The sequence below is a fragment of the Populus alba genome, chromosome 15, assembly GCF_005239225.2.
Source record: "Populus alba chromosome 15, ASM523922v2, whole genome shotgun sequence".
Taxonomy (NCBI): Eukaryota; Viridiplantae; Streptophyta; class Magnoliopsida; order Malpighiales; family Salicaceae; genus Populus; species Populus alba.
In genome coordinates this window covers 14,155,412-14,299,590 of record NC_133298.1, presented here as the reverse complement: position 1 = coordinate 14,299,590, position 144,179 = coordinate 14,155,412, and the positions used below count along the sequence as shown (strand labels likewise).

Below are 144,179 nucleotides of genomic sequence, written 5' to 3'. Positions count from 1 at the left end.
ATAATTGTAAGGTATAAGTTGTTTTTTTTTTTTTTTTTTTTTTATGGAAGTTAGCATAGATGACTTGTTGCAAAAGAAAGTAAAGAAAATGGGAAAATGAGCATGGTCAAGAAATGAGAAAAATATATAGTTTAGACATCAGAGTTCTTGCTGGTGCTCTAAATTTTTCCTTCTAGTTTACTTATTGGAAAAAGTTTAGTTATAACAACCTCAATTTTTAAACTACATTTCATATGAATCATTAGTCATGAATAATAGGAAACCCTTTAATTGTTTTTTTTATTTTTTCAAATTCTCATAATGAATAAATCATGACGACATCTACCCTTATTTTAATTGTTTAATAATCTACTGGGATTTCTAGTAGAATCTCTAAAAAAAATAAAAATTGAACAATCTCAAGTATTGATATCAATAATCCACTCATAGTCAAAACAAATATTTATGATCCGACTATCTTAGACCTTTACCATTACATCACTAATTAAGAATATAATTCAATTAACTATAAGAGGTGTAGCTCAATTGGCCAGGCTCTAAATTTGCTCCCTAGAATCACCAGTTCGAGTCCCACAAACCCTAGGGCTACAAGAGGCTTACATGATCATTAACTTTAGGACCCGTGGAAGTAGTCAAGGTGCGCACAAGCTGACCCGGACACCCACGTTTCACAATTCATAAACAATCACAAAATGAATTATTTTACAACAATGACATAAACAAGAATATGAGAAACAAAATGAGTTGATTACTTTCATACTTAATTTAATAAACAAGAACAAGTATAATGTCAAATTACAAACCTAAAAAAAGATTAATAGTTAAGTTGCATACATCGTTTGTCTTAGTTTCATTTAAATAACAAGAATAGCCACAAAATTATATTACAATAGGAAATTCAGCCTATCTGTATTACACATAAAATAAATACTATAAATAATTCACTGTTCTGGACAAGTATGTGACAGACCTAAAGTAATAATACCTAGAGTTTGAGCACAAGTTGCTACTCCCTGCTATTATCTTATCCCTATAGTTGTTTCTATACCATTTAAGATACAATTATCATAAACATTTTAACCAATATTCTTAAACCTTAACAAGGTCTTTTTTATAACACTTAACGTATGCATTTTTCATTAAAGAATTTTTAATGTCTAAATAACTTAAAATTTTATCAAAAAATTCTAAATAATTTCCTCCTATAATCAATTATCAAACACATTAATTAATATAATTTCACAAAAAACATCAAAATAATTCGAAACATAACTCAAATACCTTGGTTATCTATGGTAACCCAAACATGGCATTTAAAAAGGACATGACTTTTCTTTTGAATTCCCCTTTTTAATTTTATTTAACCCTTTATAACCTGCTTCACTTAACACTTTCAGATTCAAATATCAAGGTACTAAATCCAATAAAAACACATCCTTTTCCATTCATCCTAGGTTGAAACCATCCCTTTAGAAACCAAAGGTTCCTTTTTTAACCCATACAATTTTCTTCATATGAAATACCATAACATATTATATAAGACAATTAAATAGAATTCCCACATCAATTTGAATTAAGCATCGAAACTCTCTTATTTTTCAACACTTGGCCAAAACTTCCATTAATGGGAGATATGAGCTTTCTTTATTTTTTTTAATTTTATATTATCCACTGGGTTGGAGCGGTAAACTAGCAAGTTACAACAGTAACTGAGTTGGAACAATGGTTCAACGAGTTGCAACAGTGAATTAGTGAGTTTGAGAACATTATATTCAAATATCTATAACTCTGTGTACATCTAAATTCAGCTCAGTCCTAATGGTGCAGCTATGGAACATCATATAATGCTCAACATATCCAACAATTAAATTACCCAATATAAAAAAATAACCAAACTGACCTGGAAAATAATGAGTTATTGTTCAGGAAGAATACGTTTATTTTGGGGTGTTTGTTTATAATCTCCATTAGTAAAAAAGAAAGAGTACACCTAGATGAACCTCCCTATGAAATCTTAAACAAATCCAATTATGGATGAAGGAGAGACAAGTCGATGATTGTGATTGACTCAAAGTGGTTTTGCCATAAAAATTATGCTTATCTTATCTCTAAAAAAAGAAGCTAAAAATCACAATCCCTATGATTAGATTATAGAGGGTGATGAGATGTAAACAATATCTAAAACTCAGTCTGATCAGATGGTGAACGACAAAGATATGGCGTCCAGAACGCTGACCCTCTTTTCTTTTCTCTCTAGCTTCTCTCTCTGTATTTTGAGTTGTTGGAATATTTGGCTAGTATATGAGGATAAGGGGCTATTTTTCTATTTACAAAAATGCCATTGCTTAGTCCATGTGTTTTGTTTTTTGTATTTTTATGCAATGCTCTTGTAAGGCCTTATTGAACTTTGATTGACTTAGAATTTGTATATGTTCCTCATTGAGGCTTATCACTTCTTTTACAACTCTTCCTCTAACAAATTTCTTAAAGTTTGCACATTTATCAGTAGTATAGCTTATAGTCATATGCCATTTACACAATTTTTCAGTATCTTATGATTTGTTTGATGCCGCGAATCTAAGTATTTGACCTGCTACCAAAGCATCAAACAACTCATTTACTGTAATAGTCGCAAAGGTAACACCCTGAGACAATAAAATATCATTAGAAATGATTAGTGTATTGATTGAAAGAAAAAGGTTCTCATCAATTCCTATTGTTTCATTTTTTTTTCAGGAAACTTAACATGTTTTATTTTTATCAAATCCTGAATTACATTTCTAAATATTACATAATTCTTTGTCGAATGGCCAATCACCCCATGTCATTTATAATAATTCTTCCCTTTGAATTCTTCATTAGTCACCTGTTTATATTTCCTTTAATTTTAATCCTTTTGTTTGCTAATAACCAACAAAAAATAATATCAACTAGATTTATGTCAAATGAATTATGCCTTTCTTCATTTGACCTCAAAGATCTTAGCTTTACTATTTTTTTTGTTAATGCATTGCAATCTATTAGTTCGCCATTTATAAACTCTACAACATCTATATTTATTGTTTTTTCGATAATAAGTTACATGAATTGGGACATTCTTCTCTATTTTCATTCTTAATAAAACTCTTGTACTGAGAAGCTTTTACCCCAAACTCATATATATATATATATATATATATATATATATATATATATATATATATATATATATCCTTAAACTGTATCCTTTTAAATTTCTCTCTCAATTCCCATTCCAGACCTTGTGCAATTGTTACAATTTCCTTTTCAAGAATCCTAGAACAACACTTTCCTCTAGCCTTTATAAATCTATCTAAATACTGATTCACAATCTTTCCAGGATATTGTTTCAATCTTACTAAATCTATCAACACAAACTCTGGTTTTGTCTTAGAAAAATGTTCTTAGAATATAGTTTGCATGTTATTCCAATTCTGAATAGAGTTTTTTGGTAAATTTATATACCAAGTGAATGCACTTCCTGTTAATAAAATTTGAAACAATATTAACTTTAAAAATTCAGAATCAATATCTTCTCTATATTTTCAGATGAATCTAGCTATATGTTCTCGAGCATGTATTAACCCTTGACCATTGAACAATGTAAAGTTTGGGAATGTAAAATTAGTGGGATAAAGGTGTATTCTATTTATATATTTGGATAAGGTCTTTCATAAGTTGGTCTATGGGTTTGTTGAACCTTTAGACTATAAGCTTGTTTAATAATGCGCCGATGTGTTTTTTTTTTTTTTTTTATCAATGATTCTATTAGTTTTCTCTTATCTTGACTCAAGACATGCATATGAATCTCCTATTAACATATATATATATATATATATATATATATATATGTCTCTCTATTTTTTCTTTTTTAACTCTATTTTCTGAAAAGTTGGTATTTCATGTTCTGTTTTCAACAAGAACATTAATTAACTCGTCTTTCTCTTATAAACTTTCTAGTAATTTTGATTTTTTTTAGTGCCATAATTCTAAAGAATTAATTTGACACTCCCACTATGGTCGCCAATTATTTGATATAGGCTTTTTTATGTCTACCTCAATTAAAAGGACTTTGTAAACTTAAGATTAGAGTAAGTTAACTGGTTTGATCTCTCGAGTTCTTAATTAACTATCTCTGGATATAGTTCTACATCTACTCACATAATTCTAAATTTGTATTACAAAGTTATACTAGATTAGAGTTTAAAGATAACTAGTTTGAATTCTAGAGTTCTCAATTAATTGGTTTTAACTCTGGATTTAGTTCTAGATCTACTCACGTCATTTCAAATCGATGTGTGTATTATCAGTTAATTGATGTCAGCTATTGATAAACTTCAATGCATAGTTTTAAAACTTGGCCTAGCCTGACGGGTTGACCCGAGACTGGAATTGGATCGGGTTTATGAAAAAATAGGGGTAGTTAAAAACCCGACAGGTTGATCCGATTAACCTGGCAAGACCCCGTCAAAAACCTGGTTGCAACCCATTACCTTTGTTTTTTTTTTTTTTTTACTAAAATGATGTTATTTTGATTTATAAAAAAATAGGGTTGACCTGGGTGACCCAGTCAAAACCCATGACCCAGGCCTTGGGCTGGATTTAAAAACACTGCTCCCATGTTTTAAGGTTCTCCACTAATTATTTGTCAATTGATGATAACCTCCCATCTTTCAGAGTTCTTTCCATGATCTCACGTCCACAAAAGTTATTGTTGCCCTTTAATTTTGTGACTTATTATACCTATTTATGTATAATTTCCTTCTTCATATTTATATGTTAACTCTTATCGTCTAAGTATTTTTTAATTATCCAATTATCAAATAGTTATCTTCTATCTTTTTTAAAAAAAAAAATTCTATTTCCATTCATCTATGAGAGGTACCAACTCTGTTGTTTCGTCACCTTCATAATAAATGAACTCCACCATATTGTCTTTTGTCACCAACCATGTATATATGATTATAAAATACATTGTCTCACAATTCATGTGATGTTCAATGAATAATGTAATTTTTTTTTTAATTTTACTCTCTCAACTTTAATTTTTTACAATTTAATTTGTTACATGTATTTGTGATATATTTCTTTTCTTTACATGTTTTTTTCAACCTTGTCATAACCCAAATTTTGAATAAATATTCAAAAATAAATATATTTGAGAATGAGGTTAAAACAACACAAATTCAAAGTTCATGGATGAAATTATCAGATTTGAGAGTAAATTGGTCAGAAATTGAAGAATTAATAAGTTTTGAAATTTAGTTAAAATTTGGATTAGTTTAATTAATGAAATTAAAAGAATTAATAAGTTTGTGGACTTAATTAAACTTTGATTTAATTAATTAAATAAATTCAGGGGCTTAATTGAAATTAATCCAAGGGTAAAATTAAAAAATTATTGATTAAGGGACCCAATTGATACATTTCAAACAGAAAGGGACCAATCCATAATCTGTCATTTTTTTCATGCCAAATGACGCCGTTTTGATCCCACTGTTCACCATCCCTTTCGCTTCGCACGGAGAAGACCGATTCAACAGGGAAAAATCCGGCAACTCAAGGCCACTACACCACGATCTCTTGCCCACGATCCCGCTCATGGATAGAACAGGGGAACTGGTTTCTGCATGCTCATTGGCTCTATAAAAGGCAGAGCAGAGGCAAAGAGGGGTGAAGGAAACCAGGACACGGACGAAGACAGGGGATTTTTGGGACCGAAAACTAGAGGAGAGAATTGGAGCAGAACCCATAGAAAAACCCAGAGAACAAAGGAACGGAGAAGAGGAACGAATAAAAGCAAGCGTGGGAAGAACTAAAAGGAGACGCAGGAGACAGACACAGGGACGAAGAACAGAGATGGAGAGAAACAAAACCAAGGGAAACAGAGAAACAGAGAAACAGAGAACAATAAAAAAGAAAGAAAACAAAAAGGGAAACAGAAGGTTATTGTCCAGCCAGCGCGCCTTTGCCATTACCATCGTCTTCGTCCCTTTCGTTTCCTGCACTAAGGTAAGCCTCGATCACTTTTTTCATTTTAATTCACTGCTACAGTAGCAGTGAATTATAATTCACTTACTATTGTAGCATTACGCGTGCCTGCCACCCAGTCAGGTCACTGGTCTACACCAGTGGCCCAATCGAGTCAGCTGGGTCCAGCCCAGCCCAGCCCAGCCCATGTGGACTGAACTAGGCCCAGCTCAAAAAATAAAAAATAAAAAAAACAGAAAAACAAAAGGCAGAAAAAAAAAAGTGTATGTATGAATAAAAATAATGTAAATTTATTGGTTTATTCATTGACGCTAGAGTCAGGAATAAAAAAACCAGTTTAAATTTATATTATTTTTATTCGTTGTATTTTATTTTATTTAGCTAAAAAAATAAAAAAAAAATATGTGCATGTGTAAAAATAAATATTTATTTATTTATTTATTCACTGGCGCTAGAGTAGGGAATAAAATTTATTTTATAGCTACGTAATATTTACCAATGCCAGAGTTGGAAATATTCGTAGTTGAATATTCATTAACGCCAGAGTCAAAAATATTATAAGCAAATTATTATAGTGTAAACTAATAAACATTTAGCATTTTAAGATAAAACCAACGATGCAGTCTACTTCAGGCAGAACGTTTAAGGGGCGATAATATCTTTCCTTTCACGTAACCAGTTCCGTATCATAGAATCTCTGTTGACCAGTTAAGGTTCCTAGTGACCATAATATTTGGTGGCGACTCCTTAAACAAGACCATTTCCCATTAAAAAATAAGATGCCAGAAATTTATTTTTTCTATATACTAATTTTTAGAGCCGCTGCGATGTCGGATGTGACAAACCTAAAAGAAAAACCAATCTCTTCAAGGTTTAATTTTAACTCTCCGCTTTGCTAACTCCCAGCATTAACCATTTTAAAACATCTTGATACCAAATTAAGGGTTTCTTAAGCTTAACCTTCATCTAATTTGTGAGTCCATCCAATACGAAGAGGAAGGTCAATCATTTTACTTAATTGCCGAAGGAAAACCTTTATATTGTTGGAATCTCAGCCCATATTGGTGAGAGTTGCTCATGATCACAAGTTATGCAACTGTTTGTGCATTTATTAACAAATTAAACACATTCATTAAACTCCATAAATCTTTTTAAAATAAATAATAATAATAATAATAATAATAATAATAAACATTAGAATTACATGCATAAAATCAAACCGGTAAACTAATTTAGCTAAATTGACATTTGAAAACTAAAAACTAAAATTGAGATATTAGAACTGACAATGAAGATCTAATGATCAATAATCTGTTACTATAGTTTAAATTTATGCAGGCTAGTTATTAAATTAATATTAAAAATAAAAGTAAGGGAAACTTTTATATATTTTTTAAATCTGTTACTATAGTTTAAATTTATAGGCTAGTTATCTAATGATCAATCATTGTAGATTCTTGATAGAAAATGTTGAATTTATTCAGGGTTGAATATGAGGTACCCCTATATACATAGGGTGTTAATTTATTCATTCTATTATTGAGATAATACATTTCACATGCTTATAATTCCTAGAGAACTAACCAAGCACGCAAGCATTTTCAATTTTGTTTGTATCCTTCACTTTTAAATATAAACTGATGTTAATATCAATGCATGTTAAACGTTTGTAAATATTACTTCTAAACTATAATGTTGTTTTGTCAAGTATTCATGCATTGCATGTATCATGTAATAAAAATTATCATCTAAAGGTTGTATGTCAACTGATAATTACCTTTTATTTTTCAGGGTTTTGTTCACGATCTCATGTCCATAATATACTTCTTATGTACACATTCTTTTATATATATATATATATATATGCAGTAACCATTATCTTCTATGTATCTATTAATTACTCAATTATCCAGGTAATTGTCTTCTAACTTTTTTTTTTTTTTTATCTATTTCCCATAAAAATTCATAGTATATCACACCGTATTTGCAGCTCATGTTGCAGCTTGTGACATAAACACTGTAATATATTTCCCATTCATCTGTGATTTTTCATCGCAGTCGGGTGCCAATTCTATTGTCTCACAATTCACGTGATGTTGACGAATAATACCATCTTTCCTTTAGTCTCCCAACCTTATTTTTTTACAATTTCATTGTTTTAAATAATTTTTTACCTAATAAACTACTAGGTTAAGATGATTTTTTAATATGGTATCAAAGCTTTAATGATCAAGCGGTCATGAGTTTGAATCTCATAATTTTTATTTATTTGATAAAAATTAAGCACAAAATAATGTAATTCTATGCAAGTTTCAAGTCCAAAAAACTTTCACTTGAGTAGGTGTGTTAGATAATAATATAAATTATATCTTGAAACCTCATCTAACAGTTTAAACTATTAGATAAAGATGGTTGTGTGACACCATTTTACTGAATTACGGAAGGAAAAGGTGTGAGTTGCTAAAGTTCTCCGTTATAAAATAAAGTTCCGACAACCAGTCAAAAATTCTTAACTATATTGACGATTCAAGGCTGCTGATGACTTCGTCGCATTTTTCATACGAAAAACGATCTGCCAATCAGGCAAATTGACTGTTGTTAAACGTCTTTGAAAAAATCTTAACTACTTATTTACTTTTACATGTTGGAAGAATGCTCACGCATTTAGTTTTTTGGGGTAACCTTGGATATTTTCCCTACCTGCTACTAATTTTCTCGGTTAATTTCGTCAACTTATATACACCGAGCTGAATTGGGATTGGTGTGTAGCTAGCGTGGGGTGGGAGGCTGAATTGATGACCATAGGGTTTTAATTTATTCATTCTACTCTATTATTAAGACAACGTCAAGGAACTGTACGACGTTCACATGCTTATAATTCTTAGTGAACTAACCAAGCACGCAAGCATTTTGAATATAAACGTGTCAATGTATGTTAAACGTTTGTAAATGTTACTTCTAAACAATAATGTTGTTTAGTCAAGTATTCTCTCACCTGAGGAAATCAACTTGTATTGTGCACCTTGCTTATAAATAAGAACTTGATTTTGCTGCAAAATTGTGCCCAAGTTGTCTCGTGAATATTATCAATATACATTCAATCGACAACTTTCCATTTCCTAGCTAGCAAAAGGTCTTCCTCTTCCTCCTCCTCTTCTTCTTCTTCATTTTTTTGCCCTCTCTTTTTGTTGACAAGTGTAACCTATGTTTGGTATCAAGAAATCGTTTACAATATTCTGTTAGATTTGCCTATTCAATCGAGTGCATTGCATTGAGAGAGAATTGTAAAATTTTCTGTATGTTATTATTCTTTTTATATTATCATTTTTTATGATTGAGTAGTGCTTCTTTAATATAAAAATGTTTATTTATTTATTTATTTTGATTTCGTGTAGGTATACAGACATGAGTAATCTGTCACATGAAGGAGCTATTAAAGGATCGAAGAAGCTTCTTGATAAGTAATGTTCTTTTTAATCATTTTAATTATGTTGGTTGAATTAAGAGTAAAAGTGTGTATAATCCTCGAGCAAAATTGGATTATAAGTCAGAAAGGTAAAAAGTAATTGAAACTGATTTGTTCAAGGACTGGTTGATCAAATAAACCTGCGAAGGGATTAATTATAATTTAACCAAAAGTTCAGGGAGCTAAGTTAATAAACACACGACTGCCAAAGTGTCATGTGTTTGTCTCGCTTGAAAAATGAACCGTAACCCTACCTGGTTTGGTTCTACACAAATATCTAATTAAATCTCCAATTTTGTTCAAAAACTGAAGATTGTCAATGGATTCAAGAGCTAAAACTTCTGCGAGGGTTATATATAATTATTATCTTGCTTGCAGTGAGAAGGATGACCAGTTGAACAAGGAGGTTGAGACAAGAACTGAGAAGGATGACTGTGATCCAGTTGGAAGAATTCTGGAGGGGTTCCATCGCTTCAAGACCACTAAATTTGAGTACGATAATGCAACTCAACCATAAGATCAATAGCTATATATATATGGTTTTATGATTATTAATTCCTTGGATATTTACTCTTGCAGCAAGTATCCAGAGTTGTACCGTGAACTTGCAGAAGGCCAGTCCCCCAAGGTAATGTTTAATTTCTCGGTGTATAATCACTAACTAAATCAAAAGATTATTAAGATAATTCCATGATGCAGTTTCTGGTTTTCGCATGCTCTGATTCCCGGGTTAGCCCTTCTCACGTCCTGGACTTCCAACCTGGTGAGGCCTTCATGGTCCGCAACATTGCTAACCTGGTTCCTGCATTTAACCAGGTCTCAAGAACTCAATGATGAAATCTTATTTCTGAGTAGTTAATCTACGTTTATTCTCAATGATTCATGCATGTATTATGTAACTGATATGGTGGTCCGGCACACAGTTGAGATACTCTGGAGTTGGAGCAACTATTGAATATGCTGTGGCGACTCTGGAGGTAAATTTACGTTCATCTTAAACTCCTGAACACTTTTTTTTTTCTTTCTTTATACATCAATTTTATTAGAGGAATTCCTGATTGCTAACTACAAGAGAGTTTGACAGGTAGAAAACATCTTGGTCATTGGGCATAGTCGCTGTGGTGGGATAGAGAGGCTTATGACTCTCCCGGAGGATGGTTCGACTGCTAAGTATGGCTTTCTTGCTTTTTTTTTCCTTAAAGAAAATGAGTTATGTGGAGAAGTGATGATTAATGATGGAAATTCAAATGAATTATTTCATGAATTTATGTGCAGTGACTTCGTAGATGATTGGGTCAAAATCGGTTTACCTGCCAAGGCCAAGGTCAAAGCTCAGTTTGGGCATCTTCCACTTCCTGAACAGATCCATAAATGTGAAAAGGTAATTATTATTGAAAACTTTGTGATCAATCAATGGCTGAAATGAAGCTGGTGATATTAATTTGTTTAGGTAACACTGTTATGCAGGAGGCCGTGAATTTATCACTGATAAACTTACAGACATACCCATATGTTCAAGAAAGGATGGCAGAGGGAGCTCTAGCACTGAGGGGTGGTTATTATGATTTTGTTGAAGGGTGTTTCCAGCTCTGGGAGGTCAAGTCCACCGTTACGCCGCCCATCTCCACGTGTTGCAAGTAGGTCAAGTCCATCGTTACGCCATCAAGATTCAAGATCCTCAACCACATAAAATCACAATATCTATGTTGTTTCCATCACCCTTTGATTTCCTTTAAGCATGTGGTGCTTGTCACTGTGTATCCAATAATGGGAGCTTGTGTTGCAGATTTGTCATCATGAATAATAATTTCAACAATGAATAAATAGTTGGTTTTGTCTGGTTGTTTTCATTGCACTTAAAAGATGTTGTTTCAGGGGAATTGAAGGACTTAGGTGAACATATCATTGCGAGGCTATATTTGATTTGATATATTATAATATCTAAATCAAAATATTATTGATAAAAATATAATAATTATAATGAAAATCTAGTTATAAAAAAATTAAGTTAAATTATTTATAATTTTTCTAATATTTAGAGATTCATAACATGTTGATAGAGATTATACTTAATTTTCAAATATATATCGCACCCGACATTGCGGCGGCCCACAAAAATATAATTCTCTTGATTTATTATGGAAAAAGAACAGATTTCTGGTATCCAGTTCTTTTAGGAAAAATATTTTGTTTAAGGAGTCGTCACCTAGTATTATGGTCACTAGGAACCCTAACTGGTCAACATAGATTTTATGGCTCGGGATTGGTTACGTAAAAGGGAAGATATTATCACCCCTTAAACGTTCTGCATGAGGCAGATTGCATTGCTGGTTTTGTCTTAAATTGCTAAATGTTTATTAATTTATGTTGTGATGATTTATTTATAATATTCATGACTCTGGCACCAGTGAATATGCGAGCTCGAATAATTCCAACTCTGGCGTTGGTAAAAATTCGTAGCTACGACAAAAATTAGATCAATATATTTTTTTATTCCCTACTCTAGTGCCAGTGAATAAATAAATAAAAATAAATTTATTTTTACGCATGCACACATTTTTATTTTTCGAGCTAAACAAAATAAAAATACAACGAATAAAAATAATATAAATTTAAACTGATATTTTTATTCCTGACTCTGGCGTCAGTGAATAAACCAATAAATTTGCATTATTTTTATTCATGCATGCACATTTTTTATTTTTATTTTTTTTATTTTTCTGCTTTTTATTTTTCTATTTTTTCTATTTTTTGGGCTGGGCCCAGCTCAGCCCACATGGGCTGGGCTAGACCCAGCTGACTCGGTTGGGTCACTGGTCTAGACCAGTGACCCGGCTGGGTGGATTATAATTCGCTTGCTACAGTAGCAAGTGAATTATAATTCACTGCTACTGTAGCAGTGAATTAAAACGCAAAGAGTGAGCGGGACTTACCTCAGTGCAGGAAGCGACAGGGACGAAGACGATGGTGATGGCAAAGGCGCGCTGGCTGGACAATAACCTTCTGTTTCCCTTTTCGTTTTCTTTCTTTTTGATCGTTCTTTGTTTCTTTGTTTCCCCTGGTTTTGTTTCTATCGGTCTCTGTTCTTCGTCCCTGTGTCTGTCTCCTGCGTCTCCTTCCAGTTCTTCCCACGCTTGCTTTTATTCGTTCCTCTGCTTCGTTCCTTTGTTCTCTGGGTTTTTCTATGGGTTCTTCTCCGGTTCTCTCCTCTGGTTTTCGGTCCCAAAAATCCCCTGGTTCTGTTTCGTTCCCCTGGGTTTCTGCCTCTCCCTCTCTTTCGGTTCTGCTCTTTTTTCTTTTCTCCCCCATCTTTTCGTCCCGTGATTCCTTGTTTTCTCCAGCTTTATAGCCACAGCATTCCACCGTTACCAGGTAATCAATCGACTGTTATTGCAGGAGTAATGGTGGCGGCCGGCAGCTGAAGCGTTGAAGAAGATGAACAGTGCTGAGAAACGGCACCGTTTTTGTGTTTAATGGTTATTTTCATTTTGGACCTTGAAGTTTTAAAATTTTTGTAATTAAGCCCCTGGTTTAAACTGTAATTGGCCCCCTGCATTTGCGTGAAAATTTCAACGTAGCCCTTGGATTTTAATTTTGCAATTTTGACCCCAAACTTTAATATTTCTTCAATTAAGTCCCTTTTTTAATTAATTTAATTAAATCCAAGTCCAATTAAGTCTCAAAACTTATCGATTCTCCAATTAAACTCTTAATTGGATTAATTAAATTAATTCCAAGTTTAATTAAGTTTCAAAACTTATCAATTCTCCAATTAAACCCTTAATTGGATAAATTAAATTAATTTCAAGCTTAATTAGTTTAATTCCAAAGTTTAATTAAACCTCAAAACTTCCAATCATTTTGCCATTAACCCAAATTTTAATTCATTCTTCATTTATTTCATTTTACTTATTTTTCATCATTATTATTTTTTCATCATCATTTTTTTTTATCATTTTCAGTAAATAAAATAATAATAATAATTAAAATAAAATAATCAAAAATTAGGTTATGATGGTTGCCCCCTCTTTATAATATTTACTATGCAAAGATATTGGAAAATTTCATTTTTCTTTAGCTTTGTGTAGTAAATTTATAAAGAAAATTAATTTGTTTAATTTATTTATCCCTATTTTATTTAGGACTGTGAGTGATATTTGGGTCAAATTATTAAGGAACCTAATGGGTCACACATATAAGAACCATTGGTCAGAAATTAAAATAAGATGATTAATAAAGTTTGACTTGATTGTAAATAAATTTTAGAAATTAAGGACTAGAATGTAATTAATACAAGGTGGCATACTCTCCTTGTGGGTGCGTGACATCGCGATGACCCTTCTCGAGCATGTTTTGGATGATCTTTGGTTGGATAAGGGAGTTATTATCTAGTATTATAATTACTAGTTAGTCTTTTTGAGATTCCAGGCAAGAGACTGATTGTGTAAAGAAAAAATATTAGTATTGTCGCACCCGACATCGCGGCGGCTCTAAAAAATAATTCTTTTGAATTATGGAAAAAGAACAGATTTTTGGCATCCGGTTCTTTTAAGGAAAAATGTCTTGTTTGAGGAGTCGCCACCTAGTATTATGGTCACTAGGAACCCTAACTGGTCAACAAAGATTCTATGACTCGGGATTGGTTACGTAAAAGGGAAGATATTATCACCCCTTAAACGTTCTGCCTAAGGCAGACTGCATTGTTGATTTTGTCTTAAATTGCTAAATATTTATTAATTTATGCTGTGATGATTTGTTTATAATATTCCTAACTCTGGCGTCAGTGAATATTCGAGCTCGAATAATTCCAACTCTGGCGTTGATAAAAATTCGTAGCTACGACAATTAAATTAATGTTTTTTTATTCCCTACTCTAGCGCTAGTGAATAAATAAAAATAAATTTATTTTTATGCATGCACATATTTTTTATTTTTCTAGCTAAAAAAAAAAAAAAACGAATAAAAAATAATATAAATTTAAACTGGTATTTTTTATTCTTGACTCTGGCGTCAGTGAATAAACCAATAAATTTACATATTTTTATTCAGGCATACATATTTTTTATTTTTTTATTTTTTATTTTTTTATTTTTTTTATTTTTCTGCTTTTTATTTTTCTATTTTGTTTTTTTTTTTTTGCTGGGCCCAGCTCAGCCCATGGGGACTGGACTGGGCTGGACCCAGCCGGCCCAGCCTGGTCACTGGCCCAAGCCAGTGACCCGGCTGGGCCACATGAAGCACGCGTGAACCAAATCACGCGTGCATGAGCAGCTAATTTTAAGAACAGAAGGCGATAATTAATTAACGAAAAGCAGGGAGAACAAAGCAAAGGACTTACCTGGTTCTTTTGCAGATAATTCGCGCGAGAATGCTGAGGGAGACGCTCCTGCTTTCAAATTTCCTCTTGCTCCATCTGCTTGTCTCTCACGTTTTATTTCCCTCCTGTTTCTCTGTTTCGGCTTGTTTTTTTTCTTTGCTCTGTTTTCCAGAACAGCTCTCTATTCTCTCTCGGCCTGCTTCTTCTTTCTCTGTCTAGTCTCCTTCCCCTGACTTTTCTTCGTGTTCAATTCCCTGTTGAGGCTTTCTTCAGTCAGCCCCTCATTGTTTTTTCATTCTTCTCCCCGTTGAAGATTGCATCAGTCAGCCCCTCAGTATTTGTTCGTTATTTACCTCTGCCTTTCTGTGATTTCTCTGTTTTTCCTCCCCGATTGCGTCCTGTCCGTCTGCTCAGGGGAGGGGGTGGTGCAACCGGAGACGAGGCTGGTATTCGTGTGTTAGCTGGCCAATGCTTCTCTCCGTTTCTGTCACGTTTTATTCTCCAGTTTTTCGTGTTCTCCCTTCTCCGTGGCCTCCCCTGTTTCTTTGAGAAGAAACAGGGGAACGAAAGTCAGCTCTTTTCTTTTATTCACTCCTCGGTTCTGTGATTCTTGCCCCCAGTTTTTTCTTTGTTCTGTGATTTCTCCCTTGTGACCTTTCATTCTCTGGCTTTTATAGCCAGAGAACAAATTCGTTTCTTCCAACCATTGATTGCAGGTGTAATGGCAGAGGCGGGCGTCCGTTTGAAGAAGATGAACAGCGTATCCACAGACGGCACCGTTTTGAAGTTTAATGATTATTTGCGTTTTGGCCCTTGAATTTTTAAAAGGTTTGTGATTAAGCCCCTAGTTCAAACTGTAATTGGCCCCCTGCATTTGCGTGCCATTTTCAATTAAATCCTTAGATTTTAATTTTGCAATTTGGACCCTAAATGTTAATATTTATTCAATTAAGTCCCTGATTTCATTAATTCAATTCAATCCAAGTCCAATTAAGTCTCAAAACTTATCAATTCCCCAATTAAACCCTTAATTGGATTAATTAAATCAATTCCAAGCTTAATTAAGTCTCAAAACTTATTAATTCTCCAATTAAATCCTTGATTGGATGAATTAAATCAATTCCAAGCTTAATTAAGTCTCCAAACTTATCAATTCTCCAATTAAACCCTTAATTGGATTAAATAAATTAATTCCAAGCTTAATTAAATTAATTTCAAAGTTTAATTAAACCCCAAAACTTCCATTCATATTGCTCTTGACCCAAAATTTAATTCATTCTTCATTTATTTCATTTTACTTGTTTTTTCATCATCATTATTATTTTTTCATCAAATTTTTTATCCTTTTCAATAAATAAAATAATAATAATAATAAAAATAAAATGGTCAAAAATTGGGTTATGACAAGTATCTTTATTATATCTCACCTGAGGTATGTTGCATTGTTTTTTTTCTTATTATTTACTATGGTCAGATGATGTTTTTATTTCTATCAGCTTACTATGTCGGGTTTGCTATGATGAACAAATTCTGGTTTTTCTAGGTCAAGAACCTGGTCTGGAATGGTAAAATATCCTCAAATCATTGAGGCTTTTTTCGAGATAAATTTGAAATTTTTAGCTATCAAGTCATTCCAAATAATATTTCAGATAAAATTCCTTATAGTTTTTTATCCTTATATTATGAGTGAATGAGCTGTATTACTCCTAATAATACTTTAGATATTAATTTCATACAAGTTTTTTTTAATCCTTGTATTAAAGGTGAGTAATAACAAATCATTATCCCTAATAATATTTTGGAAATTAACTTTTTTGTAGGTTTTTTTATCCTTGTATTAAAAGTGACTAATATATTCTCTTGCCAAAAATAAATTTTTAAATTTTTTGAAATATAAGCCAAAATCCTTTAGAACTTTACAAACTTATAAAATTTATACAACACCCTTTCTAAAACATGCTAAAGTATTTTATATTTTTAAAAATGCTCAAATAATGTTAAGTATTTTTTGCTGTTTGCAAGAAAAAATAAATATTTTTCATTATTTTTTATTAAGCAAAAACCTATTTTTCTTTGTTATAAAACTATCAAAACAAGTTTAAGGAAGTATTTACAAAACACACCCTTAAACAAAAATACCCATTAGTAAAAAGATTGCAAACCGAATAGGGTCTTAACCCTTTGACCTGATCGGGTTGACCCAATTCGGTTAACCTGAAATATTTGATTCGACCATAAAACAAATTAAAGACCTTGGTTTTTGAGATTTTTTGAATTGATAAATTAATTTTTGAAGGAGGTTCTAACAATGTTTTTAAATGAAGATGGGTTAAAAATAGGGTTTTAAATTAAAAAACACATCCTTAATTTTCCGATCACCTCTATGGTAGCTGAAATCTAGGCAAGATAACAACTCGTCATTTAATTCTTTTTAAAAAAATTAAATGTATGACACATTGTCTGTCTAATTTGAAGGAGAAATAAAAAAAACAACTCAAGCATGTTGGCTTGAGCTTATTTTTGGGCTACCTATGCTTGAATGTCTAGTATTTTTATAAAAAATTCCTAACCGTTCATTTTTAAACTCTTTAAACCTATACAATTTGAAATATAATACATTTGATTTCTTTAAATTTCTAGATTAAAGAAGGATTTTTTTTATTTTATTAAATTCTATTTCATTTTTACTTTGGTCTTGAACCATCATTCTTTTTGCACAATCCATCATATTTTATTTTTTAATCGTTATGATGAGATCATTGAATTTTTATCATATAATCAAATAGAAAATAGTTTCCAAAAAAAATAACTTATTAAATCTAGGAAGATCCATAATCTGGGTCATAAGTTCATCGAATTAACTTTGATTAATCTTATATGTCACTTTCTCAATATTAAAAAAAAAATGTTGTCTTGAATTTCTTTTAAATCAAACCACGTGTTTATTAATTTTTTATATTGTTTTTAGACTTATCAAATCAATCATATCATATTATGTTAATATTCACATGATAAAATTTGAAAATCTATATTAGACAAGGATTCACATCAAAATGTTTCAAGGATGATCAGTTACTAAGTCGAGTTAACTAACATTTCTAAAGAATTGCACCCAACAATATAAAAGTATCTTATGAATTCTTTTAGTTGTTTTTAAATCAAATGATAGAGAAAAAATATTATATTTTTTAAAAAGTAAAAGATATTAATAAGAAAAAGGAAAGCTTTTACTAGCAAATTATTTTATTTCAATCGAATTTAAAGTAATAAAAAAGAAAGATTCTTATAAAAAAATATTTATGTTGTATAATTAAGTTAAAAAAAACTAAAAAGTCTTCCTATAGCATATGATTGGATATTTTTATATTTTTAGTTAGTGTTAAGATTCTTTTAGCATTTATTAATATTCATTTTATTTTATTAAATATAGCACTAAATTTTAAATTAATAATAATTATTTTTTTATTGTAGAATATCAGCCTGAATATTCTGTTTACATTGAAAGAAAAAAAAAGTTTTGACTCAAAGTATATTACAAGTAAGTTATTATTAGTAGAGATTGACATGTTTCCTAGCAAGTCCACCATTGAAAAATAGTTCACACCTTTTTGGATTAGGCTCTTCGATTAATTTTCTAGTGGCTCTGACATAAGAACTCCATCAATAAAGTTGGAAGATAAAGTAATATGAACAATAAATATGTACCCTACAAAGTGCATTTTAATGGATGGTGTGATTGCAATTCGATTGGGTAGAGAGAATCTTGGCCTTAACCCTTTCTCCCCCCCTGTTTCCATGATGGCTAATTATTATGTTGTTGAAAATGCATCCAACCTACGGTTTATATATTTATGTGTTGTAAAGGTATTTTTAAAAAAATTAAATTTTTTTATTTTTTTATTAATTTTTAAATTAATACGTTTTTACTGTTTTCAAATTATTTTAATGTGTTGATGTCAAAAATAATTTTTTAAAAATAAAAAAATATTATTAATATTTATTTATTTTAGCATGAAAAATTATTTAAAAAGCAACGGTAATCACTTTGCTAAACAAGTAAAAAGCAAGAATATATATAAATGTGAAAAGAGGTCAGGGAAAGCTAGCAACCCACTACGGGGGTGGCATGCAGGACTAATTTCCTAAGAATGATCTAGTTTGTCTGGGAATTATACGATAGTAAAATAGTTTTTCTCTTTGGCAGCACTCGTATGTGTTATGTAATCCTTTTGAACATGGCCATGGTGGCTCCTTCAAGGCATCTCATTGTCTTGGTGCTTTCTGAGAGCTTCACAGCAGAGCCCTAGGATTTCCATAAATATTACAATCATTTCCTCTAATTTTGCCCCTTTTCAATGTGAGTGATTTATTTTTTCGACAGATCGAGAGTAAAGAATGGTACGTACAACTATATATATGGAAAATTCAACACAGTTCAAGGATCCCATGTGTTGTTATTTAATTTTAGACCCTGCATGCTAGAAATGGTCTATACCTCATTTGAACCGAGTGTAGGAGTTTATATCATGTTTGCTGGAAGATTGACAAAAATAAAAAATAAAAAAATATTTTTCAAACCTTGTTTGAATTGTTTTTTGCTCTCTTTAACCTTTCCTTTTACTGCCAAAATCGTCAGGTTTTCTTAGATTGATTATGAGTCTTCATATTGCTAAATTCGTTCCTTATTTATCTGGTCTTTAAGGTTGGATAAATCCCTCATAATTTGCACTAAAAAATTGGTTTTGCTGCTATCGCAATTTTTTGTTCTAACTTAAGCTCTGATTCTGACTTGGTTTTGTACAATATCTGACCATCTCAGTTATATTCTGTCACTCATGATATGTTGAAGAATTGACCTACACTTTTATTGGATCCTAGGGCTCATTTTCTTATGGCAGAATCTCAGTCAGATTGGGATGTTTGGCATTGTCAGTTTTTTGAATCAGATTAGAAGATTCTTTTGACCAACCAGATTGCAGCCAGATTCTGGTCTTCAAAACGAATTTATCTTACTTTGAATCCTTCATCATAGTTGTAGACCTATATGCGTAAATGAATTTGGGTTTTTGAATCTCCTGATTTCGATATCAGAAGTTCAAGATATTCCCATGTGAATATCTAATGAGAAAGTAAAGAATCCTGTCGTGAGAAATGTTCCAGCTCGAGTTTTTACAATTATGTTTTTCAAAAGGAATTTATCTCACTCTGAATCTTTCATGAAAGTTGTAGACCTGTACGCGTAGATGAATTTAGGTTTTTGAATCACCTAATTTTGATACCAGAAGCTCAAGATATTTCTGTTTGAATATTTATAAGAAAAGCAAAGAACCATGCCGCGTGAAGGATCCTGACCTGAGTTTGTTGGTCTGATTCAAAGGACTCGATTAAAGACCAATTGTAAACTTTGAAAAGTAATTGGTTTCATTGAAGGAATTGAAAAAGTAAGGACTGGATCCGAAAGTGTCATAATAATTTCTGGCTAATATCAAGAAACAATATATCAAGGAGATAATTACTGAATCATATATATGTTAAGAAAATAATTACTGCAATATAGAAGACCATAGATATTGAATTTGATTGGTGTTGGTTATAGAAGACAATCTCTGCAATAATTATTGCAATATTTCCTTGAATAACACATGTCGAGATTTTCTATATAAATGAACCTCTAGCCATATGCAAAAGAAGGGGACAAAGAGACAAGAAAAATTAAGGGAAAACACAAAAAACCCTAACCCTATCCTCTCTAGCAAAGAAGTCATAGCCACCCTCTTCATCTTTTTTTTATATATAAAAAAAAGAGCAGCCACCCCACTCCCTTCAAAAAGAAAACAGAGATCACTCTCTTCAACGACAGCGGCCTCTCCATCTTCCCATCTCACAAACCCAGCAAAAGAGGACCCCCTTTAACCTTCAAAAGCCACCATATAGGTTGTCATTCGGTGTTGCAGGAGAGGCCTTTGTCTTTTCTTTTTTTTCCTTCCTTCTAGTCCAACAAGAACTTCTTTTCTACGCCACATCAACAACATCATCTCTGTCCCTCACAGCTGGTTCCCTTTTGAGAGAAACACGACAGTAAAGCTAGTTTATGTTGACAACAACAGGACTCCATCCTTAGCCATCAATAGCATGTCCTCCAACGGTGAGCTCCATCCCTAGGGTTCGTTGCAGTCAAGATTAGCAGCAACATCATCAACAACTCCCATAACCAGGAGAACATGCAAGCCAGCATCAACAACAGTTTTCTTCTTAGCCACGATTGTAGACATCCGTCCTTAACAGTAACATATATAAAAGAAACCAACAAAGAGATAAGGAAAATGGACGAGCACAATATAGACAAGGAGAGCATAGAAAGCAGAACAGGGGAGAGAGGGCAGGGAAATGAAAAAGAGACAAAGGGAGAGGTAGGAAGAGCAACAAGAGAAATGCAGCCCACAAGAAAACATAGAAAAAGCAAAAAAACATAGAGGGAATAACATCCATTCCACCAGCACATCACACCATCATCATCGTCTTCGTCGTCTCTGTAGAGAGCATCGGCAAGAGAAAGATAGAGCCCAACACCAGTTTTACTAGTATTCATCACTGTCTCCTGAATCAGTGATAACCGGTCGTGCATAAGAACTGCAACATCATCGTCTTTTCTCGTCAGCTATCAGGTAAGCTGTAACAGTCCGGCTTCAAGAGGTTAGATCCAAAGACTGAAGCCGATGAAGAAGTGAGAAAGGCGTGTTGGAGAAGACTACCTGCAGCAAGAAAAGGTAGTGAGTACGTGTACAATCAAGATCGAATGTGAGAGACTTACGTGGAGGGCTGAGATGAAGAAGATCCTGCGGCTGACAGCTGGCAGGGGATAAAACCAAGGGGCAAACGGCACCGTTTGCAGTAAGAAAGAGAGTCCAAATAAATTAGATTTAGATCAATACAGTTGGCAAATTCCACCTGTCATTCCCAAATTTCTACGGATTAAGAATTAGAATAAATAGGGGAGGAAGGGGGCTGTAGAGAGGCAGGAAATTGCTTTGAAGCAAATCTCATTCACCCAGGAGGCCCGGGCTACCTCGAAACTGCCCAGAAATTCTAGATTAGGTTTTATTACTTTACATCGTTTCTTTTATTCAATTTCTTTAGAGTTCCCTTCAATTATTTCAGTTTACCGAAGTTTACCTGTAAGGCTCAGGTTCAAGAAAAGCAATAATAAAGAATCTTTATAATTCTTTCCATTCGAATTATTAAGTTCATTACAAGTGGTATCAGAGCCACGATCTTCGGATGGCTGAAGGAACGAGGGTTTCCCAATTGATTGAAACAGTTTCAAGGATGAAACAACAGCAGGAGATACAACAACAAAACCAGTAGAATCAACAACAAATATTGGAGGACATAGTCCAGCAACTAAAGAACATGTCCACCAGGATGGATCAGATGACCAAGGCCCATGGAAAAAGGCCCATGAGCTCCCCCCCAATTCTCCTACTAGATCAGTCAATGGAAATACCAGGCACGAAGTAGTACCACAGGAAGGATTTCAGCAAGTTCAACTCAAATCAATCCGATTAGAGTTTCCCCGGTTTAATGGGGATGATCCTATTGGCTGGGTATACAAGGCCAACCAATTCTTTAATTTTCACAGCACTCCTGCACAACACCGGTTGTTTATAGCCAGCTTTCACATGGAAGGAAAGGCCATAACCTGGTATCAAGAATTAGAAGACACTGGAATTCTTACCAGTTGGGAGGCTTTCATTAAGGCCCTCCAAGTCCGCTTTGGAACCTCTTCTTATGATGACCCTATGGAATCCCTCATCAACATCAAGCAAACCACAACTGTAGAGCTCTATAAGACCCAATTTGAGATGCTTTCGAACCGAGTCAGAGGACTATCTGACTCTCACAGGCTCAGTTGCTTCCTAGGAGGATTAAAGGAGGAGATAAGAATGGGGGTCAGAATGCTAAATCCCCAGAATCTCGTGGCTGCTTATGGGTTGGCAAGAATGCAAGAAGAGAATCTGACCATCATGAGGAAATCATGGAGACCTAGCAATATGGGGTTCCAAAACCGAAACCCAACACCATCTCAGCCTAGGGCTGAAACTAAACCATTGATGATACAAAGGCTCACTCCATCACAGATGAAGGAAAAGAGAGACAAGGGGCTTTGCTTTAAATGTGACAGCAAATGGGGACCTGGCCACAGGTGTGGAGGACCCAAAATATTCTTGATAGAGGAATTAGAGGAAGAGATGGAGGATAAAAGTTTTATTCCTGATGACCTGATTGATCTAAGAGACTCTCAGGAAGAGGGCGAGGAGGGAATCGACATATCCCTCCATGCAATCATCGGGAACCCCAATCCTAAAACTATGAGGGTATCCGTGAAGCTGAGTGGCCATGATTTCGTGGCCCTAATTGACACAGGAAGTACACATAATTTCGTACACCCAAGGGTAGTAAGAAGAGCAGGAATAAAGGTTCTTAAACACAACCCTATTGGTGTAAACATTGCTGATGGGTCCAAGCTGTGGAGTGAGGGAAGTTGTCCAGATATTAGACTAATGATTCAAGGAGAACAGTTTATAACTAAAGCTTATATCATACAGCTGGGAGGGTGCGATATGGTGCTAGGAATCTAGTGGCTTAAAAGCTTAGGACCTATTCTTTGGGACTTTTCAGCCTTACAAATGGAATTCCAAAAAGAAGGAAGGAGGGTCCTAGTTCAGGGAATAGGAGTACAGAAATCAGAGGTGGATTGCAGCCCAACCTTCTTTCAAGAACTAAGGAGAGTCGAAGAAGGGCTGATTCTGCAAATTTGGGAGCTTGGATCGGATTATACTAAACTGCCAGAACAGATTGAGAATTTGCTACTGGAATTCATGGAAGTATTTCAAGAGCCAAAGGGAATTCCACCTAGCAGATCACATGACCATTCGATAATACTGAAGGAAGGCACCTCCCCAATAAGTGTACGCCCGTACAGATACCCCTACTACCAAAAATCTGAGATAGAGAAATTAATTAAGGAGCTGTTAGCCTTGGGTACTATAAGACCCAGCCAAAGCCCTTTTTCATCACCGGTCCTACTAGTTAGGAAAGCTGATGGGTCCTGGAGAATGTGCGTGGACTACCGTGCCCTCAACAAGGAGACTGTAAAGGACAAATTTCCCATACCAGTTGTGGAAGAGCTACTAGATGAACTACATGGTTCTCAAATTTTTTCAAAGCTAGACCTCCGATCAGGTTTCCATCAGATCAGAATGAAGGAAGAAGATATCCCTAAAACAGCCTTTAGGACTCATGAGGGGCATTATGAATTCCTGGTGATGCCCTTCGGCCTCACAAATGCCCCTTCCACTTTTCAAGGGTTAATGAATGATATCTTTCGACCCTATCTCAGAAAATTCGTGCTGGTTTTCTTCGATGACATCCTAGTCTACAGCCATAATGCGGAGGAGCATGAGAGACACCTAAGGATGGTATTTGAGACACTAGTTCGACATAAGCTATTTGCCAAATAGTCCAAATGTAAATTCGCAAGCAGTGAAATCGAATATTTGGGGCATATAGTTTCAGGACAGGGAGTGCATGCTGATCCTAGTAAGGTAGAGTCAATGATCAAGTGGCCTAAGCCCAACACACTCAAATCCCTAAGGGGGTTCCTAGGGCTGATAGGATACTACCGCAGATTCATCAAAGGGTACGGAGTAATCGCAGGCCCCTTAACCAGACTCCTGAAAAAGGGGGCTTTCAAATGGGATTCAGAAGCAGACAAAGCCTTTGAGCAACTAAAAAAGGCAGTGTCAACCCCACCGGTCCTAGCATTACCAGATTTCAACCAAAACTTCATAATCGAATGTGATGCCTCAGGTATAGGACTTGGTGCCGTGTTAATGCAGGGTGGCAGACCCATATCCTACTTCAGCAAAAGTCTAAAAGGGAGAGAACTGTCACTATCAACATATGAAAAGGAATTTTTGGCACTAGTCACAGCTGTTCAGAAATGGAGGCCTTATTTATTGGGCCAAGCATTTAAGATAAAAACAGATCAACAAAGCCTCAAATATCTGTTAGAACAACGGGTCGGAACACCCACACAGCAGAAATGGCTATCCAAATTGATTGGATACGACTTTATGGTCGAGTTTCGAGCAGGAAAAGAAAATCTAGTAGCTGATGCACTGTCTAGGCAGGAGGATACTACAGAAAAAGGTACACTATGGGCTATCTCTACTCCAATTGTTGACTGGACTGATCAGTTAAAAGAGAGTTACAAAAGTGATCCAGAAATTCAAACTATCATACAACAACTCAACCAAGAAACCATAGGGTCTTTAAAATATCAGTTTAGGGGAGGAATTCTATACTATAAACACAGAGTTTACATAAGCCAATCCAGCCCTATAAAAAATGACATACTGAATTACATTCATGACAGTCCACCCTCAGGACATACTGGGTTTGAGAGGACACTAAAACGGGCAAGGAGAGACTTCTTTTGGGTAGGGATGAAAACCGACATACAAACCTATATAAAACAGTGTGAAGTCTGCCAGAGAGCCAAGGGGGAAAATAAAAAACCATCCGGGCTCTTACAGCCCTTACCTATACCCACTAAACCATGGTCATCCATATCTATGGATTTTATAGAAGGACTACCAAAATCCAATCAATATTCAGTCATTATGGTAGTCGTGGATAGGTTTACCAAATATGCCCATTTTATTCCCGTGTCCCACCCCTACAGTGCAACCAAAATTGCAAATTTGTTCTCTCAAAATGTAATGAAATTGCATGGGCTCCCAAACGACATAGTTTCAGACCGAGATCCTACCTTCACTAGCAAATTTTGGGGAGAATTATTTCAACTACAGGGGGTCAAGCTGCTAATGTCTACAGCATACCACCCCCAAACCGACGGGCAAACCGAAGCAACTAACAAGACACTGGAAGGGTATTTGAGGTGCTATGTGGGAGACAACCCGAAGGGTTGGTCCAATTGGCTAACCATGGCAGAATATTGCTACAATACCAGCTATCACTCATCCCTCAAATCCACCCCGTTTGAAGCAACCTACGGCTACCCACCCCCAAGTCTCACAGATTACATCCCAGGTTCAACGAAAAATCAAGCAGCAGAAGATCATTTACAACACAGGACAGAACAAATGGCAGTAATCAAACATAACTTAACTCAAGCTCAAGAAAGGCAAAAGAAACAAGCAGACAAAGGCAGAACAAAAGCTGAATTTAAAGAAGGGGAATGGGTTTACCTCCGGCTCCAGCCATATCGACAAACCAGCATGCCAAGAAACAAAAATGTGAAGTTAGCATACAAGTATTTCGGGCCATTCAAGATCTTAAAAAGAGTGGGAGAAGTGGCTTACCAGCTGGACCTCCCCAAGGAAACCCGAATCCATAGCACATTTCACGTCTCACTGTTGAAGAAATGGATCGGGAAGGAGATTGTCCCTGAACCGAAGCTACCTGTGATCGAAACCAAGCAGCAACTCCAACCAGAACCGGCAGAGATCCTTGACCGAAGAAGTCAAGTTACCCGAAGAGAGACGAAGGAGGAAGTTCTGTTAAGGTGGGAAGGACAGCACAAAGAAGATGCCGTTTGGGTCGAGGAAACCTGGTTAAGAAATTCTTACCCTCACCTTGAGGGCAAGGTTTTTTAAGGGGGAGAGTGTTGTAACAGTCCGGCTTCAAGAGGTTAGATCCAAAGACTGAAGCCGATGAAGAAGTGAGAAAGGCGTGTTGGAGAAGACTACCTGCAGCAAGAAAAGGTAGTGAGTACGTGTGCAATCAAGATCGAATGTGAGAGACTTACGTGGAGGGCTGAGATGAAGAAGATCCTGCGGCTGACAGCTGGCAGGGGATAAAACCAAGGGGCAAACGGCACCGTTTGCAGTAAGAAAGAGAGTCCAAATAAATTAGATTTAGATCAATACAGTTGGCAAATTCCACCTGTCATTCCCAAATTTCTACGGATTAAGAATTAGAATAAAAAGGGGAGGAAGGGGGCTGTAGAGAGGCAGGAAATTGCTTTGAAGCAAATCTCATTCACCCAGGAGGCCCGGGCTACCTCGAAACTGCCCAGAAATTCTAGATTAGGTTTTATTACTTTACATCGTTTCTTTTATTCAATTTCTTTAGAGTTCCCTTCAATTATTTCAGTTTACCGAAGTTTACCTGTAAGGCTCAGGTTCAAGAAAAGCAATAATAAAGAATCTTTATAATTCTTTCCATTCGAATTATTAAGTTCATTACATAAGCGCCCTGCATTCTTTCCAGTTTTGCAAATTTAATTACACGGTTACTGCGCATGCTTTTGTTACTATTCATGTGAATTATAATTCACTTGAACAGTAACTAAGGATGCATTTGTTTGCCCAGCCGAGTCACTGGTCTAGGCATGTGACTTAGCTAGGACAGCTGGGTCCAGCCCAACCACATGGGTCGAGCTGGACCCAGCCCCTAATATATATATATATATATATATATATGTTTTTATGCATACAACCAACACCCTAACATATTTTAAATTTTCTCTTTTTAAAAAAAAATATATATTCAAAGTTTTAAAAAAAAAATGTGTTTTAGCATGAATTTCTTAAACACAAAAATTATTTTCTTGCATTCTGGATTTTACAACATTTTTGTAAAATTTCAAAGGGTGTTGGCCAATATTTCAAAAAATACAAAAACTTTTATTTTGGGGGGAATTCATATATTATTCATCATTAATGTTTGGATAAAGAAATCTCAAAAGGATGAATATCCAAAATATTATTGGGGATAACTTCTTATTATTCACTGTTAATATTTGGATAAAGAAACCCTAAGTGGTAAATATTCAAAATAATTTTCTAGGAATAATAAGTCATCACACATCCTTGAAAGAAGCCTTGATTAGAAATGAGGATATTTTCATTTTTGACCCCATGGTTTACAAGCCATGAGAGTATGAAACACTAACGCAAAAATAGGCTTTTAAAGTGCCCTGAATTTTCTTAGATTTCTAAATTTTTGTCTCTCCTCCTTGCAATTTATGAATCGTACACTCTTGAAATACTAAGGGAAAAATGACATGGAATCTCCTTGGATTTCTATCTTAATAAATTTAGTTTGAATCAAACACAGATTTCAAGAGATCTGCATTGGTTCTCCTTAGCACTTTGTAGACATATCTAAATGTATGATCCATATTGATCAAGGGTTTTTGTTTTTAGACTTTGAACCCAAATCCATTCATCATATCAAACCTATCCTAAAAAAATTAATTAAGAGAACACCAACACCATAGCAATTATAAGGCAAACCAAACACCAAGCAGTTTACTTTAGTAGGGCGTACTAGGGGTGCTAATACTTTTCCTTTACGCAACCAGTCCATTGCCTTAGAATTTCTGAAAGACCAGTTAGGGTTCCTAGTGATCATAATACTAGGTAGCGACTCACTTATTCACAAAAAAAAAAAAAAAAAAAACCAAAATCAATTGACGGTTGTTGTCCTTATCAACTACTAGTAGATACTGCACTTGACTGTCGTTGGTATATAACTCAATTTTCTGACAAGAAATTCATAGTCTTTTTGTTGATGCATTTTCAGGAATTTGCTAGCTACTTCCTGTCCAAACCTGGAGCACTTTCATAAGCAATTGAATCCTTAATTGGTCGAATTATATCAGTTACATTAGTGACCCAGTAATTCCAAACCAATCCAAATCATCAAACCAATATTTCAAAGCCGATTTAATAGTCTAAGTTTTCATTACAAGTGGATGAAGATATTAATTAGGGACCAAGCAAGCACTTAAAAGATCTAAAAATACTAAAAAAATATTAATTTAAAGTAAATAAAAATAAAAAAAATATAATTTTTTTTTTAAATAGACACATAAAAACAAATAGGCTCTAAAGGTGAAAAGTAAGTTATTAATTTGTTCCTTATTTTTTGTAAGGTACAAATAATTTATTTTTTTAGTTCTGTATCCTTAAAAATACAAGAAATGCGTGGCTTCTTCTAAAAAAGGCCACGCATTTCTCAATTCTTGTAGGGTACAGCCATAAAAAACGGGTGACAAATCCCCACGTGCACTTTTACGTATTTGTAAATAAGGTTGTTGAGACTATGCAAATATTGGCATTGAGTGGCTGAAAATCTTGAATCTCATTGCAGGATATCAAATATGTGAACACGTGCGTGAACCAGTTACCTCACAGGAAGAATTATCTTATTAAAAAGAGATTTGTCGAAATACAAAATGGAGCTTTACATAAAAAAACCAAGAGACTCGTCTGAAAGCTCCATTAAGCTAGGAATCCATAGATATGGATCATCATAAGAGAGCCAAAAATTCTCATAGCAATCATTCCTTATCGTTGGCTCATGGGTGCTACTGATTTCTTTTGCCTTCTCATGACTACCTTCTATCACATTTTGGAGTTCAATTTCAGTAGTGTTATTGTTACAAGGAATTGATTCATCATTTGAACTTAATTTAATATGGAAATTAGCCCCTAATTTCTCGGAGAGTTTTGACGAAGAGTCACTAATTTTACACTTTCTCTTCTTGATTCCAAGTTTCTTGCTTAAATGAGTGTTCCAATGATTCTTCACTTGATTATCTGTTCTTCCCGGGACCCGACCAGCAATTAAGGACCACCTAAATAAAAAAAGGGAAAGTATAAGAACATTTATTAATTTGGTATTTAATAATAAACAACAAAGCCCAGTCCTACATTTAGCTAGGGAAAAATGAATCAGAAGAATGCTAACTCAAAATTATGGAACGTTGATAAGAGATGAAGAGAAACCTATTGCCAAGAAGCTTATGGAGCCGGATGATAAGGTCATCTTCTTCCTCTGAGAAACCCCCGTGCTTAACACTAGGGCTTAGATAATTTATCCATCTTAACCTGCAGCTTTTGCCACTCCTCTTGAGGCCTAATTAAACCACAACATTCAAATCTTTTAGCTGATAAAAAACCATGCCACGAGCACTAAAACTAGCATCAATTCCTTCAACATGGAAAGATAAAAAAAAAAAAAAAAAAAAAAAAAGAAAAAAAGAAGTTCTAGCTAGCCTGTGACTTTCGCTGCTCGATTCCACTTCCCTTTGCCATGCGCCTTTACGTAATCCATCAAGATTCCATCTTCCTCCGCTGTCCAAAACGCTTTTCTATATTCACTACTCCCAGCTCCTTCCATTGTTGTTGCAGCAAAATGTTTACTGTAAATATGGAGATATTTATAATTATTAACAAACCCTTTTCGAAGAGAGGCAGGTAGAAAGAAGTTTTGAAATCTGGAGTAGTAATTTTACTTCAATATTTTATAGTTTATACACATGGAGGCTATGCATAAAAAAGGAGGCCTGCTCTGCTTATCTACTAGTCATATATAGACTGTGTGATTGTTGTGGTGGCTACGATTTCTTCCCAAAAATTATTGCTTTTTAGGCAAGTTTTTGAAGCAGTGGAAATTATGAGGCATGAACAGTGACAAAGTTCATAACGACAATACTATTAATGATCCAGTTGACCCACATGAAGAAAATAGGCTCTTGTTGGTTTCATAAACGACAGCAAATTATAAATGTTCTTGGCCAGGCCACCTTAGATTGGCTTTTTTTTCTTATTAGTAATTTTTTAAAAACATCTTAGTAAAATAACACAATTAAAAAAATTATTGAAATAATAAAATTTGTACATGCTATTATTAAAAAGAAAAAAAAAATAAAATTGAAGACATTTCAAAACTCTTATTACACTATTAATTGTATTATTAAAAAGATATTGATAAAACGAACATAAATATATCAAAAAAAATTAAAAATCATCAATAATAACAAAATTATATCATATACATGTTTTGTTGGGTGATTGACCTATCTTTCTAGTTAAGAGTTTTGTCTTTGCTTAAATTGCACGTTTCGTTCTTCTTTTATATTTGATTTTGTTCATAACAAGAAGGGGTGACTAGGTGTTTTACGAGCACTTGCATTAGTCTTGTATAATATGGCGTGCATGTACGTATATATAGAAAGCACTTTATTTTACAATAAATTAAATTAAATTAAATTAAATTAAATATTGTGAATCAATCTTTCTAACTTAATTTAGGGTGGAAAAAAACAAGATAAATTCATGGAAAATATATATAAAAAATAAGTAAATATATAAACGACTTCTAAGAGAGAAGGCCCTGCGTAAGAAAATCATTTTTTGAACCTCATTGCTGCTCAATGATGAAAGCACCATGGGAAAGAGCACACAGCCATCTTTGGGTAAGCATGGTGGGGTGTCTGCTTTCTAGAAAGACGACCTGTTTCTGCTCTCTGGATGCTTTCCTGATAAAAGTCATGGGGTGTCTCTTTCCCACTGATCTGGAACATGAACGACACTGTTCTTGTTTTTTTAGCAGCAGTAGCAGTGGCCAGTAGTGTCCTCATGCTGGGTCATCCATGAATTATAATCCATTTTATACAACGGCGCCGTATGAGATAGTTTTGTTGTCGAATTACTGGATTAGTTCAAGCTCGACGGTCTAACCACATCACAATTAATGGAGTAATCTAGGCTCCTATTTAAGGTTTCTTTTTAGATTTAATAAATCCTATTTAAGATTATTTTTTTAAGATCTAACTCGGTGTTCAAGCTTCATCCTAAACTGGATTAGAAGTTATTTTTTCAAAAAATATGCTGGGGTTGCTACTTCTTTTTAACTAAACAAAATTTCAAATATGAATTGAAAAAACTGAGCGTGTGTTTAATAAAATTAATTAATAATTGTGTCAAATCAAAAGGAGTTAGTGTCAAGTTGATGTGACTTGTTCATCTTGTAAAGTTGAAATGCATTTTCATTGATTCGTTACAAACCCAATTTGATAGGAAAAGAAATTCCAAGTCACATTGTTTAATTTTTAAAAAGAATATATTTAAAATTATATTATTTTTTATTAATCCAGATGAATCTTCTAATCCCCTTAAACAACTCATGGATGTAGTTAAATTTAATAACTTTGATATTATTAATCAAGGTTTTTATGTAATTATAATAACAAAATTGATATGCAAAGAAAAACGATACAATAAAATTTAAGAAAAAAAATGAAGAATTTCACACAAAAAAAAAATGCTTGTTAGTATTAGAAAAAATATATATAATCATCAAAGGAATTGAATTATACTTCCTTAAATAATATACAAAATATTTTTTAAATTGTTTAATAAATGAATTTCAACTAAAAAATTTCAAGACATAGCTTGAACTAAATATATTTAAAGACAACATTTTTTCATCTTAATTTAAAAAAATTAAAACAACAATATTTTAAATTGAAACGGGTCAAGCTAATTAATTCACAAAATTTATAACTCAAATCATAAGCATTCTTAAGTTCAATATAGTTTTTAATTTAGAACCCACCTCTCATTTAATTTTACAGCACTAAAACTAGACATTTATGGGAAAAATCCAATCAAAGATATTTTATATATATATATATATATATATATAATATATTAAATTTAAATCTAAATCTAAGAGGAAAACAAATTTTAAAGGCAGACACTTGGTTTGGGTAGACTAGTGTGCCCGGCCAATGAGATGAAAGAACATGCTCTAGGGCTTGCAAGACTAGTTACACACACATGACTTTTTGCCTTTTCTTTCTGATGGGTTGTTTGTCTTTTTTTTTCAAAGTAAACAATCACACAACTGTCACAATAAATGACGTGTAGCCTTGAAGGTTAGTTTTTTATCACCATAGGAGTGGTCAGAAAATTAGAAATTATAATATCTCAACTAAAAAAATCTAAATTGGTTCAAAAAAACAAAATTAATATAGAAAAAAATTCATTTTCAACCTCATTTTACATTTTCCTACAAGATAGGGGGGGGATACTAAAATGAAACTCTTTGTGAAATTTAGTTAAAAAAAAACCTTGGTTTATATATAATGTCAAATCCAGTCCTGCATTTTCAATATTTTCAAGCAACAAAACTAAATTTATTTTTTTTCAAATTAAACATGCACACATCTCAATGCAAGGCAGAAGGAGAAGCTGCAAACATTTTGAGAAAGGTGGTAATACGGAGGCCATTTTGATTTGGTGGACTCCCACCCTGCGAGAGAGTCTTGTCTGAACAAATACAAGAAAGATTCAACAGGTCAATTATTGTACGAGCAATGACCATCGCTCATTACATGTTTGTCAAGCACGAAGTGTACCGTGCTCTATTTGTCATTTTTTATTTTTTATTAATATAATTATCCAAGTCTCCATTAATTTTATAAATTTTAAAATTAATAATTATATAAACCTTTAGTAATTCAAGATTTATAACCTCTAAAAAATAAATTTATAACTTGACCAATGATTGAATGGCCCATTTATATATTTGATAGAATAACAAAAAATGTTATTTTATTATATAAAAATTAAAAAAGAATGATTGATCAATTAGATAATTAACGGAATATCATCTCATGATATTAATTAATTAATTGCAAGACTAATAAATGGGAAGCCTAAAAGGGAGACCCATCTCGTCCATGCATGTTAGTGAGCAGTGGCGGAGCCACAGTGGGTCAAAAGGGGGCAATTGCCCCCTTATTTTTTTTTTTTTTTTTAATGAATTATTGCTACAGCTACGGAAACTAAGGAAAGTTACTGTTACGGGGGCTAATGTGATTGTTACAGTTACGGAAAGTCAAAAGTGTGTATATATATATATATATAATTACAGCTCCCAAATATTTATATATATATATAATTATAATTTACAGCTCACTAATTTTCCCTCTTTCACTTTTGTTTATTTATCTTCTCCTCCTGTAGGGTTTTTTTTTCAGCCGCCGTTCCTACCTTTTCTAGTCTCCTGTATACAAATTTATCATCAATTAAGCTTTTTTGCCTTTTGCTTTATACTTTAGGTAAATTTTCTTCATCTTTTCTATTTATTTTATTGTCTAATTTTAGTTTTATTCTTTTATAATTAGTTATTAAAAATATTAGGGTTTATGATAATTTATGGGTTTTGTTATGAATATGTTCTCTATAAATATTTAAATCTGGTAATTTAATCAATTAAGTGTTTCTTTTCTTATTATAAAAAAATAAATTAATATTCATGCAAAACCACTATTCTTGACATCTCTTGCATTGATAGAGTAGTTTATTGAAATTTAATATTTTCACATGATTTATTTGTAAGTAAAATATCAAGTAGAAAACATGTTTTTCAAGTATTGTTCCTCTTACACATACACTAAGCATTGTTCCTTAATTAAATGTCTAGAAATAATTAAGTATAATTTAATCAACATACTTATTATATGCATTTATATACGAATTGAAATAGGTTTTGATTTTGATAAATTGACATGTATTTTGTTATTAATTTCATATGAAAGATTTAGAATTATTGTGTAATTCAATTGACTTTTGTTTAATAGTGAATTATTGTGTACTTGTGTTAATTATTATGTAGACACTAATGATGATAAAAAAATCCAGCAGGTTCATATTAAATTAACATGTCACTGGACAAGTATTTCAAGCGTAAATCCCTTGAGGATGAGGAGTCAATCAAAGCTTCAAGTCATGTAACTCAATCAAGTTCAAAGAAAAGTCATATTGAAATCAACCCCGACACTCTTCTTGCTGACCCTGGCTTAAGAAGACCAATTTATGAGTACCATATAAATGATAGGGATGCAATCCGAAGAGCTTATCTACAAAAAGGTCCTTGTCAACCTTCACACTATGATTTTCCTCAAAAACAATTTGGGAATATATCAACACTACGACGCTTTAATCCGGCTTGGTTTGGTGCATACCCAACATGGTTAGAGTACAGTATAGCCAAAGATGCTGCTTTTTGCTTGTATTGTTACCTCTTCAAGTTAAAAGGGGGTGTTGATTCGTTTGTGGGTGATGGGTTTTCAAATTGGAAAAAAAGGGAAAGATTTGATCTTCATATTGGAAAGTCTAATAGTAGTCACAATGCAGCTCGGATAAAATGTGAGAATTTGATGAATGAAAAACAAAGTATCATGTCTTTGTTGTCTGAGCAGACAGTAAAGAGTCAAAGTGATTATCGAACTCGATTGAATGCTTCAATAGAGTGTGCTCGTTTTTATTTGCACCAAGGACTTCCATTTCGTGGCCATGATGAATGTGAATGTTCAAGCAACCAAGGAAATTATCTAGAGCTCTTGCATTTCCTTTCCAGAAACAATGAAGCTATTAAAGAGTTACTTTCAGTGAAGCTCCTAAACATAACAAATTGACTTCTCCAGATATTCAAAAAGACATTACTCAAGCTGCTGCAGAGGAGATTACAAATGTGATTATCAAAGATCTAGGTGAGTCATTATTTTCAATTTTAATTGATGAGTCACGTGACATATCAATCAAGGAAACAAATGGCAGTTGTTATACGATATGTAGACAACAATGGACATATAATTGAACGTTTTCTTGGCATTCAACATGTGTCAGATACAACTGCTAGTTCACTCAAGGCAGCTATTGAAGCTTTGTTTTCTAAGCATGGGTTAAGTATATCAAGATTGCGTGGTCAGGGATATGATGGAGCTAGTAACATGCGAGGTGAATTCAATGGCTTGAAAGCACTTATTCTAAATAACAATCCAAGTGCATATTATGTACATTGTTTTGCTCATAGACTTCAATTTGACTCTTGTGGCTGTTACGAAGAAGCATAATGAAGTTGGAGATGTCTTCAATTTTATTTCTAGCATTATAAACATAGTTGGAGCATCATGTAAAAGGATGGAGGTGATTAGAGAAAAACAATATGCTAGAATTATTGAAGGACTTGAAAATGGGGAAATTTCTAGTGGACGAGGCTTGAATCAAGAAACTTCTCTTAGAAGGTATGGTGATACTCGTTGGGGCTCCCACTATATTACAATTATTCGTTTACTTGCAATGTTTTCATCAGTTCTTGATGTGCTTGAGATTATAAGGGAGGATGGGATGAACTCAGAACAGAGAACGGAAGCGATTGTTTTAACAGGTATTATGGAATCATTTAATTTTGTGTTCATGCTTCATTGTTTGAGAAGGATACTAGCAGTTACTAATGAGTTATCACAAGCATTACAAAGAAAAGATCAAGACATAGAAAATGCTATGAGTTTATTGAAAACATCAAAAGAACGATTCAAATTGATGAGAGAGAATGATTGGGAATCTTTACTGGAAGAAGTGTCATCTTTTTGCATCAAACATGATATTGATATTCTAAACATGGATGATGAGTACAAGCTTCGTGGGCGTTCAAGGCGAAAATCTCAAGGGATTACAAACTTACACCATTTTCGTTATGAATTGTTTAACAATATCATTGACATACAACTTACTGAATTGGATGATCGTTTTACCGAGACGAGTATGGAGTTACTTCTTTGTGTGGCATGTTTAAGCCCAAATGACTCTTTCTCTACTTTCAACAAAGAAAAGCTTATTCGTCTTGCTCTTTTTTATCCTAGTGAATTCTCTATAGTGGATCTTATGGTACTTGGTGACCAACTTGATACGTATATTATTGATCTACGTGGTGATGATGAGTTCTCTGGTATTGAAGGTATTGCTAGTCTTGCAGAGAAAATGGTAAAAACAAAGAAGAATTTGATATTTCCATTGGTATATATGCTTATCAAATTGTCATTACTTCTACCAGTTGCAACTGCTACAGTGGAGAGAGTTTTTTCTGCTATGCATATTGTCAAGAGTAGATTGCGGAACAAGATGGGAGATAAGTGGATGAATGATAGTTTGGTTGTATACATTGAGAAAGATATCTTCGATAAGATTGATAATGAAGCAATTATGAAGCGGTTTCAAAATATGAAAACTCGAAGAGAACAATTATAATTTAAGTTTTTTCATTTTAAAAGTATTTTTGTATTAATTTTACTTGATATGAATTAATATATATGTTTTGAATTGATATGAATTAATATATATGTTTTGAATTGATTTTAATACATGTCTATATAATATAGTATTTGTTAATAATTTGCCCCCTCAATTAAAAATCTCTGGCTCCGCCACTGTTAGTGAGGTCAAAATTGACTAGAGATCTCATGCCTTTGCTGTCCAACTCCAAACCAGAAAATGGACTCTCGGGCGCAGTGAAAAGTCAGTACACTAACAAGAGCCCTGAAACATTGAAGTTAACACAACTAATACGAGAAATCGTACATCAACCCTTAAACCAATGTTTCTCGAGTCTCTTTGGTGTATTTTTACAGTGACCCGTGAGTTTGTTCATCTTAATTGCTAACAAAATCCAAAACTCATAAATCACAAGCAATTAATTTAAGGAAAGTAGCTAACGAGAAGGCCAACTAATTTGGAATTGAAGTTTTGTGGCTGCGGCAAACACGACTAGTTTCATCAACGAAATATTTCAACGGCTAATAAACTATATTTTTATTGGTATGAAAAAAACCGCTGGTTTTATCGGTGAGTTCTTTATTAGGGATATCATATTCTTAGATAATTTAATCAATAAAAATAATTACTGATAAAAACATCACTATAATATTAGCACAAATGTATCTCTTTTTTTTTTTTTTCTAAGCCAATCCATCGATAATTATTATCAACAATAATTCATCGCATGTAACTAAAAGATTGAAAAAACATAAAAATATATTGGTAAAATCATCGTTTTATATGAAATAACTTACAACATTATGTAAGTCTCCGAGGAAATGGGTCAGATATAACTGACAGAATCCCTAACAAAAACTTTTTTATGTTTGTCATTGATATTTCAGTGATTCTTCTTTTTATTTTCAATACATGTTTATTTAGAGCAAACAATTTAACATTAAACAACTAAATTAAATTGAATAACATATTTTATATTATTAATTTAAATGTAAAATCAATTACAAATGTAATTATACATTAGAAAGAAGTTGGCATTTCATATAGAGATGGAGGTAGAGGAAAATCTCCTAGAGGTCCATAAAAAAGAGGATAATGACTAGACATATATGTTGTCATTTGCTCTCATTTCTTCCTACCATATTTTCATATATGTACCTCCATTTTGGCCTTTAGTTTAGTCATCGCAGCAACAATTTGTTCCTTGACCAACTTTTCAATAGCTAGTGATGGATGCCTTAGGCCTGATTGTGGGGTACCTACGATCAAGAAACTACAGTCTGCCCTTATATCTCGAGTTTTAGTCATAAAGAAATTATAAACTCAATTCCTATCGGATCCACCAGTTACTCCCGCTTCCAACCACAATTCTGAATCATATTCTAGATAAGTTAAAGGATCCTCTCCAAGTTTAGTATGTATATCGGTGTTATATTTTTCTATATATAAAAAAACAAGTCAAGCATATAAAAAAAACATTTGTTCAAAAAAAATTTCAGAAGGTTTCAAATTTTAATTACAACAAACATCCCAGCTTGACTATCCATGAACTACTGCATCCTTTTCTATCTATACTCCTTTCGTATACGTGTTTTCATATACAACTCTATCAAGTCGGCTCACGCCCAAGCTTTGTAGCCTGGAAAATAAATAATTAGTTAAAATTTGTCACAAATAATCACTAACATTTTAAAAAATTACTTAAAAATCAAGTAGACTTTTACCACACGCTTTGCATGGTTAATAAAAGGAAGTGATCCACCAGTATACTTGCTAATGGAATCGTGAGTCTCTCTGTTTATGTTCAAGGACCGACTTCGTGACTGCCTCCTAAAACCCTCTGATGTCAAGAACTTAAGATATCTCTCTCAATTACTCTCAGTAATGTTAGGAGATCTATAGTTCTTCAACATCTCAAAGTCATCTGACTTGACTCTTTTTTTAGCGTAGTTATGTACGTTATACCATAAATTACTCAACCTATTTTAGAAATTCATTATTTGTTAAATAAAAGAACTATAACAGAAAAAACATATTACATTTTCATAAAAGATATACACTTCACATGTTAAAACTTACCTAATTCTGTTGTGTTTTTTTCATACTTGCCTAGCCACATTAGTGTTTGCAGCATCCCACTAAAAAAATTCTCTTATAATCATTTTCATAAAATATTTAGTTTTTATATTTAAAAAATACATATACCATCTAAAAATAGTGATTACTTATCTATTAACATTAAACTATCCCCACAATGCCTTGACTATAGGCATCCATAATGTATAAGATAACTTCATTTGTACAAAGGCACTTCCATGATGTTATCATGCTTTCAACTTTCATATTTGTAAACCTGCAAACCAATTAATTAATAAAAACTATATAAACACTTAATCAATTTGTTAATGTTATTTTCAAGAAACTTTTTTGACATGATGAGATCTAGCTTCCATTCCACTATAAGCTTGCTAGAAAATAGTTCACGGATAGATGGGATGCCAGATATGTGGCTCGTATTCGACAGGCTTGCATCAATAGCCTATATAGCAGGTAGAATACTGATTAAATGCATCGTAAGCTCAGGTACAATACTAATTAAAAAAGTAGAACTGCTCCATCTCGATGCTGAACTTTTTCTCGACATCTAAACAAAACAGCTAAACCAATATAATTTTTCATTATATCTATTTTTATAAAATCTCAATAGCATCTTCCTATACAGGACCTTACCTTAAAATTCCATGTTCTTACTATTACATATTGGTAAATTTTGCATGGCAATAACAGGGAATTTTCCTTAAATGCAAAACCAGTTCATAATATTCTTGATTTAATTAATTATTTGATAAACATAAGCCCAATCTCAATTCGAACTTTCATTTAAAAATAAAAAAGCCTAAATGATTTTGAAATCACTTTGATGAGCTTGTGAACAACATCAGAACTCAAATAACTGCTCTCATCTCATCTTAACATGTTTAAATTCCCATTTAGCAAGGCATTATCCAAAGTTTAGTATGCCTAAACTATGTTTTGACTAGATTGAACCTAAAACATGTATGACCATCATTTTAACCACACATGATCATTTTTTAGGTACAATACACAAAGCTATTACTGATCAACATGATAAAAGCATGTATGTCTACTTCTATCAAAGATTCAACTCATTTTAATTAAAAAGAAAAGCTCAACAAATTGAACCCTTAGATATAAGATGTTAGACGAACTCATGAAATAATTTAGGTTGCAAAATAATTATCATTAAAAACTTCATTATATTGTTCTCCACATATCTTAAATATAATCAATAACTTTAAACACATTGATATTAATTGAACCATAATTCCAATTAACAATCCACATAAAACCCCACCAAAATCTAAGAAAAATAATGATAGTATTTGCAATTAAACATGGATATATTTACTAAAACATTGTATCTAAGTTAAACAAACAAGAACAAAAAACATTAAATCTAAGAAAAAACAATAAACATCAAGATCAAAGATTAAACCTTAAGTGGTGGACAAAGAAAGAGAGCTCGTCGTCGTCTAGAGGAGAAAGAGAAAGTATCACCACTAATTCTACAGAGAGAATGTCAGCCAATGGTTGAGAAAGAGAGAGAGGGAAAGAAATTGTGGATGTTAAGGGAAATGGGGAAAAATTAAGGATTACCCCAACATATCTGTTTTTTTATTCATTGATGGAATTTTCCATTGATGATTTCATTGGTAAATCAACACATCATGGATGGAATCGCCACTAACTTTTTATATCCATAGGTGATTCTATAAAAAAAAAATAAAGAATTTATGAAATATTTTGAAAACCCCACAAAACTCACTGATGAATTTTTATTTGTCAGCTATTTCATTGATCAATTAAACTTTCATGATTTTTCCCCTAACTCTCTGGAATTCTCTAATTATTTTAATGGTTATCAGTGATTCCATCAATGATTGATAAATTATGAATTTCTTCCCCAACTCTCTGGAATTCTCTCACAATTTTAATGATCATCAATCATTCTGTTAGTGAGTTACAATTATGATAAACATTAACAGAATGGCCAAAAAAAAATTATTAGTCATTCTAAATAAAAAATTTATAAATTCCTCATTTAATATGTATGTTATAATCCCCAATCCAACCTAATTGCACAAGAACATTAATAGTAGTGTCATGATCTATTTTTTGGTTATTCTTTAAATTCAGTTTTCCTCTTCTAAAAAATCAAAAAATATTCAAATAAAAACAAAAAAATTCAAAAAAATAATAACAATGACAATAGGATGTTAGAGTGCCTAGAAAATGACTAGAAATTGGTTGAGGAGGCTCAAAAATTTAAAAGATTAAAATTTGACAATATATTTTTTACAAATGAAGAGCTATATTGATAAAGAAAAATTCAATTTGAGGAAAAAAGTTTAAAATCAGATGTTTATGGACTCAATTAAATTCTATTGGAGGTTTAATTGAATTTATATAGGGTTTAATTTATAAGAAAAATTGATTTATTAACTTAATTTGGGCTTTAATTGGAAGAAATTAAAGTTTTGGGGTTAGATTAGAATTTTTAAGAGTTGATTTGGTCAAATCAGGGGCTTTATTGCATAAATATTGAAGTTTTAGGGTATATTAGGGACTTGATTGAAAAAATCCCAAAACTAAGGACAAAAGGAAATAGGCGCTAAAATCTGGGGCTTGAATTGAAGTTCATTGGGCAAAATTGAATAGAATTAAAAGTTTGAAGCCAATCAGGGGTGTAATTAGAGATAAGATACAAATTAAAGGACTATAACGTAATTGGCAGAAAAGTTACTATTCATCTTCTTCTCCAACGAGGCTGCCCGAGGGGCCTCCTTCCTAAGGTGTTTGACACCTCATTTCTTCCCTAAATTGAATGAAACTTGCATGAAAACGATCCCCTAACACCTGACTACAAGCTAGTATAAACCATTCGGGCTGATCGAGGTTGTAGAGGCTGTGGCACCACCCCAAAGTGGCTAAGCCGACCAGTCATTTTTCCTGCATAAAATTAACAGTTCATCATTGCTGCTTTAAGCCAACTGTTGGAGTGCTTTCGGGTCGAACCAAGGGTCGAAATTTTGGGCACAAGAAGAAGACAAAGTGTTCCCTTTTCCAACACCTATAAATAGATGTGATTTTCATGCTCCAAAAGGGGAGAAATTTGGGTCCAAAGACAACCAAAAAACCAATCTCCCTATCCTGGTTTTTGTTGCCAGCAGAACCTTTCTTTTTCTATCGCGGCGTTCAGCCACCAACATCGTCACCACCGGCTTGAAAACCTCCATCTCCATCACAAGCAACCACCTTAACACCTCATGTAGTGAGTGCACTGCCGAGCCTCTCTCCTCTGCAACTTTTCTTCTTCCATCACCAGCAACCGAAATTGACCACCATTCCCTCCACCGAAGCCTACTAAGCCACTGGTCGAACCTCCTCATCGCAACCAAGCTTCCACCATAGGTTAGCCTCCTTCCCCTTCCCTTTCTTCTTCTTCTTCTTTAGGGGGTGCTCAATTGCTCACATTGTATGTGAACAGTAGAGAGTAATCCATTGTTTAAAAAAAGTTAAAAATTCCAAAAAATTCTTTCTAAAAACATTTGTGATTTTCTCGTGTATTTTTCTATCTATTTTTCATAATATTGATTTGTATTTTTATACCATAAATATACAAATATGGTATTAAAATACCTTATTTTCATCAAAACATTGCAAAAAATTATACAACAAAAAAAACTATTTTGTTTTCATGCATACGACCAAGTTTCTCAAAGAGAAAAAAATTATCACATTGTATTTTCATACAACAAAAAAATATATATGTTTTAGCATGCATTTTGACTTTAATAACCAATTTATTACAGACATGAGAACTAGGTCAATATTTCAAAAATACCAAAAAAATATTTTGTTTCTTTTCTTTTAGTATCTAGATTATGAATCTATACTCGAAACATATTCCCGATATTAAAAAAAAAGTTCCTTTTTTTTTATTGATGTTAGAACAGGTAGGTTTTTACCCGATAAGATAAAGACCTCCTTATCGAGGAGGACTTTTCTTAAACCTTAGATAGACCAACAATTAGAAATGCAATAACACCTTAGATTTTTATCATACAATCAAACAATGCAGCTTACCTTAGGTAAGACATATTTGGAGTGCTAATATCTTCTCTTTACATAACCAGTCCCTGTACCCAATCTCTAAAACCAGTTAGAGTTCCTAGTGATCAAAATACTAGGTGGTGACTCCCTTTCCACCTTTCCACTAATTAAAGACAAGGAATCATTGTCTCCCTATATTTCATATCTACCAGATACATAGATGAAGTGGAATATTCGCCGCAACGCCGCACACATGCAACAAGTAGCAACAATTATATTTCAATAAAAAACTCTTATTCAAACCATAATCATATTTATATTTGTTTGATTTGATAAATGTATAAAATATAATGCATTATAAAGCGATAATAAAATATCTTAATTATACAATTATGTTTTACATGTTAAATCATTTCAATTTCTTTTTAATTTGAATCCTTATCATCTTTATTTTCATCATCTTCATCTTTATTTTTCATCGTCATCGTCATCGTCATCTTCATCTTTATCTTTTTAATTGAATTGAAGATGGTTGATCTCTTAAGCTTCACAACTTCTGAATGTCTTGTGGTACCCAATAAATTATTTAACTCCTCAACATCAATATGCATATAAGTATTCTCAACAAAAAAAACTTGAATTTTCATGTTGCTGATTCGATAGATTAAACAACTCGATATAGATCAGCTAACTCTTCCAGTTAAAATACATTTTCTCTCTTAGTTACTTATTGTTACTATCTTTGACAATATGAACATGACTTCTAGATTCGATTTTCATAATGGATAACCAATCACTCTATTGCGATCATTTCTTAAAGAGAGATTGTTCGTGTAATATGTAAATTGACATTGTTTGGTGAATATAAAAACATCATTGATGTTTCCAAGTCTACATTTTTTTATTAATTTTAACCAAACCATGGTTTGGTTGAATTTCCATGTTGCTGATTCGATAGATGAAACAACTCGATATGGATCGACTGACTCTTCTAGTTAAAATACACCTTCTCTCTTAGTTACTTTATTGTTACCATCTTTGACAACATGAACATGACTTCTTAATTCAATTTTCATAGGAGACAACCAATCAACTTTATTGTGATCATTTCTTAAAAAGGGAGTGTATGTATAATATGCAAATTAGCATTGTTTAGCAAATATGAAAACATCATTGAAGTCTATATTTTTTTTTATTAATTTCAACCAAACCATGGTGAGGATCTACTCTAATTTCTTTATCGGTGTCATACCAATATCAATTGAATAATAAAAACTACATTTTGTTCCCTATGACATTGAAATTCAATCACCTTTTCTCACTTGCCATAATAATTTATTTCAAACTCATTGGAAGTTGATCCCTTAACACAAACCCTACTACTTTAGGTATTTTTATCATCTCCATATTCTTCAGTATGAAAGACATTTATTAATGAAACACTCATTGTCATAACCCAATTTTTGAACAAATAATAAAAATTAAATATATTTGAGAATGGGGTTAAAATAACATAAATTCAAAGTTTAGAGATGAAATTATCAGATTTGAGAATAAAATTGATCAGAAATTGAAGAATTAATAAGTTTGGAAATTTACTTAAAATTTGGATTATTTAATCGAAATTAGAAGAATTAATAAGTTTGTGGACTTAATTAAACTTTGATTTAATTAATTAAATAAATTTAGGGACTTAATTGAAATTTATCCAAAAGGGACAAAATTAAAAGAATTAATTAAGGACCAAATTGAATAATCCAGGAATTAAGGACTATTTTGTAAACAATATACCAATTTAGGGATTTAATTGAAATTAATCAAAAAGGGGCAAAATTAAAAGAAATTTTTTATTTGCTTAGGGGTCCAATTGCGAAATTTCCAAAGTTCAGGGGTCAAATTGAAAATGTCCATGGCTGCTTGAAAACGGCGCCGTTGCTGGGAACAGCTGCGTTCGTCTTCTTCATCCCGGTTCAGTAGGCTGAAGATCTGCAACAAACTTGATCCGATCATGGACCACGATCCCTCTCATGATTTGAATAACAGTCCTGCAAAGATGGGATTGATTGAGGGGAAAGCTCTCGAGCTCTATAAAAAGGAGGAGCAACGAACAGAGGGGACTAAGAAAAGGAGAGGAAACAAGCAGAGCAAAACAGAGCATAAACAGAGAAAAAATACACAGAGAGAAGGGGAGAAAAGCAGAAAGGAATCATAGATCAACCTTGCCTTCATCTTCATCCCTGCACAAGAAAAAATCAACCCAAAACAGAGCCAAGAACAGAAGAAAGACAGCATGTGAGGGCAGACGCAAGAAAAAGAAAAAGCCAGAGAATAAAAACCCAGAACACAGGGGAAAACAGGGGGAAATAAGCAGGGGAGGCGACGGTTGGAAGACGAAAAGAGGGCATAAATCACAGCAAAAAAGAGCGAAAGGGGAAACCCAGAAACAGGGGAGATAACAGAGAACCAGTTCGGTCATTCGCCTAAAGTTTTTGCTTCGAGTCATTAGCAGCAGAAGAAATAAGCAAGGTGGAAAAGGTGCCCACACAGAAGGAATAACAAGAACGAAGAAGGGCGAAGGGGAAAGGCGCTCATTATTTTCGTTTTGCATTATTTCATTTGCACTGGTGCAAGTGAATTTTAATTCACTTACACAATGTAGTAACACGCGTGCGCTTCGCTCAGCCCATATGAGCTGTGGTCAGGCTACGCCCAGCTGAGCTGGGCCCAAAAAAAACAATAAAAAACAGAAAAAAAAAAAAAATAGAAAAAAATAATAAAAAATGTGTATGCACGAATAAAAATAATGTAAATTTATTGATTTATTCACTGACAACCAAAGTCAGGAATAAAAATACTGATTTAAATTTATATTATTTTTATTTGTTGTATTTTGTTTTTATTTAGCTAAAAATTAAAAAAATATGTGCACATGCGTAAAAAATAAATTTTTTTTATTTTTTTATTCACTGATGCCAGAGTCTGAGAATAAAATAATAAAAAAATATTTATGCACGAATAAAAATAATGTAAATTTATTGGTTTATTCACTGACGCCAGAGTCAGGAATAAAAATACTAGGTTTAAATTTATATTATTTTTATTTGTTGTATTTTGTTTTATTTAGCTAAAAAATAAAAAATATGTGCATGCGTAAAAATAAATTTTTTTTTATTTGTTTTATTCATTGAAGCCAGAGTCAGGAATAAAAAATATTGATCCAAATTTATTTTATAACTATATTAATATTTACCAACATCAGAGTTGGAATTATTCGTAGTTGATATTCACTGGCGCCAGAGTCAGGAATATTATAAGCAAATTTTCATAGCATAAACTAATAAACATTTAGCAATTTAAGACGAAACTAGCAATGCAGCCTGCCTCAGGCAGGACGTTTAAGGGGTGATAATATCTTTTCTTTTACGAAACCAGTCCCGAACCATAGAATCTCTGTTGATCAGTTAGAGTTCCTAGTGACCATAATACTAGGTGGCGACTTCTTAAACAAGATCATTCCCTATTAAAGATTTGGATGCTAGAAATCCGTTCTTTCAAAGATTTATTAATTTTTAAGGCCGCCGCGATGTCGGGTGCGACACCCATTATAACACTTGACCTTTTTTTTGAAACCCAAAGATGATAATTTCAAGTAATCAATATGACCTCTCATGTTGTACACCTAGTTAAAAATAATCGCAAATCAATGGTCGATGAAAAAAAGTTAAGTAAATGTATTCTTGTTAGAGTAAGAAATTATTATTACTTGTTTTTGAAACCACATGGTTAATTATTCATCTTATAATTGAAAAACTTGAGCTTCAGTATGATATAGATCTTAGGATAAAATTTTTTTTGATGATGTTGCTTATAAGAAAGTTAATTAGAATTTAGCCTATATGAGAATAAAACATAAAATAGAATGAATGCTATGAAGTTTTAAAATTGACTTATTAAACAAAAGGTCTTAATTTATTATAGTTAAAATAACACATAATTATATGTTTGTCTAAATTCAATATTTGTCAAATATATTCTCAAAACTATATTCCTCAACAGTCATATCTAGGATGGGAAAATATTGATAAATTTCCACTCGAAAGAACTTCACCACCACGATCATCATATCTTGGAATGCAAATAATTCTTGTTCTCATATGAGGCTCAAAATAATTCTAGATAAATATTGAAATCCTTTTAATAATATAAGTCTTGTATATCAAAGCCTTAACATGCACCATGTTTTTATCTTTTTTTTTTTTTTTAAGGTTAAACAATTACCTACATGAAAGTAAATATAAATTGAAAAAAAAAATGTTTTAAACAAACATAATAAGCACTAAGAATGCATGTTATCCCTAACCTTTTTACTAGATACATTCATTCATCATGTGCAAGACCTCTAAATTTTATCTTATACGTTAAATATATGAGCAAGTGCTTTATTGAGTTGAAGAATAGGGGAAGGAAGATCATCTCAAGTTTGCATATTATCTCAGTTATGTTTATTTCAAGTTGTTTCATGTGTTGGGAACGTAACTTGCTTGAGTAACATCTATAAAAAGATGACTAATCTTTGTGAATGCATCTCATATCCATTTTCACAATAAACCCCTATAAGCAATTGGAATGAGTATTTTCATAAATATATGACAGTCATGACTCTTTATTCCATATAATATGCATTCCTCTAAATTCACCAATTTGGCCATGTTCGAAGCATATCCATTAGAAAATCACAAACTCTTAAACCATTCATAAATATGAAAGTATTCTTTTTATCTAAGGTAAATGTTCCTTTAGGCTTTGCAACATGTATCCCATCATTAAGAAACTCTATATTTTGACAGTTACAAAACAAAGTTATATCCAACCTAGGTTTTATATTGTCCTTTGTTTTTCCTTTGACGTCTATAACCATGTTAAAAATATTCTTAAACACATTTTTCTCAATACACATAACATCCAAATTATAGCAAATGAGATTAGCCTTCCAATAAGAAAGATGCTAAAAAATACTGCATTTTATTTAATTATAGATCACACCAAAACCAAAATCTTCTCTTTACCAGATTGAAAATTAAATACAATGTCCTTATACTGCAAGTGTAAACCCCCGCGTAAAGGGTTGAAGGTAATAAGAGTTCGACAAGAAATGAAAACTTGGGATGAAATGAAATGGATAAATAATGAGAATAATAACAATTTGATGTGTATTAGAGGGGATAATATCCAAAAATGAATTTAAAGGTGTTATTGAAGTTTAAATGAGGACTAAGAAGTTTAGTTAAAAATTCATAATATTGGCGAAACCGGTAATGAATTTTGATGGATGGAAGAATTAGGAAAAGTTCAAAAAAATATGTTTAAAGAATAAGAAAATAACACCAAGAATTATAATAGAAATGAGAAATAAAGAGTTAAAAAAAGAATGCTTTAAAAAAGAGCCTTAGGTTATGGTTTAATATCAATTGGAGTTTAAAATAAAGACTCATGATTTACGTAAAAAATACAAGGGACATTGATGGAAGGTAAAATTTTAATTAAACATAAAATTAACCTACAAGTTTCTGTTTTCAGCAGCCATAGATGGTTTTGGAGAGAGGTGGAGATTCACTCCTTTATTTTCTCAAAATTTCCTTAGAAAATTCACTGAAATGAAGAGAATAAGTTAAATGATGGAAGAAAAGAGTGAAAGGAAGGATCTATTGGCAATGTTTTATAAGAAATAAAAGAGAGAAAGTGACGGCTAGAGAGAGAAACAAGAGTTTAGAAGAGAAGAAGGTTGGAAACCTTGGAATTTATCTTTTGTTTGATGTGGGTAAGTGATAGCAAACCCTTTTTTTAAGCTTTAATAAGTTCTTGTATGATTTTCATGAATATTAGTTTATGGATTTGTGATTAAACTTAGTGTTTGATTGGATGATGAGTTATTGATGCTAAACTTGTTATGAGTTATGTTCTTGTGCATGAAATATTAATTAATGTGGCATTAAGAAGAATTTTGAAAGGAAGCACATGTTTCCCTTTGAATAAATATTTGGTCGACTATAATATGAAAAGGGGTTGGGTTTTGCTTAAATTCTTAATTGAAATGAATTAATTATGAGTTGGTTGATATAAAAATTATATATATGCTAGTTTAAATCACATGAAATCTTAAAAAGGAACCCTTGACTCTTTAACGGGTAAGTTTGGCCTAGGCAAAGGAAAAAAAAGGTTGATTGGTTGACATAATTGTTGTAATAATTGTATTGAATTATGTTAGGTGAAATGTAGAATTGTTAAGAAATTTGAAAGAAAATTCATGCCTTCTTTTTTGGATAGATTTGGCTAAAGTCATAATAGGAGGATTTGAGGTATTGCTTTCAATTGACATGAAAATGTTGTTAAATGGTGATTATATAATGTGCTTCAATGATTTGATTTAGGAAAAAAAAAAAACCATTGAGTGCAAACCTCATGGAATTAATCCACGAGGTTTCGGCCAAGTGAGAGGGAGATGTATGAATAGTGTTAAAAACATATTTCTTTGACTTATTTATTTATTTATTTATTTTTATGGAAAATCTTGAGAAAAATGAGGCAAAATCGAGTTCAAAACAATCATCAAATATTATCATGGAGTTTAGCGAAAAAAAAAAGAGGGGGGGGGGGGGGGGTGTTGCCGTTGCTTGAAAAATCCTGAGCCTCATTTCAGGATATCACATGTGAACACGTGCATGTACATGTTAATTTACAGGCAAAAACAAAAAAAAAACAAAAAACAAAAGGAAAGTGAATTATTTATTAAAAAAGGATGTTGAGATACAAAATGGCGCTTTACTCGTCTAAAAGTTCCATTAAACTAGGAGTATATAGATATGAATCATCATTAAAAAGCCAAAAATTCTCATAGCAATCACTTGTCAATATTGGCTCATGCATGCTAGTGATTTCTATTTCCTTTTCATGACTATCTTCTATCACATTTTGGAGTTCAGTTTCAGTCTTATTACTAGGAATTAACCTATCATTTGAACTTAAATTAGTATCGAAATTCGCCTCCATTTTTTTGGAGGATTTTGATGAGCTAATCTTAGATTTTCCCTTCTTAACCCCTAGTTTTATGCTCAAATGAGTGTTCCAATGATTCTTCACTTGATTATCTGTTCTTCCCGGAATCCGACCAGCAATTAGAGACCACCTAAAAAAAAATTGAAATTATAAGAACATACGTTTGGTATATTCAAAAACAAACAACAAAGCCCAGAAACTAGCTCTAATTTTAACGAGCACAAAAGAAGTGCTGATGATATTATCATTAAGAAACAATAGTATCATTGTCTCCACAGTGACGATCAATCAATTACATTCACCAACTTTATTAATAAATTAATCAAATAATCAATTTATTAAAATTTACCACGCATTTTTTAAGACTTGATTATGATGTTATATCTAGGAAAAAAGGATGAGATGATGCTAACTCAAAATTATATAACGTTGATAAGAGATGAAGAGAAACCTATTGCCAAGAAGCTTATGGAGCCGGATGATAAGGTCATCTTCTTCCTCTGAGAAAGCCCCGCGCTTAACACTAGGGCTTAGATAATTCATCCATCTTAACCTGCAGCTTTTGCCACCTCTCCTGAGGCCTAAACCACAGCATTCAAATCTTTTAGCTGATAAAAAAACAACACCACGAGCTCTAAAACTAGCACCAATCCCTAATTCTACATGGAAAGGTAAAGAAGAAATGCTAACCTGTGACTTTTGCTGCGCGATTCCACTTCCCTTTGCCATGCACCTTCACGTAATCCATCAAGATTCTATCTTCCTCCGCTGTCCACAGCCCTTTTCTATATTCTCTACTCCCAGCTCCTTCCATTGTTGTTGCAGCAAAATGACGTTTTATTGTAAATATGAAGATGTTTATAATTATTAATAAACCCTTTTCGAAGAGAGATTGCCAGAAAGAAGTTTTGAAACCCGTAGCATGCGCCCCAATATTTTATAGTTTATATATATATATATATATATATGGAGGATATGCATGAGAAGGAAGTCATTGATAGAGTGTCTGATGGGGTGGGGCTACGATTCCTTCCCCTTCCCCACAAATTATTGAGGTTTGAGCAAGTTTTTGAAGCAGTGGAAATTATGAGTCATGAGAAATGACAAAGTTCATTACAACAAGGTATCAATGGTGATCTAGGTGGCCCAGGGGAAGAAAACAGGCTTTTGTTGGTTACATAAGCGACAACAAATTATAAATGTGCGTGACTTTTCAATTGTCGGGCTACCAAAGATTCTCCAGCCCTCTCACGATCTGAAAATTACCACGTTGGCTACATCTAGGCTAGTACTTTTCTTAGTAATTTTTTATGATTATACTAGTTTAAACGAGCTGGGTTCGGATTAGATGTATTAAGAGGTTTTTTTATTTTACTTCAGCACCCTCAAACAAAAATTAGAGAATAACACATTCCATAAAACATTTAAGAAATTAATATCTTAGAGAGAGTCATATATATGATGTATGCAATTTCGAGTAGGAAGTATCACACATGACTTTATTAGAATTATAAAAGGAGAAGATAGTGAAAATAAAAATAAAAAATCTTGAAAGTATATCAAAAATCTGATAATAATATTAAGAGAATGTGTCTCATCATCTTTTAGAAGTCTGTATGACTCATTTTGATTTTTGTTATTGACATTTTTTATTGTAGGATTCGTTTCATTAATTTTTTTAATGATATATGTGACATCGTCATTGAAGCTTCTGAGTGTTTCTAAGATATTTTTTTTTTTTTTTATCTTGTCTCTCCTTAAATTAGATTTTTCCCAATCATTTTATAATTTAAAGAGTCATATGCGACTCGTGAATTACATATGTCCCTACAACTCTCTAAATTATGTTATTTTTTTTATAAAAAAAAATTGGATTGTGTTCTTTCTCAAAAAGAATTAACTATGAGCTCACACAAACTCCATTATGCTGCAGGCATTTGTTGGTTTTGACGAGCTAGATTTGGATAAGGTGCATTAAGAGTGCATTTGAGAAAATTATGACTTTTACCTTTGGATATGACTTTTGAAACACTACAAATTATAGCTTTTGAAAATAAAATATAGAAGGGGTTGCGATATTAGTTTTTAAAGTATTACCAAACAATTAAAAGCTACAGTCACAGCTAAAGCCAAAGCCACAATCAAATTCGTGATTCTCAGACGAGCACTAAAAGCACTTGCATTAGTTTTGTACTAGTTTGTATATCCATGCTATATATGTTGCATAGGATGGGGGTGAATTTTTCTATATGTAAAAAAATAAATATACAGGTCTAATGAAATTATTTATTATTGTCATTAAACTCAAAATAAAATCTATTTAAAAAAATATCAAGATAAGTTTTTCTATTTAAGTATCTCTTAGTTTATATTAGTTCGCGTAATGTTTTAATTGGAATCTTTTGTTTCTATTAAAAAATTCATTAAGATAAATTTTATGATTGTTAAATCAAGTTAATAAAAAAATATCGATTAAGAGGAAAAAAAAATGTTAATGTGATAAAATTATTGTCAAAATATATTTAAAAATCTTAATAATAAAAAATGAATTTCAATCGATTTTTCATGAACAATTATTATTATTATTATTATTATTATTACATCAAATATATAATAAGAAATTATTAAAATTAAAATAACAATTTATAATATTATTTAAGAACTGTGTGAAAATTAAAAGGTAAGTGAATCTAGTAAAAAAATTATAATAGTATTCAAATAACCCATGCACTTGACCCTACTTTGTTTTTTTTATTATTATTGTTAAAGGGATGGAGAACATGTCATTTATCCTTTATTTTTTTTGAAGAAAAAAAAAAAAAAAAAAAATGATAGATTATAGGTTGTTTGTCACAAATTATAAAATATCTGTATTCCCCCCGCACTTGAACTTGCATTGTCTATAGTGTCTCGCGTGTTAACCAACTAAGCTACTATATAGAAATGTTATAAGTTAGTTAAATATACTGCTTTACATTCATATAACACTAAAACATCCATAAACAACAAACAGTTGTTTTAGAGTAGTAGTATAATAATATGGAAAATATGTATATATGTTGAAAAGTAAGTATTTATGTCATTATCAGTTTTGAATTCAATAATTTAAATTAGATAAAATAATAAAAAGTTATTGCTTCTTTTATAGTGAAATTACTCATATGTAATAAATATAACAGCCATTATATAAGGAAGAGGATCTCAATTCAAAAAATATTATCAAAATTAAGAGTAATTAAAGGTGATGGATAACATGTTTTATATACAACTCACTTTCTTTAGAGGCCCATGAATAGAAAGGCCAAGGTGCGGACATAAATTTTTAGGCTCAATTACGTGCTGAGCTCAAATGTTAGTGGGTCTAATAAAATATTAAACTCGACACTCTTAAGTCCAATCATGTGCTAAACACAAATGTTTGTGGATCGAACAATACACTAGTCTCAACACCAATGAGCTTGGCTACGCATTGAACACAAACGTTCATGGGTCTTGCAAGATATTAGATCCAACATCATTGAGCTCATCTAAGTGCTAAGTCCAACACAAATGGATCTAGCAAGATGTCATACACAACTCTATTAGGTTCGTGTATGCACAAAGCCCAAACACTTATGGGTTTAGCAAGATATCAAACCTAACACCTTTGAATCCAGCTACATGCTTACACCAAATACTTGTGGGTCTAGAAATATATCAAACTCAACTCCGTTAGGCTCGACTACATGCTAAGGCCAAATGCTTATCAGTTTGGCAAGATAACAAACTCAATTTTTTTAGATTCGACTATGCGCTAAGACCAAGAGTGTTTAGGCCTGAAAAGATACAGATCAAATATCCTTTAGTTTAGAATCACTCTAGATCTAAATATATAATCAATGGTTTTTATTAACCTCATGTTAGGTTATGAGACTATTTTTAACTCTAAGATGTTAAAAGCTTAGAGTAATTATTTCCCAGCAACCCTAAATATATGAAAACCCTATAGGAGTTAGATATATTTCATTTGATATTAATGCTAATAAAAGGCTATTTTCAACAACTTTATTAATATTAATATTATATACAAAAATAAAATATGTAATTTTTTTACAGCTCTATTATCTAAAAAAAATTTTAATTTTTTTTTAAAAAAAATCAAAACGACGTCGTTTTAGCAGGGGTGTAAAAAGGTATTTACCCGCTCATTTTGTGTAAAAGAGCGGCATTAATATTAATATAATGGATTTTTTTTTTTATTGTGATGGGGTTAGTCCTCTTAGGGTAATCATTTCTCTATAGCCCTGCATTATTTATCTTGTCTCGAGGAAGCAGCAAAGAGCTTCTTCTCTTTTACAAAACAAACTACACAACCAACGTTAAAAGTCATCCTCCATGGATCTCCTTTCATCATGTCCAGTGCTTTGTCTTTGTAGGACCAGACAATCTAGGAGTGGATCTCGGAGTTGCAGGATAACGAAGGCGAGGAGGCATATGTTACCTGCACCTCATGGTGTTCTGACTGCCGAATGAACCGACTCTTATTTCTCAAGGGTTATGTCTTGGAAATCCTCCTGTTCCAACGCAGCTAATACCAGCTGGCGTTGTGGTCACAAATGGACTCAATGAGAGCTTGGATTATCTGGTGGAGGTTCCTCAAGACAAGATAAATAATGCAAGGAAGTATGTGTTCATGATTCTTGACAAATTACTTACACATTACCGGCTCAAAATAATTAACCAGTTTCAATAAGATTCAATGCCTCATCATATCCACAATTACAAATGCTGACTGATAGAAGCACTTGGAGAGATTCAATCAGAATCCTCAGCTTAATCATCTTCTAAACCCAAAGTAAATGGGAAAATAAGGCTTCAAAAGTAGTTGTTAATGTACATTTCAAGAAGTAATTGCCATTATAGGCCTCCAAAACTATGAGCTGGTGACAGTCGGTGTCTTCAAACTTCTGCGCACATGACCCTGCCCCTTCCAATTAACGACCATGGTGGATCCAAGAAACAACGTTTGCAGTCTTCTCTAATCATTCTGCGGTTACTGAAGTTCAGAAAATATGATTGAAAAAAAGCAAAAAAGAAAGCGAGGATGACAGGACTGAGTGTAGGGGGTTGAATCATAAATGCCATGAATTTACCTGAATTTTCTGGTGTAATTTCTCTGCCATAATTTTCTGCTGTGCCCCACTCAAAGACTCCAACTTGATAATTGCATTGACAACAATAATAACTGTTGATCTCCATCAGCTTTCACCAATATTCAAACACGAAAAACAAAAGTTTATAGTAATAGAAGTAGGACTTTTCAACACAAGCAAAACAGAGCAGTCTTGCGGACAAGAAAGCAGGCAAACATGCCTAAAGCAGGGGAAGACGCGAGAGCTTCTTGCCAAGTGCCTCAAGAACTGGACATGTTGGTGAGCTCAGCATTACTTTCCAGGATTTGCCTTCACAGCTCGAACATAAAGCAGAGCACCTACCTGTTCCAAGAAGCATGAATCAAAGGAAACATTAGAAGTGCAATTTCAGTTCTAAGTGTTCAGCTACAGTTTTTTGTTCATTTATGAATGCTGGAAGAAAGAAATAATCAAGGCTCTGCACCGAGCCAGAAGGCAGACTGTTTTGACAGTTGCAAAATATGGAATTTGTTGTGTTGGATTCTAAAATTGGATCACATCCACAGAATGAATGAGATTTTTGTAGTGATTAGGGGACTTCCAGTAAAATTGGCACAATTCATTTGACAGAGAAAATTAAGATTTGCTATAAAATCTGCTGAGATTGGAAACTAAAGTGAATAAATAACAGCAGCGGCAGCGGTGGGAAGGATACAAGACCTTACAAAATAAACTAAAGTGACTATCTAATGTTTCTCCTTACTCTAGAAAGGTCGGTTTTTTGTTCATCACCGCGTCAAATTATTTATCTTTTATAAGCAATTAGTTAACATCTCTTCTTGTTTCCAGGCAAACTTATCTGAGATGAATTCGACAATTTGATGGTAAACAAAAGGTGAAAGCTTATTCCTGAGATGTCAGTTAGGAACTTTCCTTGAAATCTTGAAGGTAAGTCATGTATAATGTCTTTGGGTGTAACCTCGTAAGTAGCAGGAGAACACTTGTTGAAAGTAATGATTGTTCAATGGCAAGCTGTATGGATAATATTGGAAGGGAAGGAAGCGGGCATTGATTGAGTGGTTGAGATTTGAAATAACGATGCAGACACCAACTCATTGAGTTTTTACTCGGAAACTAATGGAGTAAGTTTCGGTCGCAGCTATCTGATGTTTCCTATTACTCCAGATTGGTTGTTTTTGCTCATTAAAATGCTGTCAAACTATTCATCTCTTACAAGTAATTAACATGTCTCATCATCTCCAGGCAAGCTTAGCTGGGATGAATTGGATGGTTTGCTGGTAAAAAAAGTTGAAAAGCCTTTTCATGATGTGATCATTTAAGAGCTTTTCTAGAAAACTTGAAGGCAAGTCGTTAATTGTATTTACTTGAAATCTTGGAAATCGAGCTGAGGTAGGATGTCAAGATCAGGCAGCACAAACATTTGTTTCCAAAGAATGTTAGAAACTCTTGACGTTATTGCATGACAGGGGAGTCATCACCTGTAGATTCAACAACTCGACGTTCATGTTTGGTCAGTTGGTGAGGTATCCGATGACACATCCCCTCCACTGCGGTGTTCGAGTTTTGAGAAAAATATGTGCCGATGTCCTGTATGGGAAATCGTACTCCCTCGAATTTCCTTGCCGACCAGTATTGGATAACTACAAAGATCGATTCTCTTGTGTGGGACACTGCCAACAAAAGATAAAAATAGATTAGGTAAAAAAAGTTGAAAAGCCTTTTCATGATGTGATCATTTAAGAGCTTTTCTAGAAAACTTGAAGGCAAGTCGTTAATTGTATTTACTTGAAATCTTGGAAATCGAGCTGAGGTAGGATGTCAAGATCAGGCAGCACAAACATTTGTTTCCAAAGAATGTTAGAAACTCTTGACGTTATTGCATGACAGGGGAGTCATCACCTGTAGATTCAACAACTCGACGTTCATGTTTGGTCAGTTGGTGAGGTATCCGATGACACATCCCCTCCACTGCGGTGTTCGAGTTTTGAGAAAAATATGTGCCGATGTCCTGTATGGGAAATCGTACTCCCTCGAATTTCCTTGCCGACCAGTATTGGATAACTACAAAGATCGATTCTCTTGTGTGGGACACTGCCAACAAAAGATAAAAATTATATATAGCTAAAAGGCATCAGTGTTTTACTGTGGACTGCACTGTGCAGTCCACAGTAAAACCCTGTCCCTGTAAAGCAATGTTTTTTTTTTTTTTTTTTTTTTTTTTTCTTTTTTTTTTTTTTTTTTTTACGTTTATTTTTTCTTTCTGAGCTGTCCCTTTTTTTAAAAAAAAAAGTTTCTTTTTCTTTATTTTTTCTTTGTTTTTTTAATGGATATTTTTTAAAATTTTTTTTTTGTTAATGTTAAATTTTTTTATATCTCAAACTTTTATAACATGCATTCTGTGTTTAACAGGTTAACCTAGATTTTTTTTCTGATTTTTCTTTTTAATTAATTTTTTTGTTTAATTTATTTTATAAAATTAATTATAGGTTAATCTGGTTTCATGAGTTAACCAAATTAATTATGGGTTAACCTGTTAATTTTTTTTTATATGCAGTTATTAAACTTTCATGACGTGAATCTCAGGTTTGACGGGTTAACTTGGTTTGAGGGTTAACCCAATTAATTTAGATTTTTTTTTTTACTGTTTGCTTTTCTTTTTCTTCATTTTTTCTTTGTTATTTTTAATGGATATTTTTTTTTAAAATTTTTTTGCTAATGTTAAATTTTTTTCTATCTCAAACTTTTATAAAACGCATTCCAAATTTAACGGGTTAACTTAGAATTTTTTTTCTGGTTTTTCTTTTTAATTAATTTTTTCATTTCCACAGTAAAACACTGATTCCTTAGGCGTTTTTTTTTTTTTTAAGTTGTCTTAGTTTTTTTAGCTGTTTTTTTTATGTTTTTTTGAGATTTTTTTTTGCTACTTCCTTTGTTTTTTTTTAACAAAATTTTTTTGTTTAATTTAGTTTATTAATGTTTAATTTTTTTTGTTTAGTTGTCAGATTTTCATTATACGTTTACCGGATTTAACAGGTTAACTTGGTTTGACAAGTTAAAATAGAATTGTTTTTTTTTCTTTTTTTCTTTTTAATTAATTTTTTTTCGTTTAGTTTAGTTTGTTAATGTTAAATTTCTTTATATTTAGTTATTAGACTTTCATGACATATATCCCGAGTTTCACGGGTTAACCTGGTTTCACGGGAGAACCCAGTTAATTCTGGGTTGACCCGTTAATTTATTTATTTATTTTTATTTTCATAAATTTTTAATTTAATTTAGTTTGTTAATGTTAATTTTTTTTTTTATTTAGTTATCAGACTTACATGATACAAATTCTGAATTTAACGGGTTAACATGGTTTGACAAGTTAACCCGGATTAGTTTTTTGATTTTTTCTTTTTAATTAATTTTTTTCATTTAGTTAAGTTTGTTAATGTTCACTTTTTTTTATTTAGTTACCAGACATTCATGACACCGATCCAGGGTTTAATAAGTTAACTTGGTTTGACGAGTTAACCTGAAATTTATTTTTTGTGCTCTTTTTTTTTATTTTAAATTAATTTTTTTCATTTAATTTAAATTGTTGATGTTAAATTTTTTTCTATTTAGTTATCAAACTTTCATGACACGGATTCCGGGTTTGACAGGTTAACCTGGTTTAACGAGTTAGCCCGGTTAATTCCCCATTAATTTGTTTTTTCATTTTTAATTATCAAACTTTCACGATGCGAATTCAAGGTATGACGGGTTAACCTGGTTTGAAGGGTTAACCCAATTAATTCATATTTTTTTTTCTTTTTCTTCATTAGTTTTTTTCTTCCTGTTGGTTTTTTTTTTTTGTTTTTTGTTTTTAACTAATCTATTTAATTATCACATTTTTATGACACGGCCTTGCAGCTAAACCCGCGTCCAATGCTATTGGGTTTGGTATTGTAGTCCAAACACTTTTATGCTAAGGGTTAATCCAAGTTTAATGTTATTGTTAATATTATAAATATTACTCTTGGATTAGACGTTGCAACCAAACCTAAGACTCTTGGGTAAAATTTTGCAAAAAAACCTAACATTTTTAGATCCTGACTATTTTTGAAATGCAAAAAATAATTGACCCGCGGCATCGCGCGGGGCATATAACTAGTAGATTACGAAATTGGAACTACTTGGACCAATCCCTACCGACCTGCACCTTCTCTTGTCGCCGAGGCCAGAAGGGAACAAAAAATATATCGCCGAGAGATGGTCAAGATAATTATTCTAGACAGGAAAACCGTGAACTTTATATTTTGATATTTCTTGGTGGATAATGGTTTTTGTAGTGGACGTCATATGCAGGACCTTCGGAGTTCAGACAACTCTTGTGCGGAGCCCACCATTATCATACCTCGGGAGGAGTAAGAAAACTTCTGGCTCGCCTGCTTACATCCATTAGAGACCTGTCCTCTCAAGCTGTTTTCTTCTCTCAACGGGCTATGTGCTAGCACATCAGTACAGCAAATATATTTTCCAGTAAATTTCACTTTCTTTTCGCTTTAAATTAATGTATATCAAACTGAAATATTCAAATTGCATCAATTAATTCCAAGCCATTTCTGCTTCGGACAGTGATATGTTTTTTGGGGGGAGAATCTATGGTGTAAAAGACAAACCGAATTAAAAGATTTAAAGATGACGGGCTATGGTAAAAAGAAAAGAAATGCTTTAACTAGGCTTGAAAAGCTTCTCTCTTTTTTTTTTTGAAATATAAAGACCGTATATACTAGCTTTGGTGCACGTCATTCATCCCGAGGTTAGACTATTTTTTGTGCTAAAAAATATATATAGGTATTTAAATAGGATAAACAAAAATAGAAAAAAACTAATCATAATAATTCTATAACAATGTTAATTACAATTAAGCCAAATATAAAATAATTTGATAAACTTACGGTTTAAATCATATGAGATAAAAATTTTAAAAAAATTATAAATTTTTTTTAAAAATAAATATATTAACTTTTTAAATTCGTAATACAGGTCAATAGACCAAAGCACTTCAATCTAGAAAAAATATAAAATTTAATTTTTTAATTAATTAAATATTAAAAGATAAAATTAAAAAAATTAATTTTATAAAAGAATTTTAAAGAGTAATAATTCAAAAAAAATAATTTGTCAAAGCCCCACTTTATTATAATAATAATAATAATGAATAGTAGATTGTATCTAGACGTAAGAAATTTTTTTTTTTTTTTTGTCGGAATTTTCTTTTCAGTTTGATGCTCGAAAGCAAGCCTGGCCATGCTATTTTGCTCTGTCATAAATAATCCTCAATCTAAATGGTTGCGCTACCAAATTTCTATCCAAACCCTAAAATAAAGGTACGAAATAACGAATAAGTAGTGCTTCCACAATTTCACCGCAATCTACTCAAACAACCTTCATAAAAGCTCCTTTGTCTTTTCCCTGGGTGCAAAATTAGCTTCTGGAGTTTGTACTGCTAGTAAATTTGAAGACGCGGGACATGAACGTTAGGCAAATATGGTTGCACACATGAATTCTTTCAGCTAGGTAGGCCACCAGTTGTATGAGCTAGGTGTAAATAACCTCGAACCACCCCCTTGTCCCTTCGCTCTTCTTTTGAGATAACCTCGAGCTACCTTGAAGCATGCAGTCAAAGCTGCCATGGCTAGGCAAAGAAAAGGTACCAGGAGGAGATTAACTGCCCTAGCGGTCCTTGAAAAACATTTATGAAAAGAGTTACTGGTTTAGCTTTCCACCCGAAGCCACTTCACTTGTTAGTTGAATTATTGGAAAGCATTTGGGACCCCCACAATCATAGAAAATGGAAACTAAAATCAGTTCATCATACACAACTTGCAGACAGGCCCTCGTCTATTAAATTGCCATCAAACCCTAGAATATCAGGAAGCAGGAGGGATCATGATTGGTCCCCTACTGAATAACAAAAGGAAAAGATTAGGTTAGAGCAAAGGATCCAACTTTCCTTGATGGCGATGGATGACATGCTACGAGTAAGATTAAGAATACTATCAGAAGCAACAACTCTTGCACCAAATGATGGCATCCTATTATCAAATGATAAATATCCAATCATAAAATTCTTGGAGGCATTACAATACAAATGAATCCATAGTTTCTTGATCATTATGTGGGAGAAACCCTAACATCACCAATGATTTACAGCAGTAATAAACAGTAAGGTACACAAAAAATAAACTTCAATAAATATGAAAATGAAAATCAATAGGACAACCAAACCCATGCCTGCAGTTGTTTCCAGATAAGAATCTATGAGAACACCAACCACCTATTGCTTTCTTCTTTTCTTTTGGTTTCTTTTCTTCTTAAATTAACTCCTATAATACATTCTGTTCAGTTTGAATAAATACAGCTATACATGTAACATCTTTATGATACCGTAATGCCATCTTTGTTTATGTCATGAGAGTTGCCATCAAGGAGGTTCTCCAGTGACCTAGCTTTTCTGCTCCGAGCTCTTCCCGCTTCTTTCAACAACTCGGCCAACCTTTTTTTCTCATCAACAACATCGGGATTTGCTGTCCCAAGCTTTTCCTCTCTCATCTCAACTACATACTCTAAGATTTCAATTGCATCATCCAACCTGTGATAATACGTTACAGAGCACCTCAGCTCAGCTTCAATTCAAATTTGTTATGCATAGGAAAAATGCATATGCACACATACATAAAATCAGCCAAACACATCCAAGATTTACAACTTTAGTATTTTATTTGCTACAAAGTACCAAGAGAAGGAAAAAAACCACAGCCATTGGGTAACCATACCACCGAACATCACTTTGTGAGATGAGCAACATAAACAACTTAAACAATGTAAAGCAAAATGATAATAAACTTTTGACAGATGCATATGAGGATAAAAGACACAAGAAGTGATAAAGGGTGCTCACCTGCCCATGGCATCGTAAGTGCCAGCAAGATTGCTATATACCCCAAGAGTGTCAGGGTGATATGGTCCACACTCTTGTTCTAAAATAATCTTGGCTTCCTCAAACAACTCTGCTGCCTCATTAATAGCATAGCGCTGAACACAGGAGAGACCCATTTGGTTAAGAGCAATGCCAAAGAAGGCAGATTTCTTCTCTCCACTTGCACGGAGCTTAGAAATTGCATTTTTGAAGGAGTTGTAAGATTCAGAATAATCTCCCATCATGTAGTACATGACCCCCATTTGGGCTTCGATTCCAGCAATAGTGCTTTGCTGACCAGGGGCATCATTATATATCTTTAATGACTTTCCAAGCAACTTGATTGCCTGATCAAGCTCATTCATTGATTCATAGATAGCAGAAACATCACTGAGACCACTAGCGATCTCCTCTGGAGGGATCCCTGGAACAGGCTTTTCATAAATCCTAAGGGCATTCTCACAATACGATTTAGAGTCCCTCAACTTCCCAGTTTTGTTATATAAATCAGCCAAACGAACAAACACTGAAGCAACAGATGGATGATTCTCTCCTTTCGTTGTCTTAAAAGCTGTGAGTGCTTTTTGATAAGCAAAAACAGCCTCGTCATACCTAGACAAAGATAAGTAAGCATCTCCAATGCCACAATCAATAGAGGCCACCTCAGATTCCTGGCCATTTGCCACCATGGCCATACTGGCTAACACAAGATGCTCAAGAGCAGCCTCATGATCTCCCTTTGTTTCACATATAAGACCCATAAGCCGTCGATCTGCTGCTTCTTCTAGAGAAGCAGGAGAACCATTCTCTCTATGAATGTCTAGAGCCATCTGACAAACCATCTGAGCATCATCAAACTGCAATGCTTGAACATGGGCCTCAGCCAAATATCTACAAGTCTCACCGACTCTAGGGTCAGTTTCTCCCAGAACTTTTTTCTGCACCTCCAATCCTGTTGAGTAGCAATTTGTTGAATTCTCAACCTGGCCCAGCATCGCATAAGTATCACCCAACTGCATGTAACCAGCAAACTTGGCAAGGGCATGCTCTTGGCCTTCCTCAGGCACCGGAATCTCAATTGAATGCTCAAGGATGGGAATGGCCTCTCTGTACTGGCCTATGCTGCAGTGTATTGCTGCTGTGACATGCAAACACATTACCAGTTCTAAACTGGATTTACCATTTGCACATATTTCAAATGATTTTGATGCTCGAAGAGCTAATTCAAGAGCTTTCTGAGGATTATCCCCCGAAGAAACCAAATCCCTTGCTTGCTTTAGCAAAAACCGGCCAAGATCTGGATTATCTAACCCCGATTCATCCTTCGTTCCATTCAGTAACTTCACTCCACCCGGAGGAGAATCCCTTCGTTTCTTCATTAATCTGTTTCCTACATTTCCTTTTTTCAAATTCTTATCATTCCATTTATCAATAGGAGGTTTCTCTGGAGGACTTTTTCCCTTAGGACTCAACTTTGATGACGCTTCAGATTCCAATTGCTTCTTGGAGGAGCTTGAAGAAGCAGACTTGGTGCTTGCAGATTTGATCTTTTCCAATTTCCCTGACTTCTTGCTCCCTGATGAACTTCCCTTCTTAGAAGAAGAGTTGCTACGAGTGTCATGCTCAGGCTTATCCACTTCCTCCTCTTCCATTATCTCAACCTCTCTCATCTCTCCTCCTACCAGATGGCACAACTCTGAATCAATCCTAGACTCTTCACCATCAGATGCAAAGCTATGCCTAGAGGGGGACTGATCAGAACTCTGCATATCACATACATTCTCATAAAGCTGCTCGATGGAGGTGTCAACCACCCCATCAACAGCCACACCATGAACAGCAACTGCATCAACAGGAGGATCTAGGCCAGGGCCAGCACTGTGAAGGCCGTGGGGGCTCGATGCACTCCTAGGAGACTTATTAGGCACAGAATTTTCCTTCATCGGCACTGAGTTTCCGTTCATTTCATTCACTATCGCTTCCTCGTTAATTCCATCCATAACAATTCCAGGCATATTTATTCACCCAAGTCCACGAAAACACCGAGTTCCAATATATCAACTGCAAGAAACTTTTCATAAAAAAGATGAAGGCAAGCTATATACACAATTGGTACTTTAGATCCAAACAAGATAATCATATCTTTATGCAAGCTATCTAATTATAAACAAACTGAACCAACCAATACACATGTAGCTAATACATGAAAACAAAGTCAACTAAAACCAAAGCAAAAACAGCAAAACGATAACATCAAAACCTCAATTCTTTAACTTCTGGGTCAGACAGCCCATCTAACTTTCCATGCTTGCAACAACCAAAAAAAATAAAAATTAACGTTCCTTAATTGGATCTTTTCAAAAATGTTTTCAAAATTCAATAAAATGAACCCTTATAATATAAAGTTCATCAATAACCAATACAAAACAACACAAACCCACAAATTATATAAATGACAAAACAAAAATTCATTGAACAAAAAAGACAACTTCAATTTTTTTTTACCTCTCAAAGACAGAACATAAATGCCAAGAAAAAAGAAAAGAAGACAACATTAATTAATAAACTCAGTACCTTAAGAACCAGTCATGAAAGAAGATTCCGAGGTGATATGTTATCTGGGTTTTAAACAGGAGATATCGACTCAATGCTCGCGCTAAGCCAAGAGAAAAAGAAAGAAAAAATCTTTAATTTAGTTTTTGTATCCTGTCTCTCTCTGTCTCTCTGTGTGTGTGTGTATATAAATAGGCAGATGGGAAAAAAAATAACACAAGGACAAAATGGGAACTTGAAGAGCTTAGCTGGTTAGAAATGAAAATGGGAGTTCAACAAAGATAAATAAATGAATAAATAAAAATATTCCTGCAGAGGTGGAATGTCAGAGTCAGCGAGTGAAAGGATAAAGAAGGGGACTTTTCTCCTACCCTATAGTCAGACCTAAATAGCGCGGGAGGCCTGCAACTGCCGATCTGCTTTCTGCCCCTTTTTCCCTGTTTAATGAGATCTTGACACGTGGCAGTTGGATCATGTTTATGATGAGGTGGAACGACAGTTGTGACCACAATCGAATGTTGAAGTGGTGTCCTTGGAAGTAATTAAGAGGTTCTTTGACTTTGGGTAGAATTAACTTGTGAGAATAGTTAGGGGGTCATGCTCATGAGCCATACTTGCCCTCTTTCATCCTTAAGAGCTAAGCTGGTAAGGTCAAATGTGTGTGTCACTTTTTAATCATTATGTATTATTCTATAATATGTGGATTTTTCATTGTTAAAGGCTCTAATCTCCATCCTTTCACGTGTTATTATAGATGAGACGAGATGACATGCCCGCGCGCTGCCGCGAGCTTATAAAAAAAATATATTTTGAATGATATATATTTAAAAAAAATGAAAAAAGGGGAAAGTTGAAAAAAAAAAAGGAAGAAAAGAAAAGGAAAAGCGGAAAAAAGAGAGGAGAAATGCACTGTGTTTCCCCACATTATTTAGTTGTGGCATGCGCGTTGCTGCGGGCTTATAGAAACAATATCTATGATGGTATTATAATTATGAAGTAATGCTAGATAAACTAATATTTTATGGGGGGGAATTTATGTAAGTGATTAAAAACCTAGAGACTGAATAGAATAAATTGTGTGAAAAATATTGATATTGTAGAGATATTAAAGGATGAAAGACTTACATGATTGGAGGTGGTTGCAGAAGACTGATTGGGTCATTGATTATATTTCAAAAATAAAACAACACACAAAATATTATATCTATTTAAAAAACATTAGGAAAAAGATGTAATAACTAATTATAAACAAAACGATGCCACAACAACATTAAAGAGTTGCATTCCTTTTTAACAGAGTTAAATGTTGCTGCATTAGTTTGTAGGGGCATGCAAAATTAATAGGAAAGCAGCCTGTTGATGGAGATTTCCTGCAAATGAAGAAGAAACTTGCATTATTAGTGGTGAAATAAAGGGAAAATGTAGAAAAAAATGAAAGGAAAGGTGGAGATAATGTGCTACTAATTTGTAAAAAAAAAAAAGAAGAAGAAAGTAAAGTTTAAAATGATAGTAAAGAAGCCAAAAACTAAGGGCATATTAACTTGGTTTTTGCTACCGTCAACATATAATGATAATGATGACTCAGGTAATAAATTCAATATTTTTTTTCTAAACTAAGTCTTATAAACCTTGATGTAACTGATAGAAAGGACATGGGAAAACAATTTTGTAGTGTAATTGCAACACCAACTATATAATTTAGTATAAGTGAAGAAAGAATAATGAATGTTGTTTATCAATTTATTATTGTTGTTATTTTTAAGTTGTGAACATTTTGCAAATAATTTTTTTGGAAAGAATTAAATTCTTTTTTGAATACATATCCAGCAACTTTGTGTTGTTAGTTCTATTTATCACACTTTATGTTAAGTGACTAAAATTATAGGTTGATTTGATGACCAACATTTTTTATAAAATGCATCTTCATCTATGGTAGTAGAAATGTTTAGAGGAAATAAAATGTCTATTTCTTTGTTTTGAGTTGTAACAATAGGTTATATGCTTCATTAGTACTAACCGCAGACAAAAGGCAAGAATTTTTGGGACACCAGTTGAAGAAGCTCTTTGGTATTGTTTATGGACAAATGATATGTTTCAGCTACACACATATTAACTTAACTTTTTGAATTAAGCTTTAAGCATTAATACAACTGGAATATGGATTTTGACAATATACTTTTCGGGTGAATGGATGAACAACGAAATAAATAATATGAAGTAAAGATATGTGCAGACAGAAGAGTATAGTGAAAAAGGTATAAAGGTAAGAATGAAAGTGTTTTAATTTGTGCCAAGAAAGTTTTTCTAAAAAAGCATGATAACAGGTAAGATGAGATAAATTAAAAGGCAAGTCCGTTAACATTACCTAATGACGATCTTGTTTAAAAGGGCGTTGGCGTTTACTTGGTGGATCATTTGCATCAGCGATGGCTGATGTATCACGGTCAAGTGGTGTGAATCCACCTTGAGGATCAGCCACAACAGCTATTGCAGAGCTGTTGAACCAAAATAAATTAATAAGTTATGTATCTGCTACTCATAAAATCAAAAGAAACAATGAACATTGTTGAGATTGAAAGGCAATAACTTTTAAATGAGAGAAAGGAGCAGCTTGTCACCTTTGAATATGCGTTTCATCTTCAAACAACAACTGTCTTTTAGCTTGTGATAGAAAATGACCGCCCATATATGGTTGGTTTGGGGACACTTGTGGTTGTTCTGAGAAATCAACATTAGTTTTAGATGGTGGAATAGGTGTTGGTGTTGTTGGGTCTAATGGAGAGGCAACTTTAGAGGATGATGAAGCTGCTTGATTATTAAGAGGAACATCAACAATATGCAGCTCTGGTTCATCAGGCAAGGGGGGAGCCTCAGCAGTTACAATGTCATCAAAAACATTGGTAACAATGATGTCACAACGGTTAACAACTGAGCGAAAAGCTCCAAATCTCAGCTGGAAAATCTTGTCCTTGTTTAATTTTTCAATCATGGGAGGTGGGATGCAATCAATAAACCCTTTGTCATAGAGATAGCAATGGGCAGAGGAGCCAAAGAAGTTTTCAGCAGTTTTTCCAACCATTATAAATGTTGCAACATCATTGCCATCAGCCACAATACAATCAACTTTGAACCTGATAAAATGTTTAGAAGTGAGATAAATAAATATAAGATATTGTTAAAAAGATGCAAAGAAAATTTATAATTTAGTTTGAGACATGAAAAGCAATAGAAAAGAGCTCTTAACCATGGAACCGGCGTTACTTCATTGTGTTCAATGCATCTAAAAACTGTGCCTTTGTCAGACAATGATTTTGTGCATAAAGGGCAGCTTTGATACCACCATCCTCTATGGAGATCATAGTCAGCTATGGAAGCCTTGCATGTAAATCTTTCGCTCTACAGATTATTGAGAAAAAAATATAGTTTGATGTGTATTTATAAACATCAAAGTAAAAGAATGAGATTATTGTTGACATACTTTGTGTTCATATGGATCCATACAAAGAATTTCTTTGATAGTCTTCCTGTTTTCATTTATTTGTTGTTCGATGGATCTGATGGCATTCATGGAAGCAGGGAGTTGATAGACCTCAACCGGCAGCTGATTATAGCTGAGAATAGAAGTAGTTTTATGTCAAAAGGAAAAAATAATAATTGCAGAAAATAAGCGAGATTAAAAGAAAAGAAAAGGAGCTAGCTTACTAATGCTTATATGGAAGAATCTCAGGAATTTCTGGGTTGAAATACCATAAAGAGGCAACAGTGCTAGCAAGGTTTGGTTTTCCTGGGAGTAAAAGGAAGCAAATTGATTTAAATTATTTGAAAATAAATGAAATGATGTAAGGTGCAAATAGATGGAAGGAGCACTTAAGAATTATGAAAATTTAAAGGGCAATATTTGATAATACAAACCTTTAAACTCAGTGACTCGAAAGCCAGCAAAAACAACAATAATTGGATTTGTGTGTTCATACAAAATAGAATCATCAAAGCTTTTGGCAACGTCACCCCAAAGAGTTATCCTAAGTTCATCTCCCCTGCACAAAAGATTAAAAGTAAAAAATAAAGCTATTAAAGTTGTTATAGCAGATAGAATAAGCCAAACCTGATATTTTCAATGATAAACTCTTTTTTGTCTGTTATGTCTTGACCTCGAACCAAAACTTGCTCAAGTGGCTGAATAGCTTTTAATCGACCGAGTACATCTTATGATTAAAAATTTAAAACATGTTAGCAATTTCAAAAACAAATCCAATAAGGTAATTAAAATGCATCATGAATTTTTTTTATTGTAGTTCATACCAGTGAGTGTTCTTGATCCTTTTCCTTTAATCAACAAATGTGCAAAGTCGATGAAGTTAAAGTAATGGCGTGGTACTTGGGGTGTCAGTGGATTAAGCCTTGCAACTTTTGTGTCAGACTTAAGATCAATAACAGCTTCGTGGGCAACAACGGAGTTGGTGTATCTATTTTCAAATGTATAGAATCCACTGATTTGGTAGTAATCACCTTCAATAATAGAAGTAGCAAACAACTGTATATCCTTGCCTTTAGCTGAGCCCTGTATTGCGTTACCCTATAGAATCATGATGAAAACTATTATAAATGAGATAGCATTAAAATTGAGCACAAAAAACACAAGAATAAAGCTAACATTGATTCATTAGTCATATAAAATAAAAATAATTTGACAATTTTTATTCATATAATTTATTATATTATAAAATATAAAATATATTATAATGATAATGATAATTAAATTATAATTATAAATTGAAGTCAATTCTTGCTATAGTTATATCACACATTGTTGTCATCTTTTTAATTAATAAAATAAAATAAATACAGTATACAAATAATTCATTCAATCATGGTCTGTTCGTCATGTTATTTTTTATTTGATGATGTCAAATGGATAACACTTAAGTTTTGTTTTTGTTTTTTTGGATTGAATTGTAAAAACAATGTTCAATTTTAGATTAAAGTTTGTAAATATTAAAGGGTAAAGATAAGGAAGTCTGGTGTTTTTTATTTAGTACATGGAATCATGTGGATAGCTGTTTGTAATCAAAAGACTATTTTAATGTGTTTTGCAATAATAGTTGGTATAATATTATTTTAGATATAAAAAAGTACACAGATCGGAAATATATTATATTATAATCATTTTATTATGTAATGGAAATTGTTTTTTAAGGAATTAGATTTTCATGAATAGATTTGCATAGTGCACATTATTGTAACCTAAATGTAATTTAATTACAAAAAATGAAGCTCAAATCACAAAGATGTTTAGACTTTAGATGATGATTATCCAACAACTTATTAGACTAATTAATTAAGGTTTTCAGGTTGTGTTTAGTGTAAAGACAGGGTTGACCAATGTTGACCAATGTTGTTCAATAATGGTAAAGACAGGTTTAAAAAGAATTAAATCTTGTATTAAGAATGTATAATTTAAAAAGGATTCAATATATAATCATACATTAATATAATGTAAAATTGCATATGAAAAAAAATAATAGAATAAAAAATAGCAATTTTATGTTTTTGTGCATCTATAAATGATACTCGGTCGAAACGTTTTCAAAACTATAAAATTTTTTGAAAAATAGCTATAAAAACCAAAGTGCAAAAGATGAGCTTACCATGTTATCAGCAAATAGGCAATTAAAACTACTTGTCTGACCATTGAGCTTAGGAATCCAAACACGACAAACTCTAGCATGAAGGGATGTGTAAAAGCTGTATTTTTTTATGTTTTGGATAGACAGCGCCATGATCCTGAAAGGGAAAAAATAAATAAAATAAGAACTAATGATTTTAAATTTGAAAGGAATTTAATTTACAACATACCAATAACTATAATAACTATAAAACGCTACAAATGCAATGTAAAAATGTGAAGTAACGTCTTACAAATGTATTAATGAGGCTAATTAACAGGCGACGAAACAAAGAGGGAAAAGAAGGAACACTTCTGAAGGCAAAGTTGAAATCTAATCATCTGTAAAAGAGCGATGAACAAATAATAAGTGATTGATTGATTTGTTTCAGAGCATTATGAAAAAAAGGGTTTAAAAACAACCTCTAAGAAGAGCGCTTATAATGTCCTTATAAACAATATTTTTTGCATAATGAGAAGGTTCCCCTTGATTATTGCATGAGATAATTTTTAAACCCTTTCTTGAAGTGACTCTTGAGAGAGCGACATAAAGTTGGCCATGAGTGAAGACTTGTTCTTTAAGAAAGACTCCAACAGTTTTCAATGATTGCCCTTGACTTTTATTTATTGTCATTGCGTAACACAATCTTAAAGGAAACTGACGTCTTTTTATCGTAAATGGACACCTTCCTTCATTTATTGGAAAGATAATTCTTGGTATAAAAACTCTATTACCAATATTAGACCCAGTTATTATCTGTGCTTCAACGACTCTTGCTGAAAGTTGTGTCACTATAAGTCTTGTCCCATTACATAAACCAATAGATGGGTTGATATTTCTAAGCAACATGACCGGTGTGCCGATTTTCAAAGCAAGTGTATGAGATGGCACACCATTGAATTCAAGTTGGTTGATATATTCTGTTGGATATAATGAATTGGCAATGTCAGTCTCTCTTGATGACGTTGAAATAGAATCTGTGCTAAGATAGATATGTTTGTCGCCGGGTGTCATAGCAAGCACAAAATCATTAATTTCAGCAACTGTTGTGTTTTTTGGTGTTACAATGGCTCTTTCTCTAAAATAGCAGGGGTCCATTTGAGGCTCAGAAATAGATGGATAAATTGCTGAGACAATGGCTGGAATCGGATCACATGAAGTATGAAGGAGTAAATCTGAGGGAATACTAATAAAAGAATCATCTAACTCACCAGAGAAAGGCAAATCAGAGATATTACCATTACCAATGCTTAAAATCCACCTAGCAAATTCGCTGATTTCAGTTCTTTCTTCAGCGGCCAGACCATGAGTAGAGAGACGCATGTTTTCTGTAAGAGTTAATAGAGTAAATTTAGGCCATAAAGTTGAGCTGCTTAGAGAAGCATTAATTATCTCTTCTTTTGTTCCACCAGGAATAACTGGCAATATTTGGCGAAAATCACCACCAAGCAAAACTGTTTTACCGCCAAATGGAAGATCTCGACTACAATTGTCACACCCTGAGAGGACATCACGCATTGAACGGTCAAGGGCTTCAAAACAACACCTGTTATTCATTGGTGCTTCATCCCAAACTATGAGAGAAGTTATTTCAAGAAGGCTAGAGAGATGTGTGTTTTTCTTGATGGCACATGTTGATAATTCATCAACAGTAAGTGGCAATAAAAGAGATGCAATACCGGATCAAAAGTTTTCCCAGTTCCTCCATGACCATGAACAAAGATTAAACTTTGTTTCTTTTGAAGGACAGCTGCAACAACTGAATCATATATTATTTTCTGCCCATTGTTGAGAAGAGGGAGATTTAATGAATGTTGACTCTTAAGGTCAGCAAGATCATAATTACGTTCTTCTCTTAGAAGCTTGTTTCTAATTTCAATTAACAATTGGCCATTGGGCATTGGCAGTTTATGATCTTGAAGTGTTGTTGCAGCATCATTGAAAAGTTGTTCAAGCTCATATAACACATAATTTTTAAGCTGATCATCAGATAAAATCAAATTTGGCATTTTAAAAGATGCTCTCAACTTATAAAGGATGTCATCGTGCATTGAATGCCAAAAGTGATTGAATAAAACCAAAGGATCAACAATTTCACAAAACAAAACAATGCTGACAAAAAGCTGTCTAAGTTGTGGAGACGTTGCAGTTGCGATGGCTTCACAAAAAGCCTCAGACCATTCTTTATCATCGCCTAAAAGCCCATATGCTTTGCAAGCAAGTTGAAATGTTGGATAAACAATCCCATCAACTTTTCTTAAATCAACAAATCCTGTCGGCCCTTTAATATGGTTTAAAAGCAATCGTAAAAAATAAAGTTCCCCAGCAGCAGGATGTATATATGTTAAACGCCCAAGGCTAAACCCCTTTGATCTTGTAACCCATTCTTTTTGTCTAGCATCCCATACATACTTGCTTGGAAATTCTGAATAGCAAAGTTCTCGTGCATTAGAATCTTTCTTGTTGCATTCGAACCATTCAGTAAGCATTGTTTTATTAATACCCGGCCTTCTAAGAACAGAATGGAGAGACTCGCTACCTGAAAAGACAATATTTTGTTGAAAAGGCAAATGAACCTGAAGTCTTTCAACTGGAGGGTTTCTTGAATGGATTGGAAATTGGAAAAGACGCCAGACAGCTTCATAGGGGCAAATAAAACGACAATTAAGATATGCTTGTATCTCATCATTTGTTTCATTTTGGAGCACCATACGACATCGATCAGGCCCTTTGTTGACGTATTTAAATAGATATTTGATGAGCATTGATTGACAGCATATCTCAACATTTATATGTGCATTATACCGTATTAGAAGTTCTTTATTGTATGGAACAACATAGTCATTGCAAAGCATAATTCCATCTTTGAGAACAAAATTAGTGCGGCATTCACGTCGTTTATAATAAACAAACCCATTGTCACCAAAAACAGTTGAGTCTTTGAATTTTTTTGGAAATGACTTTGCACATCTAGATTCCAGCATGCATTGTGCATTTGGCTTTGCAATGCCGCATGGACCATGTATCATGAACTTAGAGACAATTTGATGACATAAAGGATCAATATTCTTATCTGGTATTTCAGCAGAAACAATCGAGTCAACATCATCAGCAGTTCGACATTTAAATTCAGAGGCAAGCCAAACCAAAATATGTGTATGTGGAAGCCCTCTCTTTTGAAACTCAATTGCGCATACATCTATCAAGTTGCAAAATTAAATCAAATAAGAATAAATAAATAAAGATATACATGATGAGAAAGAAAAGAAATGAGTTAGGCCTAATTACCAGCAATTGTCTTGCCAAAAGGGACACCAGATTTTATGAACTTCAACATATCAAGAACCTTTGCTCTAAAAATACGTGTGATTATATCAGGCTTATCTTCATGTTTATAAAGTCTGCTTTTTTTAAGCTCTCTAAGGATTTCAGGCCAGCTTGTATTGCATGTGAATGTGATGAAAAGATCTGGATTTCCATATGCCCTACAAATGGCCATAGCATCTTGGTAATTATTTATCATGTATCGCGGGCTACCAGTTAAAGAAGAGGGGAGAATAATTTTTCCTGTTTTTGACCCTTGAATATCCCCTCTAAGAACAGCTTCATTAATGCCTTGATAGAGCTCAGTTCGAAGATCATTTTGGTTCATTCTAATGTAATCAAGCCTGTCTTCCTCAACATTGGTAAACGCATCAACTAAAAATTGTTGGTAAAGACGGCCGCCTTTTGTAATTGTGTCTTCACCATATTCCCTCTCATGAATAAGATATGCATAAAAAGCTCTCATTGGTACATTTTGACGCTTTCTAGGAACCTGATTATCTTGGTTGGCAAAACTAATATTAGTTCGATAACCATCTTCACCAAATGGAAAAAGAAGAGGATATTGCAATGACATAAATTTTGGATGCAATTTAGAGATTCTTTGTAAAGTCCCTGACGAACTTTCAATAACAATATCTCGTTCTGAACGATAATCACCAATATCTCCAACAATCAAGCCACCAATATCATCTGAAGATGGGTCATTATACTGTCTTGAGTCATGAGTTCTTTGACCAAGCAACCGTAGTTTATATCCAGGATTGTCAGACATTGACAACCTTTGTGAAGCATGACGAAATAAGCCAACTAAACAGTTAGTTGAATTAAGCATGTCAATAAGATGCTTGACAACAGATTCATCTAAAGTTGAAGTAGAGCTCCCATGTGGAAACGATGCTAGTCGATTTGCAACTTCATTTGTAGTGTCATAAATATAAAGTTGAGCAAACTTTGGAGTTTCTCCATCAGAAGGCAAAAGAGAACCCATTAAATGATGACAATGGCCATTTATCTTAAAAACATAGGGCCCAGGTCGACGATTGACTGAGTGATCTATATTAGCCCCCATGGATGTAAAAGCGAACATAGAGTTGTAGGCTCGAATATTTGTGCGGAATTTCTTAGAAGCTTGACCAAATGCAGGGTCCAGAAGTTCATCAAGAACATGAGGCGTCGATAATGGTCGTGGAAGCCTAATCTTTCCACCAAGACAACAGAGTGAGAACTGTGGATTGGTTTTGGTTGAGCGTGCAAGCTTCTCATCAAGCCAGAAAAAAGCCTTGCAATGAGAGCATTTGAATGTTTTGTCACCAAAGTCAATGTACTCATTTGTACTTCCTAAGGAAAAAAAATGAGTCAAAGAAGATGTCAATGGATAACTAAAAGTCTTGGAATTAAAAAAAAAAAAACCAAAAGAGAAACAAAATTACAAAACAAACTTTTTCTTTTTTTTTGATATGAAGCTTGCCCAATCATTAGTTGCTCAACTGCAGAAGCTGTAAGTTCATGATCAACACAGGTTGAACCAGAAGCACCAAGACTTTCAGCGTATGATACATTTGATGATTGTAATGAGCAAGATTGATTGTTTGTAGATGCTAAACAATCATGATCTTGCTGATTTTGAGAATACAATAAAGGTTGAGAATGTGAGCTCTCTCCTTGATAAAAATGTGAGAGCTGAGTATTCGAAGGCCCAGAATCAAGATTTGTAGCTAGCCTTGATGATCGTGTTAACGTACCAACTGAGCAAATATAAGTTTCATTTTCTTGTTGCGTGGAAATATATGGAGAATCTTGCTCATTAGTAATTGCGTATGATGATTGCAAGCGTTGTCGTCGGGTAGTCATGTATGTATAAAATCTAGTTAAAAAAACAAAATATTGGAAAAAGCTTAACATGAAATTAGATAAAGAAATGGTGCAAGGAAAAGGCGATAATAAAATTGAGTCAAGACTTAGAGCACAAATACTGACATGATAGGTATAAAATCAATAATTGAAGTTGCATAAACGTAAGGGTTCTATATTAATTAGAAAAATTTTGTTTTTGATTTAATTTTTTAATATTGAATTTGTTTTTTATTTAGTTATAACACTTTTATAACATAGATTATATATCTGGTGGGTTAACTTAATTGTTTTTGTTTTTTCATTTTCTTAATAATTTTTTTTCTAACTGCATCATTTATATTGGCTTGATTTAAAAGTAGATTTCATGATTAATTTATTTTTATTTTACATCATATTATCTTGATCTAATGATTTGAGAATAGTGTTCAAAACATAGACCTAAATTGACTTGATTTTGTTTGTGTTTTTTTTTTTTTCTAATTCCAGCAGTCAACACTTGGGTCATTCCATATGTTCTGATGGTTCCTGTTCATTGTTGATTGCTTAGTAACTTGCAAGAGATTTGTACTTTTAGGGATTGTGTTTCAGGCAAATCCATTATGTTTTAAATATGTATAAATATGATTTATAGGGACATAGAAATTATAGGACAGTGGAATTATATTCTCAGCCTTCTTGTCTTTTTTGTTCCTTTTTCTTATCAAGATAATATATCATACTCCTACAATGTTTTTTAGACAATAACAAAAAATATAGAAACGGTCGTACCATTTGTTTTTTTAGGTTTTAAAACATTTGTGTCCAAGCCTACAACTTAAACAACACATATTTATAGTCACGTTATTATTCTGGTCAAGGTAAGGGAAAAAAAATTGACTTTTTATGAATTTTAAAGGTGCTAATTTCTTTTTTTTTTATGGTAATTTTAGTAAAAAAAAGCTCTTGAGATAATAAAATAAGAATTTTAAGGATTCAAGATGCATTAACAGGAAAACGGGATAATTGTAATATCGATATATAAAAATTATATTTTTTTTCTTAATTAATTATAATCATTTATATTTTTATATTTAAATATATTAATTTTTTATTTTTAATTAAATACTATCATTCACTTTGCATTATAATCATGTCTCAACAAAATTAGCACACTTTTCTCATATTAAATGACTAAAATCCTTTCTGTCACACACGTCACAGTTGAATAAACAAATCTTCAAACAAAATTTTAATGTTACAGAAACTGAAGTAGAAACTTTAAATATTGCCGTTATTATGCTATAGAAGCTGAACCAGATTTTTTGTTTTTGTTTTAAAAGACTTATGAAAGAGAGAGCATACAGAAGTGGCTAAATTCTAATCATCGAACCTGACCGAAGATTGGCCAAATTTTGGATCATTTATCTTTAGCGCCGAATTTTGCACTCAGGAATCTTATACTGCAATGGTGCGAGAAAAATAAATATGAACTACCCAAGAAGGATTCTCCATTAGCTAAACAATTCTTTTAATATGAAACAATTTTGCAGAGGGTTTGGTCTAAGAGACTTATTCAAGGTTGACATCTAATGATTTTTGTGTATTTGTAAATAAATAATTGTAAGTTGTTGACTAAATGTTATCTGTTGTGCAACAAAAAGGTACGCTCGTTCATTTTTTTCAGTTATGAAAATTTATGACTAAATGTTACATATTTGATGACAGTGTAAAAACAAATAAATGAATGACCGGAATGAAAAGAGGAAGCCATCAAAAGAACAAATATAAATTGCAACATGAATTGGCTAAATAAATAAAGATGGGAATCTAAAGCACAAATTCAACAATCATCAAAAGGGAAGAAAATACAGCAGAAATGAATTTGAATACACTTTCTTAGCAAGCAACACCTTTGCTGGTTGGTTAAAAAGCAAATGGAAAAAAAAAAAAAAAAAGAGAAGCTGGTCTCACAGTTCAACATAGCAAGAAGAAGACAGCCATTAATCTTGCAGACCAATAATACATGCACATACCAGCAGCGTAAGGCAAGCAAGCGTTAACGTGAACAAAGCAGCAACCCAACCGAAAAGAAGGCTAGAAAAGCTCAACAAATCTGCTGAAAACAAAGGAACCACACAGATTAATTATGGATGCATAAAAAAACAAACTAAAAAAAAAAAATAGTAAGAGAGGCAATGAAAAGAGGGAAAAAAACTAAACTGATGGTGCAACAACCAGCAAGAGAGGCAATGGAGAAAGATAAAAAGAGAGTGCAATAACTGGTGGGCAAAGAAATACAGAGACCGGATATAGACAAAGCATATAATATTTTTTTAGATGCACTTCAATGAAAAAAAAAATAATTTTAACAACAGAGACCATATATATGTCATGATGATAGTGCCCGCCGTCGGGCTAGTATAGTAGTATCAGAACGTCTAGAGATCCTCCCTTGAGCATGGTTGCTATGCAACGTATTTGCTGCAGCAAATAGGATGCATTTAATGCATATTGACCCACTCATTTAATTAACAATGCAGATTAAAAAGAAAAGAAAGGGTATGCTGCCAGCAAATAGAAAATATTTAATGCGCACTGGCCCACTAATTTAATTAATACTGCAGCAAATAGGATGCATTTAATGCATATTGACCCACTACTTTTAATTAACAATGCAGATTCAAAAGAAAACAAAGGGTATGCTGCCAGCAAATAGAAAATATTTAATGCGTACTGGCCCACCAATTTAATTAATACTGCAGCAAATAGGATGCATTTAATGCATATTGACCCACTAATTTAATTAACAATGCAGATTCAAAAGAAAACAAAGGGTATGCTGCCAGCAAATAGAAAATATTTAATGCGTACTGGCCCACTAATTTACTTAATAATGCAGAAGCAACAAAAAAATAAAATAGGACATGCGTGCACAAACGAAAACAACAGACATGCAAGCTGAAGTAACTGTTACAATCCACCAGTTAATTACATGATTTAGTTTCTTTGTTAATTGTTAATTAATGTTAATGTTAATTTGCATAAAATATAATGAGAGAAGAACCTGTGGGTCATTGATTGTATCGTGTCATTATAAGAATAATTAAACTGTTTTTTTCATTGTTTATTCTTTGTTTTTCTTTTTACAATTGTTGTATACCGATAAAAGGTGAAAAAACTTAATAACAATGGAAAATTTTATTTTGAAGTTCTATAAAAAAAAAAAACTTAGAGAAATTATGTCAGAAGTCATAAGGTCCTCTAATATAATAAGCTGTAAAGAAAAGTGTGGGACACACACATATATATAGGTAGCTTTAAGCAAGAAAATATGAGAAATATATCATGATGTATAGATGTGAACATAAGAGAGATGTTTTTAATTGATCGAATGAGTTACAGGGGACAATTTGTTGAGAAATTGAATAATAACAATAATTTGTAGAGTAAAATATTGGCACAAACATCTCAAGAATAGATGTATAAAATAAATGGAATATAAAAAAAAAAAACACAATGATTAGCCTTTATGAATGCATTGATAACCCTGATAGGAGCTATTAACCAGGCAAGGAAAAAAAATGTATTCTGACTATTCAAAGTAGCAAACAACTAAAGTATTCATTTAAAACTAACAAAATGAAAATTTTGTTCAAAACATGTGGTTAATTTTGCGCAAGCCAAGTCTGTCATCATCATGTGATTAACATGACTTTATACATATATTTTAGTATCTTTACCAAAGGCATGTTTCATGTATGCTCTTTATCTATAGGAACCGAGTCCTATGCCAAGAAGAAGAAGAGTGAGGAAAGGACAAACTTGCTGATGTAAAATAGGATGAACATGTGGTCAATATAATGGAGTGCACATATAGAAGCATCAAATCTTAGCTTTGAAATGCTGCATAAAGCATTGTGCACTTAATTGCACATTTTCTTCATATGACTCTTAGAAAGAAAAAAAAGGATTGGATATCCTAGCGCACCATGAATCACAGATTTTGCTTGCAATCATCTCCACTGGAAAAAATAATCAAAGTAGAGTTTGAAAGCATGGTTTATGTCATTTCAGCAAGTTTAGTATCCCAATGCAGCAAGTTATTAGAGGTGACCAACTGATCCAATAGAGTGAAGCACTAAGGGCAAAATTTAAGAAGAAAGAAATCTGCTAGCCCAGAACATTGCAATTTCTGTTATTCATTGTAGGAACAGCAGTTCCTGACATTTTCTTAGGTGCAATACAGATCATAATCAATCTCCTTCCCCACCAACTGTAACTTAAAATGTTGTTTATGTTATAACAACTTTGAACCCAATCTAATTTTATAAGTTCTCAAACTATTTCCTAAATATATATGCTGGAACATCACCAATCATTACTATGAAATCAAAAATTGTTCTTTGTACAGTGAATATGACCATGATCATGACCAACTTCATATGATTTTTGAATTAAACATTGAAATCTGGCATGAAGATAGACAAAGCAAACACATTGAACATTATCATGGAATGGAGACAAATCTGGCTTCTTCTTTTTTTTACATAGAGCACCAGCAAATTTCATAAACAATAGCTAGTGATTTATCCAATTTCTAACATTCCTCATTGTTTTAATTATTTTTTGTTAGTTTTTTTTTTTTATAAAAAAGTTGGATGCCCTACATACCGGCTAGTTTCTACTATAAATATATGGCTTGAAGAGCTACAACTGTAATCCAACTCTTGTCTGGAGCTCTCGTGGAGGAAAACAAAATATTCGGACGAAGCAAACATTATATTACATTAAAATTACAAATACCTGTCTCTGGTGTCTCTCCGTTTAGGAGGAGGACATGGCTGGAAATGGAATACGAACTGTAAATATTGATGACGCGAGCTGTGAGTACTCTACGGAGTGGGCTGTATTATATCCGAGTAGTGCTGTCAACGGTCCCCTGATAGTCCTCACCTTACGGGTTCAAGAGTTCTACATTTTAAATTAGCATTAACTTTCGTAAACTACTCATAACAATTCAAACCAACTAACCTAAACTCGCGGACTCGTCCAATTACCCACCAATCACTAACTTTCCCAAAGCCAGAAATTGAAAAACACTTCTAGAAACCAGCCCCATAATAAATTTAAAATCTATTAATAATTAGCCTCAAAATCACCTGTCAATAGCAAGGGGGGACATTTTGAAAAAAAAAACTTCTTGGAAAAGTTCTGAAAACCAGTTAAAAATTGATTACCTGAACATCATGAGGGTTCCAATGAATTGTCATACAATTAATCTATCATGCAAGAACCATCCATCACCAACAATGCTACGAACATGTCAATATCATCATCAAGACATATCCTCACAACCACCTTGGTTTCGTAACCTGGATCCCCGATCAAGGCTAGGTGAATCAATGGCTTCGAAGGTCAAAGCAACCTGTAACAGAGTAAAAAGGGAAACAAATCAGTATCTCCAAGTAAAAAAGCAAACAACCAAAACCAAAAAAAAAAAAAAAGAATGGAAAGATAAAACACAAAAGAGTGTATAGATGCAAAAACCCTACACAGACAATCGAAAAACCCATCAACATGAACAAATGGAAATAGAAAAAGCAGACAAAAATCAAAAACTCATCTCTTAAAAACTTTGCGAACCACAAACAAAAGAAGTAGATCCATGGAAAAAAACCAGCTTATAATAATAAGAAAAGAGAAGGAAGAATTGCAAAAATTGTTCTGTCTTGAGGGGAAGGGAAAAAGGTGGAAAATTGTGGTCTTTATCCATACGTGTTTCTAGATTTGAAAAGAAGAGAAAAAATCTTTGCTTGTAAGTTCACGCTATAACCAGCGAAAAGTTAGAAAAGAAGAGAAATTGAAATTGAAAACACAACTTAATTATCGTGAGAAATACTGTTTTAATGAACAGTTAAATGAGTCTGAATGAACAGTATTTTCGCAACATGTTTTAGTTTTTTTGTTAATATGTAGAATTTTATGTTTTTTTTTATTTGATTCTCGAATAATTTTTTAGTGATTTAGTTCTAATTAAAGATAGATTAATTTTAATTTTATATGAAAAGATAGAATTGAAAAAAAAAAAAGGACTGAAATGAAAAGAACGTCAAATATAGGTGGCATGCTATAAGTTTTGTAAAAAATACACTTTGATCGTTGAACTTTAAAAATCACGTAAATTATACAATTTCAATACCTTAATTTTTTTCTAATTCAATTTTGGTATAAATATTTATTTTTTATAAATTTTTAGTTCCTGTTTGATAGAAGAAGAAAAAAAGTCGCCAAATTCCGATAGTAAAGAAAGAAAAGTGTCATTGACATTGATTTAGGCTGTCAAAATGGACGATATTTATATCAAACAATTCAATTTGACGAGAAAGTTCATATTAGGTTTTTTTTTACCTTTAATGTTCTTGAAGAAACAGATTTGAGCTTGGATTGATTTTTGGATTCGGGTTGATTTTGGTTTTTAAGGTGATTTTTTGAGACTACAGATAGGTTTATCACGGTATTTACAGTGTTGTACATGTGTTTTTGATCAAAATGAATTTAAAAGAGGTTTTGGGGTTTAAAAACTTAAGCCCTAATTTTCCGAGCACTCTAATGGTCGAAATCTGGACAAATCAAACAACGCATCATCTACCTTTTTTTTTCAAAAGAATTTGGAATGACATGTCGTTTATCCCAGTTGCAAACAAACAAAAAATAAGGGACTTGATTGTGGTGGTCTGCCCTACCAAGTCCGTGTTTGGGCTTTAACATTTATAATATTTTTTTGATTTATCTATAATTTTTGTATCTTTTGTATAGATGAACTTTATTTTTTAAAATAAAAAAAATATTCAAAAACTATTTCTAATATGTGCAACCTTACATACATGATTTTGTTTTTCTCCTTTTATTTTATTCGATCAAATCAATTTGTGTCTCTATTTCTATTATCGTTTTCTTAAATAAAAAATTATTTTAATAAATAAATTTAGCAAACACAACTAAGTATATGTCTTGTCTTTCAAGATTAAATATCTTGATTTATATCTATCTTTTGATTTTTCAAGTTTTATTTTTATATATCATTGATTACTTTTTATTTATTTATTCGCATACATAGTTTTCAATTTATTTCATTATATGTATATAGAAAATTTTTTATTTGAACTTGGATTTTAAAACTATAAAAATGTATTAAAAAAATCTACATACGTAATTTTTTTATAGACTAATAAAAATATTTAACCCAGTATAAAACACAACTAGAGTCACATAGCTAATTTAACATCTATGTTTCATTTGTGTAGGACGGTAAAAATAAAAGAAAGTTGTATATATATATATATGCATCATCACCTTTACTCTTTAAGTTTTGTAAGCAAATTTGTGAATAAATTTATAACTCTTTTGATATTATAATAATAGTTGTTTGTTAAAGTATTTTTTTATTTAAAATTTTATTAAAATAATATTTATTTATTTACTAAAAAATATTTTTAATATTAATATATCAAAACAATCTAAAAAAATAATTAAATAAAAAAAGTAAAAAAATATATTAGATAAAAATATTTTTAAAACATAAAAATAAACAGGTTATTGAATAAATTTGTTTTAAAAAAAATTAAATTAAAAATATGATTGAGTGTTATGATGATCAAAAAATTTAGGAATATATTTTGTTATGATGTGACTGCCCAAAAACAATCATTTGTTATATATATATATATATATATATATATATATATATATATATATATATATATATATATATATATATATATATATATATCAAGAATTGTTATTGTCATATATTTTTGTAATCCAGTCTGGTCGAAGAAAGCAAGAAAGAAATTAGTTAGAATTTCAGGAAACATATATTCCCCATCCTCTAACTTAATTAGTAGTTGGTGGGAGATATTCACCAATGGTATGAGACTATTATATATAGATTTAAAGTGAGAGATAAACAATTGGTCATGAAGCAAGTTCATGTATTATTCAACTATGTTCTTGTCGGTGGATGAATTGAGAGACTCATTTTAACTATAAAAGCTAGTTTGTGCGTAAAAAAAAAATTAAAAAAAAAACCCAAGTCATTTCCATTTCCTAGTAATTCAGCGGTCACTAATATACTTGCATTATTTATTTATTTGAACATTTACAGGAAGTGTGCACTTTGCATAAAAATGGTTAAATTCTCTTTCATTCGTGATTCAAAGGTTTTTAGAAATGTAATAACAGCTATAATTTAAAATATTTTTTTATTTAAAAATACATTAAAATAATATTTTTTTCATTTTAAAAAATTATTTTTAACATCAAATTATTTAAAATCATAAAAAAAAAATTAATTTTAAAAAAATATAATTTTAAAGAATATAATTTTAACCGTATTTTCAAATACTACAATAATAATGAAGTGATTATTGCCATGCATTATTGTGAATTTGTGATTGGTATAAGATTGTGTGGGCATTTGATTTTATATACGTAAAATAAGTAGGAATATGAGCATTTTATACATAACATACTTGGGCTGTAACTCTCAATTATGGAGAGCACCAAGAAGGGGCACTTTAATTAATGGGATTTTAGGAACGAATTGTGCCCTAACTTTTGATAAATTATTGGGCATACATGAGTTATTTTTGCAATGATCTAGGCTGGACTGATGTGGTATCCAATGATTTTGGAATCTTTTAAGGAGATAACATTACTATATATTATAGGGTTTTTTTTTTTTTTTTTTTTGTAAGTGGGTCGGTCCGCACGTAGGCTCCCTTTCTACAATGGCCGAAGCATTTATTATTACCATATGCAATGGACCAGTACCTTACCTTCTCTTTCCCAAAGAAATTTGCCTCGGGGAAATAAATAAACATAGCCCCATCATATGGGTAGATGGGGTTTTTAAACTCCCTTTAATTTATTTTTTATATATTTATTTTGGCACCAAATTTATTGAGTTTTTTTTCAAAAAAAAAAAAAATTGTTTTACTTTAGGGTTAAATGTTTTTTTAGTCTTTTATTTTCCTCCGTTTCAATATTATTACTCTTTAGAATCAATTTAAGAATTTGTACTATTTATAAGAAAGGAAACCATTTAAATTCTTAAAAAGATATAAATTTTATCACATGAATTTTTTTTTTTATTAATGTAATTTTTTTACAAGAAATATATCTTTTTTTAGTAGTATGTTTTTTTAATAAAAAAAATAATGTCTATAAATAAATATCCATAAAGATAAGAAAAAAAAATTTATATCTTCAATAAAAAACTTCATTTCCTTGTTAATTAATTTTTATTAAATTTAATCATGTTTTTCTATAAGAATCATTACTTTCATGGTATAAAAATATATCTTCAATAAAAAGAAAAAAAATCATAACTTGATAGTCTCTATGTGATAGAAGTAAAAAGATAAAAGAATAATTCATTTGAAAATAATATCAAAATTTTTATCTAAACTTATAGACTCTAAGTATTAAAATATGTTGAAACTAGCATGTGTTTGTATAGAATTTTACACTTTATAATACTACATCAAAATAAAATTTTCATTAAATAATAATTTAAAAAGGCATGGAGAAAATAATTTTTGTCATGCTACTGTTCACCAAAAAACAAATCATTATGAATTTGCCACGATGATTTATTTATTTAGTCCTTCTTTGTCTCTTTTTATTATACTTTTATAAGCCTAATTGATAACCAATTGAAGCTTATTTTTTAAGTAATGACAAGATTTCAAGATAGAAAACTAAAATGAAAAATATGACAAAAAAGAGATGGTTTTGCTAAAATTATGGCTAAATGTACACTTTAGTCCTCCATCTTTTTAGATTATAAGATTCCAATCCCTAATAATTTATATAAATTAATTTTGTTCTTAATTTTTTTTTATTTTTTAATCTTTAATTTGAGAGATAAGAGAGATAATGGGTGATTGATACCGATGATGCCAATTACAACCACACAAAATGGGTGATTTTTATTTCAATTGGTTACTTTTAGTGAGTAAAGTTTAGATAATGTTTTGTTTTTTTCTTTAACTTGTCTAAAATAGTGGACCCTAACCGAAAAAGAATCTTGGTTTTAGGTTGAATGTGAGTTTTAGAGATAATTTGTGGGGTGTTTGAGGTTTATAAATATGTTTTACAATATATTTTAGGGTGTTTTTTTTGGTTTTTTAAGTTGAAATATGGTTAGAAATGAGTATTTTTTTTTCATCTAAAATAGACCAACTTGATTTCTGACAACTAGAGGTCACTCTAATCTAGGTAGTAAAGGCCACACGTCGCCTTTATATATTTGTTTTCAAAACATTAAAAAGATTTGTCATTCTTCTCTTAAAAAAAATTAAAAAAAGAAAAAAGGCCCAGACATGGGGGCTGCTTTAGACCCGCAAACCTAAGCTTTTTATAGAGGCCCCGGAGCTTTACACCTTCTTAATTTAAGAGGCCGGATCTTTTTGTTTTTTAATCAATTACAATTATATTTATTTTTGTTTTTTTTAATTTTATCATTTAGTATTTTGTTGATTATTAATTGGATAATATAATTTGTTTTCATTTGATTTTTTTTAATCACTTTAATGTTTTATAGGTGATTATTTTAAATAAAATAATTTTTTAAACTTAATTAAAGAAGCTAGTTTACTTTAATTAGGTAGCCATCGGGCTTGAAATTTAATCTGAAATGTCAAGATTTACTTCACCTATAATTAACTTATTCTGATCCAATTGATGTTGATTGAAATTCGAAGTCAAAATTAGATTCGGGTAGAAAGAAAGATATGTGAAAGAGAAAAGAGACTTTAAAGTTGAATTTTATATTAAAGTTTTGTTTTGCTATTCGGTACAAATAAATAGTGTTTTGCATGAATAAAAAACATTATTGTTTTTTTTTTTTTTAATGCGAAACATTATTGTTGGAAGTTACAAGTCAGACGCTAAATGTTCAAACGTTCATTAAGCATGCAGCAACATTAGATTTTACTAACAAATATTCTATGGGCAAAACACTGTGCTCAATCCACTATTCATCCTCTCATCTTTTATTATGGTTTCTTCGTTCAATTTTTTTTTATATTTTGTATTTTGACCCTCATACTTTATTTTACGCAATAGCATCTTTTTTAGGCTATATTAAAGGATTACCGAATCAAATTTTCTGCCTAAAAAACAAATAGTGGTTTATTTTTTATTTTTTTTGTTTAGTCTTTTTTTTAAATAGTGGTTTTTTTCAATTATTTTTTTATGTATTTAGTTTTGAGGAGGTTATTATAATTCATTGGATAAATTTTTTATGTTTTATTTAATCAAAATTTATTTAAAAATATATATATTTTGGATAGTATTTTTTAATAAGGACAACCTTAAGATATATTCTTTTTCCTTTGATTTTACTCATTAATTTTATGTGTGTGTTTATTTCCACTATTATTTGTTAAAATAAAAAAAATTAATTTATTAACATAGCTATTGAACATAATCAGGTAAATAATTTATATTGTGATACTGAATATCTTAATTTATATTTGTTCCTTGACTTTTCGATAAACATATTTCATTATCGTTAATGGCTTTTGTTTTATTTATTAACATGAATGATTCTTAATTTATTTAATTAGATGTGCATAAATTTTTTGACTTATGGTTAATTTTTATGTAAAAAAAATGTTGACAAAGCCTGCTTGTTTGATTTTTTTTATTGAGAAAACATTATCTGACCCATGACGAAGCGCTGGTCAAATAGCTAGTAGAAAACTCTAAATCATGTTGCATTTTTATTGTAAAGAACACAATATTTTGCACTATTGAGACACTCACATATTACTATTCATTTAATGTACATTTTTCCTATTTTTCACTTTAGTCGTCAAACTTTTTATTTTTGACATTTTTGACCCTAAATTGAAGGTTATTTGCTTATGATTTCTTAGGTAAAGACAATATTGAACGAAGGAGTATCTGAATGAAAAAGGCGGTTAAAATGGGTGATATGTTCAAATTTTTCACAAAAAATACACTTTATTCCTTAATACTTACAAATAATATATTTTAGGTCTCTTTGAATGTCTAAGATTCAATTTTGATCTAAAAATTCATTTTTTTTTTACTTTAGTCCCTAGTTAGAGAGATGAGAGAGTGACTTACTGGATTTCCGCAATAGAAAAAGAAAATTGATTTTCATAATGATTCCAACCATCAAAATTGTATATCTAGGTACCAACAGGTTGTATTTGATGAGAGGTGGGCACTTAGGTGTTTTTTTTTTTTTTTTACATTTTATATAGATTAAATTTATTTAAAAAATAAAAAATATATATATTTATTTTTGGATAATATTTCTAATATGTACAGCCACGCAAAGTATTTTTTATTTTATTCAATTAATTTTATGCTTTATGTCAATTTCTATTATCTTTTTATTTAATAAAAACATGATTTTAATAAACTAATTTATTAAATACAACTAAGTAAATAACCTGTAATTACGAGATTAAATATTTTAATCTATATTTGTTTATCCATTTTTCTAATTTTATTTTTATTTATTATTAATGATTTTTTTTTCCATGTATTATCAGTTTTTTTCCAAAAAAAAAAGGAGTGGTGCTTTTATTGTACACCCAACTTACACAATACTATTCATTGTAATAGTGTTTTTTTTTTTCCTTTGTTTTTTTAACCTATATCTTGTCCTCTAATTAAAGGAGTTTATTTGAAATTGAACTTATGATTTGTTGTTATTTTATTTCTATGTAGTTATCTTAGTCTCATTACTCGTACTACGAGTTTGGTGGCTAAACTCAATTGACTTGAGTTTTTTTCTCATTTTTTAATTGATAAGTTTTTCAATTTTATCTTTTAACATTGAGTTGATTAAAAATTAGATTTTATGATTTGTTTCGGTTTGCTTTCTAAAAGATTATCTCAATCTCATGACCTAGGTCACCGTTTTTTACAAGTTAACTCGGCTAAGCTCAGATCGTTTAATTTGTCTCTTTTTTATATTGATTTTTTTTTTCAATTTTCATCATAAACAATGAGTTTTTTGGAATTAATCTTCATAATTTATTTTGATTTTTTTATGGGGTTATCTTATTCTCATAACTTGGATTGCAGGTTTGATAGGTTAATTTGGGTTGTCTCAAGTGTTTTTTTTTTCCTTATTTTTTTAAATTTCACCTTTAATTTTGGGTTAAATGAGAATTGAGTTTCAATGTTTGTTTCAAAAAATTTATATAGGATTATCATGGTAAGCCATGTTGTGAATTTGGTAGGGTAACCCAAGTTGACCCATGTTGATATAATATGTTGTCATCTCAATATTAAAAAAAAAATTCATCTTGAATTTTTTTCAGTCAAACAATATTTTTACTTGTTATTCGAGTTGCATTTGGACTGCTAAGTCAATTGAGTTATATCAAGTCACTCTTATATAATTTAATTTTTTTTCTATTATAAAACATTAGAAAAACTTTAATTTTTCTTTCTACATAAAAAGAATTGATGTGTCATATAGTGTAGCACAAGCGAACAATCTAGATATACTACTATAATACACAACTATTATAATTATTATAAAAGAAACCAAAATATTTTGAGTTTTTTACTGTTCATCTTCTAAACTTCTCTCCCATTTTATTTCATGATTGGTTTTTTCCTTCCATGTCTTTAAAATTATGTCCTTCTTACATTATGGTAACCTTTTGAATTTTTTTTCATTTTGCATGTTCAAGAATGTCTAATGTGTTGGAAAATATTCCAAAATTAATTTATAGACCAATTTTACAAAAAAAAAAAAAAATATGTTTAAATTAAAATTGGAAGATTAAAACCAAATTAACATTAAAAAAAAAAATAGAACATTTGACCACCTTTTACTTTTCAATTGGCATGAAAATATATTTTAGTCCCTCAAGTCTAACTTTCTTCAACTTGGCCCCCTTTCTTTGGATTTTCATGTTTAAGTTGTAAAATTATTATTATTTTTTTCATTTTGGTATCTAAATATCTAGAGAAAAGAGAGAAAGACATAAAAAAAAAACAGAGAGAGAGAGAGAAAGCTCTTTAAATGAACAAATTCCACCACCAATAACTATAATTTTAGTATATTTGATTTGTCTTTTAGAGGAGAATTCAACGGATGTGGTTTCTATCTTTAATGATGTTCGACAAGATAGACGGCTCGATAATAATTTTAAATATGGTTTGATTGTGATCTTTTTGTTCAATTAAAATATATTTTGTGATTAAGAATGAGTTTTTCAAAAGCTCATATGATGGTCTTTTCATGTTTTGGGTCAAAAAAAAGTTTGAAATTTGGGTTTTTAATATTCAAAGACTCTAACCCTTGTTTTCTAGTTACTAGAACCAGTGTTTGGGCCAATGTCTCTAGCCCAGTCTACACTTGAACCTTTTTTTTATGTGATTCTAATTTTTTTTCATGTTTTATAGTAGGATTTAATTTTAAAAAAAATTTATTCAAATGATATTTAAATAATTATCTCTCATTGTGCCATAGTTTTACAATATTATTATATATTTTTTTATAGTGATATTAACAATTATTTTTTTTATATATATAATAAAAATTAATTTTTCATTTTAGTTTTTAATTACTATTCATCAATTCATGATCATTTTTCAATTCATCTCATAAAATGCAAACCATTATTTTTTCAATTCTCAATTTATTTATTTTTATGACATCAAAAAAACACATCATAGCTTTCTTCTCCTGCGTTGCAAATTTGCTTAGAATCCTATTTAACAACGTAGCACGAGGTACTCTAACTAGGTATCTTTAATTTCAGACTTTATTATTTTCCATTTTAAAAATATTGTAAATTAGCCATAGCTTCAATAAACATAAAACGGTGAAAATGTTCTGCATCGAATGAAATAAATACCCAAACTTTAACTTATTTCTAGAAAAAACCAAAACATTATAAAAGTTGACAAAACCCACGCCCTTTCGGACCAGAGCCTAATGGGCCAAACTGTACTGTGGGAAAAAATAAATATAATCCTGTATACATTGCCAATTTTGATTTGAACCACGCCCGGCCATCTCTTCAATAACATAAAAACGGTTGAAAATGCCTAAAGTCTGAAAAAACCAAAACATTCATAACAAAAAGCGCTGGGGATTTGAACCCACGCCCTTAGACCTAAATCTCGCCTTAGCCAAACTGTCACTTGTTGTTACCTGTCGGACAAACAAAATAAATATATATCCTAGATATACATGCAACTTGCAAAAATTTGAGATTAAATGCCAAGTGAATTTAACGAATAGAGAGCTCCATGTGGGCCATAATTCATACTTGATGCTTTTGTTTTGTTTTTTGTTTTTGGGAAGGAACTAAAATAAAAGGTGAATATTAATCATGCTCTTCGCAAAAATAGAGAGATCAACTGAGAATAATTAGAGCTACAAGAATCGTGAAGACCCAAGAGCAAGGTTTCAATTCTCACATCCAAGTGAAATATGAAGAACTGGGAGCAATCATTAAGGTCTTATAAACATCTTCCTGGTAGAAATATAAAGAAACAAGTTTAATGGAAAAATGTGGTACATAATACATGCTTTTGTTCCAACATATTTGATGCACAAGGAAATACATAGGCTCCTAACAAAAACAAACCTAGAAAACAATATGGTACGGGCATATTTCATTGCACATAATGTAACTCAAGTTCCTAGGCTTGTACAGAGGCGGAGCGACGGCCTGCAATAAATTTTGGGAAGCATCTCAAAATAGTATGATTAGTGGGAGGTTTGAAGGATGTGAAAAATTCTGGATCCTGCGCCAGGGACTCCGAATAGCTTTCCAAGATCGCAACTATCTCGTCAAAATGTGGTCGTTTTCCTGGAATTGCTCGAACCAGCATCGATTAAATGAGCATGACTAAAAGCCAGAGACATTTTGGTGACAAATGGTGGTCTGCTTCTGCAGAAAGCACAAAAACATATCAGATAAAAGACTTGATCAACTGTCACTGTACAGTTTCCCTCAAAAGAAATCTACTTCTTATCTTGGCCTGCATCACAAGAAACCACACCAAGCTAATAACGAAGGAATCCTTGAGCAATCTCTGAAAGTCTCAACACTAGGCCAATATTGGTCCACATATGCACTTAGTTACAGAAACTCTGTAGCTTCCCGACAATGGTTGATGTAAATATCATTACACATCAACTCTTCTACTTTGTACAGATTTTTAGCTGGATCTTGAATTTATTTGCTCCATCACGAATCAAATTTCAATGAAGGTAGAAAGAATGAAATGAGAAACAGAAGTCACTTCTTGTGATGTTTTATTTCGAAGGTGAGAATATGACCATAAGATGACACATGGGGCATTTGCCATGAATTGACGTCCGTAATGGATAACAGGCCACACATAAGAATGGCAAAGACAGCATGGTCCCTCTTGTAATGGCTACAACACAGGCACCCATGGCACGTTACTAATTGTAATAACACTAGCCCCCCCCCCAGTGAGAAAGGCATCTCAGAAGATGAACCTAGAAGACCAGTTCTTACAAATGTTACACGTGTGGCATTGCAAAATGATTTGATCACCTTATACTAATATTGCAGTTTCAATCATTGATGCAACATAGACTGGTATTTTCCTTGCAGCTCAAATGTTCCTATTGTCTATCACATTTGGACATGTGAAACTCGGGGACCATTCCAATACGGACCATAGCTATCTCTTGTCAGATAAAACTGAAGAGAACACATCCCAGAACAAGACTTGCTACACTTAGCAACATGACGAACGAGATATTGCTATGGCTCGATGATGATAATGATATCTATTAGATGATGGCAGGAAGAATACGGGGACCTGCAATTTCTGTCGAGTTGTTGATGTGAAGTATTATTATTAGGGATTACATTGATAGGATGACAAGCATTTCTCTTAACCTCCTCCAGATAAGCTATTCTCATAATCCTAATTCTAATCTAATCTAATCTACATCTTATCAGGCAAGCTTAAAATATATGTGACGATGCCATGTCCTTATCAGATCTACTCATGGCATCTGGTGAACAGCACTAGAAAATTAATAGACTAACAACTCCGAAACCAAGCCTCCATCTGTATGGTGTTGGATACATTAACTGGGCCATATGATCTCTACCAATATGCCCCATCAGAGATCTCATTAATATTAAAATATCAGACCTGCACCACCACCATATCTTCATTACCATCATCATATTGTCCACAATTGCTAGCATGAGTAGAAAATTGGGAACTATGTGACAAAAAAACATCTGGAGACCAGTCATGGTAGCCTGTGTAGCATCACCCTAAAAATTTCCTGGTTGACACTTTTGAATTTAACAGTGCATGATGATCTATGTGGCTGAATGAATTTGGTTTGGAACTTCATGAGAATGTGTTCTACTGACACTCATAGCCAGAAGATAACGACCTCAAGACAGAACCCCATCGTAAAATGAATACACTTAGCATTCTTTCTCCTCTAGTCAATGACTAATTGGCATCAGATTATGCCTCATTACATTCTGTTTTTTTAGGATATTCAGAAAAACTTATTGCCTGATGGTTTGTTCTTAAAGCAACATTAACATGTGCATGAGTGGGGTTTAATATCAAGATGACCTAAGAGATTTTAATGAAACTCGAAGTTATTGCACCAATTTTTTTGGTAACAGAGGAGAGGCTCCAACTCCAGACCTCTTAGAAGAAGAGGGACATTGCCAGTTGAGCTACGATCATTAGCAAAAACACAAATGAACTCTTTAAAACTTCAATCTTCGCCTGTTTCATAAAACTTGACCCACTTTCTTTCTAGTTCTACCCTGAATCTTATAATCCCTTCAAAAATGTGAATGGAAGCATGTTTACTTTCAATTCCTAAATCACTACCATCTAATATTTCTCAATTATATCGAACCTTCTTACAGACACTTTCATTATATGGTACTAATTGCTCCATCGTTTTTTCCCTGCCCCTCATTAAAGCATCCTAATAAGTTCTTTATCCTTCGCCGATAGTGAAACATTCATTACCCATGAAAACTTTGAAGAAGAAACAATTACCAACAATTTTAAATACACCTAGCTATGCTTTCTCTAACTTCAAATAGCACAAATATGTAACTTGTTCTCAAATCAAATTGTTCAAAATAATTACATGACAATTTCAGAATGCAAAATCATTAATTATCAGTAAAAAAAACTAATTGTTATATGAAACATCATTGATAAGGAGGCTCTGTTGTTTCCTTCCTATTCCCATTCTAAATTTTTTCTTCCCCTTTAAACATTCCATTAAACTTTCAGGATCTAGCTTGTCATTCATCGTATTGTTTTTAAAAAGCAAGATTTCTGAAACAACCAGGGCTTGAGGCATTGAAATGTCTAGCTGATTGCATAACAGGATAAATCAGGTGCATTTCACATGTAAATTGAGAAAAAGTAATTCCTTACAATCATTAGATTCATACCACGAAAATGAATCAGTTGAGCTTACCTTTTGGCAGACTGCAAATGCAGCTTGTTCTGGAGTCATGTTGTCAAAAGGTATCAATGCTGTGAGGAGCTCCCATAGGACTATGCCAAAACTGTAGACATCAACTTTCTTCGTGTGGTGTTTTTCTTTGATCATTTCAGGAGCCATCCATCGATATGTACCCCGTGAATCCTTTGAACTACCACACATTGAGATTCCAAGCAGGAAATACCAAAAATCCAGCAACTTTGACGCTCATATCTTTCTCCCCCAAAGCAGTAAGTTTTCAGATTTGAGATCCCTGTGAAGTATCCCCTGTGAATGGAGATATTGCATCCCATGTGCAATATCAAGGGCTAATTTCAGGACTAGATTGAGAGGAACTGAATGTGGCTCTTGCTGATGGAGAAATTTTCTCAAGGAGCCCCCGGCCAAATACTCAGTGATTATACAAAATACAGGAGGTTTCTTACAAGCTGCAACAAACTGAACGAAGAAAGTCAAGAAGACAGAGCGACTTGTAAACAACAAAAATGAAAAATTTGCTAAATTTGTCATTTAATTCAACCATTTAGACTGTATGCAATACCAGTAAGTTTAGAGATTCTTCAATTCACTCCAACATCCGAAGCCGGCCTACGTATAAAAATTTAAAAGGCTAATCTGTACAGAAAAACATTCCCAAGTGTCCAGGAATTTGCATTTAATTTACTATTCTTCCATATATAAGAGTTACAGTAACACGAGGAAATGAGGATATATGGCATTTTTTGGTCCATTTACAACACTGACATAGAATTCCTGTATAGAAATTTAAATAAGAAAGCAAATTGTTTTTACTCTCCTTCAATCTTCATTCTTCAGTGCTGAGATGTTCAGTATCCTAGCCTTGTTCATCTAGAAAAGTTACTAAAGACGCCACTGGCCATTGCAACATCTGGTATGGATTTCCTAATGGAATAGCCTAGATATGTACTAACGATTTAGCACTAAAATTCTAACTGCTAAGGATGTGCTGCTAATAATATTTAATGCAAAGGTGAGGAAAGTACTGCACTCATAAATACTAGCTAACAATGATGTCCATAAATATCAATTTTAACTTTTCATTGCTGGCCCACTTCATTTTTACAGTGCCTCAGACTGCAAATAACCATTCAATATCATCATTTGGGAACAGAAAAATATCGGTGATGTTAAATCCAAATTCGAATTCGTATATCCCAAGAGTTTTTTTTTTTTTTTTTTTTACAAGATTGCAAGCACATGGAGCAAAGTTCACAATTTAGTAAAGTATGCAAATTTAAGGCTGCAGACAATTTTTAGACGACTCCTTATCAACAGAAGCAAAAAGAGAATGTAATAAATAATGCACATGGGTAATCTGTAATTCATATGCAAAGTTCAATGAATGTCTACCAAATTGGTTCCACAAAACCAAGCCAGGAAACATTAGATGTTGGAATCACTTTCATTGTTCTGCAGCAAAATCACAAAGCCATTTCCAACATCCTTTGTTAACAAGTAAGATCACAGGTAGCTTACAAATGAGAGGTTAAGAATTTAGTTTCATGATAATCAACACCATCTTTCGAAATCCAAACATTATAACAAAAAGAATATGGAACTCCATGCATTACTGATATAAAGCACATGACATTAACACATGCAACTAAAAGAAAGAGGGGGCTTACGGTGATGATATTAGGATGCCTTAACCGAAACAGCAAAGCTACCTCTGAAATGAAGTGGTTCTCAAGCATTGCAGCCATGCTCTCATCCTCCTCAGGCTGACTTACAAGCTTGACTGCCACATCTCTTTGCTTATATATCCCTCTATAAATCCTACTATGCCTCCCTGATGCAAATTTGTTGCCAATAAACAACTGAGACATATCTGCACTCCATTCTCCTTCTCCCTCTCCTTTAATCTCTGCCCCCGATGAAACCAAATAGTCGGACCAAGAAACTGCTCTCTTATATTCTCCAAGAGACAGCCTCCTCTCTGATTTTCCATTGTTAGAGCTTTGCTTAAACCAGTAAAGATTCCTCATGGATTTGAACAAAAGCTTAACAAAATCATCAGATATTTAACCCTTTAGCCTATAGAAACCAATGTAGAGACAAAAAAGCCTCTAAATTTAGACTAAGAACTTAATTTGTACGTGACTGATAAGGAAAAATCTGAACTTGCATGCATAGAAACTGTTTCTCATTCAACTACATTTCGAAAACATTCAGTTTTCACGTATTCAAACATTGATGAAAACAATTCCAAAAACTCTAATCAACCATTTAAATTGAACTTTAGTACTTGATAACAAATTTAGAAACAAGAAAACAATGTTTGTTTCATTAAAGCTGCAATCAAAATCCAAAAAATTTACTTCTTTCCCTACCAAAAATGTTCATTCTCTTGATACCAAACTGGCCCTTTCGCAAATCTCAAAGTTTTAGCTTAAAATCAAAGAAAAAGAGACAGAGTAACAGAAAGAACACAGTTTTGTATAAAAAAAACACAGCTCAAAAGGGATGGTTTTTCTTATCTTTTCAAGCTATAAACAAATGTTGGCTCCATAGACAGAGTCGGAAAGAATCCAGAATCAAGTTGTAGAGAGAAGCTGGATATGTGATTAAAGGGGAGAGAGAGAGAGAGAGAGAGTTAGGGAGTCGGTTGGGTTGGTGTAAATACTGTTATTATTGTTGTTGTTTCTAGTGTGCAGGGAAAGCATATGCCAAGTGCTGGCGGTTCTCTCTCTCTCTGTCCCTCAAAATTTTATATTCATGAAGAAAAAAACCGAAAATCAAGTAGAGAAAAGCACAAACTTCTCTCACTCTCTCTGGACTGGAGGAGGAAGAGGAAGAGTTTTAAAAGTGTTTGACACCCATAACGTGCGAAGATCCACTTCTGAGGAGACAAACCGGGTCTTCATGATAACGACCTTTGCCCATCTCTTTTGTCAATTTGTCCTTACTTTTTTTCTTAATATCCACCATGCCATCCTGTGCTTGAGCTTGTGCTTTTTCCCTGCAATGCCATGTTTGTGTTTTTTAACCAGCTCTGAATTGACCACAAAGGCCTCCCCCCTCTAATTAATGCCTGCAGGAGACCTCATCTTCTTTTCATCAAGTAAAACAGGAGAGGATCAAAAATAAAGATTAGTATAAATGATTAATGCATCAAATCTACCCAAAAGATAGTTTTTTTTTTTTTTAAATCTCACCAACCAGCCGCAAAAACTGCAAAAATAAAATTTAAATATTTAAAAATATATTAAAATATATGGATGCAAAGATCAGTTCGGTGAAAATGAGGAGGAAAAGACGAAAGGGCAGGTGAGTAATTAAGCAAGAAAGGAAGCCATTCCACTGGTGTCCGTATACGAGAGACGTTACAGGTGAGTGACTACTGCAAGACAGAAACAGAAACAGAAAATAGTAAGAGAGAGGACTGTGTCGTTATTCGGTATTGGGGTTTGAGAAAGAAGTGGGTCCCACAAACACGTGACGTGGTATCCATCCGTGACAAAGCCGTATGGTATGGTCCTCTTCCGTATACGGTCTGTCTCTGTCTTCTTCTTCACTGATATCGATAAAGAGCTAATTAATTACTATTTTAACCCTTTTTAGCTTTTATTATTATAAGCCAGTGCTGTAGTGTTTGCCTTTTATTTTAATATATTAAAATAATATTTTTTTATTTAAAAATAAAAATAAAATTGAAGTATGCAATCCACCTATGATTGTAATTCTACGTAACCATCATGTACTAAAAGCTAGAAATGCAAACTGTACGTGTCATCATAAGGCCCACTCTGCAGGTGACAACGCGTGAGTCACTCTCCACCACCAGAGGAGAGGCCCCTGCCTAGCTGCCATGACTACCTGGGGAGTGGTTTGGTGGAGGCTGGCTGGCATTTCCTGCTTAACACCCGGCTCCTTCTGGGACATGCTCGGAATGGGCTCTGGGGTTGGATTAATTAACCATTTCAAATTAAATCCCAATTCCCATCATATTCCATTAAAAAGAAGAAAAAAATCTCTGCATTTACCCTGTGTTGAATGATGTATTAGTGTGTATACACACACTCACTTGAAAATATTTGAGTTTTATATGGTGTTTAGAAATACAGTTCAAATCATGTTTTTTAAAAATTTAAAAATTACTTTTTTGTTTAATTTTTTATATTTTTATATTTTTTAATATGCTGATGTCAAAAATAATTTATAAAACTAATATATATATATATATATATATATATTTTGGAATGATTACTCATATCGATAAAGCAACTACAACTACGCTTTCATTCACTGACAGAACAATAAAAAGACCTAACATCGCTCCTCACTCAAGAAAGATGAAAAAGAAAGGAATTGCTTAAGTAAGGAGAGCAGCTTCACTCACCAAAGCAAGAAAGAGAAAGAAGGAATGAATTGCTTTCATTTCTTCGAAAAGTAGTTTTTAAGGATAAAGAGATAGCGTTCTAGCGACCTGAAACAAAAGACGAGATGCTAGTGGGGATAGACCCGGCATTAATAGAAAGTGAACGAGCAAGATCAGGAGAAACTTCAATAACAAAACCAAGAGAATAATGCATTTCCAAGAAAAAAATAATTTGAACCACAATTACTACCATATTTTCAAACACCCTCTTAATGATTAAGTTAAGGTGAATGTTTTAGGTTTTCAATGGTTATTTATGCATTAATCGAGGATTGCTCAATTTCTTTGTTTAAAAATGTAAATGATGTTAGTTCAAATATATATCATTCCATTATTTCAATCATTAGAATCACTATCTTTGCCATAGCAAATTTTTACTTTTTTTTAGCATATTTTTAAAAATTAAAAAAAATTAAAAATCAAGAAAAAACTAAAAAAAAATATTAATTTAATATATTAATAAATCTAATCAGAAAACCAAAACTACTTAAATTCAAGCATTTCAAAACAACCCAAAAAATCATATAATCATATAAGCCTAAAATCATATAATCATATAATCATTATACCATTCTTTTTGAAGAAAAACAATTGAGGGAAAAAGTTGAGCCAGTGATGACTCAATGATAGGCCAGGACATTTAAGCCTAGAAGACTAGTTGATACCAAGTCTTATAATCACCATCTATGACAAAAAATCATCCAAACATGGTAATGAAAATGATGATCATATAGCAACTAATATCTCCCACTTTTAGAAAGAAAATGAAAGCAAGGATAATTGTTCGAAACCATATTTAAAAGAATACAATGCCTAAGCACATTAGTAAGAAAAATTAAAGCAAAACCATACACCTTATCAAATAAATAATTTTTTAGACTAGAAAAGACAAGTTCTTAGGTTAATAATGCACAACAACAATAAACAACAATAAACAACTAAAAGAATACAAATACATGGTATTAATAATAGATTATAAACACAATCATTTCAAAATAAAAATGAACTTAATTTATATAAGAATAGGCTAACTATATTTTATAGCAGTTAATTTGTTTATCAATTTGAGTATAAAACATATGTTAATATTCTTTTATTTATCATATATAAAGGAATATGAAGGGCATTATTTCTATAAAACATAAATAATCTTGGTTGAAAGCATCAATTATATAATTTTACTATGAAAAAAAAATGAAAATAACAAGTGTGCTCTCAAATAATTTTTTAATGATTAATGGGTAATGTAAAAAGATACAAGTACCCAAATCAATCAAGACTTGTGGATTTTTTTGGGAACAGAAAAGGAGTCATTTTACTGTAGCTGTAAAAAAAATGTTTATAACTACAAGAAATTTAACTTTCGTTTTAATTGTTTTTTATAAAATACTTTTTAAATATATGTGGATATGAAATACAATAATATGTTTTTTTTTTTTTACCTGTTGAGTGTATTTAGGCTCAATGAGTGTCCTTTGCCCGACTTTGTGCACCAAAGCTTACGGAATATAAGGTTGTTTGGAAGCCGAAATTATTTATTTAGCGCAAAAAAAATGTACACGAGCATTTCCCCAAACGCCTTCTAAGCAGGACAGTAGTAGTTGGTCAAATAATTTCTTTTCTAATAAAACAAAATGAATATATAAGCTTTTTCAATGTGTTATTGAATTTTTTTAAAAATCAACAATTATAAACCAAAATGCCTATGCATATTTTTAGTTAAATAAATCAATAGTTGATTAAGAAATAACTAAGATTAAAATATTTGATCTTGTAATACTGGTCATGCACTCAATTATGTTTAATAACTTTGTTTTTTAGAATTTTGTTTAATCAAGTGATTATTCATGCCAATAAAAGATTAAAAAAAGAAGAAGAAGAAGAAGAAGAAGTCATTAACAAAAACAAATTGAATAAAACCATGAAACTAAATTATCAAACAAATCAATATTGAATGATGAAAAAAATTGTTTCTATATAATTAGATATTTAGAATGATATAGTAAAATTTTATCTCAATTCAAAGATTGAATCCAAAGTTATGACTATTTTTATCAAATCGAACTTGCTCAATGCTAGAAGTTTTTAATGACATGTGTTTATTAAGATTAGTACATGATCCTTCTAAACCGATTTAATTCATTACTCTGAATTAATTATTTTTGGATTAATTAGTACAGAATGTTCATCATGTGTCAACAAAACGTAAACCATGGGTGGCATTGTAGAGACGTATTGCAAAATGCAAATCATGCAGGTCTTTTTCGTTCTATAATTTTCTGGGCCAGCTCTTTAGAATCGAAATTGTCATCCTTTTTAGCCCAGCTAATTACGCTGCGACACGGAGGTCGAAAGTATCTTTGAGCAAAAACTTTTTAAGCTTTTCGAGAGGATTTTTTGTAGTTCTTGGAATCTGATGTCTGGTCAGACATGAGAGCTAGGCGTTTCTTGAGCTCTTTAGCATAGACAAGTACTCTAATTTGATTGTTGCTGCACTGCACCAAGAACATATGCTTGGGCCAAGCATATAAACACGACGGAGAGGAAAAGTTTTGGTGAATTCCACCAAATTTCAATCCTGTTAGTTGGTGCATAATAAATTTGAGAAAAAAAGAAGTTATTATAACTTGTTTAGTCCTTTGAACGGTTCAAAGTTTTTATAGGTTAATACACAATATCTCTTCTTCTTTTTATATATATGTATTTTCCTTTTATTTATTTTTTTAAAACCACAATCTAACCCCTTGTTATCGTTAATTTTTTAAAATTAAAAAAAAAAAAATACAATTTTATCTTTTTTATGTGATTTAACTTTAAAAATTATGTCTAATTGAGATCATATCCATAACTTGAATTGTAAAATTTGCTAGTTAATTTAAAATTAACTTGAAGTTAATACAATATAATATATTTTTTAAATTTTATCTTCAATTTTCTTCCTACATTTAATTTAAAATGTAGTTAATTAAAACTTAATCAAGACTAGCAAGAAAGAGAATAAAAGATGGAGAATAAAAGAGAAAAATTATCCAACCAGGTTAATTCATTATAATTGTGTTTATTATCTGGTTGTAAATTTTACTTGTTAACTCGGGTTGATATAATGTGTTGTCATCTTTTTCTTTTCACTCCCTCAATTTTTTTTTATTTAATCTCTTGTTATTTTGTTGTTTTATTTTTACCTAGGGTTAGGCAAGGTTAAAATGATAGTTGCATGAATTGTTTTTAACTAGATATCCATTCAAATGGGTCGACTAATTCTTTCTTGGTTTGCTAGGTTGAAGAAACCACATCAAATTTATTTATTTTTCATTTATTGATGCATATAGTGGCTGATTAATTTTGTTTTATACACCAATTGAGTTTTTAATACTCATTTCAAATATTTTATAATATATATGCAAAAATAATAACATTATATTTTTTTAATACAATTATTAGCTTTTTTAGCCGACCTGCAATTCGGGTCCAAAAGCTAGTAATGACCATGATATTTAGTAGGCTTCTTTTTAATATTCTCTATACCATCTTCGATAATTTATTCTTTTTTTTTTCTTCCAATTTAAATTTTTATTTTTCATGTTCATTGTAATACTTCTTTCACAAGATATGTGCAACTTCTCATAGCCATTCGTATTATACATTAGCATCTCAAATTTTTGGTTCTTTTCATAACAAACGAAATATAGCGGCTCTCATGTATATTAATGCGCTATTAATATAACTATTATAAATAATAATTATTATTTCATAAATCACATTTAATAGCATGTATCCCTTATAAAATGGTATGGACTAACTAAATGGTAAAAGAACTATTTTGGATTATGAAATAATTTGTATCTTTGCCATAATTTACTAGAAACTTCCAATTGTATCTTCTGGTGGGATATTGTGGATTTCTTTGAGACTTTTGCATAGATTTTATTGGCATGCAAGATTAATCATATATTAACTCCTTTGCCCTGCATACTATTTGCAGTCATTGTAATCTTTTCCATGCTATAGGCAACAAGCTGGTCAAAAAAAAAAAAAAAACCATGAATAAGGAAAGTGAGTTTTTTTTTTATTAAAAAATATATTTTTCCTCTTTAATTCAATTCATTACATGTTTTACAAATATTTCGTAAATCATCATTATTTTTTATTCAATAAATCATCATGTTGCTAATGAAAAGACATGTTATTATTATTATTATTATTATAAAGTAATATGAATGAGAAAAACAATTTTCTTTCAAAAAAACGATATCTTTTTTCTTACATAATTTTAATTGTTTCATTTTCTATAAATATCTAGTTTATTTTTTATATAATTAAATAAAAATAAAATTTAAAAAATATCCAACTACAACATTGGTGCACTATCAAGTGAATCACTAAGAGTATCTCTAATTGAGATGCTAAAGATAATATATATATATATATATATATATATATATATATATATATATATATATATATATATCAACTTTTGTTTTGCATGTTTTACAAGAGTGCTAAATAAAATGTTATTTTACAAAAATACTATACCTATATATTATGCAAAAATAATAAAATAATATTCATTGCAATAATATTTTTTTTACTATTTTTTTCTTTTAATTTTTTAATTTTTATAAGATTATTTAGTACCCTTTCTCCTTCACCATCACAAGACTTAGGTTATCACTTTCATCCTTCAATATCCAATCACCAAAAATACATGGTTTAATCTCCTCACAAAACTAAAGCCACCCAACAACCTTTTTGGCCCACCACATGTTGTGCCGAGAATCACTTGGACTTCGCATAATTTGTTGATAATTATTACACGGTTCAAAGTCACGAGCCAATATATGGAATGTCATTTCATCCATTACTAGACGAATTAGAATGGATTGATTACATTGGATCTGGATTTGAGGCAGACTCATCTAGATGGAAATTTAGACGTGATTAACGAATGTCTACTCGTTTGCACAATAAGATGGATGCAAGATAAGGTCATCCACATTATAGGTATGGCATATGCAATGACATATGGCATAATATAAAAACATGTTCTAATCAAAAACATATGTACAACAATTTATTAGGTCATGTAATGATATATTATAATATTTTTTAAGCATATTAAACTTATATAATTACACATCAATCACAAATACTATTACACATGATGCCACACACTCAAGGTAGTAGATCAGGGTGAGCATTATTATAAGCATGGAGAGCATGTCTGTGATATTCATGTAGAGAATGCTAAGCATAAGTTACGGTACATGCCTATAGACCTGTCAACACTTTTGTCTTGCAATTGCAAGATCGACATCGATTGAAAGACTTATTCACTAGCATTGTAAGAATATTTAATTTTAATATATTTTCAATTTATGTTTAATTTAATTATCATTAAATGTTATATTTTCAATAATTATAATTTAAATTGTTATGCAGGATGAGACCACTATTTACTATCGTGCACATAAGCATATGCAACTATATGAGCAAGTCCAACCATATGAGGTTTGGGTTGGTTTTTTATATGTTATTTATCTTGACCACATCAAACTTGACCACAGATTGATTTATGCATTGATTGGGTGATAGAGACGTGAAACACACACGTTCCATTTTAGCCATTGAGAGATGACATCAACACTATAAGACATGGCGATTTTACTTAGATTGCTTATTGATGGATGATCAATCACATTTACTAGTGTTCATAATAGGAATATGTTATGGAAGCGGTCATTTGGATTAACACCCCTTCTTTATGAATTGAAGAGGGGTAGCATATGTCTTAAGTGGATTGAGAAGACATTCTCGACACCACCAGATGATAGTGATAAAGAGGTCTTATGAAAGCACAAAATCAATTAGTTTTAATTTGTTTGTAGGTATGCCAAAGTATATATACTTTATTTGTTTGGCAGTGTATTATTCATTGACATCATAAAGAGATATTTTCATTTGCCTTATCTGACACTCTTAGAAAATTTTGATGTTATCCCAATATAAAGCTAGGGATCTATTGTATTGACATCCTTATGGCTTGCATGCATAAAAGGATCCAAATAAGTCGAAGGATGTTTGCTACTTCTACATGTATGAATCGAAAAAAATTTAAATAACTATTTAGATTTGAATATTTCATGCACAACAAAATTAACAAAATGTTTTTATTTAATAACAATTATGGTCTTGAAAATATCTCCATATGTGCAGACCCCAGATACCGAGATTGTCAGATATGACAATCCAAACTATAGGAGTTACACTTCATCTCCAACTAGGATGCAAGTATTGCAATTTTATTTTTCATTTATATACATTTATCTTGTGTTCTTGAAACTTTGAAAAATGCAATTAATATAACATGTTTTTAACTTGAGGTGGTGAGCTGGACGAGTTTTTAAAGATAATCTAGCACAATGTGCTAGCATTTTAACGGAGTGAGCTCAATAGACAACATAATATCTATGTATTTTTTAAACTATTTGTTAAATAAAATAATTAACTACATCGAATTATTGTTCTTTGATATTTATTTAACTTATAATGTGTAGGTCATGTGGACGCCTTACTTAAAAGAAATTAAGATTGGTCGTTGCTCTAGTTGTCTATACCAACGGGATGGATATATGGACAATTGTGGTTCAACTAATATGTTTTAAAATGATCGAGCTACATTCCCTGGATCAAGTAATGCAACAGTTCAACTACAAACAACAAATTCCAATCGATATCAATACAAATAATACTTTGCACAACATTACTCATAGAGGTAAAAATGATGATTATGACTGGTTAGACCGTCATAATACTTATGTATCACAATGGGATGCATAGAAAAATGAAATATTTACAGAGATGCATCTTGTTATTATTGATGAAGAGTATATGATTTGATACATAAGTATAACACAACGAAACATTACTCCGGATACTGAGCAGGTTCCTCCTCCTGGATATATGTAGTACGAGCAACATGCCTAGTGGATCCAACATCACGTAAGTAATAAAGTCTTTTTATGATTAATATATGTTAACTGTTGAGTTTTATGTATTTATCTTTTAATTTAACATTAGTGTCTTATTAATATTAGGTTAGCTTCTTGCTACAAAAGAGTCTAGATGTTGCATCATATCTTCGTAATGCTGGTGAAGAAAGTGAAATTTACACATTAGTGTCCTGGTGGTTAAATATTTGTCGCACTAAACTTGAAACCTTTAGAAAGAGACTAACTCTTAATGATGTCATGGTAGAGGACAAGATCGCTCAAGTAGGAATAAGAGCTAGATCTAGTTATGTTACTCATAAACCCGGATCATTTAGTTGACAATGTAAACGTAGATAGATAGATAAGTTATGTTTATATATTTTGGGTTACTTGAATATTGTATTATTGAAATATTTTTTATTCATTTTGCATGTATATATATTGTTTTTTATTTTATTTTATTTCTAGCGTTACTTATGATTATAAAATATAAGAATATGTTAAGTTTAGTTAGAATTTGTTGATTGGTTATTATGAATCGTAAAAAATTAAATTCTCTGAAATCATAAAATAAATAAAATTTCATATTAACAAAAACTAAGATTTCATAAACTTTTTCAAACTTAGAACATGAAAATGATTCAAAACCTTACAATAACCAAAACAGTCAGACCGTTTTATCAAATATCTAACTGTTTCTCAATATAATCTCCTTGAGAATATCACAGTTCTAAATCACGACATTAAATTAAATGTCATGGTTCAGAAACGTGAAACAACACCCTCAAACTATGCTATTTCATCAAAACCTTTTCATCCTGTGCTATTTCAGTATTTATTTATATTTTAAGTGTTAAATCCCAATTTATCCAAATTATGAGTGGAGGAAAGTTACGTAATAATTATAAGAACAAGGAAAGAATCTCCTTTAGACTACTATCTCAAATTGTAACCAACAATTATCAGAAACAAATGCTCCTGAAATAATAATCTAGTGTTAAAAAAGCTTTTGTCAATAGAGTGAATGGAAGAATAGAGTAAAGCGATGGGTTTGGCCTTTCTTTCTCGTAGATAGATAATGGGGGAAAGAAGTAAAGCGACGGGTTTGGTCACTGAGATTTAGGCCTTCTTTAATTGCATAAACAAGGTAATTGACGGGAAAGTAAAAATAGTTTCATATACACCCCTGAATCCAGATATCCATACCTATAGTATACATATTTCCGATTTGTGGCAAGATTTTTTTGCAAAAGGGATAAACTTACTATTAATTTGTCTCTGTACAACATTAAAGAAAATTTGATTTAGACATTCTCTTTTTTATTTCCCACAACCTTATTCAATATAATATGCGAAGGCCTTCGAGATCAAAGCCCGTCGCGGTTATATAAATTATAACCAGAGATAAGGGAGCTACCAGCATAGGCAATGAAAGCCAGGAAGGCCATGACAACCGAAACAGTTGCCATCTTTGTGAATTCATCTTTGCCCCAGTTAGATTGCCAGTCATCAACCCGAGTGGCTGATGATGATGATGCTGATACCAGAAGATATGCTAGTATCTGCCAATTTGAACCCAAAAAACAAACTAATCACTTTCAATATCAAAAAACAAAGGGGAAAAGAAATCATCATGCCTACTTGTATTCACTATCAGTATACATAAACTAGAAAGAAAAAGAATTCTTTTTTTGTGCATGATCGTGTTTTCATTTGGTCCTAAAGATGTAAATTACATCCACTTCATTGATTTAGGCCTCCCAAACAACCCGAATCCCTACGAGTCATTTGAGGCCAGATCTGCTTGAAATTGGTTGTGGTACAAGTAAAATGGATCTCCTGTCAACCAAAAGTCATGGAAATCTCTGTTTAATGCAGAAACCAGGAAACATGGACTTGCAGTGAATTACAAGGAGAGGCAGATTGAATCAGCCACATGCTAGAACCTTGATTGGGGAAATCAAAGGTCACTCTCATTGCCTGAATAGTCCCTACTCACTAGTCTACTTCAATTCCTGAGATCAATACAAGGGTGTTTGTCAGCACTGACTCTAGTTAAAGGAAATACTAATTAGTGGACTAAGCTGAAACTGAAATCCAACCCAAGTTAAACCCTGCTGCTACCATAATGCACAAACCACCATGGGAGTTCTGAGGGCACAACCGGCTAGTCACAATAATGGTCCCAGAGAACTACGGTCCAAGGAAAAGAAATCTGGAAACAGTGCTACATTCAGCTGCCTTGTCTTTTCTTTTCTTTTCCCAGAATTTAGTAGTTGCTCTCACTATTCAAGCCTGTAACCTTTGGTCCCAAACTGAAGGCATCTATTGACTATCATTGAACCAAAAACTGGACATTTAACAAATTCTTAAAAGAATCATCTGCCAAATTAACCTACTTTCCTTCCAGGAACAAGATAATCACCTATTGTAATGTAGTCTTTCAATCAACAATTGTCCATGGAGAAATTACCAGCCATGAGATGAAAAGTGTATCTCCTCCATCCCTATAGTAACCTAGTGAAGATTCATCCTATGGCTAGAATACTTCCAAGTTCGCATGCAAACAGCATATACTCCTCAAACTTACATCTATAACATAGACTCCGGGAAAAAATAAATTAAATAAATAAATTATTCCCCACATCATAACTTACAAGTAAAAATTAAAAGACAAAAAAGAAAGCACTTGCCAAAGCCTTAATAAACATGAAAACCATGTAACACAATAGTAACTAGCATAAGTATATAGCTATTCTGCATGAAGAAACAGAAGAAAAAAATATCACAGTTTAACATAAATGAATCACCTGATCCATGAATAAGTTGAAGTGATGACGAAGATGGTGTTGAATCACATGTTTGCCTGTGGCTATGTGATAGGTTAAATCATAAGCTTGGAATCCAGCATACGCAAACCCAATCACATTCACAGCCAAACAATACCTGCACTTCCATCAATTTCCAAAATTAGAAATAAACCCCAAAGATTTAAACACACAATTAACCATAAAAACACACACAAAAAAGAAGAAGAAGAAGCAAATAATTAACAATAATTAATCACTACCTACCTGTACTCTTTATATCTATCGAAGGAATCACCACTCCATCCTTTAGTCTTATCAGCAGCCATAACAGAAAAGGATATCAAACACAAAACAATCTCACTAACCCTAAACCCTAACTCACCAACCTTCATCTTCTCTTCTTTCCTCGACCCCCTCATCACCGAGGCCGTCGACCTCCCCTCCGGCCCCACCTTCTTCACTCCCGCAGCCGGTCCCTGCTCCCTCATCGCCCTGTTCAGAACCACCTCCGGCATCCCCTGCTGAGGCGCCGCGAGGTTATTCGGCGGGATAGGGGAAAGTGCGGGGGAGTACTGAGTAGACTTGTCGGTGACAGCAGCGGAATTCTGGAGCGGAGGTTGTGGTTTCTCGGGGGAAGCGATGGGAGAGACGTAGGGAGGGGATTCGGGAGGGTCGCCTAGGTCGGATCGGAGAGGGGAGTCGTAACGGAGAGGGGAGATGGGTGATTCGAAGTGCGATAGTGACTCGGAGTTTGAAGAGGAGGATCGTCGAATTGGTAATTGAATTTTCTTCGATTTCCAATTGGACTTCAGTGTTTCCATTTTTAATTTTATTTTTTTGCTGATTTTGGTCTCGGTGGTGAATTCGAAGAATTTATTAACGCGATCCGAGTCCCTGTGTTTGTCGTCTGAGAAGAGTGAGGAAGAGAACAAAGTACAAAACTGCTGCTAATCATAAAGAGAGATAAAGTTGGGGAAACCTTTTAATTATCCCCCAACTATATCAACTTTCTCTATCTAGTCCTCAAACAAATTATTTTCTCAATTGGGTCCCAAGAGTTTAAAAACATTATCTGTTTTGCAAGGCATAATCTAAGCGTGGTATATAAATAGCAATGTAAGCATGTAGTTTTGCAGGGAGGAACATGTGAAGATTTTAGATGAAATTATAATTGAGAATTTTGAGTCAATTGGGAAAAACTTTCATTGGGTAGTCAATCGAGAAAAGGTCCATACCGAGGGGACTTTTCTTACGTTTGTCTAAAGAAAGTTTGAAGAGGACGCTGCTTTAGTGAGAAGATAAGCTTATGTTTTAATTCCTGTGGACCAGGACACGTGGCATTGTCTAAAGAGAAGAGCTATGCTCTGCTATTGTACGGGTTCAATAAAGTGAGGTAAATCGTAGAATAAACAGGAAACAGGTCAAGAGTAGCTCTGTTTTATCTGATGTGGCACCTGACTATTGGCTGGAATGCTATGAAGGTACCGTTGGTTTTATAGTTGATCAGAAACAGTTTTACTTAAAGAGACTGAGAGATTCCACGTTAAATAGAGCGCCCTACCGAGGGACAGACACGGCGACAGAATTTATTTATTTATTATACACATAAATGAAGAAAGTGTGTTTGTTTTTACTTTTAAAAACCGTTTTTAAATTATTGTAAATTAAGTGTTTTACGAGTTTATATTATTTTAATATATTAATACTGAAAATAAATTTTAAAAATAAAAAAATATATATTATTTTAATATATTTAAAAAATATTTTAACATCACAAACACTATAAAAATATTTTAAATTTAATTATTTTTATTTTAAATTAATTTTTATGAGTTTATATCAATTTAATATACTGATATAAAAAAAATATTATAAAATAATTTTTTTTAATATATTTATATATAAAAAATAAAAATCAACTATGATCATAATCCTAAATACTATATATATATATATATATATATATATATATATATATATATATATATATATAAAAAGAAATGATGCTTTGAGATTTTTTTTCTTTCTTTTTAAGGAGAGGGTATTAAATTTCCTTCTTCCTTTTTTTCAATGCTTCCTTACCAAAATCATTACACTTTGTACAGTGTTATTAGCAATATTTATAATAAGACTGAAGCATATGAACTATTCCAACAAAATCAAGATGTGTAAATCAAACCAAAATATGAATGTATTTATGTTTAGTGATATTTGTCAACAAACTTAAAAATTTAAATATTTTTATTCTTAAATATGTTTTCTACCTGTTCATATTCTTAAAAAATATGTATGTTTTTTTATTGATTTTTTTTTAATTTTATTCTTATCATTTTATAAATTTTAAATTGGCTTGTCATAATTTATTTCGGTTTATTTTTACAAGATTATTACAATCTGAAATGAAAAGTTATAGTATGTAGTTAGTACTCAATTTTATTATCATATCATTAAATACAAAATAGTTTAAAAAATAAAGTTTTTAAATCCAATGGATTCTATAATCCGAGTTGTGGATTTGAAAAGTTAATTGCGAAACTCGAGTCAACCTAATATATCTCTGTCTAGATATTAAAAATATAATATCTTGAAATTCTTTTAAAAGCAAACCATGTTTTTTCTTGTCATTTAGTTTGTCTTTAAACCTATTAAGTTGATTGCATCATGTTGGAGCAACTTTCATATAGGTTAATTTTAAATTCAAACTAGGCAACAAGTCAAGTTAGTAGGTTTCAAAGTTCTGTTGGATCAGGTTTAATAATAATGCTAAATAGGTTTTTTTTATTCCATCTTCCTTCTTTTTTTCTATTGAATCTTTTTTATTTATTTATTATTATTCTATCCTTCAACATTTAATTTATTTGAATTGATCTTTACAATTTATATAGTTTATTTTCCATGAAGTTATTAACATTCTCAAATTAACATCCCGATATTTTATTGGCACTTAATTTTATGAGTGTCTATTTATATTATTATATCATTAAGTAAAAAATAGTTTAAAAATTGTTAAATCTAATGAAATCCATAATCCGAGGCACGGGTTCGGCATGTTAACACGCAAAGCTTGGATCAATTTAATAAATCATTGTCTTAATATTAAAAAAATATATATATCATTTTGAAACTTTTTTTAAGTGAAAACATTATTTTATCATTTATCTATGTTATTTTTAAATTCATTAAATCACATAAAAAAAACTCTCATAATTTAATTAAAATTGGGCTAGATAAAAAGTTAAATCAGAAACATTTAAAGCTGATCAACTAAAATAAATTATTAAAAATATCAAATAATTTCTTCCAACCTAAATACTTTGTATTTTATGTTCAATTTTATTTTTATCTAGCCTGCAATATACCTGGGACCAAAGTAACGTGAGATGACTTCATTCATTTATTTAACGTAGAGATCTTCCAATTCGTTTAGATTAGCTTTTACCTGGTTAATTGAGGTCACTCAGCTTGGTTTTATCTGAGTCGGTAGGAATAAGTGAAGAGTTCACCTGTCTTATCACGCAACCTGATATTTTTATTTTTTTAATTCTTAAATAAATATTAACTAAAAAGCTTAAAATGCAGGGGGGGTAACTGTGCAAAGTGTAATGTGTATCCACTCATAAAGCACTGTAAACAAACTATTTATAGTGCCATTTTTTATCGTCCTTTTTCTTTCTTTTTCCTTTTCCTTTTCTTTCTTTTTTCATTTGGCTCTTATTCAACCAAATTATAAGTCAATTTGTTGGGAAAAAGTTAGATTAAAAGTCATGGACCGAAGTAAAAAAACACGAAGGTGGATGGATTTAAAAAGTTTGGAAAAAATATTTATTGTAATCTCTATACTTTACAAATATAGATATTAAATTCTTTCAGTTTTTTAAATTATAAGGAAAAGTTAAATTTAGATTTTTTAAAAATATGATTTAAGTGAGATTTTTTGTTTCGGATTAATTTTAGATTTTGAGATGTTTTTTTATTTTTGGTTTTTTGAGAATACAAATGAGTTTATCATGTTTTCTATGATGTTTTGGATAAAAAATAGATTAAAATTTTAGTTTCTTGGTCGAAAAAACCATTAGCCATGTTTTTTCGGTCACTAAAATTGGGCAATAAATAACATGTCATCTGAATTTTTCTTTCAAAAAAAATTAGAATGGATGACCGCCCTAGCTACAAAAAAAAAAAAAAAAAAAAGCCCAGTCGAACAAGTCTGCCTCGGCACAAGCCCTAACAAAATGGGCTAGGCGAACTAGGCTAGCTTGCTAGGCTTTTAACAACACCTAGCTATTTCTTTTTAAAAGAAAAACATTTTTTTTAAATTATGGTTTTTTATATGTTTTTTTTATAATTATTTTTTTATTTATATTTAAATTAATACCCATTCTCTCTCTTTTATTTTGTTTAGATAACCTCTTTTAAATGACATTTAATTTTTATTATTTTGTATGCATTTTTTTTTATATGAGCTTTATTTTAAAATAAAAAATATTTATTTTTAGATGATATTTTTAATATATGTAGCCTTATATGATATATTTTTTATTTAATTAATTTAATGTGCATGTCTGTTTCTATTATCATTTGATTGAAAAAAAATTATTTTAATAAAAAAATTAGCAAACAAAATCAAGTAAAATATCCCTTCTTGCGATATTAAATATCTTAATTTACACTTATCTTTCAATTTTTCCAGTTTTTTTTTTTTTTTTTTTTATCTTTTATGGCTTCTTCTTTTTTTTGTTAACGCATATAGTTATTGATTTATTTGATTACATGCATGCATAAATTTTGTTTTTTGGTTAGATTTCTTTTAACTACAAAAATATAGTGAAAAAACCTGTGTATACAATTTTTTTGGAAAAAAATATTTCACCCGTGGCAAAGTGTAGGTAAAGTATCTAGTATTATTTAAAAGTATATTTAGGTATTATTATTTAAATATAACTTAAAAACATAAGATTATTGTGTAAAGAGTCTTTATATTAATATTATTAACATATGATTTTAGAAGGTGTAATATGAAATTTAAAGAGAGAAATTTAACAAAAGAACAAGATAGATAGCCAATAACGAAAAGAAGACTTATCAACCCAATCAATATATAGATATATAAATTGGGAAGTGTTTGGTATACAGGTATTATAAATGTTTTTGCGAATTTGTTTGGTGTATTTTTTAAGAGTATAAAAATTAATTTATGTTATTTTTATCAATATAAAGATAAAAATAATTATTATCATAGTTTAAAAACCTGAATAAAGGGTCAACCTGGGACAAGGCCTAGATTATGAGTCGGGAAGGTTAATTCAGGTTGATCCAGGTTAATATAAGAATAAAGGAAACCTAATAAAGAGATCCAAATTATCCTATTTTTTTAAAAAAAAAAATAAATCAAAGCAACCTCATTTTGACCAACAAAATTAAAAAAAAAAATCAATTAATTTTAACATGTGCTTTATCCTAGGTCGACTTAAGTTTTTGACCGGATCAAGTATGATTCATCCTTTCTTTATTTAATCTTTAACCTAGACAAATCTAGACTGTAGATTTGTCCGGTCCAAGCAAACCTACTAAGTTAGTTCAAATTTTATAACCATAGTTATTATAATATTATTAATTTTGATGCTCAATATAAACCAGAATAAAAAAATAATATCTAATTTTTAAATTTATTTTTGTAAGTTTGACAATAATATATATAAAAAATAAAATGGGTTTTTTCATGTTTTATATTGTATTTGAATTTTTTTTAGATTAAATCAATATATACCAAACTATAGAGTTATTAGAGTTACAGATGTATTGGATAGGTTACCGTCCGTCTAGCTCCAATCCTTGCCATCCCGGGCTGTAGTTCTGAACTTCCAAATATCCCAGGAAATTGTATAGAGAAGGAAGACATTTATTTGTATTTGTTGACGCGAGTAATAAAGGAAAATAATATGGACGACGGAGCGTGTCCTCTTGTTTTGTTTTCCCTTTGATTATCGAGTTGGATATTCTTGTATTCTTTTATTATTAGAACCCTTTCTAGACCAGTAGGATCTTTATTAGGTCATTATACCTGTAATGCTCCAGCTATCTTTTTAATGGATTCCAAGTTTCATCCTCAATTTCAAGAAAAAAAAAAAAAAAACAGAGAGAGGAGAGGGTGAGCTTTTGCAATGGAGTCTTTTATACAGTGGGCAAAAGTAGAGTTCTTTAGCATTTCTTAAAGTAAAGTTCTTTCAATGGAGCTTTTATACAGTGGGATTTCCTTAGGCATGAATTCTCACCTTTTCCGTTTTCTTTGACTTGCTTGCATATCACCCCCAGCACTTGTACAAAAACAGCCTCGATAAGAAACCCTATTAGATAATGGTGGATCTTGGCAAGTGGGTCTGCTTCACACCTTTCTTAGTTCAATCAACAAGCTAGCCAACTGGTTGTATGAGAAAAATTGAGAATATACCCCCAAAAGCCACAAGAAAAGCATCAAATCTCTCTCTCCAAATTATCAGCATTAGTCACACCCTTTTTCTTCACAAAATCCTTTAAGGGATGTGACGTAGTTGCAAAGGTTTTAAAATCTGCATAGTAGGTTTTGAGTTTGAGTCAGGATATGCACCTCTTGTAAGAACTTGGAACAACCGGAGTTTTACTCACTCACCTGGACCCACAAAATACGCTTTCCTTGGGGTAAGATTTCCTCGAATCAATTTTTTTTTTTTCTTCACAAAGAGAATACTTTAATACCAGCTGCAATTTCATAGGGTTCCTTTCATTGGAGAGAGCACATTGATGCTGATAGCTTTATCAGTGACTCAAAATTGTCAATGCTCTCTTCCATGAACAATTCATTTCACAGAATGATTAAGCACACGTGCATCAAAATCAAGTTGCTGCACCACAAGCCTTATAATCACTAAGTGATTTTTTTTTTTATATTTTTTTTTTTACCTTCAGAGGAGCATCCCAGTCAAATGGCTTTTCCAATGCTTGTAATCGTCCATAAAGAAATCCCTTCAAAAGCTTCGCATTATTGTTTGGTAGGAAAAGAAAGCAAGACATCTTGAACTGTCAACTAACCCTTCGAAAGCATCACACTTCATATATAGACCTCAGAGATGAAGAAAAGAAGAATAATTTATAGGTGGAAGGCATATACAACGAAAACTGCCTGTCAGTACAGATTATAAAAAAATATATGTAAGCTTAGTAATAGGATAAAGGTGCATTTCTCACACGTGGTTTACACAGGAGCTCTCCCTTCAGTATTGAGCCGACACATTCTTCCGATGATAACAAATGTGGTTTAGTCTGGTAGTTTCAACCGGTTAAACAGCACAAGGAAACTTTGTTCAGGAACAACGTAAAGGAAACCAAGATCTGCCCCTTTGACATATGGTCCGATGCCCTAAATGAAGTAATGGAAGGAGTTGAGAAAAACTACAAATAAAGACAAGAAGAACGCTAGCAAATATCTTGAGAACTTTTATTACCCTGCCATTAAGTTGAAGAAGTTCACCATCAACCCATTGTGGATTCTTGAAGCCAAACTCTGCTATTCTTCCTTGACCTTTGTAGCTTGCCACCTGGATAGAATTTTACAAACAATTGCATGCACTTTCAGATTTCCTGGCCAAGTTTGTGATGTGACAAATAATGTGAGAAGTATTCAGAAATGCCTGGCCTATAGCTGTTCATAGTCCGCATTGTAGAACTGTAGGATTATTAGACAAAGAGAATGAACTTTCCTCGTGTTTTTCACGAGACAGTGGTGCAATCACTACACATTTCCAAAGAACTACTTGTTTCAACATTCAGGAAAAAAAAGGCTTCTTTCATGGTTATCAAAAGTTCCATTACGTTGTGAATTTCAAGAATTTTGGGTGAAGGGAAAATGCAATGGAAAGGAGAACAGAAACAAAGATAACAACAATGGCCTTGACCAAGCTATATTTGTGCTCAGAGATAGATAGAGAGAGATCCTCTAGCAAGTATAATTACCACTCCCAATTCATCTGGATACATCCCGCGGTTGGAATTGCGTCTTCCCTTCTCAATTCTAGCGCGAAATGTGACCTAAACTTTGTAGTTGGTAAATTGGTCAGCATAAATTTTACATTGCTAGCATATAAAAATTAAGTGCGATGGCCAAACTTCAAGTAGTAAAAAAAAAATGCAAACCTGGCCAGCGGGGACATTAAGATCCCCAGTTAGCTTCACTGCCTCAACATACTCAAAGAACTCCACATCTGATGACTGGTCATCTCCATTATTCCAATGACCATATTTACGGTTCAATTGCACTATCTCAGTCCCATAAGGTCCAAATGCACCAACATACAGGCCTACAATTCAACCAACAGATCATAGCATCAATAATACACATCTTTTATTGCTTAAATCAAAAGATAGAAAAACATGTGTACAGAAACTCACCATCAAATGGATCTAAACTGCTATTAGAAGTTGTAATTCTACTGAAAGTTGTATACTCAGATAAACTGCTTTGCTTCTGTGCCTGACTAACAGCAAGTTTGACAATTTCACGGACATTTCTAGAAACCTGAGAATAAAATGAACAAAATAATCACTCATTGTCAACAAAATACAGTGATACAATCAAGTAGATTGGCTGCATCTAAGATTTTTGATCCTCAAACTTCGGTTATCAATATCCATTCAGCATTAAGGAAGAAGAAAAACAAACTATTCAGATTGTCCAATCTGAAGGTGAAACAACAAGATAAAAACTTCACCATCTTCACACTGAAGGTATTCACACAAAGTTTTGAAAAAATAGAGGTTTTTTTCTGGCACTAATGCAAAACGTAAATGAAAATCAACAGTCTTCTATCTTGAACAGAGTGTGTTCTTCTTCAGAAAGGATAACAGGCAAATTTGTCCTCACAGTTCATGAAAGGTACCACTTAGATCCCTGAAAAAAAATTGTTTGAATGTTACTAGTATAGTTGGTCCCACCTGTCAAAATTGATGATACAAATGGATGGAAATTTCCACCACGGCACAAGAGATCAATTGAGAATTCTGTCTAAACATGGCATCTTAGATGACAGGGGCCCCACAGGCAAAATCTAGTATATTATATGTACTAATGGTTGGGAAGATGGCATGTAATGGTTATAAGTGCCAAATTTTTCCAGGTAACAGTGCACCCTTTTTCTTTTTCTCCAAGGATATGAATGGAAGCCTGATGTAGGATATTGTTCAGTACCCCAAAGAAACTCCTATCTATATCAAGAGTGACTTCTATAACAACAATTGGAAGATGTCATGTAAATGGTATGAAAACCCTCCAACGATCAAAATTCCTGAATCTAATGCATTAATCTCACCTTTGAAGAAACTTTGTCAGCACCCCAAAATGCCTTGGCAATATCTGAAGGCATAAGCTCAGAAACACCTTTAGCTGCTAAAGATGCCACTTTTGCCTTGGATGCTTTACTTTCTTTACTGCCAGAATCTAGACTTCCTTGAAAATGTAGTGTAAAAGAATCTTTCTCTATATTTTTAATTTCAGCTGGAAGACGCACATTCTCATCCTTGCTTGGAGTATCTTCATTGTGCACAACCCCACCAATAAAAAGCTTCGTGTCTAAATCCTTTCCATCCTTTGACGAATCATTAGTGCCTTCCAAAGCATCCTCATCAGGCTGTATCTCTTCTAAATTACTGGCATCATCTTCTGAATTTTCACTGGAACCTGTTTTATCATCATCTTCTTGCATGAACTGCTTCACAGAATCACTATCCTCCATCACTTCCCCTGTAGCATTAACGTTCATGACTTTTACTTTCAGCCCTGGAATCTTATCTTTGAGAAAATTTATCACACTTTTTATCCCTTCCTCAGTTGCTTCTTCAATATTTATGCTCTTCTCCTCACTTCTCTCTACCTTAACATCATTTGCCTGAACATCCACTACAGATGCATTCCCAGCTTTGGAAGTTGATGGAACTTGTGCAGATTTGGATGGGGAACTTGAGGAGTTTGTTGAACTTCCTTTAGCTCGTTGCAGACACACTACCTGTCAACAAATGCAATGTCAGAAAATTGGACATTTCATAAGAAATATTAAATAGAACTGAAGATCCAAGACCAGATACTCCACTGAGGAGATGCTACGTGACTAGAAGAATGAAAAAGGCTAGAACAAAAATTACAAACTTCTGAAACGCTTTCACCTATATAAGATCCTTCTCGTTGGAGATTCTCAGAACTTGTCAAAACATCTCCACCTATAATAAGATCCTTCTTGGAAATTCTCATTGTTTTCATCACAATAACATATAGATCCGACACATATGAACACAGCACATGCATACATTCATGCATGGACACATCAATGTCTGTGTGTATACAAACATACATATCCAACATATAAAGACAGTTTTCCTTTTAACATTTGCTGACAATTACAATACAAACATACATATCCAACAAAGCAAAAGGAAATATAAAGAAAAGTAATTGACAGTTTTCCTTTTAACATTTGCTGACAATTACTATAATTTTCTCCATGCCCAACACTACATGCCACCATCAACACAGTATGCTACATATCTTTAAACTTTAGCACTGTACTCCTAAATTCAGATGCATATTAGAAGGCCAGCCATCATAAGCCAAAAGGGAAATCTTCACCAATGAAAAAAACCCTCCTAGTGGCTAACCGGAACTATGAGATAGAGACAGTGGAAATGGAAACATGATTGGTTGAAAAGGCAAAAATGGAGACATAATATAAATTTGTCTCCAAGATAATTTTTGAGTGGATTTTTGTACTTTCAAAACAGAAACAAACAATATAGGGAGACATATCGCCTTTGTCTACACTGTCTGTCTTTTCCATCCCAAGACAGTAACCAAATGCTACCTTGGAGTTCATAAAGAAAATAAGAGAAAAGAGATTAGCTCAACAGAGAGTTGATTCATTAGACTCTCTTTGATCAGCTGATCAACAAAACATCATTGCAACTCCTAAAGAATAAACAGAGCTGCATAATGTGTCACATGCATGCTGTTTACAAGCTCACACATCATAAAGACTTGTTCTGTAATCAATGGGTATTCTAGATTACAAAATTTGCAGAATTTGATTATCACAATAAATTTTAAGCATAACCACTTGGCATGTGCCTCACAGCAAATTCATATTGCAGTTCTGACATTCTGTGCATGTGCGCTGTCTGCTCTTACTAGTCCCGAATCAGTATGAGCACATCAACAAAGTGAGTATCATCCCGTCTCATGACTCTTCATATTGGCAATGCAGAGTATGAAGTCAACAACCTCAATTTGGTCGATAACTAGAGAATTTGAATTGAGGTACAATCTAAAAGGAGAAAGTGTGGCTCACCTGCATAACATACTTTTCTTCTTCATCTTTGACCACAAAAATTTCAAACAATGGAGTTCCAGGAGATGAATTGACCAACTGCCTGCAGCAGACGAGATTTTACAAAAATTGCTCCAGTACATCAAACATTAATCAAGACAACAAAGATCCTTGCCTTGGAGTATAACTCCGGCCAACAAATCTGCCAACATCTGGTGTTATGCGAACCAGTCTGCCAAAGGGATCATCAGAATCCGATGAGTAGCCCACCCACCAACCTACCTGTTAACTCAAAGAATAGAAGTTAAGTTGAAATTGCAAGAAAGACAATGGACTGATCTTTGAACATGAAAGGAGAGTTTTAATTGGTTTTCAATATTCTTCTGTTGAAACCAGTCATGTTTAATAATTATCATCTGATGAAGACCCATACGGTGCCATCACAAGGAAATGTTAACAGGTGTGGTTGTGAGATTAATAAAGTGACATGATGATGCAAGGCAGACACTTGAGGACAATATTTCATGCAAAGTGTCAGTACTGCCACTAATGGGAATTTTTTCCCCCCAACAAGTCAATTGCAAGAAGATTAAACAAAATTATGTGATCTAATTTTGTTGGTTGATAGCCTGCATGAAACAATATGTGATCTACTTTGTTACGCTAAATCTACACTCCAACAGAAAAACTCATGAAGGTAAGAGAAATATGAAATCAAACAGGACATGAATAAAGTCACAAAACAAAATCTAGGAGCCCTGTAATAAAAAGCAACCAGTCCATACTAATAGTTGAAGGCTTTCACATAAAATCTCAGGAAGCCATGCCTCCAAAGGAAACAACTTAAACTAGTTTATCCCCTTTGTAGTTAAACAACAGGGGTGCAACCAAAAAAAATTTCTTTAATTCTTGTGTAAGAACGCAGTTTACTATATTTACTCTCCAGCCCTTCCATCCAGGACAAGAAATGCCAATTGACAATTTCACTTGAAAACCTAAAGCAGATGATCTCTAACTGTAAGAGTAAGAATCAACAATAGTGTAGAGGCTATTGTAATTACCAATCCACTTCCTGTATATTTACACAATCTTGAAGCATCATGGTATCGTTCTTCATCTACTGCATTCTGCAGATAACAGAAAGCTTTGAGTAAGAGCCAAAAGTTATGCATCCAGGTCCAGAATTCAAGGGACTGGTATAGAATTCTATGCACACAGTTCTAATGCCCCATATAGAGCTCAAACCTTCAGTTGAGACATTATTTGGGCTACATTATCCTTTGAAGTAGCTTCAGCAATGGCTATTTTCAACTTTGCAGCCTCTTGGAAGTCCTCATTTTCAATTGCATCTTCCAGTTGAAACTGAGAAAATGGCATTCAATTAAATAAATAAAAAAAAACAAGAAATATGGAATATGGATGTGCTAGAACTTCTTCCTTTGATATCTGAGCAGCTACAAATGGAAATGGACAGATCCAAATTACTTGAGACCATTACCAGAGACAAATAAATGCTTAATATGCAGTCATAATTCATCACTCATCAGGCATGTAATCTTACTTCATTATAGAGGAAAACCAGTACTTTAATTTTCAAAAGTTGATTGGCAATCTACAAGTTTTTGCAGAGTCAATTATCAGATGGGCATATCAGAACACATTGGCTCTAAAAATACCCGATACACGATAAAAGCTTACACACTAGCGTCACAATAAATAAATTAAAACAACCTTCAGATTCTGCTATGTCTCTCATGTACTTGGTGCTCAAAACAGTCATGCTATACAATATTTCTCATATATACCCCCTAGCTCTTTTCTTCCAAGAAACAGAAGAATGGAAGAAACGGCCAATTCCACATGTATGCCGCAATATTCACGCTTCTGAATTGCATAAAAATATCACACTTCACTGAAAACAGAAAACTTTTACTTTCCTAGGAAATAAATTTTCACCTATAGGACCATAAAATACCTCAAGACCAAATTAAACATACGAAATTCATAGAGACAAAAACGATCAGAACCGATACTAATAATAAAAAGACCAAGATTTAGTGAATTGCACAATTAGGCAAACTGATTGCCCAAAAAAGAATTAAAAATCCTACCAAAATAATTATAATTAGAAAACATAAGCTTGGTATTTTTAGCTACAACAACAAATCAGACCTTTTAACATATTAAGGCAACTAAGCAGAGAACAATAAAACCCCCCCGCAAAAACATCAAAATAAACCTAGTAAAAGTACAAAAGAGGTAGCACCTTGAGAAGAGAAGCAAAACTTTCAGCTTGTTCAATCTCAGAGAAATGGCGGTTCCATCTATTCCAATCCCACTCCAAAGCAGAAGAAGCACTAGGACTATGATTATTGCTATTATAGCAATAACAGCAGTGCAGATTTGAGTTCTCGCGGGTGGTTTTATTGAGAGAGAAAGAAGGATTCTTTTTGTTATTGTGAGGAGAAGAAGAGCAGCCCCAACCAAAAAGAAAGCTAAAACTGGTAGATTTGGGGGCTGAGAAATCAATGCAACAAAAGGGTCTCAATTGGGGCACTGTAGTTATTGATTGCCCCATTCCATATACATTATTTCCCACTATCATCTCTCAATGCTTGCTTGTGGGTTTTTGAGAGAGAGAGGAGTTTGATGGTAACTAATCTAGTTGTGATATCTGAGGATAAACTTGTAAGAAGGAGGAGAGGAGGCTGAACAGAATATCTGAGGATATGTGGGATCCATTTCGATGTACACGGGGCTAAATTTTACCGGTTTTTATTTTTTATTTTTATTTTTGCAAGCCTTTAGATTTTTAGCCGACGTAATTTTGAAATGGAAAAAACCAATAATATTTGGCAAGAATTGTCTTTGTTTTTTATTTTAAAAAATGTTTTGAAAAAAATTATTTTTTTTATTTTAAATTAAGTTTTTTTAATATTTTTAATAATATGTTATATCAAAAATAATTTTTTTAAAAAATAAAAATAATTATATATATATTTTTTAAATTAAAAATTATTTTAAAAAATAATTAATTTAAATCTTATAAAATTCAGAGTTACTGAGAAAATTATTAATTTTAAAATTTATTAAATTAATTAGATATATATAAACTAATCCAAACCATATTAATTTAAAACATATTAGATTTTAACGTTCAATTTTAATATGTGCACACATACATGTCATATTAATATTAATATTAATCTAGAAAGCATTGAAAGGAAAAAAAAAAAAAAAAACACGATTGCTTTCTAAATTCTTGGAACATCATTATTGAATAATCATATATATATATATATATATATATATATATATATATATTGATTAAAAAATTCCTAAATAGAAGTTAATAAGCCTGGGAATCGTACAGTAAAAAAATCAAATCAAAATTTGATAGAGATAAGAATCAAGAGGCAAGGAGTAGAAAGGAAAAATTAGCTGCACCTGCACCTACAAATAAATAAATAAAAGTACATAAATATTTAATTAAAAAACGAGAGAAAAAGAGAGAGAGATGGGCAGTATAATTTCACCTTCAAAATACATGTAAACACAATCCTTTATGCGGCAAAGGCTTGCGCTGCCTAACAATGGCTGCATGCATTACTTTCTTCCCTGCAGCCGTCACCATGTCGCCTACACAAGACGAAAACAAACGGTTGAGCCTTCCTTTGATTCGACGTCTACAATCTTCTCTCCTCTGTTTTCAGCACTTTCATCATCATCGCCACCAGAAGACTCAATGACTTGCGAAACTTGTTATTGATCGATCCTCCCCTTCCTAACAAAGCAGAGAAATAGATTTACAAGAGTGGTGAGGGTCAATTTTTTCTTATATAGAATAAATAAAGATATCTGGATATAGTCATGCAAGTTAATTTGACCAATATAATATCAAAATAATCCTATAAAAAATTTAAAAAAAAAATTATAAAGTTCAAGGTTGATAACCAAATATCAAAGAATAAAAGTATAAAAAAAAATTAATTTTAAAAAAAAATTAAAAAAAAATACTTGATTCAAATTCAGTTAACTTTACAAATCCACTAAATGCAATATGAGACCGGGATTTAAGATTAATTTTTTTAAAAAAAAAACCTAGAAAAAAAGTTGAATAAAAAATCATGTCAACATATATTAACTTGACCATCCCGCACCTGGGATAATTTGCATGAAAAAAGAAAGAAAAAAATCACAACATTCAAAGGTTAATAATTTAATGAAAAATTAAAAAAAAAAAAATTACTTAACTCAAGTTAACTTGACTAACTTGCTATTCAAATATGAGATAGAGATAACTAAAAAAAAAAAAACTCAGAACAAATCATAAAGCACAAGACCCAATATATCAAAGTCATATGATGAAAATGATAAAACAAAAAAAATTAAAAGAATTTAAAGAAAGACTGAATTTAAATCCAGCGAACCGAATCATGAGACTGAGATTACCATATCAAAGTTAAACATAAAACAATTAAAAAGCAAAGATCTTAATCATAAAAAATTAAAAATTAAAAATTAAAATAATAAAAAATAAATCTTATAAAAAATAATTAAAAGAAACTAATTAGGAATTAAATTAAAAAAAAAATAAACAAAGAAAATAATAAAAAAGGAACAATAAAAAATACAGATCAAAATTGAAAAAAAAAAGAATGAATATTGTATTTGGCGGATATCAATGTTATTTTACTATGCAAATAAATAAATAAATAAATAAAAAGATATAAATATCCCTAGACAAAAAAAACAATTTTTTTTTTTAGCTTTTAAGAGCAACAAAACATTTTTACTGTACATAAAAATAAATGAACATCTAAATTGTCCCTAATTAATTAACAAATGATATAAAAATGACTTCACCAGCTGCAAAGACAATTGTTAAGTGCAATGAAAAACAAATTGGTCAATACTCTTCACGTTACACTGGAAAACACCGAGGCCTTTTTTTTTTTTTTTTTTTTTTTTTTTTTTTTTTTTTGTAATTGTCGTTCCAGAACCTTGTCCAAGGAAAGAAAAAACCTTTATGAGATGAAAATCATGCACGGCTTTAGTAATGCAAAATTCAAGATATTGGAACCACCGCTTATATCTTCATGATTAATGGATGAATATTGATTAAAAAACTAAAACCAAAACTCGTTGTTGATTAAAAAAAAAAAACAAAACAGGCTTCGCAATAATAATTCTATATCGGCAAATCTAAGCTCCATTCTCGTCCTATATCGGCAAATCTAAGCTCCATTCTCGTTAACAAATTACAAAGGTTATGATTACTGATTTTTGAGTCCAGAAATCCCCATGTAAATTGTGGAGTGGGGTTCCTTTTCTGGTACATTAGACAGCGGTCATGGACAAACATCATTTTGCTTTTCTCTGTATTATAAAACAGCTGAGGGCATTGGTTTTTTCATTAAAGTGTGATTCAGCGACGCCTAGCTTTTCCCAGCACAGGGTTAAGAGGTTGTAAAACTGCGACAATCCAGAAAAAAAGACTAGTGATGAGGTTGGGTGGACTGACCAACGAACACACATCCAGCTCAGGAAACTGGTTCCACACCTCTTGGTTCCTCATTTGCCATGTGTACACTTCCATTCTCAGCAGCTTCCACATCAATATCTGCACCGGTGGGCACCCCAGCATTTTCAGTTCGGACAGGCCAGAGCAGACTCTGCATTCTCAACAGATAGATTTGGCTGAAAGGCACAGTTCTCACATAACGGTTGGTTGTTAGGGTGGCAGGAGATCTTTCAGAATCAGCAAGGAGATTAGACAAGGCCCTAAGGTCAAGATTTGGGAAGACTGAGCAGCGACACCGGGGACATTTCACATTCAGTCGAAGCCACTCGTCAATGCATTCAACATGGAAATTATGTGCACAAGGCAGGCCACGAACCTGCAACATAACTAGTAAGGAACTTTGGTAGTTCAACTGTGTTTCATTTCCCTAAAGCCTGATAGCATGTGGCCCTTTGGTATTTGTCAACTCTAACAGGTAACAAACCAATTAAGTAAAGACAATATGAAATGAAATATTTTGCATGAGGTTTAACTACCAGCACCAACCTTCCATTACTATGTAAAAGTGATAATTTTCTTCGTTGTCATTTTTACAGGTGGTCTAATATGCAACCAAATGACTTTGGTGGATAAATTACTCTGAACTAACATAGTTGGAATATATTCAGTGGGAGTAAAGCAGGTAAGTTTTTCCTTCTGGAGTTGTAACAAACTTACACTATACCTGAAGTTCTATTAAAAAAACTCAATAAAAGATAACGGCAGCTTTTTTAAGCATTAAGGGCTATTTCTGCAGTGTAATAGACCTCCCCTAGGGCAACTGGACACGTAAAAAAAAATACCTACCTCATTCCCTACATGGAACTCTTCAAGGCAGATGGGGCATTCACTGCAATCAGTTGGAACAGCCTTGAGCCTGAACTTTGGAAGTTCTTGAATGAGTGCCTCCACTGCTTCTCTCTATGAAAAGACAACAGAACCAGAAAAAGAATTATAAACTAATAAAAAGTTTATGCCAATTTAGAATGTTCACACGACCAGATTTCTTCAAAAATATTACTGTAAGCTACTGGAAAGGATTGGAATCATATGAACCTAAAGTCCAATAATATAATACATTAACTTAGACATCCTCCAAAAAATATGGAGAGCACACCAACACAAACAAAGAGTAACAATAAAATTTCTTCAGTCCCTTATCCCCTTGGATGCCCTTCCCTATTAAGGTTAATCCAAACTGTGATGTAATAATTTGGATCACATTCAATCGCCAATGAGGACTTGAAACCTGAAGTACTGTATTTTTAGGTTATAATAAAAACATGAATGTGCACGATGTTGTCCGGGTTAAAATGAAGAATAAATGGCAATCATATAAATCATAGCCCTTAATAGTGACAGGCACTTACCTGAGTGGGAGTCAAGTAGAGTCCAGGTTGGTAAGCAGCAGCATCTTGGCCCATACCTCTCATTTCTTGACCTGCAGCTTCAAATGCCCAATCTGGCACCCGGATCAAATCAACCAAAACCTGGATTCATGAGTAGGATGATTAAAAGAAATCTTGAAAGAAGCAATAATAAACTTCAATACTCGAGATGAATGAACCATTACCCCATATTCTGAAATAGGAATGCCCTGCTGAGCACGCAAGTGATGTGCTTGTCTTCGTACCCGCCACTAGAAAAGAAAATTAAACAAGTCGAGGATAAGAAGGGGCATGTGAAAATAAGAAAGCATCAATGAGCAGAATGATTTGGATATCAGGGTAAACAATACAATGTAAAATTAAATAGAGAAATAGAAGTACAAGGGACTATGATAACCTTTCCAACAGAGATGCAAGCAATACCGATGAGTCCACAGTAGCTGAAAAGCAACCATATAAGAAAACCCCATTTCTGACCTTCTTCTGGTAACTGCAAGAAGTTAAACATATCACCTCCAGAATTAAAATTGTCTTCATATGACAAACCAAGGAATATCAAAACGAACTTACACAATCTCTTGCATTTGTGAACCAGAGTGTGCCAATTATAGTCCAAGCCCAAAGAAATGGATATAGTAGCAGAGAGAGAATTGAAAGAACCACAATTCTTCCACAAAAACGGGCATATCTCTGCTGCCACCCAAAATCCCTGTAAGGAAATAAAATAGACAAAAAAGAACAACTTATTATCTATACAAGGAAGTAAAATTGATGAAACAGGTATATCTCTGCTGCCACCCAAAATCCCTACAAGGAAGTGAAATAGATAAAGAAAAAAAAAAAACTTATTAGGCAAGATTCAGCTTACAAAGTGCCTTTTAAAACTTTCAGTAAAAGAACATGCATTAGACTGATGCAAACAATATTCTCAAACCATTCAATTCGACCATATGACAGTGAAAAACAAACTGTTAACAACAAGTTTCTACAACATTGTGAAAGACTTCACTCACATGAAAACAGGATTAAACAAATTAAAACAAAGCAAACTCTGTAGTCACTTGATTTCAAAAAGTGTTAAAAAAAAAATTATTGTACAGAATCCTTTTCCAAAAGCACAGAGATAATGTCGGAGTCAATACAATATCTCATTTTGAGCAAATTTCTTTCTTGAAATCTCTCCAAAATCTTTAAAATAACATAACATGCAGAATTCTCATCTAAAGTAGCAGAAACCCATCACTAAAAACATTAATGACAAGGTGTATAAGGCCAGGCCTTACAATCCCATTCCAGCAGCAAGTCCATTATCTATGAACATCAACAAGCGAAACACAAAAACGGTAGTGTAGTCAACCTGAAACAACAAAAGTTGGAAATGAGATACAAAAGAAAACCATTGAATTCACATAATTAGTTTGAACACGAATAAGATAGAACAACCTACCATTATCCATATGTGCAAAGGGTATGTACAAAGATGGTAACGCTTCCAATTGATGGCAACAATGATTCTATCAGTAACATTGTCAAAGAAAGAACAAACAACGTAAACCTAATTATCAATTCCCATAAAATAATCGTTTAGAACTCAATTCATGATCTAACTTTCTTTGGAATTTCAAAAAATGCACACGGTTTTTCTTCAAAACCAAACGGTTAAAATATAAAACTAAGAAAAGATAGTAAGAGATTGATGTTAAATAATCACCAAAAGAAAGCCACAAACAAGAAGGTTAAGCAAGAGCCTAGCTAGCTGGTCCCATAGAAACCAGACTCAAAGATTCAAACTTTCTTGGGAATTAAAGAAATAAAATGAAAACCCTTAATTATATGAATGCCAAAATTTAAAAAGTGAACATAATAAAAAGGATACGCACTTGTTGCCAGCATTGACAAGAAGAAGCCATCGTACCTGCAAAACCCAATCTTTTTCAACATGAAAACAAAAATCTTGAAACAAAAGGGTAGGCACCCACCAGTCCAATATCTACAGATATAGTGAAGTTAATTAGAAGGAAAGATTGAGGACAAACCACTTGAAATCGACTCCTCTCATTGCCATAACTAACTCGAAAACCCTATGAGAAAAAAAAGGAAAGAAAGACTTATTACAAGAAAGAGGGGGGGTGAGAGTGTTTCTGTATGTGAATCAGTGACCAACAATCCTCGTAATCTCATCAGGTACGAGAAATGAATCAGAATCTTTCATCTATGGAGTTCTATGTTTTTTTTTTATACTAAATGCAGTAATTATCAGTAACTGAAACTGGATTAAAGAGAGCTTATTGAAAACAGCAGAGAGAGTGAGAGAAGTATCCTAATAATAATGGAACTAAGGAAGGATAGGTTGTTGACGGAGAGATTTGGGGACACGTTAATTGACGGCGTCAAGTGGGGTCTTGTTCAATTTTTTCTTTTTAGGTAAAAGACAGTAAGCAGTCATAGGATTTTTTTTCATCTACTTGTGGAAACCTTTTTTTTTTTTTAAGAAAAAAACTATTGTTGGGTGGCTGTGGATTATGGGAAGGAGGTAAGTAAGTGGTTGACACGTAGGTTTGGGTTGCTGACGTGTTTACAATAGGTTAGGTTGGCTAAGTGGGTTGGTCCCTTTCATCATCTCTATCTTAAAAAAAGAAAGAAAAGATATGAAGTGTTATCTGGTTTGTACTTCCATGACATTTTTGCTTCCTTTTCCTTTCCTTTTCCTTTTTCTTTTTCTTTTTTTTTTGTCCGTCAATGATGGCAATTTTTCGTTTTTGAATTAACATAGATGTCGACCAAATCAACCGAAAGCTTGACTCTGATTCTTATCTCGGTTTTTTTTAATTAAAAAAAAAACCCTTAAAATAATGTTATCTCAATCATTTTTTTAATCATAATTTAGATTGCCCCATAAATCAACTAGCATAATTCATAATATGGCCTTGAGTTGGATTGACCCTTTATTTGGGTTCAATAACTTGTACGAAAGAAGCAAAAAGGCAAGTAACAAACTCTTCATTAGAAAAAAAAAAATTAAAAGCCATGAATGAGTGTTTTATCCTGGCTTATAAGGCAAAACATTATGGATTTGCATAGTATTTTGCTTTTTTTCTTGTTTTTTTTATATTATTTTTTTATTTAATTTTTTTTAATTTCATCTATTAATATTATGTTTGTTAAGATTTAAAGTTGATAATTTATTTTATTTATATTTTATGTGGTTATTACGATCTTGGAAAAATATCTCAATATTAGTTTGGTGATCTATATAAACAAAAAAGAATTTGAATTTATTATTTGTAAGAAATAAAAAATAAAAGGATCAAAATTAAAGCAAAAAAATAATGACAAGCCTTTTTTAAAGAAAAATATGGTTCAATTCTAGTCCTTTTTTTTATATCTTTTGTCATTATTTTTTTTCTTTTCAATTTAATCTTTCAATATTATGTTGATTGGGGTTTAAGGTTGATAGTTTGTTTCAATATGCTCTTATGTAATTATTGTGATCTAAAAAAAAATCTCGTTATTGAGTTAACACTCAATTTCATAAAAAAGAGTCTAATTTTATTGTTTGGGAAAAATTAAAAAAGAGATGACCAAAATTGACACAGAGAAAAAATAGAAGGCCTTAATTTTTTTTTTAATTATTATTATGTTAGAGTCTTTTGCTTTTAGGATTTTGTCAAATTTCTTTTTTGGCCCTTTTAATTTGTAAATTAAATGTTTGGTCCAAAACTTTGTTTTGCTCACTTTTTTAGTCTCTAAATTTAAGAGAGAAGAAGAGTTGTCATATTATGGTGGAAGAGAGAGAAAATTAACAAATGATCAATATTCAATGATGAAACTTGTCATTTTTTTATGTTAATGAGTTTCATTTGACAATAAGAATTTTATTTAGGTCTTTTTCTCTTGATTTTACTGAAAAAGATAAATATTCATTGGGGATTTTTTTATTATTTAAGTTATGTTTTTTTATTTCATTTTTTAATTGATTAAATGCTAATTTAATACCAAATTGGGTTTTTTAGCTCCTTAGGTGTTTCTTAGTTTTTTTAGCTGAAAAAATGGGTTTTACTATACCAATTGAAGTTAGCTACATGACTTTTCAATCATAATCTAGAACAACAAGTGATGTGTTGCAATGGGTTTTTTTTTTAATAATAGGATGGACGAAATGTTCTTCCTTTCTTAAAAAAGATATAAGAAAATTTTAAAATGCTTGTGCATGCTAGGCTAAACAGGCTGTGTTTGACTTGTTTTTTTTTTCTTTTTTCCTTTAAATTTTTTGTTGATTTTTTTCTCAATTTTAACTTTTAATATTTTTTTTTACAATTTCATTCTTTAACATTTTATTTATTTTAAATTGATTTTTATAATTTATTTCAGTTTTTTTATAGGCTTATTACGGCCTTAAACAAGCTTCCTAGCACTTGATTGATCCTCAATTTTATGAAATATCTATTTTTTTTATCATATAATTACATAAAAAAATTAGAAAAAAAAAAGTTATTAAATCCAAATGAGTCTATGACCTAGATTGCAGGTTTGACATATTAACATGAATTAATTAGAAGTTAAGTTTTATAATTTATTTTATTTTGTTTTCTATAGGGTTACCATGGTCTTTAAACAAACATCATGATATTGTGTTGATGTTTAATTATGTGAGAATATTTTTTTATTATGTAATTAAATAAAAAATAGTTTTAAAAAATATATTAAACACAATCAATCAATGACTCGGGTCATAAGGTTAGCTTGGGTTGATTGAGAATTGATTTATAATTTATTTTGATTTGCCTCTTATAAGGTTGTCTCATTCTTAACCAAATATCTTGGCATTGAGTTGTTGCTAAATTTTATGAGTGTATTTTTTATCATATAATTAAGGTTGCGTTTGTTTCCTGAAAAGTGGTTTTCGAGAAATCACTTTTCAAACTTCCTTGTGTTTGTTTGCCATTAGAAAAGTTGGTCAACGAAAAATACTTTTCAGTCAAAGGAACATTTGGTTTGGTTTCCAGAAAAGTGTTTTCATTTTATTGTGAGCGAAAAACACTTTCTAAAAATTGTAAAAATTTAAAAATATCATATTATTTGCTGATTATATTAAATTTGATCCTCAAACTTTTGATTGCTATATATATATCATTTTGAATATTTTTTTTCAATTTCATCCCTTAGAATTTACTTTGGTCCTCATTTTTATAATTGTTATTTGATTTTCCGTCATTATTTTTTAATTAAAATTTTTTATCTATCAAATTTGGTCATCGTTCTTTTGATTGTTACGTATTTTATTTGAAATAATTTATGAAATGTTAATTATTATTATTTTAATTTCTTTATCTTTTAATTTTTTTATTTTTTTAAATTTGATCTTTATTATTTTGATTATTATTTATTTTATTTGGGAAGATAATTTATGAAATTATATTTTTTTTCAATTTTATTCTCATTCAACTTTTTAATTTGTAAGATTTGTTCCTCATTATTTTAATAAACTTGAAAAAAAATAAAACATTAATAAGTTATTTTCCAGCTCATTTTCCATGACATAACCAAACATTGAAAAGTGTTTTCCAACTTATTTTCTATTACACTGTCAAACATCGAAAAGTCTTTTCCATATTTACTTTCCAAAAGAAAACTACTTTCTAACAAACAAACGGGGCCTAAGTAAGAAATAATTTAAAATAATTATTAAACTTGATGGAGTTCATGACCTAAATTACAAATTTAATGGGTTAAGCTACGAAACCCTAATCAATCTAATGTATTGCTGTCCCAATATTTTTTAAAACGAGATGTCATCTCGAATTTTTTTTAAAGCCAACCATGTTTTTATTGATCATCAATCTCCTTTGAAATTTTCATGTCAACTGGGCTATGTTGTGGCAGTTCCTATATAGTTTGATTTGAAACCCGAGTTAGACAAGGAATTAGGTTTAAAGATTTTAAGACTGATCCACTAGCCATCAAAAAGTTTTAACAACCTAAACATTTTTTTTTTTTATGTTAATTGATGTGGCTCATGACGTAGCATAAGCTATCTATTTAGTTATTTATTTACGTATTAATCTAGTTGGTGCAAAGGACAAGCTAACATGCAACTCATTAAGAATTTCATTGAAATTCCATTTAATAATATGTTGATTTCACATTAAAAAGCTTAGGAATGAAAAGCTATTTTTCTTATATTAGGGTCAAGGGTGTTGTTATGTGTTGGTAAAATAAAGTGGAGTAAATATAGAGATTTATCTTACCTTCATATCAAATTCTACAATTAATTAGTTGACTGTCAAAAATAACTTCCTAAAATAGCTCTCTTACAAATTATATATATAAATACTTTGTCAATGAAAATAACATAACAGAAACTTTATACTTTACCTATTGTTAACATGGTATTAAAGCATATAGGATTGTCACTCTTGTTGGCATATAATACCTTTCTACATCAACTCAATATGTCTCCACATGATTAATCATCATTATCGATATAACCATAAAAGACTTGATATCAAGGCTAACACATATATTAAGCAAAAAAAAAAAAGACCCCATTGAGGAGACTTTGTATGTGCACACACAAAAATGAAATTATTTTTTACAAGATAGTTGCATTATCAGGACTGACTAAGTTATCCACTTTCGAGGTTTTGTCAAAGTAATTCTGACGTTATCATTGCTTGAAACAACTTGAATCTAATAGTTGTGCACAACTTTCATTTATATACATTCTTACTCAATTTGGAGGTTTGTAGCTCCATATTTATTCATCCAAAAGTGCCAACTTGATCAACACCACATCTAAAAATTGAGTGATGGCTGATTAGGGAAAAAATGTTAGGGATTTCCATGAAAAAATTAGAATGCAAATATCTAATTTCATAGAAATAGGGTTGTCGAGGAGATGTCTCTCTTCTATTTATAAAAAATCTCATGCCATTTGGAGATCTAGAATTTCAGAACGAGCTCTTGAAATGTGCCAACCTAATTGCCGTGAACTGCCAAGGAAGAAAATTAACAGAGGCTGAATGACGCATCGTTTGGGTTAAAATCCTAGAAATTAAATTTTTTAATTTGAGATTTAACAAAGTTTCAATTTAATCTTTGCTCTTCTAATTATGGTGTATACACCTTTAATTGACATAAAAAAAAACTTTGTAATTCCATGCAATTTAACCCCTACTAAACTTATATATTAGCCCTTTAATTGGCCGTCTTTTTTATTTTGATCTTTGTTTATGAATTTGTGTATTTTGACCCACAATTAACCAACAAACTTCTAATTTTTTTAATTTGGCTCCTGATTTGGTCAATTTCAGCCTCTATATTCATGCACCTTTTCCAGTTTGATCTTTGGTTTTGGATTTTTTTTCAATTGAGTCCCTATTTGCCCATTAAACTACAATATTTATGAAATTAAACAACTAATTTGACCAAATTAACTCCTAAAAATCACAATTCAACCCCTAGACTTTAATTTTTTTCAATTAAAATCTAAATTGACTTTTAAAAATCAAATTTTCTTGCAATTAAGCCCTTAATAAATTCAAATAAACCTTTTGTATATTTAATCCTCCTTAGTCAATCTTCGATAATTTTCTAGGCGTTTTGGTATACTCTTTTCACTGATATATCTTTTTTTTTTCTTCCAATATATTTTTTAATTTTTTTGCATGTTTTTTTTTGGTTTATTGTGGGATTCCAAAAATGAATAACAACAAACGTGAGTTGGTAAAATAAAATGGAGTAATTTTAGAGATTTATCTTAATTTATTTTTATTAAATCCTATGATTTAAGAGTTAACCTAAATCAGATCATTGAATTATTTTGATTGCTTAGAATAACTTTCTAGAATAGCTCTTTATACAAACTATACATGTATATACCTTTTAAATCAAAAGTAATAGAATAAAAAGTTAATACTTTACCTATTGTTAAGAAAGGGACTAAAAAGGACAACCTCTTCATTGTTAATCACTTAATTGAGGGGAAATTTTATGGTTTTTTATGAGGTAGTTAAAGACATCTTATTAGTCATTTTTTAGGCTCACTTTTAGAAAAGAGATAGTTATAAGTAGAGAGAGAAATCTTAGGTCATTTTTTATGAAACATGAATTTTATTCTCTCTCATACTTGTGTTTGTCTCTTTTTGGTTTTTGGAACTGGACCCTAAAAAATAACTAATAGGACATCAATTATACACTATAACATCTTCCTTTAATTGAGTAGATTATTATTGGATACAAGTGTTTTTAATAAAATAATTAATTATTCTCTTTGATTTTAAAAAACTCAATATTTAGTATTTTGATTGTATCTATTTTTTATATTTTTTTCATGATAATTGATATGTCATTTGTCAAAAAAATCCTTTATAATTAAAATTTTCAAACTCACCTACAATATGGAAAATTAAAAATGTAATTAATAAGAGTTATTTAAAATTTTAATCAATGAATTAACTTATTTCAAAACCAAAAAGACTAACCCACAAAACCATAAAAAACACAGGTACTAGATCATAATTTGCTCTTATTTAATTAGAAAATATGAAATTATGTACGAATCCAGTTAGGTTAGGTGCAAAAAAAGTTATCATACAAGTCATGAAAAATGTCATTGAAATTCAAGATATTAATATGTTTACTTAAAAAAGTAAGACTTGAAAATGAAATGTTATTCTTACAAAAGGTAAGGTAAATCAACTATTAAAAGGGTATTGTGCAAATGAAATTGTTTTCAATTTCTCATTGGAACAATTATGATTTTGTCAGCTTGCTATAAGGACTTGTGATAATTTAGGTTAAATAAGAAAATTCTCTAAAATCTTTCTAGTTGCCTCACATTTCAAAACTAATTACAGTTTATGATTCATAACTAGAAAGCAGTTTGTCATAACTCATTTCTGGGTTATTCTTTAAAATTTGTTTTTTTCCTTGTAAAAGCACAAAAACAAAAGCAACAATAACAAGAAGACTAACAATTATGGCAAAAACTAGCTAAAAAAGGTCTTATATATATATATATATATAAAAGGATCAAGATGGATTTTTTTGACAAAATTTAAAGGCTAATCGTACCCCGTCATACCCACGATTGGAAAGATAATACAAATTCAAAGTCAAATTAAATGATTATTGGACGAATCTACTTAAAAATTAAATCCAATGATATAATTAGATTTTTATTATGCATATTTGATTTAATCATGAACCAAATTAAAGTTTAATTATGTTTAAGAATTAATTTAGGTCCAATTAAAATATTTAATTAGGTGCAAGGACGTAATTATGTTTTTAATAGGTCAAATTAATTTTATTAGGGACTTAATTAATGAAGAATTAAGTTTAGAGGCTTAATTTGAGCTTAATTGAGAATATTAGAATTTTAGAAGATCAAGCTTAACTTTTACAAAGTCAATTGATTGAAATTAGAGGTAAAATCGCAAAAACAATCAAAGTTTAAGGGCAATTAGGGGTCAAATTGAAGAAATTTACAACCAAATATCTTTTTGAAAAAGGTGCTAAACTTCAAGGACTTAATTCAATGGAAGACAAGGGTGAAATTGAAAGTATAATTGTCAATTAAGGGTAAATTTTCATAAATCCAAAACCAAGAATCATAACTAAAAGGGTGCTGAAACTTGAGGCTGATGTTAAAATGCAAAATTGCATAAAATCAAAAGTTTAGGGTCAATTAGGGATACAATTGAAAAAAATCAAAAGCCGATGGACTAAATTGAACTTTGGTTAAATCCCTAAATTAAAACCTTAAAAGCCAAAATAACGTTGTTTTGCCAAACAATAACAAAAAAAAAAAAGGAACAAAGTAGACCAATATTGTTCATCATCCTCTCCTTTTCACCTGAAAAAGCTACTCGGGTGGCTACTTTTAGGAGTATTTAATGCTTTTTCTCTTAACCAAACCTGACAAATCATACACCACTATGATGACTTGACATTGTACTACACCCCAAAGTAGTTCTTGCCAGCCAATTGACCCTATAGGTGCCACTCCAAAGTAGCCACCTCGACCATTCTTTAGCAACTAGTTTTCACAGTCTATAATTGTGCCTTTAAGCTAATTGTTGGGATCTTTAACAATTGAATTGAGAGCTAAGATTTATCTCGGATAAAGATGAAATGTTCCTTTTCCACCCCCTATAAATAGGGGTGGATTCTAGGCATTAAACATGAAGAAATTGGAAGCCAAAGTTGGAGAAAAATCAACTTTTCCCCTAGTCTTTATATTCCTTCTCTCTGCCGGTTTTCATCCTCTTTCTTTGCCATGCCTCCACTGTCATTACCGCCACCAGCCACATGTTGGGCTTCCCATCACCACCAGAAACTTTTCTCTTCTAGTCAGGCAAGCATTCTTTTTATTTTTCTTTTTAAACCCCCTGATGGTGGCCATTACATGCAAAATTATGAATGTAATGGCCAAATATTTAACATGGTTGCTGGGCCGACCCAGTGACCATGTAGGTTTGGGTTGGGCCTGTTTAAGGCCAACTTAGATGGTTAGGTTGAGTCCAGCCCAACATAAAAAAAGAGGGAGGTTGGGCCTTCTATCATCCCAAGCCGATTGGATCGGGCTTGGGCTCCAGACTCGACCCAACATTAAAAAGGGAAATAAGGTTGTTGGGCTGATAGTCGGCCCAACCCGATTGAGTCGGGTTGGACCTATTTTAGCCCAGCCTAAATGGTTGGGCCGAGTGTAGTCCTATATATTTACTAATAATAAAATAAAATAATATCATAATAATATAAAAACAAAAAAATCTAAAAAAAATTCAAATTTTTTCAAAAGATATTTTAAAAAAAATTTATGGTCCCCCGCATGTTTTTCCAATAATTTTGCATTATATTGGGTTGTAGACTTACACTGTAAGTTATCGACTCGATATTAAAAATACCTGGTTTTCTTCAAAACTTTGATAAAATCTCAAAAAAAAAATTCAAAAACAATATTTAGATTAACTTCTTCTTTCCAAAAAAAAAAAATGTTTTTGTCTTTGTGCATACAACCAAATCCTAAAGGTTTTTTTTATGTATATTTTCTAAAAAAAAAGATAAAATCATTTCCATCACATTTTAAAAATGCAAAATGGATATTGTAACCAGTTTATGATTATCCATTAGGTTTTAGATAAAATATAAAAAATCCTTCAACAACTATTTTGTTTAATTAATATTTGGAGTATTAGGATTTAGTGTATACTTTAATATTTAAAGTATAAAATTACATTGTAAAGTATACTTTCAGATATTAAAGATACAAAGTCTAAAATAAGTACGATGCAAAAATCTAAAACTTAGAATGGTTAGAATTTCACCCTATAAAATAGAAACTTTTCTCATAAAAAGAAATCAGCCATAGTTAAAAAATCAATAGATAAAAAACACGATCTAAAAAAATAATTAAACAACAATACAACTTATTTTAAATAGAATACACTGAAGATAATATATTTTTCCCTTACATAATAACTTTATAATTATACTCAATCCTCTTTTTCAACTCAAGAAACAGATCCGTCATTTGACACCCTACTCCTCATGAGAGTTGATGATGCAAAATAAAAACATTGACAAGAATTCAAGATATTAGGTTATTCAAGGGACAGTTCATGGACAGAGATTCATTATCTTGCTCCATGTTTCTCGTCGTCTTTAAATTCCCGTATAAAAATACAACCCAGAGAAGGACGTTCATTTTCTACGAACTCGGAAAGTACAGTGTACAAATCTGACTTCTGCTGAACAAAGAGACATCACTACGGGTGCATGCGTGGTATCTACTATTTTGTTTTTCTAGTGGCTGCTCAAAGGAAACCTTTAACATAAAATTTACGCATATGATGCTCTCAATCCAGCAGATCGGCCGACCGTCCACAAGATAGCGTGGACAATTGTTGCAATCTGAGTAATAAGTTGAAGGGGATTGGCAGATGAGATAACGTGAAGTAGGATACCCAGGTCGTGACAGCTTGAAGCACAGATGGTTCAAATTTTCATCTTGCTCCATAGCGTAGTTAAGGTAGCGAAGTACAAAGACTTTTTTTTTTTTCAATTTATGCTGAGATATCTTGACAAATGCATGATCGGGATTATATAAGCTACAGTAATGATTTACTCTAGATACAGAATGGTCAAACAATTAAGTTTATGTCTTCATTCTTTGTATAAATTGAAGACAGACATTTCAGTTACAGATTGGTGGGTTTCTGCATTTGTATACAGCAGAGGCAGGTTGTTTATAAGCTGGTATGCTGCTGATATCAACATATCTGACTTCCCCAGGGGCAAAAGAAAGATCTCTATGCCTGCACAAGAACAAAGGCAAACCATCACATACTGGCTAAGGATTGTTTATTCTTGACATATTCACATTTATAGTAAATCTACTTTAGACCATACACTAGAAGCTAAAGAGTCACATGGCTACCTTCGAAGGTCAAGACCGACTAAACCAGCTTGGAGGATTGTTAGATCATCAGAATCTGGAGATACAATGATGATCGTTTCCTCGGAGTACTGAGTTTCAAGAATGGACATCAGCTGTGTAACACGGACAAACACGTCTGCAACACTCTCATTTGGGGTTCCATCGTCGATGGGAGGGGGCTTGTTTCTTGGAGAAATAGTATCTAATGCATATACCTGAACCATAGCCAAGACCTCAGCTATTAACATCCTATTCGCAAAAAGTTCTTAAAAAATATATTTGCAACATGATTAATTGCAGCTCAGAGAGAGAGAGAATGAGATGGAAGGAATGGATCTTTTAAGACATTTGGACTGAGGGCCTGAAACTTAGATGAGTTGACTTGAGCAGAGAGAGCTCACATGGTCTGAAGTCTGCAGATGCCTTGTTAGGTTCTCAATCAAATTCAAACACCCCACCACCCAAGACTCACAAAAGACTTTAGAATTTTATGGATCCCACGAAGACAGATTATTCAAATTTTACCTTCTGTCTGTGAAAGGAAAGAAATAAAGTAATAAACAAATGACCATCACATATACATATTTGCTAGTATTGTCTTGAAGGAAAACTTGTTTAAACCAAGAACTAAAACATTGAAAATGCATCCATATCATTTGGTAAACAGGGAGGGATCTTACTTCCGAAACAGCTTCTAAATTCTTGCCTTCATAAGCTCCTAAACCACGGGCATCCAGGAAGCTGTACTCTGGAACTATATAACTGCAACAGCGGAGGACTATTTGAAGCAATAGCAGTAATTAATGCACTATTGCAATAGATTCTGAAAACGCCACCATTCCTTTATATGAATAAAACACCAATATCATCTATTTATTAGCCTTTAAAAAGAAAGCCTCTCTAAATTTCCAATGGAAACACAACAATGTGAAAATGAAATTATGTCCAATTCCATTGGGCGGCAAATTGGAGCCCCAGGTTTTAGAAAAGCTCAGCCACATCTTCACTTTCCCACATTGCTGTCAAAATTAAGCATGGAGCAGCCGACCACAATTAAATAAAAAAAATTCTATTTTTCTTCAAGGGACTCGATCTTAGCCAAAATAGCTAAATGGTCAAGAAAGCTAATTCAGGTAAGAACAAGGGGCCTTATAACACCACATTCCATTCGTGCTAGTACTCAATTTGCCAAATATACTCAATATTATTATGCATACCTCCTACTAATCCTATTAACAGAAGCAATAATCTCTGCAGTTTGGTAAGCTCTCTGAGTAATGGAAGGCCAAATCCAACACCCTGTATCACAAGCTCCCATTTCTTTCAACTGTAAAGCAGCTTTCACAATCTGTTTCTTCCCTTTCTCTGACAACCCACTATCAACTGATGTTTTTGCTACCGGATTTGTGTTGATAATCCCCAGGCTCTCAAACTCAGACTCCCCAGCTCTCACCAAATAATACCTTCATACACCCACAACACAATTTAACCACAAATCCAAACAAAAAGAAACAACAGTGCTAACATCACCAGACCCCAATGAAAACTAAATCCATAATTTAGCAGTGCCTTAATATAACTGTGAAGCTTAGTAAGGTTAAATAAGTTTAACATCAATTCATCAACAGGCAAGTACAAGAAAAAGTTCTAAGCTTGACAGTGGTCCAGGTAACATACAATTTCCTTTTTGTTGTTTCCTTTAAATTAATGATCTACAGACTATAAATTAAAAAGAATGGAAGAAAACAGGAAATGGGTTGATGGAGTTACTGGTTGGTGAGGCCGGGAGGAGGCATTTGGAAGAGGCCACGGGCATCAGCGACTGGTATGGATAAATGGGATGTGGAGATTGAGATAGAGAGTGCAGTGAGGAGGTGGCGGCGGTTTATGTGGTTAAGGAGGTTTTTCTGAGTGGTGGTTGTTGTTGATGACGAAGACGGAGATAAGTGTGGAGGTGGGGCTGTTACTGAAGTGTTCGTTATTTTTAGCATTTTGGCGGGGTTGTCTTGACTGATGACATTCTTCTTCTGCTATTAAGCAGCATCATCTATTCATCTTCTGCTTCTCGTTATCCTCAACAATAGCAGTGTGATTTTTATGGTTTCGTGGGGTCATCATTTCTCTCTTTCCTTGACAAAGGATTATGAGTTTCATGGCTTCACTAGGCAAAGCCCACAGTGCAATCAATTGGCCCAACTGAGCTCCTAGATGGAACCGAGTTACTTGTACAAGGCCACCTTATTACTTTATATTTAACGAGACAAGAAGTGAAGGTTGAACCAGAGTTAAATGAGTGTTTACCAGGTTTCCTCTCTCTTTATTACTGAGGAATTTGGGTACACTTTCTTCATTGCCAACTCGGTGCAACTGTGAGTTGAAACGGACCTTGCAGCCGGCTAGTGAATCTCATAAATTTATGGATGGCGAATCTCATAAATTTTTATCCCACCTCTTAATCCAGCTACCTATGGGGGTAAGTGTTTACCAGTTCTTAGTCATCAGGTGCAGAGCATATTGATCTTTCAAACAGAGTATAATGTATAGTAAAAACAAGCCTTGAAAATAATATAAACGCAGTAAGACATAGTTGATTGGAACTCATTAGTCACTTACTTTGTGTTTAGTTAGTGTTGTAGAAGAGAGGAAATAGATACATGAGATATAAAAATATGTTCGGGTTGTAAAAATATAAAAAAATTCTGTTTCTAGAATAATTTTATAATAAATTTTTTGATTTTTTTAAAACAAAAGAAACATGAGATATATATATATTTTTTTGTCTTGGTTTATATCTTTAGATAATAACCGAACACTACCTTAATATTGTTTCAATAAATAAAGTTTAATTTAGTAATTTATTGTACATCACTTGTACATCTAGGATATTTGCAATATATCTCGTAAGATTCCAACAACACTATCTCATTTAAATGCATTTTCAAACTAAGGTTTTTGAACCAAAATAAAATGACTCAACATCTCTTAACAAAGTAAATCTAATCTCTAGATTTATATGAGGAAAGTAAAAGCGTTAAAAAGACAAAAAAACACTAAAAATAAGGTGAGAAATAGTGTGTGATAATAAAAAAAAAATTAAGAACTTTTTATTCACCCCTTTTTTATAGTAATTTTGAAAGCTGAAAGATTAAAAAATTAATAAGAATTAATTCTCATCATTATCGATCTTTGATTACACACCATAAATCAAGAATTAAATTTAGAAAAATCAAGGGTTTTTTTAGTAGGAAAACCAAGGGTTCTTTGAGATTCATTTTTCATTCACCTATAATTTGTTTAAATCATGTTAAGTAAACAAATTTCCAATAATCCTCCACATGAATGAAAATTGTCTCATCAGTTTGAAAACAAGTCAAAGATTTGTTGAGAGATATTGATTTGGTATATTATTTCATCAGGATAAGTAGCTTTTAGCTTTGAACCTTTCTTAATGAAATATTATCGGATTTACTCAGCTAAATAATGAACGTGATGTTTTGAACTATTTAACCTTTTTGTGTAAACAAAAACAATAATATTCAAATAGTTCTCTATCTCAAAATTTCCTTTGTTTCTTACTATTATGTTTATTTTGCCCTTGAATAATTCTTGGATTCATGGGTGCTTTAGAAAATTAATCATTTATTGAAATTCTCAAAAACACGATTATATTTCTCATTTATATAGGTGATCTTTCATTGATATTATTTTGATATACTCCATTTGATGTATCAATATATAAAAGTTATTAAGAGCTCAACTCAGTCTTTATCACGCTGTAATTATCACTTATTTCGTCATAAGAATAAACAGAAAATAATATTTTTCTAGTGCTACCAAGAATATTGTGTAACTTAATTTTCCTTTATAACCTAGATTTTAGGATCTCCTATCAACTAGGTATTGTTACCATCATTATACTTTTTTTATTTTAAAGGCCTTAAGCCTATTCTCCTAGATAAATTATACACAAGCTCTTTCAACAAATCTTTGGTTAATAGATCCATAATATTTTTCCTTTGACTTTACATAGTCGATAGAAATAATTTTATTTAAGAGTAAACATTTAATGATATTATGTTTATGATGTATATGTCTAGATTTATCATTATACATACTACTTTGTGCCTTTTTATTTGTTAACTGACTATCGTAATAGATACAAATAGTTGACACTAATTTTGACCAACATGGAATATTCTATAAGAAATTTTATATCAATTTGGCTTCCTTTTTAGTTTTATCAAAAGAAATAAACTCTAATTCTATTATGAATCTAGCGATACATATTTATTTAAATGATTTTCATGACACAGTTTCTCCACCAAGTGTGAAGACATATATACATGTGAAATTTAAATCTTAGAGTCGGATCTTCAATTAGCATCACTGTAACCGTTTTAGTACCAATGGGTAACCAATATAGTATAACCTATAATCCACGGTATACCTTAAATATTTGAGTACTATTCGTATTGCTTTCCAATGATCCATACTTGGAATAATTGTAAATCTACTTAGTTTTCTAATTGAGTAAACAATATCAGGTTTTATACAGTTCATTTCCAATGATTCATACTTTGATTAATTGTAAATCAACTTAGTTTTCTAATTGAGTAAACAATATTAGGTTTTATACAGTTCATAAGATGCATTAACTCCTAATTACCAGAGACATACAATGACATAACCTTTATCTGTATTTTTCATATAAATATATTTATCAACTTTTTTTATTTTAAACTTCTTTGATAGCTTAACTTTGTCAAATTTTTCATTTCATAATTTAGGTGTTTATTTCAAACCGTATAATGATTTGACAAGTTTATAGACTTTATTTTCTTGTCAATTGAAAACAAACCCCTTAGGTTTTTCCATGCAAACCTCCTCATCAAGGTCACCATTTTTAAGAAAGTTGTTTTTACATCTGTTTGATGTATTTCAAGTTTGTAAATAGCTACAATGACAATTAACATTTGTATGAGAGTTATTATTGATACAAGTGAATATTTGTAAGAAATAATCCACACCTTCTTGTTGTCTAAAACCTTTTACAACAAATCTAACTTTAATTATCAATAATGCCATCAACTTTCATCTTTCTTTTAAAGATCCACTTATGATCTAATGATTTACTTTCAGGAGAAAGATCTAATAGTTTCCATGCATATTTATTCATAATGGATTCAATTTTACTATTGATTGCCTCCTTTAAAGAGAAAGCTTCCAAATAGGATATTCTCTTGGAATAGGTTCAAGGTTCATTTTTTTTAACAAGTATGTATCAAGACCAAATGTTTTGGTCATTT

General features: G+C 32.0%; 8 protein-coding genes and 2 pseudogenes across 11 annotated transcripts; 2 read left to right on the top strand and 8 right to left on the bottom strand.

Moving 5' to 3' along the window:
* The first annotated feature begins 9,404 nt into the window (after positions 1-9,404).
* LOC118052001 (carbonic anhydrase 2) lies at positions 9,405-11,325 on the top strand. Its single transcript, XM_035062808.2, has 8 exons — positions 9,405-9,470; positions 9,854-9,967; positions 10,055-10,103; positions 10,175-10,291; positions 10,399-10,452; positions 10,560-10,645; positions 10,751-10,856; positions 10,943-11,325. The coding sequence occupies exons 1-8, from the start codon at positions 9,415-9,417 to the stop codon at positions 11,114-11,116; spliced, it is 756 nt and encodes a 251-aa protein (XP_034918699.1). The 5' UTR covers positions 9,405-9,414; the 3' UTR covers positions 11,117-11,325.
* Positions 11,326-34,341: 23,016 nt separating this feature from the next.
* Positions 34,342-36,709, top strand: LOC118052019 (uncharacterized; annotated as a pseudogene).
* Positions 36,710-49,627: 12,918 nt separating this feature from the next.
* LOC118052002 (uncharacterized) lies at positions 49,628-50,972 on the bottom strand. Its single transcript, XM_035062809.2, has 3 exons — positions 50,612-50,972; positions 50,373-50,502; positions 49,628-50,051 (listed from the first exon to the last, which is right to left on the bottom strand). The coding sequence occupies exons 1-3, from the start codon at positions 50,733-50,735 to the stop codon at positions 49,688-49,690; spliced, it is 618 nt and encodes a 205-aa protein (XP_034918700.1). The 5' UTR covers positions 50,736-50,972; the 3' UTR covers positions 49,628-49,687.
* A 10,197-nt stretch (positions 50,973-61,169) lies between these two features.
* On the bottom strand, positions 61,170-64,743 carry LOC118052003 (protein KINESIN LIGHT CHAIN-RELATED 3). 2 transcript variants are annotated; one of them, XM_035062811.2, is made up of 3 exons: positions 64,577-64,743; positions 61,985-64,073; positions 61,170-61,675 (listed from the first exon to the last, which is right to left on the bottom strand). In XM_035062811.2, exons 2-3 carry the CDS (start codon positions 64,015-64,017, stop codon positions 61,462-61,464), a joined length of 2,247 nt encoding a protein of 748 aa, XP_034918702.1. In that variant the 5' UTR covers positions 64,018-64,073; positions 64,577-64,743; the 3' UTR covers positions 61,170-61,461. The 2 variants fall into 2 exon arrangements, with proteins under 2 accessions (XP_034918702.1, XP_034918701.1); XM_035062810.2 differs by having other exon boundaries at positions 61,985-64,063; positions 64,577-64,742.
* Positions 64,744-65,320: 577 nt separating this feature from the next.
* LOC118052020 (uncharacterized) lies at positions 65,321-80,954 on the bottom strand. The gene is made up of 13 exons (XM_073404815.1): positions 80,934-80,954; positions 80,754-80,806; positions 80,185-80,285; positions 77,415-77,497; positions 68,858-69,131; positions 68,661-68,760; positions 68,468-68,592; positions 68,258-68,339; positions 68,034-68,166; positions 67,800-67,951; positions 67,174-67,686; positions 66,921-67,050; positions 65,321-65,925 (listed from the first exon to the last, which is right to left on the bottom strand). Exons 1-12 carry the CDS (start codon positions 80,952-80,954, stop codon positions 66,921-66,923), a joined length of 1,767 nt encoding a protein of 588 aa, XP_073260916.1. The 3' UTR covers positions 65,321-65,925.
* Positions 80,955-93,472: 12,518 nt separating this feature from the next.
* Positions 93,473-96,997, bottom strand: LOC140954221 (serine/threonine/tyrosine-protein kinase HT1-like; annotated as a pseudogene).
* Positions 96,998-106,479: 9,482 nt separating this feature from the next.
* Positions 106,480-109,071, bottom strand: LOC118052004 (CASP-like protein 4A3). Of its 2 annotated transcripts, none has more exons than XM_035062812.2 (3): positions 108,403-109,070; positions 108,139-108,274; positions 106,480-106,890 (listed from the first exon to the last, which is right to left on the bottom strand). In XM_035062812.2, exons 1-3 carry the CDS (start codon positions 108,957-108,959, stop codon positions 106,696-106,698), a joined length of 888 nt encoding a protein of 295 aa, XP_034918703.1. In that variant the 5' UTR covers positions 108,960-109,070; the 3' UTR covers positions 106,480-106,695. The 2 variants fall into 2 exon arrangements, with proteins under 2 accessions (XP_034918703.1, XP_073261147.1); XM_073405046.1 differs by lacking the exon at positions 106,480-106,890 and adding an exon at positions 106,946-107,343 and having other exon boundaries at positions 108,403-109,071.
* Positions 109,072-115,242: 6,171 nt separating this feature from the next.
* On the bottom strand, positions 115,243-122,181 carry LOC118052006 (protein EXECUTER 2, chloroplastic). The gene is made up of 11 exons (XM_035062813.2): positions 121,747-122,181; positions 120,726-120,842; positions 120,542-120,607; positions 119,656-119,762; positions 119,502-119,583; positions 117,477-118,169; positions 116,560-116,686; positions 116,305-116,468; positions 116,125-116,199; positions 115,617-115,709; positions 115,243-115,531 (listed from the first exon to the last, which is right to left on the bottom strand). The coding sequence occupies exons 1-11, from the start codon at positions 122,083-122,085 to the stop codon at positions 115,430-115,432; spliced, it is 1,965 nt and encodes a 654-aa protein (XP_034918704.1). The 5' UTR covers positions 122,086-122,181; the 3' UTR covers positions 115,243-115,429.
* A 2,525-nt stretch (positions 122,182-124,706) lies between these two features.
* On the bottom strand, positions 124,707-128,764 carry LOC118052007 (E3 ubiquitin-protein ligase SIS3). 2 transcript variants are annotated; one of them, XM_035062814.2, is made up of 10 exons: positions 128,468-128,764; positions 128,308-128,346; positions 127,879-127,945; positions 127,715-127,788; positions 127,002-127,140; positions 126,829-126,921; positions 126,617-126,682; positions 126,414-126,533; positions 125,851-125,964; positions 124,707-125,380 (listed from the first exon to the last, which is right to left on the bottom strand). In XM_035062814.2, exons 1-10 carry the CDS (start codon positions 128,494-128,496, stop codon positions 125,024-125,026), a joined length of 1,098 nt encoding a protein of 365 aa, XP_034918705.1. In that variant the 5' UTR covers positions 128,497-128,764; the 3' UTR covers positions 124,707-125,023. The 2 variants fall into 2 exon arrangements, with proteins under 2 accessions (XP_034918705.1, XP_034918706.1); XM_035062815.2 differs by lacking the exon at positions 128,468-128,764 and having other exon boundaries at positions 128,312-128,340.
* A 9,771-nt stretch (positions 128,765-138,535) lies between these two features.
* Positions 138,536-141,021, bottom strand: LOC118052008 (uncharacterized). The gene is made up of 5 exons (XM_035062818.2): positions 140,644-141,021; positions 140,091-140,336; positions 139,554-139,635; positions 138,874-139,088; positions 138,536-138,751 (listed from the first exon to the last, which is right to left on the bottom strand). Exons 1-5 carry the CDS (start codon positions 140,862-140,864, stop codon positions 138,631-138,633), a joined length of 885 nt encoding a protein of 294 aa, XP_034918709.1. The 5' UTR covers positions 140,865-141,021; the 3' UTR covers positions 138,536-138,630.
* Positions 141,022-144,179: the final 3,158 nt, after the last annotated feature.

Excerpts from the sequence above, each read along its gene's own strand:
- LOC118052003 (XM_035062811.2), bottom strand. The coding sequence starts at position 64,017 with ATGCCTGGAATTGTTATGGATGGAATTAACGAGGAAGCGATAGTGAAT. Across the intron at positions 61,676-61,984 it reads ACTTACGATGCCATGGGCAG|GTTGGATGATGCAATTGAAA; the intron begins GTGAGCACCCTT and ends GTATTATCACAG.
- LOC118052004 (XM_035062812.2), bottom strand. The coding sequence starts at position 108,959 with ATGGAAACACTGAAGTCCAATTGGAAATCGAAGAAAATTCAATTACCA. Across the intron at positions 108,275-108,402 it reads GATAGATATAAAGAGTACAG|GTATTGTTTGGCTGTGAATG; the intron begins GTAGGTAGTGAT and ends ATGGAAGTGCAG. Across the intron at positions 106,891-108,138 it reads TCAACTTATTCATGGATCAG|ATACTAGCATATCTTCTGGT; the intron begins GTGATTCATTTA and ends TCAAATTGGCAG.
- LOC118052002 (XM_035062809.2), bottom strand. The coding sequence starts at position 50,735 with ATGGAAGGAGCTGGGAGTAGAGAATATAGAAAAGGGCTGTGGACAGCG. Across the intron at positions 50,503-50,611 it reads TCGCGCAGCAAAAGTCACAG|GCCTCAGGAGAGGTGGCAAA; the intron begins GTTAGCATTTCT and ends GCTGTGGTTTAG. Across the intron at positions 50,052-50,372 it reads CATAAGCTTCTTGGCAATAG|GTGGTCTCTAATTGCTGGTC; the intron begins GTTTCTCTTCAT and ends ATTTTTTTTTAG.
- LOC118052001 (XM_035062808.2), top strand. The coding sequence starts at position 9,415 with ATGAGTAATCTGTCACATGAAGGAGCTATTAAAGGATCGAAGAAGCTT. Across the intron at positions 10,292-10,398 it reads TGGTTCCTGCATTTAACCAG|TTGAGATACTCTGGAGTTGG; the intron begins GTCTCAAGAACT and ends TCCGGCACACAG. Across the intron at positions 10,453-10,559 it reads ATGCTGTGGCGACTCTGGAG|GTAGAAAACATCTTGGTCAT; the intron begins GTAAATTTACGT and ends AGAGTTTGACAG.
- LOC118052020 (XM_073404815.1), bottom strand. The coding sequence starts at position 80,954 with ATGGGTTTTTCGATTGTCTGT. Across the intron at positions 68,761-68,857 it reads AGGATCAAGAACACTCACTG|ATGTACTCGGTCGATTAAAA; the intron begins GTATGAACTACA and ends TTTAATCATAAG. Across the intron at positions 67,687-67,799 it reads GAAGTAACGCCGGTTCCATG|GTTCAAAGTTGATTGTATTG; the intron begins GTTAAGAGCTCT and ends ACATTTTATCAG.
- LOC118052008 (XM_035062818.2), bottom strand. The coding sequence starts at position 140,864 with ATGCTAAAAATAACGAACACTTCAGTAACAGCCCCACCTCCACACTTA. Across the intron at positions 140,337-140,643 it reads CCTCCCGGCCTCACCAACCA|GTATTATTTGGTGAGAGCTG; the intron begins GTAACTCCATCA and ends GGGTGTATGAAG. Across the intron at positions 138,752-138,873 it reads GTCGGTCTTGACCTTCGAAG|GCATAGAGATCTTTCTTTTG; the intron begins GTAGCCATGTGA and ends GTTCTTGTGCAG.
- LOC118052007 (XM_035062814.2), bottom strand. The coding sequence starts at position 128,496 with ATGGCAATGAGAGGAGTCGATTTCAAGTG. Across the intron at positions 126,922-127,001 it reads TCACAAATGCAAGAGATTGT|TTACCAGAAGAAGGTCAGAA; the intron begins GTAAGTTCGTTT and ends AACTTCTTGCAG. Across the intron at positions 125,965-126,413 it reads TCTACTTGACTCCCACTCAG|AGAGAAGCAGTGGAGGCACT; the intron begins GTAAGTGCCTGT and ends GTCTTTTCATAG.
- LOC118052006 (XM_035062813.2), bottom strand. The coding sequence starts at position 122,085 with ATGATAGTGGGAAATAATGTATATGGAATGGGGCAATCAATAACTACA. Across the intron at positions 119,584-119,655 it reads GGCCGGAGTTATACTCCAAG|GCAGTTGGTCAATTCATCTC; the intron begins GCAAGGATCTTT and ends CGTCTGCTGCAG. Across the intron at positions 116,469-116,559 it reads CAGTTTAGATCCATTTGATG|GCCTGTATGTTGGTGCATTT; the intron begins GTGAGTTTCTGT and ends GTTGAATTGTAG.